Here is a 144,179-nt window from a genome sequence, read left to right as displayed (position 1 = left end):
TCTATATGCTGAAAACTGTAAGACTGATTAAAAAAATTCAAGACACAGCCCAATGGAAAGATAGCCCTTGTTCATGGACCGCAAGAATAAATATTGTTACTTCTTATTTTCAAACTGTGGAAATGACTGATACTGCAAAGGAAAATGAATTGGATTGAACGGGATAAAAGTTGGTCACAAGAGAAGTGCCCAATTGATGGGATGAGCACTGGTGTTATACTATATGTCAGCAAATTGAATTTAAATTTTTAAAAACTCCACTACATTTATTGGTCTGCCATTTTGTACATTTTTTTACATTTTGTATTATTGGTTCCATATTCTTGTTTTCCAAAAGTAATGCTGCTGTTACTTTTTTCCTTCTCAACTTTGAAGAACTTTGAAGTTCTTCTTAAACTACCTTAACATTCTTCATAGTTAGTAGTACTTTAAGGCAGTTTATCTATTAAGTAATACAACTAATTTATTACACAGGAAAACTCATTTTTCAATTTTATATTCATGTCAAATATTAAGATGTTAAATACCAATAATACGGCCCCCCAAGGTCATCCCTTGCCTTGTATCTGTGTCATAAGACCTTATACCACACTATACTCCCTTATTTTTATGGACCACATTGATTATTTTCCTATTCTACTAAAAAATAAGTGTAAGAATCTATAGGTTCTCCAGAAGTTTAAAGTATTGAATAAAGGTGAGCTGTCAAAAAGTTTATACCAACCTGCAACTTCTGTTCTAGTGGAGTTTCCTCTAGTTGTATTATCAATAGCAATATAGAGTCACAGTCCTGTACAGATCAGCCTTAGGATCCAAGCCCTCCATATGGCAATGCTACATAGATCTGTGACATTTTATAACATTTCTTATGTGACTTAGGATAAATGTCATTAGGCTATTGGAAAAGTAAATGGATGACCTTTAAATATTATCGTTAGCTAGCTTTTTCCTTGTCCAAGCATGACTTTCTGCCCTCCTACACAAACTCCAGATGTTACACTTATCTGAACCTGACCAACCTAATTAGCATAGGCTAAATCGTACTTTGACCATCTCATGTTCAGAGTTTAAAAAGTTGTCTATCAAGTGTTGTTCACTGTAATGGGGCTTGACTTCTGCAATCTATTCAGCATGAGATTTTCATTTTGTTAATCTACTGGTTATAATAGGCCATAAATGTATTGAGAAAAGCCGTTCTTTATTGGTTTAAAGAAAATATATTATTAAATTAATTTCACCCTTTATTTACATTTTAATGTGACTACTAGAAAATTTAAAATTACATGTGGTTCACTTTATATTTCTAATTGAGAGCACTTCTCTGTGCAACAGAGAAAATACATCTTACTTTAGATTATCTGTGAACTGTAGGCACATTGACAATGTACATAAAGGCTTCTGTTTATGTAGGACAGCTACTGGTTCCATACCACTCAGAGATTTGGCTGTTGTTCTTCCCCAGAGCAATTAGTCATGTGGTGAATAAACTAACTTAAATAGAAGTCTGTGAACTAAACTGGAAATATTTTAGGATGCTTTCAGTGTTAGTAAAGGAAAGAAGGCTGACATCAGTTATATTATTAATTATATTCATTATAATATTACACAATCATAATGCCATCTGTTAGGTAATGACAATGTGGGACATACAAAAAAACAGCAAAAAATAATAATCTTTCCTGCCATGTTAGACATAGAACTAATCTTTTAATTAATTAATTTATTTATTTTTCCCTGATGCTCACATGGCTTGTTGGGGTGAAAAGTATTAAGTGAAGCTGACCTTTCCTTCGTTAATATATAGAGATTTAATTATTCTGTCCTACAAAAATAGCAAAACATCAGAACTTAAGAATTTCGGAGTGAGGGGTGTCAGCTTACTGGGAAGAGTTATAAACAAAGAAAGGGAATGAAGGAAGGAAGGGAGGAAAGAAAGAAGGAAGGAAAGGAGGGATGGAGGGACGGAGTAAGGATTCAAATAAGCATGTCTTCAAATCTAAAGTAAGGTTACACTTGAACCTCTAAATTTGTTTTGAAAATCTTTGTTTTTAAGGAAACTAGCCTCAAAATATTTCTTTCAGGAATGCTTCAAATTTGTGCATGAAGATACAGTAGTAAAGAAAGTGGAATAAGAAAATGCAATAATGAGAAAAGAGAGAGAGAGAGAGAAAAGAAAGGGGAAGTAGAGAACACAAAGAGCAAATAGACAAAAGGAGCATCTACATATCCTCTCCATGTGGGGTACATACTCCATTAGCAATATGAGGTTACAATAATGGATGGCTTACTGAGCATATTCCAGGCCAGGCATATCTGCCGTTCTCAACCCACCATAAACATTATCCCATGTCCCATTTGAAGAAGCAAAGTTTTAAAAATATTGAGGTTAAATACATTAGCTGAATCAGTAAGAGGCAGAATGAGAATATAAATCCAAGTTTACCCAGCTATGAAGTTCATTATTTCTTCACTTCTAGAAAATTATAGTCCTACCTTCAGGATACAATCTACATCCCCAAAGTATATGCAGTACATGATGAGTAAATGCAAGAATTCTTGTTGATTAGGATCTGACTGTAAAGTGGTCCCTTTGAAATCAACCACCTCTCTAGATGCTGGGGTCCAGTGCTGTCCAATATAGTAGCCACTAACCACATGGAAAATCACCCCAGATTTCAAAGACTTAGAACAAAGAGAAGAATGTAAGATGTCACTAATAATTTTTATATTAATTGCATACTAATATGGTAATATTTGGAAATATTGGGGTAAAATGAAAGATATTTTTAAACTTAATTTTATCTGCTGCTTCACTTCTTTTTTTTTAATGGGACACTAGAAAATTTTTAATTAGAGGCATGGTTTGTATTATATTTCTGTTGGACATCTTCTTTGCCAATTTGAATGCCTCTCATTTCTTTTTGTTATCTGATTGCTGAGGCTAAGACTTCTAGTACTATGTTGCAGATACTGTATGTAGAAAACCCAAAAGATTCCACCCCAAGATTTCTAGAACTCAACAGCAGTTTGGCAATGTGACAGGAAACAAAATCAATGCCCAGAAATCAGTGGCATTTCTATACACTGAGACTGAAGAAAGAGAAATTAAGGAATCAATCCCATTTACAATTGCACCCAAAACCATAAGATACCTAGGAATAAACCTAACCAAATAGGTAAAGGATCTATACCCTAAAAACTACAGAAGACTTCTGAAAGAAATTGAGGAACACACAAAGAGATGAAAAAATATTCCATGCTCATGGATTTGAAGAATTAATATTGTGAAAATGTCTATGCTACCGAGGGCAATTTACACGTTCAATGCAATCACTATCAAAATACCATGGACTTTCTTCACAGAGTTGGAACAAATAATCTTAATATTTGTATGGAATCAGAAAAGACCCCAAATAGCCAGGGGAATATTGAAAAAAGAAAACCAGAGCTGGAGGCAATCACAATGCCAGATTTTAAGCTATACTACAAAGCTTGATCATCAAGACAGTGTGGTACTGGCACAAAAACAGACACATAAATCAATGGAACAAAATATAGAATCCAGAAATGGGCCCTCAACTCTATGGTCAACTAATGTTCAACAAAGCAGGAAAGAATATCCACTGGAAAAAGGACAGTCTCTTCAATAAATGGTGCCGGGAATTTGGACAGCCATGTGCAGAAGAATGAAACTAGACCATTCTCTTACACCAGACACAAAGATAAACTCGAAATGGTTGAAAGATCTAAACGTGAGACAAGATTCCATCACAATCCTAGAGAACACAGGCAACACCCTTTTTGAACTTGGCCACAGCAGCTTCTTGCAAGATATATCTGTGAAGGCAAGGGAAACAAAAGCAAAAATGAACTACTGGGACTTAATCAAGATAAAAAGCTTCTGCACAGCAAAAGAAAGAGTCAACAAAACTAAAAGACAACCTACAGAATGGGAGAAGATATTTGCAAATGACATATCAGATAAAGGGCTAGTATCCAAGATCTATAAAGAACTTATTCAACTCAACACCCAAGAAACAAAAACATTCCAATCATGAAATGGGCAGAAGACATGAATAGAAATTTCACCAAAGAAGACATAGACATGGCCAACATGCACATGAGAAAATGCTCTGCATCACTTGCCATCAGGGAAATACAAATCAAAACCACAATAAGACACCATGTCACACCAGTGATAATGGTGAAAATTAACAAGACTGGAAACCACAAATGTTGGAGAGGATGTGGAGAAAGGGGAACCCTCTTACACTGTTGGTGGGAATGTGAACTGGTGCAGCCACTCTGGAAAACTGTGTGGAGGTTCCTCAAAGAGTTAAAAATAGAGCTGCCCTATGACCCAGCAATTGCACTGCTGGGGATTTACCCCAAAGGTTCAGATGCGGTGAAAAGCCAAGAGACCTGCACCCCAATGTTTATAGCACCAATGTCCACAATAGCCAAGCTATGGAAGGAGCCTCGGTGTCCATCGAAAGATGAATGGATAAAGAAGATGTGCTATATATATACAATGGGATAATACTCAGCCATTAAAAACGATAAATACCCACCATTTGCTTCGATGTGGATGGAACTGGAGGGTATTATGGTGAGTGAACTAAGTCAATCAGAGAAGGACAAGCATTATATGGTTTCACTCATATGGGGAATATAAGAAATAGTAAAAGGAATTGTAGGGGAAAGGAGGGAAACTGAGTGGGAAAAATTGGAGAGGGAGACAAACCATGAGAGACTCCTAACTCTGGGAAACAAACAAAGGGTTACAGAAGGGAAGGTAGGTAGAGAGATGGGGTGACTGGATGAAGGGCACTGAGGGGGCACATGACTGGATGAGCACTGGGTGTTGTACTATACGTTGGCAAATTTAATTCCAATAAATCTATATATGAAAAATTTTTTCTGTTGGGCAGCTTTGCTCTGGGGTATAAACAGAACACTTACTATTATTGGTAGACAAACAACTGACATGATATTGCTGGTATATGCCATAAGACAGCAAAAATGTTCTCCAGAAAAACTGAATCTGCCCACCTCATGGTGAATAGAAGTCACTCTGTGTCTACCCACACACCTGTTTAACAGGCCTGGCCACAGCTCTCAGCTGTAGAGCGTAAATGGCTAACAGTTCACAGCAGGACCTGTTCTCTAGAATATTCTTCTGGGCTGGTAGGTGCCACCTAACGAGGAAACTATTATCTTCTCTCACCTCCCTGCCCCTACTGAAGCCAATAGTAACTCATGCTTTATTTAGTGGTTAAAAGCCAATCTGTTTGCCTCGAGGGCACATGAATTTGTGGTGCTGTTTTCAATGCCCCTCTTGGATAAGCCAAGCTTAGACTTAACTTGCTCAGCCCCTTCCCTTGCCTATCCTGCTTAGCTCTTTCCCCTATGATTGTGGGAGCTTTCTCCTGTTTGTTTGGTTGGTTGGAGGAGATTTTTTGGGTTTGTTTTCTTTTTTCTTTTCTTTTCTTTCCCGTGTGTGTGTGTGTGTGTGTGTGTGTGAAGATACTCTCAGTAAACTAGAGAGCCCTAAATTCTTGTGTTGGCTCTGCTTCTAGAGAAAACAGCCTGAGATGCTAAATAGTTCTGGCACCAATTCTAATGGTGAGGGAAGGGTGTTCCCAAACCAATAAACAATTTTCAGGACAGCAGGTACAATTCAACTCAATTCTGACACTATCTACCCAGAGTTAGAATCACATTGCAGAGATTAATGGTTCAGTCCTATAAAACTGCCACCCAACCCACTTCAGACACCAGACAAAGCCCAAGTTGTCACCTGTGCTTCTGACATACTTGCTAAAAATGAGAGGTTCCCAAGACCCCCTCCTTGTGTGTCATTAATTTGCTAGAGCATTTTGCAGAATTCAGAAAAACATTATCCTTACTAGATTTCCTATTTACTAGAATAATTGGAACTTCATACAATGGGTGTGGAGATTAATTATTATAAGGGCGAACAATCAAAAAATTTATAAATTATTAAGAGAGTAGAGCGATGATAAGATTTGGAGTTAGAAGTGTGTTTACATGAGGCTCTGTGTTTTTACTGCTAGAGAGGTGCCCTAAGACAAGTTAGAGAGCTTCAGAGCAACTCAGTTTTCTCATCTGTAAGATAGAGGCAGTGATTTCAGGGGTTAAATGAGATGAAGTTTGAAAGCATGTAGCTTAGTTCTGGACATACTTGGTGTCCAAATTAACTCCTTTTCAGTCAGTCCTTTGAACTTTATGAGATGTTCGTTTCTCTAATCCAGTATTAGGTAAGCAATATAAAATAAATCTCAGGATCATATTTGTAATTTTCTGTGTTTATTTTTCTTCTTATTTCATTTGAAACCAGAACAGAAGCTAACTATCATCATAAAATGTGTCTTGTGTACTGGGGTTAGACATGAAGAAAAGGGTTAATAAGTTCATGTCCTTGAAGCCGTTTGTAATTGCTGGTAAAGAGTTGCCATGCATACCACATTTTTATTAGTACTAATACATATATAACATTTGCTGTGGGAAAAGACTTAGAAATCTGGGTCTGTGATACTGTGATTTATATATATATATAAGTATACATAATACTTATATATTAATGTATATATATATACACACACACACACATTAAGTCATCCTCCAAATGTGCACATCTTCCTTGCTCATAGTCTCCCAAACTCTTGGAATTTCTTGTGATAAAAGCCATAAAGATGCCTTTGGTTACATTAATTTGGTGACTTTGGGATAGCCCTTAGGTAACCAGAGGGTGGGAGCTATTTGCCAAGAGAATTAACCCTGTGATTAGAGGGGGGGCCTTCCAGTCCCACCCTCCCACCCCCACCTCCACCTCCAGGGAGTGGAAAGGGGCTGGAGATTGAGTTCCGTTGTTGATGGCCAATGAAGTAATCAATAATTCCTTTGTAATGAAGCCTCCATAAAAACCCAGAGAGAGAGAGATTTGAGAGCTTCCAGGTTGGTGAACATGTGGAAGTGCTGGAAGAATGGCACCCTGAAAATAGCAGGAAGGTCTGTGCCCTTTCCCCATATTTTGCCCTATGTATCTCTTCTGTCTGACTGCCATTCTGCCTTCTTTCTTTGTGACCATGCAAGTATCAAACTTGCTCCCAAAGCTTTTAGGTCTTTTCACCCAAAGACAGGCTGATACAGAGAATCAAAGACTAGTGTCCTTGTCTAAAGGAGGGCCAGCTCTCCTTCACCTGATTCACCATGGATCAGGTTTAGTCTACATTTCAGCTATATGTACATCCTCGGCTAGCTTCTTCCTTGTCATATCCTGCTTCCCTCATTCCCTTACAATTTCCATCTGAAATCACCACCTCAATAAATCAATTGTATAAGAATTCCTGTCTCGGCTATTTTTAGGGAAGTTGAATTAAAACATTTTCCATCAACCTCTCTCCCTTATTAACCCTTTCCCTTCACTGTTCCACATTTCATTTTGTCCTCTGACTTTTATCTTATATCCAGAGGAACACACATTTCCTCATTCCAGATACCAATGCTAAATAGAAAAAATAAATAATCTTTATTTGGAGGCTTTCTCTCTTGAAAGTTTTCTACAATTTTTAGGCACCTCTAAAATGCACATGTTTTACCCTGCTATCTAGTTAATCTTGCTTGATCAACAAATAAATATAAGAAGTTTATCAAGAAACATAACTAACATAAATACCCAAATGGGTTTTCAAATCTGAACTTGTCACCTTTTAGGGACCATCCACAAGGCTCCTTGATCATAATGGCCACTAGAGGAAAGACAATCTTCCTGTAATGTGGCGCCATCATTTTTGTTCCTTCCAGCAACAAATGCCCTCCTAGACTCCAGGGTCTCAAGACTCTGATACACTCTTAGCCAACATTCTACTTTGTGCCTCTCTGGGGTCCACACAGGATCTGGTTCATGTATGGTACACCTTGGCAAAGCGTTCTGTTTATAGGTATGTTTGGAAAACCATGTACCCTAGATTCCTCCACTGTATATAAACTCAATTAAACCATAAATGCATAAGTTGGATGCATAGCATTCATGTGCTTATATGGGATAGGTATGGTGAGGGCAAGAAGTAGAAGAAAAGTCTCTGACTTTTCTGTGGCCATTAATCTACTCCACTAATTTTCCGTTCTGTGATACATTTAATGATGTACTATCACCGATCTCAGTAACAGTTGAGGCTTAACCTCTTATGCTGCACAATAGATTTGGATTAAATTCTCATGGACTTCTAGAAAACTTATCTGACAAAAAAATCCCCTCTTCTCCAGTAATGAGTGAGCAAATATTGGCCCAGGTATTTTGCAGATAAATGATCTGAAATTTTCACCCTTCAAGTGCATGCATTTACCTGTGATCATATAGCTCCTTTGCATTCAGGCTATGGCCCATCTTCTTCCTTGCAGTGAATAAACATAAAACCCATTTTCTTTCACCTTTGTTTAATTAATGGGAACACTTCCCAGAGGATTAACTTCTTTAAAATTTTAATAGAGTCACTGAGCTCTTGAGTCATTTTGTCATGATATAGCTCTATAATTGTTATGTTGCTTTAGCTCTTGTAATAGTGTGACTGTGATGTGCATACATGCTAGAAGGCTAAATGGGCTGAAACATGACAAAAGAAGTGGCTAATGAAGAATAGGGCTTATGAGCCCAGCTGCTTCTTCTAACCCACATAGATGATAAGGGCAGGCTTGCATATCTCTGAGATCCATCACTTTCATAAAAGGTAGTGGAATTGGAGTTGTAACTACATCTGGAATAGGGCCAAAGTGAAAGTACAACTTTCTACTCACTGAAGTAGTAGTGAATGAAGTTCCAGAAGCCAGGATCCTCTCTTCATGAGTCTGCAAATCTGGGAGCACAGTCAATTCCCCCAGCTCCATGCAGTGAGAATGTGGAGATCATATTTTGTCGCATCAGAAAATAAAAGCAACAAGACACTGCAATCTATTATCAAGGGGTGAGAATATCTTGCCTGGATTTATCTAAAGACCTGTGAAAATTTCCTAGATGAAAATTCTAGTATTATAATTGTGTAACTGGGCTATGGTTACATTTTTCATGGAAATTTGGGTTTCAGTTATAAGGGGTTAATTTTTACATTAAAAAATTTAAAATTTACAAATTCTTAAAATAGTGACATTTACTTAGGATACAAATGAGATCTTGAAGGAAGATCATGGCTGTCTTGAATATCTGAAAGATATGTACCTAGAGAGTAAAATAAACTAATGATTAAAGGTATATTTTCATTCATTGTTTAGAGCTCTACAGAAGTAAAATGAATGGCTTGGGTAATCAGTAAGTTCCTCATTAACAAAAGTGGTCAAGTACAATCTAAGCGCCATCTTGCAAGAGACTTTTAATATTGAAGAGGTTTGTCCTAAATGTAATGTTTAAATTCTGTAATTCCAAGTTTGGGCAACAAGCACAAGACTAGCGTTGAGAGGAGTAGATACACCATAGAGCGGTCCAAAATCTGAACAAATGATCTAATGACTGTGACTGGGTTATGTTCAAATATTGATGTTTTTGTCCTCTGTTATGACCAAAGCAAATGAGGTTTGTTTTTGTATAATAAGTCAACATAGAGAATTATGTAGAAGTCAAAATAAAGAATTTAGAAAAATACACGTTTTAGCTTTTAACAGAGACCTAATTTTCAGGTTGTGACCCTATTTACCAGGGAGCTGCTATTTTCATCTGCTTTTGGCAATATGTCAATGTAGTTGATAAAAATCTCTTAAAAATTATTCAAAATGTTAGTAAGCACTAGGTTGATTCTCCTTTATATCTTTGGATCAAATTAGTTATGGTATAAAATTTATAACATAAAAGTTTTAAGAAAGCTATTGTGGAATCTACTTTGTGTCTTTACTAAGAAATAGTGTAACTATAAGTGCCTCCATGGCCTGGAGCAAAACTATGAGTCCTGAAATATGCATAAAACCAGCTATTATGAAATAAGTTCTCAAGTTGTCATTCAACTTTCCTGTTCCCTATATTTTCTAATGGGTTCAACCAGTATAATCTATTATTCTATCTACTCTCCTTTGTTATATTTTGTTTGATTACTTCAGGAACTGCAAATAATACTCCTTTCACCCAGTATCTATTAAGCAATGGATTCCACCAATCTGCACAATATTAGAGAGCAAAGATTGTATAAATAGCAGTAGAGTAGAAATAGAAGATTATCAGGATGTCTACAACTCTCCAGCATAATATAAAAAGTTATAAATGGCATTGATGATACACTCTTTGCCCTCAAGAAGCTTATGGAAAAGTTGACATTCAGTAAGAATTAGGTTATAATGTAAGCACACATGGTACAAATTTTGTATCTCCAAAATTAATCCTTAGTATACTCCCTGCAACCTTAAACATTAGAAGTATGTATCTCAGTAAAATGTTCAAACTTTGAGAAGTAAATGAGAACTGAGAACAATTGCTAAGACCTCAGATTCATTCCATCATCTCAACACACAGTGGGGCCTCTAAACGTAGTGTGGGAAGAATCTGTTTTCTCCCTCTTTTCTTTTTGTATTTATGTATAAACTTAGAAGAATATATGTTTAGTAAGTGCATGTATAATGTAACTTTATAATATTCTTAATGATTTAATATATTGGTATAAGCAGTGCATAATTTCATATGGTAATGCAAGGGATTCAGAATAACAAAACAACCTTAATAAATAAAAACAAAATTGTAGGAATTACAGTTTCTAATTTCAAAACTTATCACAAAGCAGCAATAATTACAACATTGCAATCCTGGCATAAGGATAGAAACATAAATAAATTGAATAAAATTGAGAATCCAAAAATAAACCCTTACATTAATGGTCAATTGTATTTCAGCAAAGGCCCCAAGATGATTAAATGAGGAAAGAATAGTCTTTTTAATAAATAGTACTGGATACCTACATGCAAAATATTGAAGCATTCCCCTACTTCACCCCACATGCAAAAATTAACTCAGAATAATGATAGACTAAATATAAGAACTAAGATTATAAAATTCTTAGAATAAAACCTAGGAGTAATCATGGCCATAAATTAGACATTAGTTTATTAAATATAACACCAAAAGCATAACCAACAAAAGAAAAAAATAAATAAATAAATTGGACTTAAAATTAAAAATTTGTATGCTTTCAGGGACTCCACAGAAGTAGAAAGATTCCCCCACTGAATGTGAGAAAATATTTGCAAATCATATGTTTGATAAAGGTTTATATTCAGAATATATAAAGAACTCATATATAAACTCTATATATAAAGAACTCTATAAAAATAACTCAACAACTGAAAGACAAACAATCCAATTAGAATAGGCAAAGGAAGTAAATGAACATTTCTCCAAAGAAGAGTTTTTAAATGTCCAATAAGCAAAATATGTTCAACATCATTAGCCATTAAAGAATGCAAATCAAAACTATAATAGGATACCCCTTCACACCCATGAGGTTGATTAAAATAAAGACTGACAATAACAAGTGTTACAGAAGATATGGAAAATTGGATCCCTTATATAGTTTTAGTAGGGTTGTAAAACGATGTGACCAATTTAGAAAACAATTTGGCAGTTTCTTAAGAATTAAACATGCAGTTACTATATGACCTAGCTTTTCTACTCCTAGGTATATATCCAAGAGAATTGAAAACATAAGTCCACAAAATATTGCACACAAATATTTATAGCAGTATTATTCATAATAACCAAAAAATGAAAATAATAAAAATGACCATCAACTGATAGATTAACAAAATATGGCATAGCTGTATAATGACATATTACTCAGTCATGAAAAGGAGTAAAATATGCTACAAATTGGATGAACCTTGGAAACACTAGTTCTAAGTAAAAGAAACCAGTCACAAAAGGCCACATATTATATAGCTCCATTTATGTAAAAATGTTCAGGCTAGATTAATACATAGAAGCAGAAAGTAGATGGAAATAAAAGAAGGGAATAAAAAATTCATTAAGGAAAAAACATAATAATGTATTTTATAGTGTTAGTCATCAAGATTAGAGAATATATAGATATGTTCTTGTGCCATTTCCACAATAATGAGAAAATTGATTTAGTGGACTGGTGTGTCAATACTCTGAGAAAAAGCAGAAAGATGTTAGAATTCTACAAGGGCAGGAATGTGCATTAGCCATCTCAATACTGAACACAGTACTCAAAGATGACACAGTCATGAACAAGAAGAATATACTCAATACATATTGGCAGCGTGAACAAATTCAGCCAACTAGATCACGATGGAAAGCAGGAAGCATTATTATTACTTCAGGACAATTCATTCATCCACTCTCCTTTAATGGGCATTTAAGTGGTTCCCAAGTCTTTCCTACATTTTAGTACTAGGAACATTCTTACATATGTTTCCTGATGTGCATGTGAGAAATAACTCACATGAAGGAGGATTGCTGGGATTTAGAATGAATTTAATGTGAATTTTCTACTTTACAAGATAATGTCAAACTGCTTCTCAAAAGGTTATCCTAAGTCATATGCTTTCTTTAGATGAAGAATACCCTCTATTCTTCAGTGAAGCCCCATTCATTTCTGTATTTCCTTTATATTCCCCTCCTTTACTTTCCCCCTCTTAGAGGGATGGAATATAAGGAGCAGAGCGACCTTAAAAAATGTTTGGCTCAACCAGTTTGGCAGATGAGGAAACTGAGGTTCAGAGAATAAAGTGACATGCTCACAAATAGCTAATCACCCATGTGAACCAGGGTCAGAAAGTAAGTCTCTGCATTCCCAGTCTTCTCCCTTCCTTTCCTCCCTTCCTTACGAGCCCAGGTAGTAGGAAGAGTGGTAAAGACGAATCGTCATTTTGCAGAAATCAGAACTATTTTAGTCATGATTTTCAGCTGTCTCTTTGCCAGGAGAAAGAGAATGAGAGCTGCCCTGGTCCCATCTGCCACGATCATAGAACTACAATGACAGACTCATTTCAAGGAAGAGAAACTATGGATTTCAAGTCACAAGTAAGCCATAATACTTTATTTAGAAAACTAAAGAACAGGGAGTGCCTGGATGGCTCAGTTGGTTAACTTTTCAACTCTTGGTTTTGGCCCAAGTCATAATCTCAGGGCTGCCAGAAGGAGCCCCGTGTAGGGCTCACGGGCTGGGTATGGAGCCTGCTTAAGATTCTGTCTCTCTTCCCTTTGTCCCTCCTCACCCTCTCTAAAAAGGAAGGAAGGAAGGAAGGAAGGAAGGAAGGAAGGAAGGAAGGAAGGAAGGAAGGAAGGAAGGAAGGAAGGAAGGAAGAAAAAAGGAAACTAAAAGACAATCATTTAGGACACTGATTATAGTGCAGTACATTGAATGACAGAAGTCATAGATTTCAGTGTCAGCTCCGTAATTTATCTTTGGGGGACCTCAGGCAAATGCAAAAACTTTCATAAGATTCCAATCTCATTTAGTGATGTATTAACGTTGATTCCCTAATTTCCAGGGTTGGCAAGAGATCAACAATGCAATAGGTACCATACATATTTCTATTTCAAACTCTTAGTACTTAACCTTAGTGGTGCCTTAAAAATGTTCATTGCATGAATAAATGACTTTATGATTGAAGTGTTTTGAAATTAAGACTGTATAATACACACACAAATTACTAATCTGAACACATTTTTTAAAATCCTATTCCAGATTCACAGTTTAATCTTAAAGCCACTTATCCATTTGCATTAAAACTTTCCAGACCCAACCCCCCGCCAAATTTCTAAGAACTCAGCTTAATCATGAAACCAAAAGGTAAAGTCAATATTTTATGATCAGGCTATTGTAATAAAAGGATTGAATATAATATCAAAGCTCAGAATCAGGTTGCAGTTAAGCAGGGATGATAGCTACTAGCCTCTAGGAGGCTGAGAGCCTCCTTCTTTCTACCCATTCCCTCCTTTACATGTCATAGGTTGGGTTTAGGGGTTAAGTATAAAGTTGCTCTGTGGACCATGTTTTTTAAAAGTGAAAGCTCCAAAGGATGTAGAAAAAAAAGCATACAGGATCAGGAATGCGGTTTCTTTCTGCTATGAACAGGGCCTCTTCCACCTTCATTCACTCCTGAGAAGACTTGGGCTGAATGTCCTAGGCCATTCCTCTCTAGGCCATAAGGGAAAACTCTTTTGTGCTTGTTGTCTATATATCTTTCTCTTTTTCCTCTGGTGCCCTGCAAGCATGTTCCTAGTCATCTCAATTTTTGAACTTGAGTGGTGAGCCAGACTTAACTGAAGGTACCAAGTCGGGAGGCCAAGGCCCTATCTAACTCCCAGGACCTCTGGAATGGAGTGTGAGAACATGTCCTTGGATAACAATAAAGTTATGATTTGCTTGCAAGCTTTGCCTAAGTTTTGCAAAGATCTTTTTTAGGAATCTCACAGTGAATAAGGGCAGCTAAGGATTTGGGTTTTCCTAGGTTCTCTAGCCAGATAATACTGAGTGGGAAGTGTTGAGCAGAACTCATAGGATCTATTTTCTGGAAAATGGGGAAATCTCAAGTTAAAGAGAAACTGCTGATCTTGTTGGCAAGGAAGAGACTCAGACCTTGTAGGAGAAAAAGACAAGTAAGTACCGAAAACATACAGAAATGAAAAGGTTTGCACTGATGTAAATTGCAACATTGACGGAAGCCAAGAATGTAGTAGAGATCTAACAAAATAGAGCTAAAGGTCTTAGTCAAAATTCAATGGCATTATGAGAATCATCAGAAGCAAATAAAGTGTTTAAAAAAATAAGCAGGGCCATATGTGTTCTATTTGGCTCCTTCTTAGGAGAAAGTCAGAGGAGAAGTTTGGAAAAGGATTATCATTAAAAAATGACATCAACCAGAGAAAGAATGTGACAGATAGTAAGTAACACATTTGTGCCTGTGCATCTCTGCCTGATGGCCCATTGGTACAGGTGATAAGTCATGCCCTCTACCTTGCCTTGTATGGCTGGCTTCCTTGAAGGAACACTGGACTGGAAAAAGACAAAACAACTTCAGATGCCTGAAACGGGTGGCACAACATGGGTAGCCACTCCCCAGAAATTTTCACTGTTTTACCGTATCTCCAATAATGGGAGTCAAAACATTCCATAAAAGACTCTTTCACTGACATCTCTCAGTCTAACTTCATTGGCAATAACCTTATTATTACTAATGGTGATTGGATTGTAAAGAACTTTAAAAAGAATATATAGAACATGGACTAGATAAAATACATACAAAAGCATATGCTTCCATTCAAAGGGAGGAAAGTTCTTTGTCAGATCCTGCACTGGAAGCTTTACTATATAATCTAATTTCCCTCTTGATGGGCTGCAAACATCATTATTTTTATTTGACAGATAAGGAAACCAAAGCTCAGAGATATTAATGTCAAAGTACCACTGTTGATAAGGGACATAGCTGGAATTGAATCTCAGCTTCCTCTGGTTCAAAAGCCACTTTTTCCTACAATAACCTGACCCACAGGTAAGCCAAAAGTAAAAATCTTTTTTTTACAAATTTTACTCAATTATTATTAGAACTCATTTAGTAAGAAATGCAGCCAACTTTACATTTTTTTGTCTCTGCATTATCTTTTAGAAACAATGTGAACTTCAAACATGTGAAAGAAGCAGTCTTTTAAAAAAAAACTTAGATATGATACTATAGTACATTTTAATTAAAATCTAGATGAATTTATACACTGCAACCAAACCAACCCTCCTCAGCCAAGTGTAATAACGACTTCTTGTTTGTTGTGATAGGTCAAAAAATTGGATCTAGATTTTATGGTTTCTCATCAAATAAATATGTTCTCTGATTTTTGCAAGATGGCTCAGCTCAGAACCCACTCTGTATTTAGGAAGTAGTAGAGGACTACAGAAGATTTGGGACAGCTATATAGTCTCTCTGTCTTCGAATAGCTCATAGCTATTGATGATGTAGCTCATCATGATGCTCAGACACTTTCCATACCAGAGAAACTGTCTAAACCAAAGTGGCCACTTTGCATGTATGCACACTTTCCTTCAATGGGATTTCCAAGCCTGTTTTTGCTTACATGACATGATTCATACTCAGAGCTCTTGTACCTTTAGACAGTTCATTGCGGCTATTTCTCTGCTCAATCAGCAAGTATAAGGACTTTAGCCACCTGGAACAGCTGGACTGTTAGCTAGCTAACAACTAGCTTCAAGTATGGAAAGTGGTATGGAAATTGTCTGAGCATCATGATGTCCAAGGAAAGAGAGTCAAGTGAGGGGTTATCCTACCCTAGTGACTGAAGATAAGTCACATTATGTTTTCTCCTGCAATGCCAAATAAAACTTCTTCTTAAATAAAAAGCACATGGGCAATGGGACTGTCAGTTTTAATTTTTATTTATTTATGATAGTCACACAGAGAGAGAGAGAGAGAGGCAGAGACACAGGCAGAGGGAGAAACGGCCTCCATGCACCAGGACCCCGAGGTGGGACTCTATCCCGGGTCTCCAGGATTGGGCCCTGGGCCAAAGGCAGGCGCTAAACCGCTGCACCACCCAGGGATCCCGGGACTGTCAGGTTTAGAGACAGCTCCCATGTAAAGGGCCTCAGTATTCCTGTTCAAGTTAATACAGAACTAGAAGCTTCTACTGCATGGAAGGTTGTTTTATTTTTTTCCTCCTTCTCACTATCCTTCCCTGTGGAAATCTTATCTATTCTTCAAGTCCCAACTCATATGCAGCTTCTACCATGAAGCTTTCCCTGATTTTATATCTCTCACTCTCAAAATGTAGAGAAGTGGTCCCGATGATATGGGGTGAAGGATATAGAGAGGCATCAGAGCTTGGTACAGAGGGATACTAGGGCTCCTGGTTAGGATAACACTGGGCTGGAAGTCCAAGGAAGGAGCTGACATTTGCCTTTGGAGTTCAGGTATTTGAGTTAAGGGTACAAAAAGGATAAGAATCTGGGGGTAAACCAACATCAGAGTAACCTATACTGATGCTCTCCACTGGCCCCTCCTCTCCTACCACCAACATTGATCTGAATCTTGACTCCGAACCACATAGATGTCATTTTGGGGATGAAGATGTGTATGGGGAGCTGGAGGTGGGAGACGGTTCTGCCTAGAGACGAAGGAGATCCTGTCATAACACAACTGATCTTGTATCTTTCTACCACAAATGAGAATGGGGATTGGGGACAGGCAGTGAGAGAGGTATAGGCAGAAGTTTGGCATAGTCAGTAGGAGGAACCTCTCCTCTGCATTGCAAACCATTGCCCAGGCATCTTGGACTGCCCACTCACAATAGCAACTAGACCTTGGCCTTATCCAACTACTGCGTGACAGTCATAGTGGTTCTCAAAGTACATCAACACAATTAACACAGTCTGCACAAGTGGCTCTGCCCAAAGATATTTCCAGATAAGCCAACCACCACTCAACCGGAAAAGGCAGAGAAATGAATCCTTATTGAGAAGCCACAAAGGACAATTGATATTTTCTTTAAAACAAAACAAAACAAAACAAAAAACAAAAAGAAAAAACAAAAAACATTAATACAAGAAACAAAATCAGAAATCGAGAGAATAATATAAAAACTATCATCAACGTATCACTCAACTTCAATAATTATTAATATTTTACCAATTTCTTTTTACCTACTCCCCCTCACTTTTTTATTTGCTTAGTTATGTTGAAACAAATCCCATGTATCAGGTTATTTCCATGATAAAACTACAATGTGTCTCTAAATCATTTTTTGTTTACATGATGAAACAACTAACAAAAAGTAGTGATTTCTTAATATCCTCTAATACACAATCTATCTTCAAATTTCCTTACTTGTCCTCAAAAGATCCTTTTTTCAGGTTTGGATGTAGATCCAAATAGTGTCCACACATTGCATTTAGTTGTTATGACTCTCCAGCAATCTGTTACTATGTAACAAACACCTCAATACCTAATGGTTACATAATTTGTTAGTTCCAGATTCCACAGATCAACAATTTTATCCTAGAGTCAGCTGAGTGGTTTTCTGCAGGTCTTGCCTGGGGGCCTCTATGTGGCAGTAGTCAGCTGGTGGCTTTCGTGAAGACTGGATGGTCCACAATGGCCTCATTGTGTCTCATGACTACTACTGTTGGCTGTCAGCTGGGTCTTTCTCTCCACATTTACACTCTTCAAGGAAACAAGCCTGGCCTCCCTCACAAAACACTCTTAGGACTCCAAGTATGCAAGGACAGAATCTAGAAGACTCCTTCAGGTGTAGGCTTCTGAGCTTGCATACTGCCAACTCTGCAGTGTTCTATCTGTCAAAGTAGGTCATAAGGGCAACCCACCTTCAAAAGGTAGAACAATAAACTCCAGCTCTTGATAGGATGAGATGCAAAATCACACCAAAAAGGAAAAAAAAATGACCATTATTGCCATCTATCCAGCACATTCTCTTAAATCTTCTTTATTCTCCAGTAATATTTACCTTTCCTTTTTATGGCATTGATTTGCAGAGAAATAAAGTCATTTATCCCCCCGATTTTATATTTTTAGGTATATTTTACATTGTTCATCTATCTCCCAAATTTTCTATAAGCTGGAGTTTGATACAGTCCTGATTAAATTTTAGGTTTTATTTTTAGTTAAGAATACTTCAAAGGTAAACTAGAGAGTAGAATGCTAAGTGAAATGTTAGAGAAAGACAAATATCATATGATGTCACTCATATGTGGAATTTAAAAAGCGAAACAAATGAGCAAAGAAAGAGAGACAAACCAAGAAACAAACTCCTTGCTCTAGAGAAGAAAATGATGGTTACCAGAGGGGAGGTGGTTAGGGGTTTAGGTCATAGAGATTAAGGAGTCCACTTATTGTGATGAGCACTACATGATTAAAATAAATACTTTTTTTTAAAAAGGAACACTTCTGTGTTAAATTATGCTGAATATTTCATTTCATATCACAGCCATGTAATGACTTGTCTTTTCCAATTTCAATGATACTAACATTGATCAGTGGGCATGTGTGTTCAGCCTGGTTCCTCTTCATAAAGTCCCTCATCTACTTTCTCCTAATGGTCTCTTACCTATTCATTTGAAACTGTTAATTCATTGCAAATGCTGATTTCTCTGATTCTATCATTTCTTCTGTAAATACTAGCAGGAATTCTTCTCTAGAGAAATCTCCTTTATCAATAATGTTATTAACCTTAAGTGTAGTTGGTGTAGAAAAGCTTGAGTAAATGTTTATTTCCTCTTCATAACAAATTTAAGAGTAATGAGTAGGTGTCCCAGTAAATTCCTATGATGGTCAATGAAATATTTTTTATTTTTTTTTTATTTTTTAACTTAAATTAAATTAGCCAACATACAGTACATCAGTAGTTTCAGATGTAATGGTCAATAATTTATCAGTTACATGTAACGCCCAGTGCTCATCACATCATGTGCCCTTCACCCTATTACACTATCCCTTCACTAACCCCCTCCAGTAACCCTCAGTTTGTTTCCTATAGTTAAGAGTCTCCAATGAAATATTTTTGAAATCAGTTTTTGGTTTTTGTGTTATTAGGGACTCATGGATTTTTATGTATTTGATGTGTTTCAATCCTTTGCAGCCAATCATTTTTATGATTCCCAAATTGTTCCATCTGGAGCCAATAGAAGCTTCCTTAAATTGACCCCAGTTTTGTTTTACCTGATCTTATTAGTCTTTGATAGTCTCTTGCTTTCTATTACAACAAAATGCTCAGACTCACCTTCTATATTTTCTGTTTCAAATCTGGAATCAACCTTGTCTGGAGAATTTTGATTCTATTTAGTGGGGAATTGTGTTTAGATGCCAACCACAATCTGCACCCTAGGAATGTTCATTACTATTCTATTGTCATTGATTCTAGGACTCTATAGAAGCTCAGACAGATGAATGGATAGACTAAGAAATTGATATTATCAAGATAAGACAATGAGGAAATCATAAGATAGTTCTGTTTGAAATTTTATATCTGTTTTTATTTAATTTGCATTTGACTTGTATCTCTTTTCTTTATGCCAAAAAAAAATCTTGATTTTTTAAAATATCATCAGCAGCAGAAACATAATTGACCCATCCCTTCATCAAGCCAACAGGCTAAGAGATATAGTTACTCTGGCCCCCTAATATAGCAGATACTAGATGTCTGGCCTAAATGTCTTGGGAACATGACTGTGATTTAAGAACTGAAATCTTGAAATTAAAGTGTAACAAAGAGAACTGTGACCAATTGCCATCAAAAGACCATCCCACTCACAACATATCCTGAAACCCATTAAAGGTGCTTAAAAGGGTTCTCCATTGGAATTTCATCTAGGTCTTGGGTGTGGATCACTCTGGGCCAAGCCCAATGCTAAAGGCCATGTTATTCAACCTGTAAGAGGCCAGCTGCTTTAAACTTCCCTCAACTTGTCTACAGCACCAGCACTGACCAAGGCATATGTATCTAAACACCAGACGGGCAGGCTAAGCTGGCACACCACCACCCAAAAGTCAGAGTAAGAACTTGGAGCTACATAAAGGATGACAAAGGAATAGGTAAAACTTCCTGTTAATCTGTGCATTGAGATATTGGAGCACTGGATATGGGGACTCTATTAGGGAAGAAAGTACTCACATCCTAAACTCTAACCTGAACAGAAAGTGAGTTTTATAGTTTCATTATAATCATTTGAACAACCCTAAGGACTTCCTTCCATTAGTTTGCATCACCCTTTCAAACAATGTATTGAAATAACAATAATAGTCATAGCAATCATGAAAAAAAAGAGATTGAGGTCATCAAAAGACTCAAGTTCTGATCATGTCACTTTCCTATCTAATTATCATATGACCTTGAGTAATCCATACAAATTATTTAAAATACCATTGCCTCAATCTTCATATAGGCCTCACTTCAAGGGGTTGCCTTGAGGATTAATGAGACAGTGTGTGTGTGAAATACCTGTGCATTCAGAGTAATCAATTTTCACTGAATCATAATATTCCTTCTATATCTGTGATTTCTCAAGGCAAGGAATGTTTAACTTGGAAACTTTTTTTTGGTCCATATCTAGGACAGATTATTCCTGAGGGCAAGTCAAACATTATGATATTCCTCTTCTTTCATTCCTTCACCATGAAGAAAATGTATTTTCTTATATATATATATATATATTTTTTTTTTATATATACTTCATACTGGAATAAAATATATTCCCAGTGGCAAGGTTGAACTGACACATATATTGTAGGGTCTTTCTCATACCTCTGGCATGAAACTTTGCATTACAAACATTTTGCATGAATATAAGAATCAGAAAGTATTGTAGTTCTTGATGTATTTACTGGTTGCATGGACATCCACTTGGTAACAATGTATTGATCTCTGCATTTATGTTTATGCACTTTTCTCTGTGTATTTATTTCACAATTCAAAAAGTTAAAAAAAAAAAACACTACCTATCTCAAAGAGGCCTTATAAAGATCAGGGCTATAGGGCATGTAATGATACGCTTATTTTCTAGCACATCTAAAGCATTTAATAAATGTGCATTGGTATCATTATCATTGTTTTTTAATACTTTATACAACCTAAATAAAAATAACAGTAATAACTTTAAAAAAAAAGAATCAGGAAGTTGTGATGTTTTCATTTACAGCTTAAATAGCTATATCATATTCCTTAGCAAACGGAGTATGCCACACTATCTACCATATCTGCTATTTGAAACAAAGCCAAAGACCCAGTCAATGACTTTCAATAGGCCCTATTTATAATGTAAATGATGCACACAGAATGCTGTAAAAAGTAATAATAATTTAAAACTCTACATCCTGTCATATATTTTGATGACAGCTATAAGGAAACTGCTAGCCCAATTCTCTTGATGGTTTTGTGTGAATATATGAACCAATCCATTAAGCCTTGATAATAATCCAATTAATTGTTTAGAAACATTACCCAGGCTCTTGTATGTGGTTTTTCTCGAAGAGAGAAGAGGTGCCTGTTTATTTCACAGGCAGAATGACCAAGTTGGATATCAATATTCTCCATGAGTGAGCTCTCTAAAATGGATTCGGTATCGATCAGTCCATTTGCTATTGTTAGCAATCTTGCTCTACATTGTGAGGTCTCTCAATTTTTTACCCCTACATGGTACTGTAAATCATTCCTCCTCTAACCAACCAAAAATAAAATTAGAGTTTGCATATACATAGGGCTTTTTCTCCAGAAGTGCAATATTAATTTTCCCTCAGAAGTGTACTTTTCTTATGCTTTAATTACATACAGATTTTTGAGGATTTAGATGTGCTATTTAAACTGGTGTCATTTCATAATAAAATTCAATGTGGCTGCAAAATACTGGAAGAAAGATGCTGTATTTTCTCTCATAAGACTGAAACATGAAGAGCAAAGGTTTCAGAGTTAGGTAAACCTAAGTGGAACTCTGGCCAAGCCACTTAACACTCGCAGATCTTGATCTTCCTAAATCTCAGTTTGCTCACTTCAAAATGGGAATAATTCTAATGTCCACCTCTGTTGGTTGATGTACAAAGTAAAATTGTTCACACAAGCTCCCAGAGTATGGTAAGGACTCAGTACGGTTATGACTTCAAGCCACAGAGCTTCACCTCCCTACCTTACCTTTTACATGTAGCACTTTGAATCACACAAAATGTCCATTTGTTTTTGGAAGTCAGAAATGGTAAGATATCAACAGTTCTACGTGGTTCAGAGTAATTTGTCTTCTGCCTACTGAGAAGTAGACTCAGATTTTGAGGGGAACAATTATATCTTCTTTAAATTTATATACTCAGAGCCTAGCACACAGTAAGCACTAAATGGATGATTGTAAAATATAAATAATGTAAAATGTGCATTATGTATCCCTTTCATTGAACTCCAAATTACTAACAGTAACACCTCATCATAGACTTCTTTTGGTAAGTTCTATTGCCAAGGGTAAAAAAAAACATTGCATATGTTGGTTGTGTTATGACCTATGAATATGAAAGTGTATTTTGTTTTATACTTAGTTGGAAAGTGAGTGAAGGAAGTCTGCCTGGTGAAGGCCTCTTCATAGTCCAGTGAGATCCTCATATCACAAGCTCAAAACGTATTACTCCAGAACTTGGACCATGGGATGCTGTGTCAAACAGACACCATGGGATAGGAGATGAGAAGATCAAGATCATCCCTATGTGACACTACATAAAGCCAGATTCCATCACAATGGTCTCTGCTGCTCTTGCAAAGAATAGGCAGTCTGGTCAGAGGTCCTGAAGCCCAACTGCAGATACAAACCTAAAGTTACCCCCTCTCTCCCCCAAAAAACTAACAAAGTGAGTTGCATTTATTTTGAGTATTTCATGCATGGTCCATAGCCCTGAGTTCAAACAAGTCATTTATTCTTCATCATCTGCAAAAGTCAGTACAATCTCTACTTTTCAGAGTTGTCATAAGAATTCAATGATATATGCTGAAAAGTACAGAGAAGAAAATGAAGGCAATGTATTAACAAAAGGCCAGTACTTGGAAAAAAGAAATGCTTTCTCTTTACTTGCATAGCAAAACACAGAGCGATGCGATTTTTCAGGTGTCCCCGAACTCAAGACTTCCCTCCCACACTTCCCTCCCCATCATACCCACCACCAATGTTAACACATCCACACATCCCATGTTTCTAAGATTTCACAAAATGAGCTTATGATCACTTAATCTTAAAGGAGTTATGTTAAACTCATTGAGTCTGAAGATTCTTTTTACTATAACTGAGGCCAGAAAGAATTTTCACTGCCTCTAAGGCCTTCCCAGCATTTTGTACATTCCTCTATTACAGAACATATCATACCTAAGTTTTGATGCATCTACCTACCACTTACTGAAATCTAATTTTGGGCTACATTCTTGAGATGTCACATTTCACTTATGTCTCACAACCATTCACTTAGATAGTTTTACTCTCATTTTTAAAGGAATCAGAGGTTTGGAGGATTCTTGGAGAGCGTTTTTAACAACTTTGCCCAAGTTCACACAGCTAATGAGCAGCAGAGCCAGAATACAAACCTGGGAATGTCTGTCTTCATAGTTGTGCCTTCACCACCGTAACAGGCTGAAGGAATATTTTATTTACAGGCTGCTCTTCAAGATGGCTGTGTCTTACTCACTGTTGTGTCCTCAGTGCCTAAGTGCTAAAATGTATTTTCATTGAAGAATAAATGAATGAACAATCAGCCACTGGTTTCCCTAAGTTTCCAAAGCTTTATAAAAGCTCATAATCAGCATTCAACCTCACTTTTTCAGGGCTGCAACCAAGCAGGAAAACAGTAAAAGTATGTCTTACTAGAGACAGGGTTGAGCAAGTACCTCTGGGATCCCCCAGTCACTTACTGGTTTTGCACTAAAAGACAAATAGAATTGTGATATAAGTCCTGTGTACGTTTTTCTAAAGAAACTCCAGCCAACTTGGTTCAGTGTAATAGGAAGTTAGATTCTATGCCCTTAGACCAGTAATGTGGCCTTGGGTAAGTGACTTTTCCCGTATGGTCCTCAGCATCCTTGTCTGAGTAGAAACAATGATCTCTGGTCTCAGGAAGACATCTGGAAGCAGGTGTATATCTTACCCGCCAGAGTATGCAGGCATAGGCAGTGCTATATGATGGCCAGGCATGGCACCAGAATCAGCTGATGGGTTTGGACCTCAATGCCAGCTCTAACTAACCAAATGATCTTGGCAGTTTTCTTCATCCTTCCCATCAGGATCAATATTCATCTTTCATTTATCAATTTCTCAAAGCTGTATTTTACATAGAAAGAAAACAATGTCATTAAACATTACTGAGAATATTAAGAAAGATTAATAGAGATGTAGGTAAAAACCAGCAGTAGAAAGGGATGTTTGGTTGGGTGTATAAGAAAAAAGGAAGAAAGTATTTGGTGGTATTCAGGTGAGCAAGATAATTCTGACCTATGTATTTAAAGTCTAGGGGATATTTTCCTTATGGATTCAAGGTTTAGCTGCTTGATCTTCTTAATACTGAGAATGTCATAAAAAACATGGCATTCTCTACATGCTGGCTTTTATCTGGTTATTCATGACATATCATAAGACTTTTAATAGAGGTAGCAATTGGTCGAGGAGTTGTTAGTAGCTCAACACAGGATATTAAAAATAAAGATTATAGAGTGGGTTTATTTATTTAAAATAAAATCACTATGTGAAAGTTTCTAATCAAATTTTAATGTTCATGATTATTCATTCCTAACATGTACATTTTATGAATAATTAAATGGAAATATACTCCTGCTTTAAACTGAAAATGACTGAATAAAAAACAAAAGAAATGGGCCACAGTAGGTATTGATAGTTTCCTAATTTAAGTAGGATTATCTTAATGGCAAGCTTACTTTTCAAAAACTTGTAAGAAATGTGAATGCTATCGAAAGTGAGGGAACATTTTCCTCTGTTACATTTTATATTGCTTTCTTATTGCTGCTGTAACAAATTACCACAAACTTAATAACTTAAAACAACACAATTTATTATTTAAGTCATATAAAACTGATACTGGTCTCAATGGGCTAAAATCAAGATGTCAGTATGGCTGTGTTTCTCCTGGACATTCCAGGGAGCATCCGTGTCTGTGTCCTTTCTGACTTCTAGAGGCTGCTTGCATTCTTTGGCCCATGGTCCCCTTCCAGCTTCAGAGGCAGCAACAGTAGTTTGAGCGCTTCCCACATTGGATCACTCTGACCTTCTCTTCTACCTCCTTCTTCAATTTTTTAAAAAAAAATTTATTTATTTTAGAGAGAGAGAATACATGCATATGTGAGAACAGTGGGGAGGGGCAGAGGGAGAGAAAGATTCCCAAGCAGACTCCCAGCTGAGCATGGAGCCCAACAGGGGGCTCAATCCCAGAAGGCTTAGATCATGACCTGAGCTGAAATCAAGAGTCAGACACGTAAGTAGGCCACCAAGGCAACCTTCCCCCTTCAACTTTTAAAGACCCTTGTGATTACATAGAGAATGCCCAGATAATCCAGGATTATCTCCCCATCTCAAGATCCTTAATTTGATCACATCTTAGAGTCCCTTTCATCATATAAAGGAACATATTCACAGGTTCTGGGGATTAGCACATTGACGGTTCTGGGGATTAGCACATTGACATCCTTGGGGGTCCATTATTATACCTTCTACACATCTCTTTTGAATCTGCATGTAGTCGTTAGGAATGTGTACTCTAGAGGCAAATAATGCAGGTTCAAATCCCAGATATGCCAATTATGAGCTGTATGGTCAAAATTAAGTTGCTTAACCTCCCTGGCCTCAGTTTCTTCATCTTTAAAAGAGTGTTAATAATCCATACACACCTTATCTAGTTTTTGAAAATATTAAATGAATTTATAAAGAAAGTGACTGGGCATATTAAGTGCTATGTAATCATTAACCCTCAGGAAATAAAAGTGTATTAGTTAAGATAAGCTAAATTCTATAACATCCCAAGTCTCAATTTTTCTGGCTTAATATGATGTGCTTATTTCTTGCTGTGAAAAGTTCAATTAGAGTCAGAAAAAAAAAAAGAAAATCTAATTGTTTTTGTCTCCATCCTTCCCAAGGGCCTCTGAGTCCTTTCCATGTATCCATAAGGAGGCAGAAGAAGTGGAAAATCCCTAAGGAAGCTTTTATGGGTCAGGTCTAGAAATTATTTCTATCACATTCCATTCAGACACTGCAAAGCAGGCTGGTAAATGTGGTCTAAATATGCAGCCCCACACCCCCAAAAATGGATTTGGTGAAAAGCTAGGCAGTCTCTGCCACAAGGAGCCAAGGGTCAGCATAGAGGGTGATATTCCAGGGACTACTGGCTCTTTTTGTAAGATGAATTGTTCATACCAAGGAATACTGTGGTTACCTTGTGAAAGACTTCCAGAGGAGACAGGAGTCTGAACTGGATATTTGTACAGCCCAGACTATATGCTGCTTGGGATAAACTGGAAGCTCGGACTGTGGAACATGCATAAACCGAGAGGGTATAATGTTAAGTGAAATAAGTCAGAGAAAGACAAATACCATAATGTCCACTTATATGTAGATATTAAAAAACAAACAACAGAAATAGACTCACAAATAGACAACAAACTGGTTGTCGCCAGAGGGGAGGTGGTGAGGAATGGGCAAAATAGGTGAAATGGTTTTAAAAGGTACAAATTTATAGTTACAAAACAAAAATTCACAGAAATTAAAAGCACAGCATAGGGAATATAGTCAAAAATATCATAATGACTTTATATGGTGACAGGTGGTAACTACACTTATCATAGTGAGCATATTATAATGTATAGAATTGTCAAATCACTGTGCTGCATACCTGAAACTAATATAACACTGTATGTCAACTATACGTCAATAATAAAAACTTTATTCTTTAAAGATTTTATTTATTTATTTATTTATGAGAGACACAGAGAGAAAGTAGAGTCATAGGCAGAGGGAAAAGCAAGCTCCAAGCAGGGAGTCTGATGTGGGACTTGATCTGGGAATTCCGGGACCACACCCTGAGCCAAAGGCAGATGCTCAACCACTGAGCCACTCAGGTGTCCCTATAATAAAAACTTTAAAAGGAAAAAGAGCTATCATTCCAATGTGAATGTAGCCAAATGTTTGCTGAATGAAGTAAGGGCCACTGTGGAGATGATCAGCAAGCAATTAAGTGAGTGAATCTTGGATTAGGAGATACATTTAGGCTGTAGATATGGATCTAATCATTATTGGCTTAATGATTAAAGATAGTAATTGAAGTCATGGAGGTGTAAGACCAGGTAGAGTGAGAATAGGACAATGAAGAAGAGAAGGAGAGGATATTATGATTAGGAATTGCTAGGGGCGGGGGAGGTGGGTATGGTGGCTGGTGAGCAGGAGAAAAGCAGAGTGAGGATATACCAAACAGCAAAGGAGGAAGTAACCTGTTGCTTCTGTCCATTCTATCAAGGAATTAAATGACATCTTCCTTGAAACACCCAGGAACACTGTAGAGTGTGCAGAAGAAAGAATGAAGCTGGACACAGGCTGCAGCATGGTAAGAAAGGGAGGGAAAAGAAGTACACACAATTCTTTCAAGACATGGTGTGTGTGTGTGTGTGTGTGTGTGTGTGTGTGTGTGTAAGGGAAGAGAAAGTTATGGCTTTGATGGAAGATGGTGGTTAAAGGATTTCTTTTCTTTTTCTTTTCCTTCCTTCCTTCCTTCATTCCTCCGGTCCTTCCTCTCCTTTCATCCTTTCCTTTCTTCTTTCTTTCTTGTTTTTAAAATATGGGATAAACTAGCCGGTTCAGGGGAAGGAGTCAATAAGGGAAGTGTTGAAAAACAAGGAAGACAGGGTGATGGAAAGGCAGGAGGTGAAGAATGAGCTAAGAACCCCAAATGCTCAACATTGCCAGTCCTATTCTTGTCAGGATATTTTGGAGGGATGAGGAGATGGTGGAACCCATTCCTCTAGCATCTGGGAGCCTGAAGAACAATGCAAAGTGGTTGGTTTTGAAAGGCTCTTTGAAGAACATGCAGAATTGATTTTATGTCACTCAGCATCACTACCTGTAATTATGAAAATGAGCAAATTGCTCAATTCACACATTGCATAAATAAAATGTAATTTCTATTTCCATTTGCTAACCTGAAACTTCTCACTGTACATCAAAGAACAGATCAGACAGCAATCCTAAAAAGGAGACTCTCATTTATTTATGCCTACTTTGACCCAAAAGGACGTAAGGTGATTAATAAAAAATAATAATGATCTAGCTATTTCATTCCTTTCTTCATATAAGGATTTAATGCTAAAACATTATAGCACTAAATGTGTGTGTGTCTGTATGTGTGTGTGTATAAAGGAGTTTAAAGATATTACACCCCTAAGTCTGTCACCAGAAGACTACTTGGAGAACACAACTAAGGCTTTCCTGTGCCAGAAGTAGGAACAGAAGAAGCACTACCCATTTTCCTAAGAGATGAGAAAAATCCAGGGTTCAGTTAAGCTGACATGAAAGCTTTAATAGAAGAGTTTGTGTGTCTTAAAATCTAGTTCCAGGACACATATGACAAAGTCTATAAGTTACAATTAGTAATAAACCAACTATTATTCTTTTTTCAACAGGAAAAACTAATTGCCTATGATATTATGCAGGCTGGTTAAAGAGGTCCAGTGAATTTTATAAAATTACCAATGCAGTTATGAACTCCAGGGACGAGATTGCACATGGAAGCCACAAGCTCAAGTGAAGTCATAGTACTTGGCAGGAAATGTAACTCAACTTTACAAATTCAGGTCCTAAGACAAAGAACAGCAAGGTATACAACAACTAGCACTCACTTGCACCTCTCTTCCGGGATTTACTTTTCTCCATAATACTAATTACAGTTGAAGATACTATATATCACTTTAAATGCTTTTTACTGTGTCTCTCCATGCACACTCCATGAGCTGAGAATTTTTGCTTCGTTTGGTCAGTGTTGTATCTCCAAGGCCTATGACAGATCTCAACACATGATACACACTCAGCAAATACTTTTAAGGAGAAAAAAAATGAATGAACCAGTAGAATCAGCTCATATTTTATTCTACCCCTATCTGCCATGCCAGCCTCATCTTCCAGTATCCACACCCCCACTCCAACCACACCCAAGTGCTTGCTAGTGGTCCTTGCAGTTTCATGCTCCTGTGTCTTTCGCACACTTTCTCTATTAATTTGGCATCTCTCGCACCTTACCCCACTTCCCACTACACACACACACACACACACACACACACACACACACCCTCATCTGCCCCTCAAAACTCTTAACCTCCAAACACCAACTATTTTGCTCAAACTTTTTTGTCTCCATGAAGTCTTTCATTGCCACCCCAGCAGATTTCTTCATTCTTTCACCCAGTATGCCCTCATTTAACTAGTATTGTTGAGGGTTTTCCATCTATCTCTTACGTGATGGTCATAGAGCAAACAGGCATGTGAACCATATGCTCATGGAGTGTACACCACCTCTGTCACTGCACTTTTCCCACCTCCCTTCCAGCCTCCATCAACCTACAGTGCAATTGTGTTTATAACTGTCTCCTCAACTAGACTCTGACGGCCTACAGGACAACATCATTTCTTCTTTGTTTCCATTTCTCCAGTACTTGGCACAGTATTTGCTGCTTGATTAATATTTGAATGAATGAAATAACTTAATTGACCAAAGAATATGAAACATACCATTTCTACCCCTCATTTGACAATTTGCTCTTTTCTGTCCTGACAATGAAGAGTTCTGTGCTGCTTCTGTGGATGTTATTTTTACTCATGATATTTTTCTCTTTCTTCCTCCCTGGCTCCTATAATTCACTGTCTGCTTCATGCTAGGCTCTATGCTGGACACTATATAATATTAAGTATATCATTGAATACTTACAGCAACACTGGCAAACAAATATGATTGTCCCTATTTTAAAGAAAACCTTTTTCCTCTTCTCAGATTTCTTATTTTTATAAATGTCCTCCCTTCCTTAGTTTTGCCAAGTGTATTTCAACATCCCCACCACCACCCCACACCATTAGAGGAAGGTGCTCAATCCTCAGTGTAAGGGAAGGAGATCCAAATTCTTTTATCAGCTCTGCTCCTCGCTCCATTGCTAAACTTAACTTTGACCATAAATTGTTTGATACAGATCTTGGCAAGGTAACAAGTCTAGACTATATTGATTTCCTTGACAAGTGACAAATAGAACATCATGATGAGTTATTTCAGTAAAAACCAAAGAGAGTTACAACTTAGGACAGCTGTCACTGAAACCAGAGATTGATACCAGGTCCTCTCCCAGAGAAAAAGCTAACACAGTCAATCCTCTCCCTCTAACCCCTGGGCTGCCAGCATATAGGGACATTCCAGTTATTTGGCAGAAACATCTACAGTGGTCTCAATATGTCACAACTCACAAGGACATTATCCTGTACACAAACCAAAGGGGGTTTGTAATTAAGGTAAAAGAATGACCTCCCTATATCCCAGCCTCACCTATATCACAGTACATAAAATGCACCTCTAGTCTGATTGCATGTATGAGGAAATTTTAGGATATCTTTAGGTTTTGAATTCAAACAAGGATTGTTGCAATCTCAACTCCTCCATTTGCTATGTGACCTTGAGAAAGCTACTTAATCTTTCTTAGTGTTTTCTATCTTACTGTTAAGGGCGTATTGACAATACTACCAGATTCTATAGACTTGTTGGGAAAATTAGATGAAATAACATTAATAGGAGTGTAGCATAGTAGATGTTAATCGCCTTTCCTTCTTTGATCTTGTTTCTTTCTTTCTTTCTTTCTTTCTTTCTTTCTTTCTTTCTTTCTTTCTTTCTTTTTTTTTTTTTTTCTTTATGTTATGGAAGTCTAGAATCTTGGAACTCTAACAGAATAATATACCATCAATGTTAAATGTCCAAATGTGGCAGACAGTACTTCATGAGAAAATGAACTCTTGTTTCCAGGGCTCAATCTCCCATAAAAGCTGAAAGCTTACTACTGTACAGGGTGATTAATACCAAATGAAGGAATGAATGAGTGATGACATGAACAAATGAATGAATGAACATAACACATGCCAGGTTTTTTATGCTTCTTTGGTTATGACCCACCGTTCTTGATAATCCAATCTCTCTGCTTTAACACCAGCTTTTCTCTTTCATAAGTGTGTGTTTGTCTTCCCCCACTAGACTGAGGCCACCCTCAACACAAGGGACATTTTCTCTAGCACCTAGGAGAGTATCTGGTACAGAAAACTGTATCAATAAATATTTGGATGAAAGATGAATAAATGAGATGGTTGGAGAGTTCTAGAAATCATTCTTTATATTAAAAAATCTTACTCTAATTAACTGCCTTTATGCTGTCATGCATGCATGCATATTTTGGATACAGTTGTTACGCTGGTTGTGTTAATTCTAATATGCATGTCACTCAGCACCATAGATAGGAGGTTGGGATGGGATCTCCCCTGAGTAGGATAGGCATTCTCTGTGTGAGTAATAGGAATTAGAGGCTGGTAATCAGTCAAGAAAGTGCAGATACCATGAGAGCCTAATGCTGCACAAGCCTCTGCAAAAAGTAAGCACCTGATAAATGTTAATTTACAACTATAGGAAAATGAGAGAAATCCTATTGTCTCTGATATAAATTATACATTAAGACTGTCTTGGCCCTTTGTGACTGATTATAAATGGGTTAGAAAAAAAACACAGGAACATACATTCTTAAAGTGCAGGGATTTTCTTCTTTTAAATCTTTCTCTATTTTTTTTCAAATTTTCTTTCCTTTTTAGTGACAACAATCTCAATTCCACTCACTTAAAAGAATTAGTAGCAGGGTGAAACAAGGTGAATAGAGGACCAAAAGATCATACACTAGAAGGGCAAGTCCAATCTCCTACCACTACTCCCTCTCCAGCACAGGATGAGGTCACATGGAAGGGAGAAAGTGACTGTTCATCTCTGATAGCACCATTGACTAGTGTACCAGTAGCTCATAAGGTCAAAATTAAGAAGGAACTGAAAACAAGAATCTAAATAAATACCCCTTCCAGAATACATTTTCATTGTCCCATGAGTCAATCCACCTGCTTCTTCCATATCCTTTTCCTGCTTAGATGTTATAAATAAGAGAAAACTGACCTTCTATTTCTTCAACATAAATTAATATCTGATGACAGAAAGCAGGGAATGGTCTCGGATGAATCTTAGGAGGCTTTACAATAAAGGGAAATATTAATTATGCCTAACATTTGTAAAGCATGCTATAAAGAAAGCACTTTCAGATGCATGATTCCATTTGATCTTTACACAATTCATGAAACAATACACAAAGCATGCTTAGAACTGTGCCTGGAACATAGCAGGTGTTCAATAAATATCATTCTCCTCCTCATTTTGTGCTGAACTATTTCTGTTGTCACCTTTTCAGCCTGCCTCTAGGCTGTCACTTCCCATTACTCCCTGTGGTGAAAACTAGGGCAATATTGTTTTCTTCCTTTCCCTCTAACAAACAGAATCCTACCAAATTCCTTTAAAATGAACCTGCAGAAGTGCAGAGTGACAGTTTTTATAAATCATTTTAATGGGAAAAAATTATTTATCTGCTCAACAGAAACACAGCCTGGGTCTGTTAAACTAAAACAAATGCAGGCAGTCTATTCCAGCTGCCTAACAACCAAATTGCACCAGGACATATTGGGTCCAAATAATTGCCACATGATAAGTTATGCAGATGATCAGAAATATTAATACAATCATGCTGTCATGGCTTTGTCTATGTCATGTGGGCGGGAGTCTGGCCTTTAAGAGTAAGTCATGGAAAACTTGGGATAAACTCAATAATTCATCTATGGTTGGGGTCCTGCCCTATGTGAGGTATTTCTCTCCCTTGCATCTCACTGAATCTCCCTCAACACACACACAGAAAAGAACTATGCATGGTAACTTACAGATTAGCTCTATTGTAAGAAAACAATTTAAAAACTCCTGTTTCCTCTTTTCTATTGTTGCCTGCAATGGTAAAGAGATCCAGGCCCCTTCCTTGTCTTTCAACATTATGCTCATCCTTCAACGTCACTTCCAAATCCCCTGCAGTCAGAATTAACCACTTGCCCTTCTGGGCTCACACGGCTGGATGCAGAAATGACTAATTAGCCTTTAATTTTTCTACCATGTATAATGCTTGGTTGTTTATTTGCTAGTCTTCTCTACAAGCATGAAGGCAAGACAGCATCTTCTTGACCTTTGTAGTCTCCCCAGGGTCTTCAGTGGAGCCTGGCACTTGGTAAGCGTTCAGCAGATGTTTGTACAACTTAAATGAAAGTCAGGTAAGAAGTGTAGAACAAATAGAATCACTTTTTCAAATGATCTGTAGACTAGAGCCCTCCTGGTTCAGAAGCAGACATCTCATATGGAGATGGTGTTTCTTGCATGACTGTGTATGTTCAACAGGCCACAGGGCAAAGGAATCTTTCTCAATACTATACTGATAGTTAGGGCATGGATTGCACTGACCACGAGACATTATGAGCCCTTTCTAAGTTATAAATAAGAGCAGATTTAATTGCACTCAGCATGAGAATCAGGGTGAATAGTCTCTATGAACAAGGAGTCTAGGACCCCCCCCCCCACCTAGACTGCCAGGCCTGCCAATCAGAAAGCAATGCCAAGTCTGGGAGGCTCTTATGTGACCTGGACATCATATGATCAAGGAAGAATCAGAGCCCACCTCCACTGGCTAGATCCATTGACTCTTGATCTTTTAGGACCTTTGGAAATTAGGATACCACCACTGCCATAATTTCTTCCCTTATTGACAAGGTTCCAGTCAAATAGATCTGTGACATCTTACTTTTAAGAAACAATGTGGTTTGGTAGAGGAAGTATAATCCATGTGGGCATGATTTAAATCCCAACTCTGGGATCCCTGGGTGGCGCAGTGGTTTAGCGCCTGCCTTTAGCCCAGGGCGCGATCCTGGAGACCCAGGATCGAATCCCATGTCGGGCTCCCAGTGCATGGAGCCTGCTTCTCCCTCTGCTTGTGTCTCTGCCTCTCTCTCTCTCTCTCTCTCTCTCTCTCTCTGTGACTATCATAAATAAATAAAAAATAAATAAATAAATAAATAAAATAAATCCCAACTCTACCTTGACCAAGTTGTGTGAGCTTGTGCAAGTTAGTGAAATAACGGGGCTTCAGTTGCCTTGTCTCTAAAATGGGCATAATAAGATTTTCCTCATGTAAAACGATGTTCACTGCCTTCTGTCCCTGGCTTGAAGTATATTAATATCACCTACTCTGAACCCAAATATGGACACATAAATTCCATCCACCCACCCACTTTACTCTGCTAGGTATCTAATAATCTTAAGGCTTGTGAAATTATTATTATGGTATAGTAAAGAGGCATTTTCATGGAGTAGCCAAACATTGGTATATGAAGCTAAGAGGCACAGACAGGGCATCAATATCACTTAGGGCATAAATGGATGATTGCTGTTATAGATAGAACAAGCAATCCACTTGGATGATATACAGAATAAGTCAGGGCTCTGAGTCATGGGCTGTGGGCTGCATCTTCAGGGGTATAACCTCCTTGGACAGTTAGCTCCCATTAACCAAGGGCAATCTTCTAGAGAAGTGGGGGCAGCTATAACCCATTAGCAGCCAACACTCATGGCAACCAGAGATAGCTATACTGAACCGGTATAGTGGAGCTGGTCAGAACACTCACCACACAGATAAATTGTACAGACTGAGAAGTATTACAGTATAATACATACTTGTACCCCTAATGGTAATCATAACCCCAAAGCAGTCTGTCCCAGGAACTGAAAGCCCCCAATTCTAACCTCAGACATTTGAGCCTGACTAGACATGAATTATTAAACACAACAGACACTGTTAGTACTCCCCCTATACCCCTTTGGCACCCATCCTTCAGTATAAATCTTTTGCAACCTAAAGGAAGTACCTGTTCCTCTCTGCCCAGAGGCTTTATTTTGGCCCACATGCACTGGGCAAGTTAGAAGTGCCAGGGGATAGTACCTCTAGGAACATCCCTCAGGGATAACAGATGGGGTCTAGAGAATACTGTTGCCTACCACCCAGAGATACAGTCTGCATCATCCTCCAGAGCTTTCCAGCAAGGCTGGGCCCCAGTTGCCTGTGTGGGAACTGAGCAAAGAATGTACACATTTTTAGCTGTCTTCCCTCTTATGCCTCATCTTTGGGTGCTTCTTCTGATCACCTCTCAAGCAAGCTACTTGCTCTCAAATCCTAAACTCAAGAGTCCTCCAGGAGAACCCAACCTAAGTCTGTATTTAATCACTAAGACTCAAAATTACATTCCCAGCATAGCCTAATTCTTACAAATTTGTATTGGATTAACAAGATGCATGATTATTCTTTGTTACAACATTATTTGATTAACTAGACATACCATTTTCCCACAGAGCTATAACTATGTTTGCATACACACACATACATCTCATTTTGAATGCTACACAAATGGAACAAGGCTTTTGAAGTATATGGCTATCTGCTGTTACCCTAGGAGGAGCTCCTAACTAACAGCCACTGTACCCTTATCTTGACCCCAGCATCAAGGCTCTTCCCCTGATGCGTGGCATCTGGCAACCAGTCTTCCTCCTCTTTCCCTTCCTCTCCTCCTCTCTTCCTTCCCTTTCTCTTTTCCAAGTGCATAATCATTACAAAATACCAAGCCATTTTGAATTCCCATTCTTGCTACACTAGTAAAACTGAATTGTAAAGTAAAATAAGTCCCATAAAATCAAACAGACCTATTATTTCCTGTACTTTCCATGAGCTGAGAGAGTGACAAATGGGGGAACAAAACATCAGGGCAGTTGGCATTAATTAATGCTAAATTTACTGAATTAAACAATGAATTTTAAAAAAATAATTCTAAGATGTCATTTCAATTAAGGAACTGCAACTAGGATAATGGATGTGGGTGGCATCCAGGAAAGACAATCATGGTACTGTTACAGGAAGAAACTATTAACTCCAAAGAAGCAAGTGAATACAAAAGAAAGAAAAATCCATGCCTCCCAAGGTATCTGGGAGAAACTACAGAGCTTGTTAAATCTCTGTACCCTCTCAATCAAGGAAAATGTATCTCAATTAAGGTCAATAATCTAGAATAGGTTACTTAGCAGTTCCCCTATTTTACCATGGCAAAACAGAAATAGTTGCTTCCCTGGATTTGAGCAGAAAGTACAGCAGATTATTGAAAGTTAAAGGCTCTGGCACAGCTCTTGGCCTTTCTTCCCAAAAATGATCTCCTCTGTTGGGCCCAGAGAAATGAACTACAGCAGCTTCATAATGTCTGAAAAACTGGAACATAAGAGGGAGGGAAATCACAGTCACAGAATGTAGGGCTTGAAGAATTATTTTAATGGCTATCCAGTTCAAGTACAAATTTGTCCCAGCAAGAGTGAGGATCTAGAACTTGGAGCCTTATGTAAGGCCACATAGTCCAGACCTCACACCTAGAGCCTATCCATTTCTCCCTGAACAGCAGCCTGGGTTTCTTTTGGTGCTACATATAGGAAATATCCTGAAAAGACTCTTCAAGTAGAAAATATAAATAAAAATTCTAATTAAGAGAATAAATTTTCTAATATGTCACCAAGAACTGGCATGTAAAAAAAAAAAAAAAAAAAAAAAAAAAAAAGAACTGGCATGTACAATGTTTTATAGCCCAGTTTGCTCATCTAGAACATGGATATAGTAACTACTAACTAAAGGCTAAACCCTTAAAGAGCACTATGTTCTCCTTCTGTGTATATATCATAGTCTATTATATTTATTTAATGCATGCTTATCCTACTTTATTGAACTTTGAACAAGTAGAAGCTCAATATTTCTGGAAAACAGAATGTGTGTGTGAGCTAAAGAGTTGGCCAGCAGCAGGGGAGTGGAGTGGGATAGGGGAGTGAGTAGCCAGGACTTGTCTTCCAAGTTCTTTTCCTCCCGAGGTGAGCACCTCCTATGTCCTCTGATTGTATGCCATGTGGAGAGGATGGAAGTGACACTACTAGTCTCACAGAGCTTCACTCACCCTCAGATGGCATCCTCTGCAATATTCTCTTTCTATATATAAATATATATATGGTTTTTTTGCCCCTTAGAATTTTTCTTAAAATGAACAGCTCTTCTGGCCCTGGACACCCCTGGGGATTTCTGTTCATTTTCACAATCTGAAAAAATGACAATTTCATTTTTAATTATGAATATTCATGCACTCAACTGAGACTATGCATGTCATTATAATTCCCAAATTAGTTCAGAGGAAAACTGGCATTTTGTCTAAATTCCTTTATTCTTCATTGAAACAGAATAGGGTGACATTTTGCTCTAAATGAAAATAGGAATTTTCCCTTGTCTTTGTCACCTGACATTTTCCCAACCCCAATAAAATATCATATGCAGAGTTTCCTTCCAGGGCTACCTGAAGAATCCAAGTGATCAAGGTGCTGAGGACACTCCACAGTCTATAAAAGAGGAACTGACCTAGACAAGATTTAAAAAAAAAAAAAAAACCCAGAAGATGGCAACACAAATCAAATACAATTGCTCATTTAGTCTTTGCCACCAACCTGTTATTATCCCTTGCTCTACAGATAAATAAAACTGAGGATCAAGACAGTTAAACGGTTTGCCTAAGGTCATATCACTAAGATAGTAGCATAAGAATGTAAATGTTGCTATTTGGACTGCAAATCCAGTTCTCTTTCCAATCCACCAGAGATGCTTATATTTCCAAAAAGTCCATAGATTATAGTTCTGTTTGTAGAAGCTTCTTACCAGCCCAACTTTCTGGTGAGTTCTCCTAATGGGCCAACTGACATGCAACCACAGAGTCACTCTTGCTTCACAGATGAAGGAAAGGGGACATAAGGAAATTAAGTGTAACTTAAAATATTATGCAAAGGTGCCTAAAGTTACATATATTCTTGCCCTTAAATATTGCTACATGAGAAAAATATATGCAATACAAGTAGAGGAACAAAAAAAGGAAGAAATTATGTGTAGGACAACTCATGCACCATTCAAGGTAGGGTCTAGACCCTCCGCCACAATCACAAAAGCCAATTAGTATTTTTGGCTATTTAATGGGCTACACATTTATTTTTTTAAATATTTTATTTATTTATTCATGAGAATACACAGAGAGGAGAGAGAGAGAGGCAGAGACACAGGCAGAGGGAGAAGCAGGCTCCATGCAGGGAGCCTGACGTGGGACTCGATCCCGGGTCTCCAGGATCATGCCCCAGGCTGTAGGCGGCACTAAACCGCTGAGCCACCAGGGCTGCCCTGGGCCACACATTTAACAGTTCAAAACCCATTTGTTATCCCACAGTTTCTATAGGGCAGATGTCTGGATGCAGCTTAACTGAGTTCTCTGCTTGGGGTCTCACAAGACTGTATGTAAGGTGTTGGCTGGGGCTCATTTGAAGCTCAGGGCCTTCTTCCAAACTCACATGACGGTTGGCAGAACTTATTTCCTTGAGGTTGGACAACCCAAAGCCAGTAGGAGAATCCCTCTAACTTCAAGGAAGGCCTAGGCCCTCTTTGAAAGAGCTGACTTAATTAGGTCAGGCCCACCCGGATAGTCTCCTTTGATTAACACAAAATCAAACTAATTAGGAACATTGATTAAATCTTTAAAATCCCATCAATTTGCCATATGATGTAATATTACCATGGGGCTGGCATCCATGATTCTCATAGGTCCTGCCCACAATCAAACAGAAGGGATTATACATGGAACAGACACCATGGGATGGGAATCTTGGGGCCATTTTCAAACTCTGCCTACCTCAGAAGCAATAGCGCTTTCCAAACTGCTGCACTTGGGTTAGTGTTTGATATTCTACTAGTAATCCATACATCAATGTGACAATATCCCTGGATTCTGTGCAGGTCTTTTAAATGGATGCCAGATCATTACTCAACTAGGTAAGCCAGGATGAGTTCCTGCTGCATGCCTGGCACAGAACTGTCTAGAAAAGCCAAAACAAATAAAAGACTCAGTTCCATCTCAAAGTATACTTCCAGTATACTTTAAAGAGAAGTGGAAATTACTACTTAAAAAATTAACACCTAAAAATTATAGTCATAAATATTGGTAGGTCCCTTCCATACAGGCTTAATCACCAATGAACAAAATGGGGCATCAAAAAGGAGGGGACCCAGAAAAAACAAAGGGTCCATTCATGATCTATAAGACTAGATCCAAGAGGAATGCAGCCTCTATAAAGTTTCAGGATCCAGCTTTAGGAAGAACTGGAAGAAAAAGAAAAAAAAGACACTAGAGAAAGCATCCAAAGACCTAGAATGTGGCCCTAATTTGCACCATTCCCTTGTGTGACCTGAATAGCTCTCTTCCCTTGATAGGTCACAGTACCCTCATCTGTAAAATAAGGGTGATCTTCCCAAGTTCTGGTGATATCTAAAGCTGTCCCACCTTTAAAAAGTGTTCTGGTTTTGTAGACAGCATGGAAGGGTCTGGAGCCCTCGGCACCCCTGAGATTCCTAGAGTGACACATCTTGCCTCTCAAATCATGTAATCCTGCATGCAGGGAATCAAGGGAAGGTGTTCTGCTAGAGGAAGCACCTTTTTCCTCATAGTTAGGAACATTTTGGCAGGCCAACATCTTTCCCCTTCTTTGTGGGTTTTTTTTTTGGGGGGGGGGGTCTCTTGTGTGTTTCCCTGTCAAACAAAATATTATTTGTGAGCTCATATGATGGCATATGACATGTGCTTCCTCTTTTCTTTACTCTTCTAAGTCCAGGGGCAAGTCATTTAACCTAAGCCTGTTTTCTATTTATTTTATTTTATTTTTTTAAATTTTTATTTATTTATGATAGTCACACAGGGAGAGAGAGAGAGGCAGAGACACAGGCAGAGGGAGAAGCAGGCTCCATGCACCGGGAGCCCGACATGGGATTCGATCCCGGGTCTCCAGGATCGCGCCCTGGGCCAAAGGCAGGCGCCAAACCGCTGCGCCACCCAGGGATCCCGCCTGTTTTCTATTTAAACGAAGATAATGATGCCTACTCAGAGAGGAGGTGAGAGAGCAAGTAAGGTGATGCACCCAGCAGGGAGAGTTGACACATAGTAGGTGCTTCTGGCCTATTCTCAGCGCTCTCCAAAAGGCAGATATTGAAGGTAATGTTTATGAAAGGCTAGAGTCTGCCTAGCCTGCGAAGTGAGCTTACAGAGAATTCAGGTCTGGTAATCAAAATTAATAATGGTATTCAATCCAATTTTCCAAACCAGAGGAGTGGAAGGCTGAGCTGTAATCAATCTTTAGAGGTCAACTCACAGGGGATTTACCAGGTAAAGGGCTTGGCGCCCCCTTGTGCAGAGAAGTGCTGCTGTCTTAATCAGCCTGTTGCCCACACATGTGCTTTCAGCAAGATGTCCTGTGGCTCTTGGACGTTTGAAAGTACACCCACCCTCTTACCTGCCCCTAGGCAGCCAAGTCTTGGCTAATATAAATTCTTTTTTAAAAAATGTGAATTGCTTGATTCGTTTATAAATAGGATATACTTGCCTTGCATATGGAACAAAAATCAATGCTGTGTACCTCTAGTCTCCTTCCCATTCCTGAGTCTGACAGCCAGATCTCTTCACCAGAGGCAATTCTGATGAACTCTACCGTAGATTGTGTGTGTGTCTGTATGTAGTACATATACATGTATACATTCTTCCCCAGATGATAATATACTATGTACACTATACGTTGCTTTTTTCTGCAATTTCCTTTTTCACAATATATGTTAATGATCATCCCATACCTGTACACTTCAAGGTATCTCATTTTTTAAGTGACTGCATAGTATTCCATTGTCTGAATGAACCATAATTTATGTCTTTTCAATAATTATATGTATATATCTGTATATGTATACAGATATAGAAATATTTGTATATATTTTTCAAATCTTTTGTTGTTTCAGAAAAGCTATTACTACTTCTGTAATTCATAATCTTTTACTTATGTTGGTTTATATTCATGTGAATATTTTTGGATAAACTCCTAAGAGTGAAATTGTGCTCTTCAAATCGCTTTACAAGTAATCACTCAACAAATATTTATTGAGAATCTAGTATGTGACAAGCATTATTCTAGGTACTGAGAATATAATTACAATGAACATAATAAAATTTTTCTTGTGGCACTTTTGTGTTTTAGATACATATTTAGATATATTTGCTAATATTTAGATTCATTAAATCTTCACAATAACTTTTTTGTATAGGGACTATTATTCTCTGCATTTTATAGAGGAGGAAACAGACACAGAAGATGATATACTTCATAAGTAGTGGAGCTGGGATTAAAACCAGGTTGTATCATTCCAGAGTTCAGAGTTCATGCACTTTACTATGAGCTCCACTTCCACACCCATGCTTAAATGCTTCATGTGTCATGATTCTTACTCCAGTTTACAAGAAGGCCCTTGTATTATTGTTGAGAAAGGATTTTTACCACAAAAGAACTTACATTGCTTCCAAACAACGTACCACTAGGTACATCATCTATAAAGGCCTATCTTAGGTGTCCTGAGGTGGATCTCTCTGAGGTTCTTGTGCAGGTGACTTCCTGAGAGAGAAAGCTTATAGGCAGCAGTGAGGGGAAGGAAGAAACTGTGTAAAGATGTGAACCCAGATGAACTCCCAGGGAACCTCGGAGCATACATGGCACCACAGAGTGGTCCCACGTGGTAGGAAGGGGGATGATTATTTGCATCCCTGTATTAGTCCATCATTGGCTGCAGATTGACTCCAGGGAGTGGATATGTAACCTCCCAGGCAACCTCCCAGGTGAGAGAAATCTCCAGAATGAGGGTGCAAGTGTGAGCTGTTAACGACCAGCCATCACTGCCCCTAAGGTGGGGGGTATGCACTGGTCTAGTAAAGGAAATTTGGGCAGGACATCGATGGTTTGCACTACAATATAAATATATATATAGCATCTTCATCTGATCTTCCTGCACATATTTCAACTTGAATCAACAAGTTCAAGACTAGATGCATCAGCACACCTGCTTCTGTATTCCCCCCTACATTAAATATCACTGCCTTCCATAGAATTAGCCAATGCAGAAGCCCCCCACCCAGTCCCTTGTTCTCTATCTCCTTCATCCCCTAAATCCTTTTCAGTGAATCAGTTTATAACATAAAACTCACAAGTGCTGCTTTCTTTTTTTTTAAGATTTTATTTATTTATTCATCAGAGACACAGAGAGAGAAGCAGAGACACAGGGAGAGAGAGAAGCAGGCTCCATGCAAGAAGCCTGATATGGGACTTGATCCCAGAACTCTGGGATCACGCCCTGAGCCAAAGGCAGATGCTCAACTGCTGAGCCACCCAGGCGTCCCCAAGTGCTGCCTTCTTCTAAAGAAGGTGGATTCCAGCAACTAGAATCTCTTCCTTATGCCAAGTCAAGAGTTTCCCTGACTCTATATTGCCTTCTCGAATCTGTATTCTACACTGCAACCTGCATGGTCTTTCTAAATGCAAATCTCATCTTGGTACCCTTTGGTTCTTTAAGTCCTTTAATGGTTCCTCTCCTGTTTATTCAAGCCCACAATCCCTGAATGGCCAGGAAGAAACTGACTGTTGTTAACCTCCATACTCACGTGCCAGTCTCCATATACTTCTTCCCACTCATACACTACTGTTCAACCACATTACTTGGGCTTCCCAGGCTCTGCCCTCTTGGAGTATAAGAACTATTTCATCTTTATCACGTGTCTTCTCAGGCTGAGCATCCTCTGCCCTGGAGTAAACTTGGCCTAGGTCTCTATGGGGTTCTCAAAGCACTTGATACATGAAATAGCTAGTCTCCAAAGATGTCTCCCCACAATGAATTATGCTTCTCAGTATCCATGCTCCAGCATATCCCCACCTCTTGAATCAGAGCCGGACTGAAGACTTGCTTATAACCAATAAAATGCAGCCAAAGTGACACTGATATCTGAGGCTTAGTCCAAAAAAGTTTTGCAGCTTCCAACTTTGTCTCTTGGAAGGTTCACTTCAAGGATGCCAGTGATCAAGAAGAAATCCCTCTGTCATGGATTTTGTGCTATGAGGAATCCCAAGCTAGCCATGTGGAGAATTCATGTTGAAGAAAGAGACCCCTGTCAGATCATCATCAACTAACCCACCCATCCCAGAAACCTGGCACGAATATAAAGAACCCCTCAAATGACCAGATGACCACAATCTCAACTATCATCAAAAACACAAGAGAACTCAAGCTGTGTCCAACAACCTACAGGAACCATTGGAGGTTACAGTAAAATTGTCGTTTTAAGATACTAAGTTTTCAATTGATTGTTACTCAGCCCTTCAGCACCAGAGCTATACTTGAATTGGTATATAGGCTACTGCATTGTAATTATTTTTCTGCCTTTCTGTTTTCCCTACTAGGCAGTCCAGGGACTCTGAATTTCGTAACGTAATGTAATGACAGGGATATAGACTTAGGAAGTGTTTGATAAATGAATCAATGTAAAGAAAAAGAGTGAAATACTGAGGCTGGTAATTCCCTCATGCCCTGGTCCCAGTCTCAATGAGACTGCCATCATTGTTTCCATCAAAGTTCAGTTTTACAAGCCTTTACTGGGGGACTACAGTGTGATCTTTGAGGTCTTAAGCATGAGCAGACAAACCCAGGTTCAGATTCCAGCTTTGCCATTTGCAAGTTGTGTAACCTTAGGTGATTGATTTAAACTCTCTGAGCTTCATTGCTCATCTACAAACATTGGATAATGAAATGCCTAACTTCTTGATATTGCAGTGAAGATGGCATGATATGATTTTTTAATCCTCCCAGTAAAGGACTCATTCCATGTTTTTCATTAATGTGTGTTAATTGAATTGATAACATATGTGAAATACTTTGTCCAGTCATTAGTAGAAGAACTAATGAAATAACCGGTACACTTTGTGGAGTCTCAACAGATAAATCCTTTGATTCATTCTACTATTCTCCTCTGTTATAAGGTTATGGAGTCAGCTTGTACTAAGACTAAAAAACTCCACAATACAATTGAAAACTAGTGACAGCCAGATTCAGCCTTGAGCAATTACTACACATTTAGAATTGGAATTAGCACCAATGAATCCGTGTTCATACCTGCAATCAACACCACATTTCAGATTCTGAACCTAACTCTTCTAAGAAACAAGCTTCTCTGCAAGTAATCACATGTCCCTCCAGCATTCTCCTGCTTCTTCTTTCAGGGAAATGTTGAGAAGACTGTGAGCTCCAGCCCATACTTCAGCAAGTTTTATCACTTATTCCTCTTCTGTAATGAAGCAACTTATTGAAATTGGGGGCTTTTGGCCATTTCTCCAAAAAGAGAAACCTTTTCACCATGACACTTATGTGTAGGAGAATGTTTATCAGCAAAGAGCATTTCTTCCTAAAACAGCAAATGACTCCATGAGGTAAAATTATGGGGTGATCTCATACTCATGCCGAGCAGGAAGGGGAAAATGTCAGCAGTTATATCCAGAGGACTGGAGTTTCTATAATGCATCTTTCCCACGGTGCACTTAGCATGAAGGGCTGCTTCTTCAAGCCATTTCCAAGGTATTTTACCTGGAGTAACACAAATACCTGATCACCATAAATAGGGAGAAAATAACAGAGACTTTGACTTCTGGAAAGAAATGTACTCATTACTATCAAAGAGCAAAACATTGGACTGATTGAACATATATAAACTGACTAAAGACCTGTCTAGTAGCTCATATATCCTCTTCTCTCCATTAGTCTATTACTGCGTTTTTTTTTAAAAAAAAAATCCATTTCCACAGTGCTGCTTAATAATAAATATAAAATAAAGTGAAAGTGATTCTCCTTTCCTACCAAACATAGAAAAATATGTCTTGTCTCCCACCTTAGAAGCTGTAGTTTGTCCATATAACTAGTTCTCCTTTCCTAATCTTAGGGGCAGCACACACATTAAAACTTTTATGTGACGGTATGGAACAATTGCCCTGGGAAAGGCAAAATGAGATATGGGAAAAGCACAGGCCCAAGAGTCAGAGAGCCTTAGGAATATCTCTTTTCTGTCTTAGGCAAGCAATCCTCAGTCTTAAGAAAGATGCCTCCCTTCCCTGGACCAGAGCTGTATGGAGAGTCCTCCCTTGTCCTCCCCACATCCTTCCATTACTCACCATTCATCTTGAAAGAATCACCTTCATTGTCATCTCTGCAAGAGTTCCTCCTGACATATCCCGGGTTTTATTACAAATCCCCACTCTGTACCCTCGGCTCTCTATGCTTACTTCTGTCACACTATAATGTGCTATCATTCTTCATTTGTCTCTCTTGAAAAACCACTTTATTCCTGTACAGTAAGATCGTATTGTGTTTCTCTCCATAATTCCAGCAAGTAGCACTAGGCTTAGAGTATAGTTGGAGCTCCTTAATGCTCAGAGGGGTTGCATGGATAGGAATAATCAAACAGATCCAGAAGGGTCCTTGGAGAAGATCCTATACATGCACCTCATTTCATAGACGGAGCCATGAGACCCAACGGGACTGAGGGGTTGCCCAACTTCACACAGCATATTAGTCATAGAGCAGGGGCTGGAATTTGGTTCTACCAAATCATGATCTAGGACTGCCTTAGTTAACGTAAGTCAATAATAAATATCAAGTACCTACTAAGTGCAAGGTTCTATGCCATGAGCATTCCTTATGACTTCAGGGAATTTATGTCTCAAGTACAAAAGGAACTGTGGAATGCATGAAATATCTTTGAATATAAAGTGAGTTCTAACAAGCGTACAAATGAAATAACACAGGAATAAGGGGTTGGTGTCATATTGATTCCAGGGGAACTGTAGCAGACACTTTTGTATTTTGAATCCCCTCACCTTGGCTCCCATGAGTTTCAGCTGCAGCTGTGTTTAGCCATGCTATCTTTTTCTTTTGTCCAATGGAAGTATAGTTGATGTACAATGTTATGTACTGAGCCAAAAAAAAAAAAAAAGAATGAGATCCTGCCATTTGTGACAACATGGATGGGCCTAGAGCATATGATGCTAAGTGAGATAAGTCAGGCAGAGATAGCCTATAATCTTGCTCTCCTGCTAAGTGTCTCACCTTGACCAAGCACTTGCTGTTTTCTGCTCCAGTGCCAGGAGCCACCCAGCATTTATACAAGCCCCATGGAACGTAGTGAATAGCCTCAAGGACAGCGCTCAAAAAAATGAAGGACTGTAGTCAGTAGATAAACACCCCGGCCACCTATCCTTCAGGTGGGGAATACTGAGAGGTATTCTGTTTGTCTTTAGGAATGGAGGTCTAGAGAAACTAAGCCCCGGTGCTCACAACAATGACCTTGAGAACACATGCTTCTGTTGACTTTTCTGCCCTCCCTGTCCTTCTCTCAGTCTACTCCCTCACATCTGCTTGCTGAGATCATTTCCCAAAAAAACTGCCCATGGAGACTTATCTCAAACTGTGACTCCGGGGAAACCAAAATTAAGACAGGAAGTCAGAAGTGCAGGGCTACTTTGTGACTTTGATGGGCCCTGGGCACTTTTGCCATTATGGGCTTCTTCTTCATTAAAAAAAAAAAAAAAATATATATATATATATATATATATATATATATTTAAATTATATTTTACCACTGCATTGGTATAAAGATAAATATGTAATATAAGTCAGGCTGTAAATTATATGTTAATTATTATCATTTTCAGCTTTTTGTTCTGATTTTAAAAGGTTTTAAAATTTAAAAATTATCATGGCCCTAGGCACTCTGCTGCCTCTGCTAATGAAAGAGTCTGTCTTGTAGAGGCGAAGGAATAACAGGAAGGCCTGTGGATGATGTGTCATTGGCACTAATTCTTAAAGAATGGGCTTAATTTGAACAGACACAGACATACTCTTCTCTTTTCAACACCAATTATTGTTTTTTAACATTAATTTTTATTACATAAGTAAATCATTTTTATTGTGGGAAATGTGAACACCACAGAAATATTAAGATAAAAATAAGTCATGAGGCACCTGCATGGCTCAGTGGTTGAGTGTCTACCTTTGGCTCAGGTTGTGATCCCAGGGTCCTGGCTCCCAGGGTCCCTGCGAGGAGCCTGCTTCTCCCTCTGCCTATGTCTCTGCCTCCCTCTCTGTGTGTCTCTTATGAATAAATAGATAAAATCTTTAAAAATAAATAAATAAAAATAGCAGTCATTTTTAATTTTACCAACCAGAATAAACTCGAACTTGTGCACATTTTCTCTAGGTGTGGTTTTATGTTTTTTAGTTTGGTTTTTGTGTTTTTGTGGTGTTGCTTTTTTTTTTTTTCATCATTGACATTAGTAAGATACATATAGATGCAATTTTGTCTCAGTGCCTTGGAGATCTTTTTCTTTCTTTTTTATTTGCTGAACGTATCACTGATAGTGAGAGCCTGGCTTTTGTCAGACAGTGAGTTCATTAAGTCACTTGTGTTTTCTGCCTGGTAACTTTCAGATTTTCTCATTCCTCCTAAGCACTGTGGTTTCATTATGCTATGTCCAGGGTCAAATTTCATGTGCTATCCTCTAATTTTCAACTTCTCTTTCATAGTTCCCAACTCCATATTCCCAACTCCATATCCCTCTTTGTTGTAGTTTGCTTTATTTCCCCCAGCAATTATTCCATTTTATGTATTCACTCTTCAGTCACGTCTTATCTTCTATTTAAACTATCCTTAAAGGTTTCTTCCACCTATGGTAATACTTTTCATTCCCAAAACTAGCTATTTCTTTATTTCAGGTTTGTCTATATTCTTCCATTATTTCCAGTTTATGGATTCTATCATTTTTTAACGTTGAATATTTTAAACACACTTAAAGTGCTTTTCCAGCTGACTTTATTACTTCTGCTTTCTTAGGCATCAATTTTTCCATTTGTTACACCTACTGAATACCTCTTATGGTAACATTTCTCCAATGTTTTGTGATGTTTTCTCCTCAGCTTAAGTCCAATTAGGAGTCTCTTCATTGGGAGCCTGGGATAGGCCCCGGGTTGTAGACACTTCCCTTGAAAGGTGTTTCCTGAGTGCCTTAGCTGCAGCCATAGGGGTCACTGGTTCTAAGCCTGCTCCTCTAATCCTCCACTCGGACTTCCTCAAACGTGGTGTAAACACTTGTCCCAGGCAGTGCAAGCTCAGGGCCTGGGCTCCCAGGTGAACCTGACGTGACGTCAGCCCAGAGCAGGCAGCACACTTTGCCAAGGCTGCACAGTCTCGCACAGTCTCCCATTCTGACAAGTATATCTGTGTTCATCTAAATTTTGCATCCTGCCTTTCGTCCTGTGATTTTTATGACATAAGTATTTAAATAAAGGTTCCTTTACCCGGAGCCTCTGGAACTTTATGAGGTACATAAGCCTGGGCGAAATGGTTTGAAGGCTTTGTGTTTGTGGTTTTTTGCCCTGAGGAGAAAGTCTGTGGCTTTTATCACATTGACAGAGGCATCCAATACCTGAGAAAGCTTGGAAACCATTATTTTAAACAATCTTGGATGTTTCCTAAATTAAGGTTAGCCCTTAGAAACATACCACAACGACAGATAAAAGTTTTGAGAAATTTCCTGTACAGCCTTTCTAATATAGGTCAGAGCTGAGAGGGAGACGTTCAGGCCTGGTGTGTGTGGTCCTCCACATGCAGCTCCAACATACTTTCTCTCAGAGAATGTATGTATTGGGGGCTTCAAGGACCTAGAAAAGGAAGGACATCTAGGAGGTCAGTCCAGCCAGTATGGATGTGTTAACCACACAACAGCTATACCAAGCCTGCCCTTTCTCTTCACCTTTTATCTTTCACTCTTGGTCCCAAGAAACATGACAGCACAGAAATATTGTAAAACAAATGGAATATAGCCATATATATATATACTGAGCTACCAGCACACAAAATAACATCACACAAAATAATTTTAAGACCAAAAAGCATGACTAGAGGTAAAGGGGGTCACTTTCTAATGATAAAAGTCCCAATTCATCAAAAAGACATAGCAATTTCAAACTTAATGCATTGAAAACACGTAGTCTCACAATACAAAACCTGACAGAACCACAAGAACAATTTGGCAAATCCATCATCATAAAAAGAGATTCTAACAATTGAGTACCAGTATATGACATCTATGATTGTGCCTCCTGAAATAGTATCTGACCAAATTACTGTTCACAAATAGAGATTCAGTGAGGGGGTTTTCACAAAGTCACATAGCTGTAGGTGGCCAAACTTAGATTCAAATCCAGGTTCATCTGACCCCAAAGACAATGCACTTTCCAGCGGAACCACTAAAAAGAACTAGGAAAGAGATGACAAGATTGGAGTTATTTTTTTAATATACATAATTCATTTGGCTGAGTATTTTTCCCCTCCTCAGCAGCAGTTAGTTGCTATTTCTCCCCACCTGTTAATTACTGGGGTTTGTGTGGGGGCGGATTTGGCTTCCCAAGGCAGCCCACACAGGTTGTCACACTGTCAAGGATTCCTCCATTAACAAGCTGTCAATACGCCGCCAACAGCCGCCATTTGGTTTGTTCAGGGAACGGGAGCTCTGGTGTGGAGACTTGGCTCTATCATTTGAGGAATTAAAAAAAAATAAGGCAAGAGGCAGATGTCTTCCAGTCTGTTCTTCCACAACAGACTCAGGGATATGGCGTGGGCTTTCACTGGGAGGAGGAGGGAGCAGGGCTTCAAAATAAGTGTAAAAAAAAAGAAGAAGCTAGGCATGAAGGAGTGAAGAACAAGGACGCACTTAAAAATACAGCTTCTCCTTTACTCCAGACTTCTCATGGACAAGTTTCTGAATAATGCTGACTTGTCCATATCCTCATCACTGCAGTCTTCTCAAACTCTAATTTTAAAAATGATTAAAAAGCCATAGTTCTGATTTTTAAAACAAAAGGTGCCATTTGCCTGCAACCTTTTCAAAGTCACCCTAATGAAATATAGGGAAAGTCTGCCAGTCCGCTGAGATGCTTTCTGAGGCCAGTGTCCTCTCTGTTAATTGGTAAGATTAACCTCTGAGCAGATGGGCCCTCCCAGCTCACCACTAACAAAGATGCCTGTAGAAATGCCAGCTTTTCAGAGTACTTCATATAACAGAGTGGAAAAGCCCAGCTACTGAGCAACTACATTTAGAGCAGGCATCTCCATATAAATCTGTTTGCACCTGTAGCCTCAGACTCTATTTTTGCTTTCCTACTTACAACTTCTACCACCTGTGCCATTAAAATCAACCAATAAGACTTCAAAACAACTCAACAGAAAGCTTCATGTTTCTGAAAATTGTATTGAAGTCACCTTTGTTGTTAAAGTGAGATTTCTAGTACTCAGATTTTAGGAAATTATGAAATATATCCACCTCTGCATTTCTATCCCCTTTTCAGATCATGGGACAAATAATGTTATTCTTTAGGTGCAAAGAATCAATAAAAAGCATAGCATTACTTCACAATGAAGACATAAGTTTAAAAAAAAAAAGCAATTATGTTGGTCTAGACCAAAGACATGAAAAAATGCTCTCTCAGTGGAGGAGGAGTATGCATGCTTAGAGGTTGTACAGACATTAATGAACAATGGGGAGGATAGAAGAAACTTTGGGATTTCCGCTCTGTGATCCAGCAGGATTCATTACAACCATCAGGCAGGAGACCCTATCAAAAAGAACCTGAAAGGCTAACAAATAATTCAAGTTTCTACCACGTCTTAACTCTAGATTGTGCCCAAACCCCCATGCCTCTTCCTACAGGTTGTTCCCATGGGAGCCCCTATAGGATTTTCTCCTATAAGACTGTAAGCTCCCAAAAGAAAGGAAATTTTCTCTGAGACAGCAATCCCAGTTCCCTTTTTGCTATGGCTTCTAGGATTCTTACAGGCAACATTTTCAGAAAGATTATCTTGGTGTCTTCTATGGATAGTTAAGTAAGAACAGAGGTTGAAAAACTAAAGCCAGGGCACCTGGGTGGCTCAGTGGGTTAAGCATCTGCCTTTGGCTCAGGTCATGATCCCAGTGTCCTGGGATTGAGAACCACATTGGGCTCCCTGCTCCACCGGGAGCCTGCCTCTCCCTCTGTCTCTGCCTCCTTCTCTCTCTCTCATGAATAAATAAATAAATAAATTTTTTAAAAAAGAAAAAGAAATAAAAACTAAAACCAATGGGTCATATCAAGCCTGATATCTACTTCTGTAAATGAAGTTTAATAGAGACACCATCATTGAGGGAGGGGCAAAATGGTGGAAGAGAAGGGGTCCTCAACTCACCCGGCCCCACAAACTTACCTAGATAACTCAAAACATCCTGAACACCTATGAATTCAATCTGAGATTTAAAGAGAGAACAACTGGAATGCTACAGAGAGAAAAGTTTTCACTTCTAACAAAGTAAGAAGACAAAAAAAGAAAAAAGAATAAAGTGAGGGAGGGGAACCATGACTAGCAGGACTAAAACCGAGCAGCAAGAGACCCCAGGGCAGGAAAGCCCAGCCCTGGAGAAGCAGGAACTTTAAAAATCTGCACTAGTTTTACCCTGCTTAGTAGGGAAATTGGGCAAAATCCCAGGAGGGGCAGTGAAGCCTCAAGATTCCTGGAGTCACTATAAGAGGAGGGGTGCATGAGGAAAAGCTCACCCCAAACTGTGGAGCCATATCAGTAAAGGGATGGAGCACCACAGCCCTCTGGGGCATTTGGGAGAACACAGTCCTATAGGCAGGCCAGCTCCGAGCTCCCTTTACCCAAAAGCCTAGCAGAAGAAGGTAGCTGTACCCCATTCCCTTCAGGACAGGAGGTCCCTGAGAGTGTGGGTCCAGCAGCATAGGGACCTGGATCCCAGGGTGCCCAAGCAGACAAAGCCAGCGATCCTCCATGTCCCCTCAAACAGGCAGAAGTGGGGAGGGCACAAGAAAGTGAGAAGTCTCCTGCTGCTGAGCACCCCACACGCTGTGCAGATCAGTGCATCCACACCTGCCACTGGGAGCATCTAGGCCAGTGCAGACCGGGAGACTGTGGTTAGTTACTCACGGGGACCTCAAATTCAGAGCTGGAAATCTAGCCATCACCATTTTTATTTTCTTCTTTGTTTCACCTTGTGCCTGGGAGAGGTGAGACCTCTAGGGAACAAAGGTGCCATAGGATAAATAGCTCATGCTGAGCCCAGCACCCAGCAGGGGGTGGGGCATCTCCAAACAGGCACAGACACCTGATAATCAGTACAGTAGACTGACTTCCCCAGAAGAACTGCTGGAAGAACAAGGAAGAGCAATTTTATTGACCAAGTAGCACTGTGAAGCTCCAGGACTGAGGGAAAATAGTATATAGAAATAAAAGGTTCTTTTTTTTTTTCGTTTTTTCTTTTCCCATTACAACTCATTTTTATATCAGACTAAAAATTTCCAATATGTTTTCTCTTTTCCTACCTTAACTATATTTTACCAACTCTTAATTTTTCAGTTTTTTCCTTTTTGACTTCCATATTTCTACAACTAAATGTCTTAGACATATTTTTCACATCTGGATTCCCTTCAATGTATTCAATTTAATATTGGTAGATATATGAGATACAGGTTTTTGTTTTTGTCTGTTTTTTCTGCCTTGTTTTGTTTTACAATAGTGGAAGTTAGTACCTTCTAACACACGACCAACATATACCCAGAACCAAGTGGAATACTGTGTTGGTTCATTCTGTGAAATTATATTTGCTCTTCCTTCCCATTCTGCCCCCTTCTTTTATCTTTAAAAGATATGTTTTTATGGTCAAGGTTGGAGCTTTATATAGGTATTAATATACATATTAATATTGTATATTGTTACATATATTTGGGATTGAGCACCTTCCAACATACAGAAAAAAAAAAACACACTCAGAAACAAGGGGATCACCCTCTAGGACCCCTCAGGTAGACTACATTCTCTCTCCACTACCACTTCCTCACCACCATGATCCCCCCATTTTTTCTCTTTCCTTACTTTTTCTTTCTTTTTATTTTTTCTACTCTTTGTTTTTGGTTTGGGGCTGTTTATTTTTACTACTTTGTTTTAAATTTTATTTTCCCCTTTAGTGGTTCATTTGTTTTATCTTGTTCTGTTCTTCTTTTTCTTTCGTTTTCTGGTCTCTGACCTCTTTGGAATCACCCAGGGGGTATTTTACTTAGGTCATGGTTGATATTTTTGACTCAACCTGCTCATACAGCCACTCTACATTGGACAAAATGGCTAGAAAGAATTCACTACAAAAGAAAGAACCAGAAACAAAGAATTACAGAATTTGGATTTCAATACGATGTCAGAAATACAATTCAGAAGTACAATTATAAAGCTACTGGTGGCTCTGGAAAAAAGCATAAAGGACTCTAGAGACTTTGTTACTACAGAATTGGGATCTAATCAGGCCAAAATTAAAAACAGATTAAATGAGATGCAGTCCAAACTGGATGCTCTAACTGCTGGGGTTAATGAGGTGGAAGGAGAGCAAGTGATGTAGAAGACAAGTTGATGGTAAGGAAAGAAGCTGAGTAAAAAAGAGAAAAACAACTAAGAGCCCAGGAGGAAATGCTTAGAGAAATAAATGATAGCTTGAGAAGGATGACTATATGTCTAATTGGGATTCCAGAAGAGGCTGAGAGAGAGAGGAACATAAAGTAAATTTGAACAAATCATAGCTGAGAACTTCTCTAATCTGGGGAAGGCAACAGGCATTCAGATCCAAGAAGTAGAGACGGCCCCCCAAAAATCAATAAAAAAAATTAAACACCTCAATATTTAATAGTGAAACTTGCAAATTTCAAAGATAAAGGGAAAATTCTTAAAGCAGTGTGAGACAAGAGATTCTTAACTTAAATGGGAAGAAATATCAGATTAAAAGCAGACCTCTCCACAGAGACCTGGCAGGCCAGAAAGGATATATTCAGGGTCTTAATGAGAAAAACATGCAGCCAAGAATACTTTATCTCATTCAGAATAGAAGGAGAGATAAAGAACTTTCAAGATAGGCAGAAACTGAAAGAATATGTCACCACCAAACCAGCTCTGCAAGAAATATTAAGGGGTACAATTAAAACAAAGAGGGATCCCAAAGAAACAATCCACAAAAACAGGGATTGAATAGATAATACAATGACACTAAATTCATATCTTTCCATAGTAACTCTGACTGCCAATAGGCTAAATGATCCCAACAAAAGACACAGAATATCAGGCTGAATAAAAAAATCAAAACCCATCTATATGCTGTCTACGAGACTTATTTTAGACCTAAGGACACCTCCAGCCTGAAAATGAAGGAGTGGAGAATCATTTACCATTCAAATAGTCCTCAAAAGAAAGCCAGGGTAGCAATCCTCATATAAGATAAATTAGAGTTTATACCAAAGACTGAGGTAAGAGATGAAGAGGGGCTTAAAGGGTCTATCCAACAAGAAGACCTAACAAAAATGAATATTTATGCTCCTAATGTGGGAGCCGCCAAAGATATCGATCAATTAATAACCAAAGTAAAGACATACTTAGATGATAATAAACTAATAATAGGAGACTTCAAAATAACGCTCTCAGCCAATGACAGATCTTCTAAGCAGCACATCACCAAAGAAAAAAGGGCCTTAAATGATACACTGGACCAAATAGATTTCACAGATATATACAGAACTTTCCATCTAAATAGAACTGAAGAGAGAGGGGACAGGATGGCGGAAGAGTAGGGTCCCCAAGTCACCTGTCCCCACCAAATTACCTAGATAACCTTCAAATCGTCCTGAATATCTACGAATTCGGCCTGAGATTTAAAGAGAGACCAGCTGGAATGATACAGTGAGAAGAGTTCGCGCTTCTATCAAGGTAGGAAGACGGGGAAAAAGAAATAAAGAAGCAAAAGGCCTCCAATGAGGAGGGGCCCCCGCGAGGAGCCGGGCTGAGGCCGGGGCAAGTGTCCCCAGGACAGGAGAGCCCCGTCCCGGAGGAGCAGGAGCTGCACCGACCTTCCCGGGCGGAAAGGGGCTCGCAGGGAGTTAGAGCAGGACCCCAGGAGGGCGGGGATGCCCTCGGGCTCCGGGGACACTAACAGACACCTGCGCCCCGGGAGAGTGCGCCGAGCTCCCTAAGGGCTGCAGCGCGCACGGCGGGACCCGGAGCAGCTCGGGGGGCTCGGGGGCGGCTCCGCGGAGGGGGCTGCGGGGCGGGAACAGCTCGGGGGGCTCGGGCAGAGGAAGAGGCTCCGCGGAGGGGGCTGCGGGGCGGGAGCGGGAATCCAACACCGCAGGCCCCAGAGCACAGGGCGCCGGGACACAGCCCAGGATCCGGCCTCCCCCGGGACAGGCAGAGGCCGGGAGGGCCCAGGACAGCGAGGACGCTCCTGCCCCGAGCTGAGCAGATCAGCGGCCCCGCCCGGAGCCTCCAGGTCCTGCAGACTGAGAGCTCCGGAGCTACTGCGGGAGCTGACTCCAGGGCTCCAGAGCTGGCCCTGCCACTGCGGTGGTTCCTCCTGGGGCTTCACGGGGTAAACAACCCCCACTGAGCCCTGCACCAGGCAGGGGCAGAGCAGCTCCCCCAAGTACTAACACCTGAAAATCAGCACAACAGGCCCCTCCCCCAGAAGACCAGCTAGACAGACAGGGGAAAAACAAATTATTGACCAAGCAGCACTGGAAAGTTCCAGGGGAACTCAAGGGATTTACAGTATACAGAATCAGAGGATACTCCCCCTTGTTTTTTGGTTTTTGATATATGTTTGCTTCCCCCACCCCCGCATTTTTCTTTCTTCTCTTTTTTTTTCTTTTTTCTTTCTTTTTTTTTTTTCTTTTTCTTTTCTTCTTTCTCTTCTCTCTTTTTCTCCTTTTCCCAAAACAACTTGTTTTTGGCCACTCTGCACTGAACAAAATGACTAGAAGGAAAACCTCACATCAAAAGAAAGAATCAGAAATAGTCCTCTCTCCCACAGAGTTACAAAATCTGGATTACAATTCAATGTCAGAAAGCCAATTCAGAAGCACTATTATACAGCTACTGGTGGCTCTACAAAAAAAGCATAAAGGACTCAAGAGACTTCATGACTGCAGAATTTAGATCCAATCAGGCAGAAATTAAAAATCTATTAAATGAGAAGCAATCCAAACTAGAGGTCCTAACAACGAGGGTTAACAAGGTGGAAGAATGAGTGAGTGACATAGAAGACAAGTTGATGGCAAAGAGGGAAACTGAGGAAAAAAGAGACAAAAGATCATGAGGATAGATTAAGGGAAATAAGTGACAGCCTGAGGAAGAAAAATCTACTTTAAATTGGAGTTCCCGAGGGCGCGGAAAGGGACAGAGGTCCAGAATACATATTTGAACAAATCATAGCTGAAAACTTTCCTAATCTGGGAATGGAAACAGGCATTAAGATCCAGGAAATAGATCCCACCCACCCCACCCACCCCTGCTAAAATCAATAAAAACCTCTCAACACCTCACATTTAATAGTGAAACTTGCAAATTCCAAAGATAAAGAGAAGATCCTTAAAGCAGCAAGAGACAAGAAATCCCTAACTTATATGGGGATGAATATCAGATTAACAGCAGACCTCTCCACAGAGACCTGGCAGGCCAGAAAGGATATATTCAGGGTCTTAATGAGAAAAACATGCAGCCAAGAATACTTTATCCAGCAAGGCTCTCATTCAGAATAGAAGACACCTACAGAGAAAAAAGGACACCTACAGCCTGAAAATAAAAGGTTGGAGAACAATTTACCATTCAAATGGTCCTCAAAAGAAAGCAGGGGTACCCATCCTTATATCAGATAAACTAAAATTTATCCTAAAGACTGTAGTGAGAGATGAAGAGGGACACTATATCATACTTAAAGGATCTATCCAACAAGAGGACATAACAATAATCAATATATATGCCCCGAATGTGGGAGCTGCCAAATATATCAATTAATAACCAAAGTGAAGACATACTTAGATAGTAATACACATATACTTGGTGACTTCAATCTAGCGCTTTCTACACCCGATAGGTCTCCTAAGCACAACATCTGCAAAGAAACAAGAGCTTTAAATGATACACTGGACCAGATGGATTTCACAGATATCTACAGAATTTTACATCCAAACTCAACTGAATACACATTCTTCTCAAGTGCACATGGAACTTTCTCCAGAATAGACCACATACTGGGTCACAAATCAGGTCTTAACCGATACCAAAAGATTGGGATAGTCCCCTGCATATTCTCAGATCATAATGCCTTGAAATTAGAACTAAATCACAAGAAGTTTAGAAGGACCTCAAATACATGGAGGTTAAGGACCACCTTGCTAAAAGATGAAAGGGTCAACCAGGAAATTAAGGAAGAATTAAAAAGATTCATGGAAACTAATGAGAATGAAGATACAACTGTTCAAAATCTTTGGGATGCAGCAAAAGCAGTCCTGAGGGGGAAATACATCCCAATACAAGTATCCATCCAGAAACTGGAAAGAACTCAAATACAAAAGCTAACCTTAAAGGAGCTGGGGAAAAAAACAGCAAATATATCCTACACCCAGCAGAAGAAGAGAGTTAATAAAGATATCGAGCAGAACTCAACAAAATCGAGACCAGAAGAACTGTGGAACAGATCAACAAAACCAGGAGTTGGTTCTTTGAAAGAATTAACAAGATAGATAAACCATTAGCCAGCCTTATTAAAAAGAAGAGAGAGAAGACTCAAATTAATAAAATCATGAATGAGAAAGGAGAGATCACTACCAACACCAAGGAAATACAAACGATTTTAAAAACATATTATGAACAGCTATACGCCAATAAATTAGGCAAATTAGAAGAAATGGACGCATTTCTGGAAAACCACAAATTACCAAAACTGGAACAGGAAGAAACAGAAAACCTGAACAGGCCAATAACCAGGGAGGAAATCGAAGCAGTCATCAAAAACTTCCCAAGACACAAAAGTCCAGGGTCAGATGGCTTCCCTGGGGAATTCTATCAAACATTTAAAGAAGAAATCATACCTATTCTCCTAAAGCTGTTTGGAAAGAGAAAAAGAGATGGAATGCTTCCAAACTCGTTCTATGAGGCCAGCATCACCTTAATTCCAAAACCAGACAAAGACCCCACTAAAAAGGAGAATTACAGACCAATATCCCTGATGAACATGGATGGAAAAATTCTCAACAAGATACTAGCCCTGGGATCCAACAATACATTAAGAAAATTATTCACCATGACCAAGTGGGATTTATTCCCGGGACACAAGGCTGGTTCAACATTCGTAAAACCATCAATGTGATTCATCATATCAGCAAGAGAAAAACCAAGAACCATATGATCCTCTCAATAGATGCAGAGAAAGCATTTGACAAAATATAGCATCCATTCCTGATCAAAACTCTTCAATGTGTAGGGATAGAGGGAACATTCTTCAACATCTTAAAAGCCATCTATGAAAAATCCACAGCAAATACCATTCTCAATGGGGAAGCACTGGGAGCCTTTCCCCTAAGATCAGGAACACGACAGGGATGTCCACTCTCACCACTGCTATTCAACATAGTACTGGAAGTCCTAGCCTCAGCAATCAGACAACAAAAAGACATTAAAGGCATTCAAATTGGCAAAGAAGAAGTCAAACTCTCCCTCTTTGCTGATGACATGACACTCTACATAGAAAACCCAAAAGACTCCATCCCAAGATTGCTAGAACTCATATAGCAATTTGGCAGTGTGGCAGGATACAAAATCAATGCCCAGAAGTCAGTGGCATTTCTATACACTGGCAATGAGACTGAAGGAGGAGAAATTAAGGAGTAATCCCATTTACAATTGCACCCAAAAGCATAAGATACCTAGGAATAAACCTAACCAAAGAGGTAAAGGATCTATACCCTAAAAACTGTAGAACACTTCTGAAAGAAATTGAGGAAGACACAAAGAGATGGAAAAATATTCCATGCTCATGGATTCGAAGAATTAATACTGTGAAAATGTCAATGTTATCCAGGGCAATGTACATGTTTAATGCAATCCCTATCAAAATACCATTGGACTTTCTTCAGATATTGGAACAAATTACTTTAAGATTTGTGTGGAATCAGAAAAGACCCTGAATAGCCAGGGGAATTTTAAAAAGAAAACCATAGCTGGGGCCATCACAATGCTAGGTTGTATTACAAAGCTGTGATCATCAAGACAGTATGGTACTGGCACAAAAACAGACACATAGATCAATGAAACAGAATAGAGAACCCAGAAATTGGCCCTCAACTCTAGGTTCAACTAATATTCAACAAAGCAGATAAGACTATCTGCTTTGTCTCTTCAATAAATGGCCGGAAATTTGGACAGCCATGTGCACAAGAATGAAACTGGACCAATCTCTTACACCAGACACAAAGATAAACTCAAAATGGTTGAAAGATCTAAATTTGAGACAAGAATCCACCAAAATCCTAGAGAACACAGGCAACATCCTTTTTGAACTTGGCCACAGCAACTTCTTGCAAGATACATCTATGAAGGCAAGGGAAACAAGAGCAAAAATGAATTATTGGGACTTAACCAAGATAAAAAGCTTCTGCACAGCAAAAGAAACAGTCAACAAAATAAAAGACAACCTACAGAATGGGAGAAGATATTTGTAAATGACATCAAATAAAGGGCTAGCATCCAAGATCTATAAAGAACTTATTAAACTCAACATCCAAGAAACAAACAATCCAATCATGAAATGGGCAAAAGACATGAACAGAAATTTCACCAAAGAAGACACACACTTGGCCAACAAGCTCATGAGAAAATGCTCCGCATCACTTGCCATCAGGGAAATACAAATTGGACATCCACATGCAGAAGAATGAAACTAGACCACTCTCTTGCACCAGACACAAAGATAAATTCAAAATGGATGAAAGATCTAAATGTGAGACAAGATTCCATCAAAATCCTAGAGGAGAACACAGGCAACACCCTTTTTGAACTCGGCCACAGTAACTTCTTGCAAGATACATCCACGAAGGCAAAAGAAACAAAAGCAAAAATGAACTATTGGGACTTCATCAAGATAAGAAGCTTTTGCACAGCAAAGGATACAGTCAACAAAACTAAAAGACAACCTACAGAATGGGAGAAGCTATTTGCAAATGTCGTATCAGATAAAGGGCTAGTTTCCAAGATCTATAAAGAACTTACTAAACTCAACAGCAAAGAAACAAACAATCCAATCATGAAATGGGCAAAAGACATGAAGAGAAATCTCACAGAGGAAGACCTAGACATGGCCAACGCACACATGAGAAAATGCTCTGCATCACTTGCCATCAGGGAAATACAAATCAAAACCACAATGAGATCCCACCTCACACCAGTGAGAATGGGGAAAATTAACAAGACAGGAAACCACAAATGTTGGAGAGGATGCGGAGAAAAGGGAACCCTCTTCCACTGTTGGTGGGAATGTGAACTGGTGCAGCCACTCTGGAAAGCTGTGTGGAGGTTCCTCAGTGAGTTAAAAATAAACCTGCCCTATGACCCAGCAATTGCACTGTTGGAGACTTACCCAAAAGATACAGATGCAATGAAACGCCGGGACACCTGCACCCCGATGTTTCTAGCAGCAATGTCCACAATAGCCAAACTGTGGAAGGAACCTCGGTGCCCATTGAAAGATGAATGGATAAAGAAGATGTGGTCTATGTATACAATGGAATATTCCTCAGCCATTAGAAACGACAAATACCCATTTGCTTCAATGTGGATGGAACTGGAGGGTATTATGCTGAGTGAAATGAGTCAACCGGAGAAGGACAAACATTATATGTTCTCATTCATTTGGGGAATATAAATAATAGTGAAAGGGAATTTAAGGGAAGGGAGAAGAAATGGGTAGGAAATATCAGAAAGGGAGACAGAACATGAAGACTCCTAACTCTGGGAAACGAATTGGGGTGGTGGATGGGGAGGAGGGCGGGGGTTGGGGGTGAATGGGTGACGGGCACTGAGGGGGGCACTTGATGGGATGAGCACTGGGTGTTATTCTGTATGTTGGCAAATTGAACACCAATAAAAAATAAATTTATTATTAAAAAAAATAAAAAAATAAAAAAAGCTAAATACAAAAAAAAAATATCAAAACCTCAATGAGATACCACGTCACACCAGTGAGAATGGTGAAAAATAACAAGACAGGAAACAACAAATGTTGGAGAGGATGTGGAGAAAGGGGAACCTTCCTGCACTATTGGTGGTGCATCAAAGTCCACAATAGCCAAACTGTGGAAGGAGCCTCGGTGTCCATTGAAAGATGAACGGATAAAGAAGATGTGGTCTATATATACAATACGATATTACTCAGCTATTAGAAATGATGACTACCCAACTTTTGCTTCAATGTGGATGGAACTGGAGGGTATTACGCTGATTGAAGTAAGTCAATCGGAGAGGGACAATTATATGGTTTCACTCACACAGGGAATATAAAAATTAGTGAGGGGAATTATAGGGGAAAGGAGAGAAAATGAGTTGGAAAAATTAGAGAGGGTGACAAAACACGAGAGACTCCTAACTCTGGGAAACAAAGGGTTGCAGAAGGCAAGGTGGGCAGGAAGTTGGAGAAAACTGGGAGACAGGCATTGAGGGCACCTGTGGGATGAGTCAGTATGGGGTGTTATACTATATGTTGGCAAATCGACCTTAAATAAAAACTAATTAAAAAAAAAAAGAAACACCATCATTATCATTTTCTTGTGAATAGTCTATGACTGTTTTTATGCTACAAGTGCAGAGCTAGTAGTGACAAAGTAAACCATGTTACCCACAAAGCATGTTACCCACAAATATTCACTATCTAGCCCTTTGTAGAAAAAATCTCCAAGTTCAAAACATGGGCAAATCCTGGATAAAATATTCAAAATATATTTCTAAAGAAGGGATGATATTGCAAGAAAGTTAGCCAGAACTGACCAGAAAAAAATAAACTCACAAAAATAAGTAAACACTTAAGCCAGTACACGATCCAAGGTCATTCCCTTCTCTCTGAAGATAAAGGATCATCATTCAGTAGGATCTATAATCAATGACTCCCACAAAATCCTCCACCAGGCAGACCAGCAAAGAATCTAACCCCCAAAGTATGAACTTAGCCTCTATTAGCCTTTTTTCTGGGAAAGGGAAACAAGTATCTCCTGAGAATTCATAACCACAACCAACCTTCAGGCAAATCTGAGGCTAGAATTCATACTCACTTTGTGGCATGAAAATACCCAGGGCAAGAATTTAAACTAGTTGGGACTGGAATATTCCCATGATTTAGAAAAAGCTGATGTGTGTCCTCTCTGGAAAAAATGTACCTTACTTACAATCTTAGTTAGAATCTTAAATGTCCAGTGACAATGTTTAAAGGAACATGAGCTCATAATCAAAAATCATTTAACAAATCAGAAAAGTTTAGAGATACTCAGCAAAGTACAAAATCAGTTCTACAAGTAATAGCAGTAATAATACTAATAACAGCTAACACTTGTGTATGTTACTGTGTGCAAGATATCCCAAGAACTTTACATATACTAAATCATTTAATCCTTAAAGCAATCCATTGAGTAGTAATTGCTTTTAAGCCCATGTTCCAGATGAGTAAAATAAAGCACAATGTCCTCAGATTTTAGAATGATTAGCATTAGAATCCAAAATATTTATTACATTTAAAGAAGCAAGTGCTTAAAATTATAAATCTCAAAAATAACCAGGAATTTTGAAGAAAGATTCAATGAGAATTTATTCAAATGAAAAATAATAAATGAAAGTAAAAACTCAAGATAAAAACTCACAGATTAGACACAGCTGAAGCAATAATTATTGAACTGAAAATAGTTCCATAATGAAAAGAGAATAACAACAGGAAGATGAATGTAAAAAAGTTTCTAAAAAAATAAAAATAGGGATGTCTGGGTGGCTCAGTTGGTTCAGCATTCAACTCTCGATCTCAGTTCAGGTCTTGATCTCAAAGTGGTGAGTTCAAGTCCCACACTGGCTCCAGGCTTTGTATGGAACCTACTTAAATAAATAAATAAATAAATAAATAAATAAATAAATAAATATTAAAATAACAATGACAATATAGCAAAAGATTAAAAGTATGGATCAGAGATTAAGAGATATAGAAAATGGAGCAATGAGATTGAAGGCATGCCTACTTCAAATTTTAAAAGAAGATAATGGCTTGGTAGATGGATAATATTTAAGGAGATAATGACTCAATACTTTCCAGAATTGAGGGAAAGCATGAGTTCTCTCATCCCTAATCTGAGTGGGATAATTAAAAAAGAACCACACACTGAGATACCGTATAATGAATCTGCCAAACACCAAGTAGTAAGACAAAGCCTTTCAAGGCACCCAGAGAAAAACAGCTTACCTCTAGTGTCATAGCACTTAGGCTAATGAATGACTCCAAGCAGCCATAATGGGATCCATTTAAAGTACTGAGGTAAAAGAGCTTTCAATTGGGAATTTTATTACCATCAAGGCAATATTTAAAGAAAAAGGGTTAGATGAAGACAGTTGCAGACAAATAAAAACTGGGTTAGTCTCCAACAGACCTTTACTTCTGAAGTATCTACTTTAGAAATAAAAGAAAAATTATTTCAGACAGAAGATTTGATATTTAATCAAAATATTGAGCAAAGAAAATGGTAAATATCAGGTAAAGCTAACAGCATTTAACTTATAAAACAATGATAACAGTGATCCATTTGTGTCATAAAATATAAACAAGATACAAAAGGTTATTAAGTAATAATATTATATAAATTCTGAAAGATATCTGGAATTATGTATTCTAACTTTCTTATATTTAGGGAGGGGAAATCAAACTTACTAATTTTAAACTTTGTTAAATATGTAGTAAAAATTTCTAGAGTAACCTATTAAATAATCCAAATAGAACGGAAAACTTCCAAAATAATAGCAGAAAATTGATGGAATAACAGGGGAGGGACCTCACTCAATACAAAAGAAAAATAAACTCAAAAGTACAGGAGCTGAATAGAATGGTAGTTACCAGGAGAAGTAGGAATGGGGCTAGAGGAACAGGAACAGCTTCGACACTGGTGGAGGCAGCACTGCAGAGGGTTGAGTTGGAAATGGGCAAGAGATACATGCCGAGGACTCCTTCTGCAGGGAGCCTCATCTTAGGGAAGAAGGAAGAGCAGAACATAGGACAACTGGAGAGTTTGTCCCTTTGCTCTATGGGACATACACAAAATTAAACATTTTTACGATTTGGTAGGAGACACCAAGGAAGAGAAATGGTAGATGAAGACTGAGCAAAGAGAGAAAGGAAAATTATGGAGGACTGGCCCCTAGACGGGAAACAGGACAAGAAGAAAGCAGGAAACCATCTTTCAGAACAGTAAAGGTGACCAACAAAAAAGAAAGATGTGGCACACATCCATTTTCCCACTGTCTTGTGCAGTGACCCAGCATATGACTTATCCTCACAAATTATAGCACAAATAGAATCCAGAGGACAGAGCATGAATTTAGAATAAGCATGAATCTGGGTTCTGATTCTGACTTTCACACGCGGTAACTGAGCACTGTTAGGAAAGTAATTTAACACTTCTGATCATCTGTTTTCCAGCCTGGACATGGAATCGTGATCCCAGACCCACACTGCTTGTGAAGATCACATGTTGAAAACATAGCAAAGCCCGAACATACACCTTTAACTTTCTCCCTTCCTGCACAGGCTCTGTGGCATTAGGGAACTGATGACTCTTTTCCAAGTTCTAGGCTCTTCATTTTTTTAAAAGATTTATTTATTTATTTATTTATTTATTTATTTATTTATTTATTTAGAGAGAGGGAGGGAGGCAGAGACACAGGCAGAGGGAGAAGCAGGCTCCACACAGGGAGCCCGACGTGGGACTCGATCCCGGTACTCCAGGTTCACACCCCGGGCCGCAGGCAGTGCTAAACCGCTGCGCCACCGGGGCTGCCCTAGGCTCTTCGTTTGTAAAAGTGCAGCCTGGACTAATGGAATCCCCAGGTTCCTTTGGGCTCTGATGTTCTAAATACTGAAAGGCCTCAGGAATGGCTCCAGTCCGTGACCTGCCAGGCATTTGAAAGGACAAGTTTGTACAATGGCAGAAAAGGCCCAGAGGGAATATTCTGAAAGCTTGTGGGAATCTTGAACAATGCTGCTATGAGCCAAATGTAGAAGCAGGAATCACAGAGCCTTTTAAAGAAATAAGGCCAAGTGGTAACTTAATGGTGACGTTTCTGAAGGAAGTGCTTTTCTAGAAACTTGACAATCCCTCTCTGGAGCTGAAAACCCAATAGGCTACCATGGCCCATTCCTTCACTCATTCGGAAGATATTTACTGAGTACCTGTTTTATGCCAAGCACTCTGTTAGTATTGGACACCTAAAAAAAAAAAAAAAGTATTGGACACCTAACAGTGATCGAAATAGTCAAATATCATTGCTTTGAGCAGTTAACATTCTCGTAAAATATGTATCGTAAAGTAATCAGTGTTAAGGAGAAAACATAAAGCAGAAGCAAGGGAGAGCCTGTGGATGGATGCTGGTGTCATTTTAAAAGGATTGTCAGAGAAGGCTTCATTGAGCAGGTAGTGCTTAAGTAAAGGTCTGAGAATAAGAAAAGTAATGGCCTTGAGGAAATAATTGCCAAGGCAGGAATGTGCCAGGCATGTTCAAACCCCAATTCAGGCACATCTGCCAGGGATACAGTGCACATCACTTATACGAGACTCCTCTCTAGATATTTGCAGGGAGCTCAGCTAATATCGTAAGAAAATATTACAAATCAACTAGATTCAGGGTCCCATGTGCCTCCTTCCAGCTGTCTCCTTGCTGCATACAGCCATGGGTCACCTGCAGCAATAAACCCTGAAATCTACACTGAACTACTGAAAGCCTATGTAGCCTCTAGACATGGTCTCCTCAGCACACATACTTTTTATTGGTTTCCTTTTCTTTTTTTACAGGATAAAACTATTAGTTGAAAACTCGTTTTTGTTCTGCTGAAGCCATTTCCCTATTGGCATTATCCAAATCAGACTTTAAGATTAAAACGACTTTCTTCAGAAAATAAATTCCATAACTCTGAACTGCTACCCCGTCACCAAGATTATTTATTCCTACATAACAGTGACCCCATAACTTGCATTTTCTCTCTCTCATTCTTTCTTATGCTCCTAATTTTATTTTTGCTCCTAGGTGACATATTTCAGGCAATCTTCTGGAGCCAACAAGAAGCTAATTTTGAGAAAAGGATGTAAAAGTGTTAAAACACATTCATTATGAGCACAGGGGTGTCTATTTAAAATGCTGATGTTCTATTACCCACATGATGTAATTGAGAGGCTATAAATCTGGAACGATGAATTTCCCGTTAAATTCTCACTGCACATTCTGAATTGACCAGCCTAAGGTAGTGAATTCTTGCCTCTGTCAGGAACTTACATTGCTTTCCCATGGCTCTTCACAATTTTCAAAGCCTTTTCATATGCCTTAATTTGCTTCACATGGTTCCTTCCCTCACAACTGACCTCCTAATCCCTAAATTCCATGGACAGTCTGGGTTTTCCCTGATTTTGGCCTACCTGCTGCATTTGAAGCTCTCCCACACTTTTTCCAGACATGTTCTCTGCTGTGCACTCAGTAATGTGATTCTATCCATTTTCTCCCCATCATTCTCCTTGCCGGGCCTCAATAGGTGTCTCTTTCTCAACATACTCAAGTTTTGGTACTCCCCAAGGCTCTGTCGCAGCCCTCTTTCCTGTGAGATCTCCAAACCGTTTTGCTGGTTTCCCTGTTGTGCCTATGCCAAGGTTCCCTCACAGCCTCCAACTTGATCATTCAGTCCCTACTGATCAAACTCTGGCTGTCCAGTTGTCAGGAGGACCTGTAGCCCCAATAAGTCCATTTCATGAACTATTCCCTTTGCAAACTTAGATATATTCTCTGTAATCCTTGCAAGAGATCATCACCTACTCTTTAATACCCTGCTTCAACAAATACAGACATGTATAACTGCATAAACATTCTACACTGCCATTTTTCTCTTGTACTAGGGTTTTGAAGTCATCAATTTTTTTGTTTATGTGTGTTTTCCTAGTGCCTAGTACGCAGCTCAGTAAATGTGTATTGACTAATGGAAGGAAGGTAGGAAGGAAGGAAGGAAGGAAGGAAGGAAGGAAGGAAGGAAGGAAGGGGGAAGAGAAGGAAAGAGGGAAGGAAGGAGGAAACATTTTATCTTCAAAACCATTCTGGGGGATCCCTGGATGGCTCAGTGGTTTAGTGCCTGCCATCGGCCCAGGGCGTGGTCGTGGAGTCCCAGGATTGAGTCCCGCATCGGGCTCCCTGCATGGAGCCTGCTTCTCTCTCTGCCTGTCTCTCTCTCTCTCTCTCTCTCCCTCTCTCCCCCTCTCTCTCTCAGTCTCTCATGAATAAATAAATAAAATCTTAAAAAAAAACATTCTAATTAAAAAAAAAAAACATTCAGAGAAATGCAAAATTTGCCCAGATCCCACAGTTAGAAACTGCAATTCCCATGCTCAGATTTCAAATGACCAGCATTTGCCCCTATGCCACAGAAGTTTCAGTCACTTTTTCTTCAGTTGTCCTGGAAAATGACATGGGCACTTTTTTAAAAAAGATAAACCAAGAAGGAAAATTCCCTTGACCTATAGCTGGGCCAAGGCTTTTCACCTGGTTTCATCCTGCACTTCCTCAGCTTGAGAGGCAAAAAGTGTGTTGATCTCACCAGTCAGCAGAAACTCATCAAAACATTTCTCAGAAAAATCCTATAGCTTTCGAAGTGCCAGACATACCCAATCCCATAATTGTTTCTAGTGTACGATTCCAGATGAACGAGTCATGAAATGAAAGGCTGTGAGCATGGCTCACTCCTGCCGCCATGGACCCTGGGACTGCAGGCACTGTTTTCTGTTTTCAGAGCCTTCTAAGTTGCATGATCTTCTGTCCTATGGAAGCAGCCCCATGGCCAGATCCCATGGACAAAAGGAAGGCACTGGCAGTTTCTGCCCACTAGAGCTCTCCTTGATAGTGGGTGAGGCCAAGAGGATGAGTATGAAGACAGGAAGGGAAGAAAGACCTTGCTCTGCCCTGCTCCTCCTGGCTGCCTACTCTGGCCTGCTTCAAGATGTTAAATGTGTCTCATGAAGGGTTGATCAGGAGTCCCAGCAAGCTTAGCCCTTGCTGGTCAGTCTCCTGATTGGAGGCTTACCTCCCTATTGGCAGGAATTGGTTGGAAGGGGAGGGCAGGAGGGCATAGCAGGGTGCTGCTGGAGTGTTAAGGCTAAATTTTTAAGGCTCTGCCTCCCACCAGGCTCCTTCAGCTCTGAAGAACTATCTCTGTTGGAGGCTGTGTCAACAGGGCAGGTTCAGAACTAGCTATACCTTCTAGAAAGGATTTGCCTTTTGGTGGAAAGAAATGTAATCATCTGCTGGCCTGCAGCTGCAGAGCCTTCTAATTCCACCTCAGTTTTTGAACCAAGGCCATGCTCTTCCAAAGTAGCTCCAGGTATAGTAAGTGTCCCAGGCCTTGGGCATTGTAGTCCAAACATGACCTCCTCTAGTGCACAATCCTTGTTCCTGAGCTACATTTTGGGTTGGCTAAGATGCTATAAGATCTGCACTAGGGTCAGAGTCTTCTTGTCCTTTACTCTTTCACAGACTTTACACTCCAACCCAGCAAATCTCTTACACTCTTGACTCTGCTTCAGCTCCTGTTTCCAGAAGAATCCAACTGACTCAGAAGTCTTACTTGGCTTCATCAGTGATTTTTATTCTCTTTTTTTCTCTTTGATGAAATTTTTACTCTATATATTTAATGATATTGTTTCTCTATTACTATACATCATTTAGAGGTGGAGTGTGGCATAATTGGGGAGAGAAGTTATTTTCAAATGCAACTTTTGACTTTGCTTACTGGAAGAGAAATTACTTCACTAAGATCATCATTCAGACAAGGGTTCTAAACTCGATACTCATTGTTTGGTGTCCAGTTGTGCACGTGTGAACACAGGCCTGAGCTCTAAAGGACTACCCTTACAATGCCACTTCCAAATTTTCTAATTCTCAGCCCTTGTAGCTCACTTTCTGGGGAAAAAAATAGTAGATATAGACATAGATATAGATAGATATAGATATATAGATATAGATATAAAAGGTTTAGGGCATTTAAATATTGGTTCTTAAGATGTTACTGACACAAAAAAAGTGAGATTAATTATGAGAGCAAGTGATTTTATTTTTCTTTCTAGAGACTTTCAGCTCACAATCCATTCTCACAAGAGAACTCCTTTGGTGATGAGAAAGTTGAATGGAAGGAGGAGGACAGAAAGTACCTATGGCAGATTCATAACTCACCATTGTAATGGATGCTGTTGATTCCACCCAGCATCCTTTACCAGGCTGTGTTCCCATCTAAACTTATGTGAGTATTGGAGCCCTCTCCTCTGAAGAAGTGTTGTGCACTGAACTACAGCTGCCCTACAACCAGCATGGGCTACAACTAATGGGTTAGCAATATAGAATGTGAAAACTGGTCCCCTTACCTAAGGTAAGTCAGTTCTTTGTATCCTATAAAATCTACCTATAATATCCGTGGTAATGGCCATTTCATTGGTGAGACTGGTAAGAAATTATAATTAAGTCTGCCTCAATTCACTTTACAAGAAATGTTAATTTGATTAATCTATCCATTTAATATATATTTCTTAAGGTTGCACTCTCTTCATAAGGCTGGGCACAGTAGGGACGTCACACTTTTGCTGACTTCACACCATTCCAGTTATCTATTGCTGAGTGACAAACCCCTCCACAGACAACTGGCCAGCTTGAAACATGACATTGATTTTGCTCATGAATCTACAATTTGGGCAGAAGCTGAAAAAGACAATGCACCTCTGTTCCACGTGGTAGCAACTAGAGCCACACAGAGGCTGGGGCTTCTTGTCAGAAGTTTCTCATCCTCATAATCTGGTAGTTGATGCTGGCCATTGGTCAAAATCTCCCCCAGGACTCAGGCTGAAATGAATACACACAGCCTTTCCTGTGACCACATGGCTCCCTCAAACCATGGTGACTGGGGCCCCAAAAGGACCAGGCAGAAGCTGTGTCATCGTTTTATGACATCCTAAGAAGTCTCAGAGCATCACTCCCACCACAGTCATGGCTCACCCAGATCCAAAGAAAGGAAAGAGATGCCACTGCTCAGTAGAGACATTTTATTGTGAAATACCATATGGGATGAGATATATATGGATGCTGTCAACTTTTGGAAAATACACTTTTCAACAAGCAGATAAGAGGCAGAGCCAAGGCTGTGTTAGGAAAATAAAAGGAAACCTGTGTGCAAAGGGCCTTGCACACTGCCATATTCTCAGCCGACCTCTGCCCCATACTCTACTATTTCTTCCAAGTAAAGCAAAACCTCTGGAGAATTCACACAATCTTTTGGGCTCAGTAGAGAGAAGAGATGGGAGAAGGGTCCCTATTTCAGCAAGCATGTGCATGCCCACTTTCCCTGCCACCATGTTGCCAAGGCCCTCCATGACCTAGAGGGGAGCCCTGGCTGAAAGGAGACTCCCAAATAATCCACAAGGGTCCCCTAGAGGGATGACAGGTATTTTCCCCCACCTAGGCCTTTGCATATGCCACTCCCCACTATCAATCCTCTTTTGCCTTGGTTCTTCATCTGAATACCCACTACAAGTCCTATAAGATTCAACTTATCCTGAGTGCTGAATTTTCAGGAGCTTCCTCCGGGCCTCCTCTCTTCTTTTCTTTTTTCTTTTTTTTTAATAATAAATTTATTTTCTATTGGTGTTCAATTTGCCAACATACAGAATAACACCCAGTGCTCATCCCGTCAAGTGCCCCCCTCAGTGCCCATCACCCATTCACCCCCACCCCCCGCACTCCTCTCCTTCCACCACCCCTAGTTCGTTTCCCAGAGTTAGGAGTCTTTCTGTTCTGTCTCCCTTTCTGATATTTCCTACCCATGCAGCCACTCTGGAAAACTGTGTGGAGGTTCCTCAAAGAGTTAAAAATAGATCTGCCCTACGACCCAGCAATTGCACTGTTGGGGATTTACCCCAAAGATACAGATGCAATGAAACGCCGGGACACCTGCACCCCGATGTTTCTAGCAGCAATGTCCACAATAGCCAAACTGTGGAAGGAGCCTCGGTGTCCATCGAAAGATGAATGGATAAAGAAGATGTGGTCTATGTATACAATGGAATATTACTCAGCCATTAGAAATGACAAATACCCACCATTTGCTTCAATGTGGATGGAACTGGAGGGTATTATGCTGAGTGAAATGAGTCAATCGGAGAAGGACAAACATTATATGTTCTCATTCATTTGGGGAATATAAATAACGGGCCTCCTCTCTTCATTCCAAGTCAGAGCTGCCTTTGCCTTAAGCTTCCCAGCACACTGGAGCTTAACATCCCTCCAGACTTCACCACACTGAATTATCATTGTGGTGGGGTAGAAAATCCATCCACATTACTCTTCTGCATACAAAGACAATGTGGTTTCTTCATTCTGTCAATAATGGTAAGCAGGAAAAGAAAACTAAATTTGTTTTAAGGTGTTATTCTTGGGTCTGATTCTAAATTTAAAGAAACTGTTGAATTAAGCATTTGATCTATTTAGATGATGGTGCCCAGACTCTCAGACTTCTGAAGCCCCTCTCACATGCTCCATCCCATCCCCTCGTGGTATGCCATTGGTGAGTGGGCTGTGCGTGGTGAGTGGGGAAAGTGAAGTGTCCCTGAACTAACCGGGTGCCCTCTGAGTCCTCTCCAGCTTCAGCTGTGGAGAGGCGGAGCTGGCCAGGCCTTGAAGTGGTATCTCTTGCGGAGATGCCTGTCCCACCCCAGGAATCCTGCCAGTACCTGCTGCTACAGGTCTGGTTGGATGGAGCTGTGGACTGGCCTTTCTCAGCTTCTTCAGCATCTGGTGGTGCTCTCTGGCTGCCTGGTCCTCACTTAGGCTCTCACTACTACTCTCATAGACCCTGAGAGTCTCTGCCGTGTCTAAATCTACCCTTGCTGTAAGGTCACCTTGCATCCCCTCCAGGGCCACCCTATGTTGGCCCCTTGTCTCAGGACATGTACCCTCCATCCCTGATTCCCAACCATGACTCTGGGGAACTAAAGGGACTCAGGGATGTCAACTGAAGCCCATCCACTTCTCTGGCCATTTGTCCCATCTGACTATATCTCCATTTCCTGTCTTCTTCCCACATCTAGTCAGGACTAGGAAGAGTGGGTTTTTCTCCCTGTCCCTCGTTGATTTGCATACTTCTGAATTCAAAATTATTTGACCAAGTCTACCAGAACTACCTCTTACTGTGTTTCTGACTTATCTCCACAAAGACAGTCCTTCAAGCCTGTGTCTGTTAGCAATTGCTACAATAATGCTGCCTAACAAACAACCGTAAAACCTCAGTGTTACTCTCAATAAGCATTATGAGGCTCATGGGTCTGGAGGTTGATTAGGGGTCAGCTGGTTGAGGCTAGGTTCCACCAAGATAGCTCAGCTGGGGTGATTCTGCTCCACTTGTTTCTGTCTCCTCTCCTGGACAAACAGGCTAACATTCTTCTCCCAAAGGAAATGAAAGAGCACAGAAAGAAAGCCCAAATGTTTCATGCCTCTGCCAGCTTCAGCTCTGTTAATAGCCCATTGGCAAAAGTGAATCACATGGAGTGGAGAAATATATCCACTTCAAATGAGAGAGCTGTGCAAAGTTATGCAGGTAAGGTTGTTACTGATAAGGGAGAGAAGACATGAGCAGAAATTTTGAATATTGACTATTTTAGAAAGACCGTTTTAAGCCCTCATTCTCATATGCCATCCTGAGGCTAATGATTATCTTAGGCCAATTGGAATGTTTAACTGCATTATGGAATTATCTGTTCATCTGTATTCTTCCATTAAAGCTATGACCTCCTTAAAGTCAGGGACCGTATTCTCTTTAGCTTTCTAAACTCCCAGTGCCTACACGTAGTATTTATAGTGGATATTATATTGCCTCACAATCATAAAGACCATCCTCCCCTGCTGCATAGTGATTATATGCTTTGGGTGGCAATGAGCATACTCTAATTTTTAGTGGCATATCCCTCTAAAAGTTCATATGGGAATATACCAAGGCTTTGGATAATCAATAAATGGCATTTCCCTAGACACAGGATTCATAGTGGTTCTACCTGAATGAAGCTCACAATTTGTATTGCCTTGTGGAAACTAATGCCCATTTCCTTCTGAATATAAATGAGAAACCACATAGCCCTGGTCCACCAGCAGCTGAATTGCTAACATAGGAGAAGTTGGTCTAGCACAAAGCAGATCTAAGAGAACCACCGATAAAAGATTACAGAGAGCTGAATTGTGCCCTGCCTCTATAGTTTTCAGTTAAATGACTCAGTGTCCCCACATCATCTTTCCCCCAAAGTACCACAACTCTATGTTTATTTATTGAGACAAACATATTTATTTATTCATTGTCTACCTTCTCACACTAGAATGCAAGCTCCATGTGAGTTAGGACTATTATATTTACTGTTCTATCCTCCACATGTAGAACAGAGACGGAAACATAAAAATGTACTCAATAAAAATTTGTCAGATAAATAGATGAGTGAATGAATGTATAAATAAAAAATGCAAAGCTTAAGTCAGTTTGAGTTTTCTATATATTACTACTAAAGAATCCTGATATGTAGTTCCAATACATGCTTGCTGAATGTATGTGTGGATGGAAGAGTCAGAGCAGGAGACACAAGAGCTGTCTTCAAATATTTAAAGATTATGCTATGAAGAAAGTATTTGATTCATTCTGTGCAGTTCCAGAAGTGGAATTACATTAAGACACATCATAAGGAAAAGTTTTCTAACAAATTGCTCAAGATGGAATGCAGTAATATGGTAGGTAATGAGCTTCCTGTCACTGGCAGTATAACAGGTTAAGCAAAGCTAGTAACTTTAGAGAGTATTCTTACAACAGTAACAGTCTAGATGCTGAATTGTTTTCAATAGTGAGAATTCATAGTTTTAACCTCCTCTCTTACATCTCCAGACTACACCTATAGCTTAAAATCTGAACAAGTGGGGATAGCTCCTCTTCAGATATCCGTCACTTGCAAAATTTTCCCCTGTCTAGTTCTACTTTGGCACTTCATAGCTTTGTGACTTTGGAAAAGTTCAGCTCACCTTAGGGAGCCTCAGTTTATTTATCTGCAAAAGAAAGGGACTGAAGTTAATAAATTAAATATCCCAAGATCATATTTATGAGCCTTTATCTGCTGTGCTATGAGCTTTAGCTTTCCTTGGTTTAATGTGATTTCCATAATAATAGAAACCTTTACACAAAAAGGGACATACACTACTATTACTCTCTTTTTATAGATAATGAAACAAAGACTCAAAAAGGCTAAGTAACTCTTGCTTGTCCAGCTTGTCAAAGCAGAGTTTATACATTTTTCAAGGCTGAGAAAGCTACATACTATAATACCTCAATGGGCTCTTTCAGCTCTGGTGGTCTGAGAATCAACATCTTCCTCCATTGGACCACAAACTTAAGATTTAAGGCTTTACAATCAACCTAAGTTAGCAAGGAAAGCAGCCTCATCCTATCCTGCTGGCCCCTCTGAGCTAAATATCTCCATGAACCTAAGAAGCAAAAATAATCCCCTAAGAACCACCTAAATTTGTGGTTCTCAAATCTTCCCCACCATGCCCCATCCCTTTAAGATTTCTTGACTGTAAAGAGGCAGAATAAAGAGTACCTGCTCTGAGTCAGATGTTTCCAGTTAGGCAGGCAGAACCCATGTGTGGGGAGATAAAATTGTATGTGGATGTGAAGGATAATATTATTAGCATTCCCATTTTACAATAGAAAAGCTGAAATTCAGTGAGGTTGTATGACTTGTGCTAGATCACACATAGCTAATGACAAAGTCAGGACATTTGAGCTCAGCATAACTCAGTCCAAAATGCCTGTTCTCTGTTCATCTGTCTCTGTATTTGTGTCTCTTTCTTTCCATTTAAGTATTGTCCTAAAAGAAAATACTGGTTCAATTCCACCCTATACATATTTTTAGAGGAATGAAGTTTATCCTCCTAACCTAAAACTTGAGAAAAATATTAGAGCAACCATTTGTCTACCTTTTCTCCAAATATTGCTCCATGCCTACCCTTTGTGAGCAGCCAGAGAATAGCATTGTGCACAAATTATGTAAAGTTCCCTATTCTAACCTTTGATTAATGCATCCATTAGCTATCATTACAGTGGTGCTGCCTAAAAAAAAATGCAGAAGTTTAAAATAGTTATCATTCACTGTCACAAATATAGGGATGAGTTAGGGTGACTTGACTTCAAACTACAGCAGGTTAGCATTGCCTGACTTAGGCCAAGTTCTGCCTGGTGGCTCTGCTTCAAGCTGCAAGGCCCTATTCCACTGTCTCTCATCTTCCTTGGACCAGCTGGATGGAGCGTGTCCTTCTCACAACACTAGAAGAGGCACAAGACAGCAAGCCCAAACCCCTAGCTGTTGCTTAAGCCTCTACTCATATCAGGTCTGCTAACATTCCATTGACCAAAGTAAATCACACCAATAAACTCAAAATCAAGGGATGGCAAAGTATTCTCCACCCATAAAGGTGGTGAGGTGTATTGGTTTGCATCGGCTGCCATAACAAAATGCCACAGATTGAGTAGCTTAAGCAACAGAAATTTATTTTTTCTCACAGTTCTGGAAGCTAGAAATTCAAGATCAAGGTGTTGGCTGGTTTGATTTCTCCTGAGGCCTCTATCCTTGGTTAGTAGATACCCACCTTCTCACTGTATCCTCACATGACCTTTCCTCTGTACATGTGCATTACCCTTTGTGTTTCTTCCTCTTCTTCTAAGGACACTTGTCCTATTCTATAAGGGCCCCACCTTCATGACCTTATTTGACTTAATTACCTCTTTAAAGGCCCTGTCTTTAAATATATCACATTGGAGGTTAGGGCTTCAACATCTGGATTTCGGGGTAGACAAAATTAAATCTATAACACGGGGTCGGTGAATTTTTCTGAATAATAATGCCTAGTTTCATTTTAAGTTTTTCCATAACTTGGAGTCTGATTGACCATGAGTTCAAATTTTGACTCTACCACTTAATAGCTATACAACCTCAGGAAGGTTGCCTAGATTTTCTCACTTGAAAAAAAAATGAAATTATAGTAATTAACTCATATGTTTGTTAAGAAATCATTGAAACAATTCATAAAAAGCAAGCACAAAGTAATTGCTCAATAAATATTACTAGTGTTGCGGCTCTTTACAATTAAGAAGCTTTCACTTCACTCAGGGAGGCTGTCTAGGCTGTGGCATCAGCCATATGCCTTCCCTTTCTGGACCTGATTCTATCCTACAGCAAACTTTATTCTCTCCAATCCATCTTGCTTCAATCTGTTTCTGCAATATGGTGACTCTCTAAAAAAATCCACTTAACATTTCTCTGCCAATAAATTAGAGGCCAGAAAGAAAGAAGATGGCACACACTTGCCTTTCTAGACATTTTACAGATGGTTGACTGCCTTGAAACCATGTCATGGCTTCTGGGGTCTCAGATAAGTGCTTGATTTTTATCTACCCTCTAAAAATCTTATGAGCTCAGAGGAGGACAGCACAAGCCATTAAGTAGGGCCCTTTGAGAGTATCTCTTGGGAGATCTTTTTGGAGTTAATGATACATAATCCAAAAGAACTTTTAGAACTTTGCAGTCATTTCTCAGAATCAGGTTGGTTATGGCACAGGCTAAGTGCCATGAAATATCACTGAAATATCTTCTGATATCTTCTCAACACCTTCTCAAAAGATTCAATCATCTAACCTCCCCAGTATTAATTCTTTCAAAAATTTCTCTTAGTTGGTGTTTCAAGAGGTTTTTAACTTCTCAGATCCCACCCAAAATGTCTGTAACAAGTGGTGGGGCCAGGGAGCACAGTGAAGAACACCCATGTGCATTGTTTTCTATTCTGCATAGAGTGACTTATGTAGTGATCACAATATCCCTGAACAGTAGTTAATGTTTTCTGCTTTTTAACAAAAAACAAGATGTTAAAATTAAATTTTGAGTAAGTCACCAAGATATAACAGGTGTGCCTGTCAAAGTTAGATACCAGACAAAATGCTACATTTTTTAAAAGGAATGTTTGAGAACCATATCCACATTGCTTGGCTCTGGCAGAGAATCACAGATGTGAAAAGAGGTTAAGATATGGAAAGAAAGGGATCCCTGGGTGGCGCAGCGGTTTGGCGCCTGCCTTTGGCCCAGGGCGCGGTCCTGGAGACCCGGGATCGAGTCCCACGTCGGGCTCCCGGTGCATGGAGCCTGCTTCTCCCTCTGCCTGTGTCTCTGCCTCTCTCTCTGTGTGTGGCTATCATAAATAAATAAAAAAAAAGTTGTCTGATTAAAAAAAAAAAAAAAAAAGATATGGAAAGAAAAGAGGATTTCATGAGAAATATGTCTTCAGAGCAATAGTATTCAAAATCTGGTTTCCAGACTCACATCAGCAACTTGCGAACTTAGAAATATGAATTATCAGGCTCTGCCCCAGACCCACTGAATCAGAACCTCTGGGAGTGGGTCCAATAATCTCTGTTCTAATAAACCTTCAGGTGATTCTGATGCAGGTCAGAGTTTGAGAACCACTAGTTCAGATAAAGCTATGTTCTAAATACCCCAGGAAAATTCCCTAGACTGCTAGGAGCATTATTTGAGACCATCCAGGGAATCAGAATCAATTTAACCAGGAGATGCCTCATTGTCAGCCAATTTCCAAGCCACTTAGGTGCCATTGTTTCCCAAGGCAGAAAGTTTAGGGAAGACCAGGTTGTTTATGAGAAAATTTCTGAATTTACTAAAGACACTTAGACTGGGGAAAAGTCAAGACCCTGAGCCAACCTCCCTTCATTTCTATGCCCTGATAGAGTTAGCCACACTAACGCTTTTCTAATCCCTGAAAAAACAAGGGACCTCTTGGGGAAGTCCCTAAAAGGACCTGAGAAAATAAACTGACAGCCTGGTTTCCCTCCATCACTCAAGCATGCAGACTCAAGTTCACTGATGAGGAATGACTTTGTCTGGACAGCTCAGTCTAATATGTATCTCCTGGGGTTTGTGAAACTCAGTGGACTGAAATATGACCCCTGTCCCTCAAATTATGGAGTGCAGGAAGCATGATCTAGCAAGCTGATTTAGTGCCCTTTAAAGTTGATTGCATTGGTCTAGGGGTGCATTCCCAGATTTTATCAGCAGAAAGGATATGTGAATGTTTTCCATGGGCCCAAGGTATATGGCCTGCATAAAAAGCCAGCATATCTCTTCTTAGAACCTCTACTCATTTTCTAATGCTGTGTAATAAACTGAAACAAAGTTTTAGTGGCTTAAAACATTGCCCATGTATTAGAGTTCACAGTTCTGTAGGCAGAAATTCAGGCATGGTGTGAGTGGGTTCTCTACTCAGGGCTGCATTCATTTCCAGAAGCTCTGGGGAAAGATTTGCTTCCAAGCTCATTCAGATTGTTGGCCAAATTCAGTTTCTTGATGCTCTAGGACTCAGGCCCCCATTTTTTTGCTGGTTGTCTACTGGGGCCACTCTGATCAACTAGAGGCTCCCCACGTTCCTTGTTACATGGCCTCATCCATCTCAAAAACCAGCAATAAAGAACTGCTCTAACATGTTGCCTGTGGCTTCTGTCTCTGACCTCTTGACCCAGATTTAAAGGACATGTGTGATTAGTTTAGGGCAACCTGACTAATCTCCCTTTTGATTAACTCGGAATCCACTAATTTCTTAAGTAATTAGTACTTAAGAAAAAAGTCAACTGATTAATTAAAAACATCAACTGCATATGCAAATCTCTCATGTAATAATCACAGAAGTTTTACCTATCATTCTCAAACTCCACCCACATTCAAGGGGAAGGAATTACACAAGGGTGAAGATCCTTGAGAGTCATCCTAGGATTCTGTCTACCAGAGATACTGTCCGAAAACCAGAAGGGCAAGGGGACCCGGCAGGTGATAGATGAAAATGAGTGCCAGGTAGCTAACAATCATCTTTTGGAGGTCAAGAATTTTGGAAAAGAGGAATCCAAGCAAAAGGAATTTCCAAATAGTTCATCAACGTGACGTTTGAGAGCGAGTGTGCTCAAAACTGCAAGTCTCAGAGAGCAAGGAGTCAGAAAGAAGACCACCCCATTTCAGTTATATAAGAATTTTCCTGTGACCTCTTTTCCCCTCCACCCTTTAAGAACTTTAACCCAGGCAACGGCAAAACCTGTGTGTAACCTAGGGAAAGGGTAAATGCTGATACAGGAAAGAAGAACCAAGCCATCATATCCTATTCCCCCAAAAGGCAGGTGGCCACTGAATACAGGTTTTAGCTAAATGGGAAAAGGCTTACATTTTCTTGAAGATTGAAGTATCAATTAATGCCTGGGACTGCATATTTTTTCCCACAGAATTACAATTGTAGTTTTTAATTTGTTTTTATTCTTTAAAGTACTTTTTTTTAAGATTTCATTTTTTATTTATTCATGAGAGACAGAGAGAGAGAGAGAGAGGCAGAGACACAGGCAGAGGGAGAAGCAGGCCCCATGCAGGGAGCCTGATGTACGCCCCGGGCTGCAGACGGGGCTAAACTGCTGCGCCACCGGGCTGCCCTTATTCTCTAAAGTACTTAAGTAGGTTAGGTTTCCTAAGAATGAACAGAAAAGTCATGGGGACTCCTGAGCTTTAATCAAGTGGTAGGAAAAAATGTTTTCTCCAATGAGTAAAGTTTAAGAGGACAATGGAAGATAAGAAGAAAATGAAGGTGAAGACAAAGAAGGAGTGGAGCACTTTTTTATCACACCCCAAGTGTCATGATTCTTCAAAGTACTGGTTATGTACATGTAAAACAACTGGGACCACAGAAGTGAACTGACTTACCCAACACATACAAATAGTAAGCTAAGGAATAACTGAGCTGGAGTGGGAATTCAAGTTGTCCAGATTCTAAAACCTATTATTTTATTTCACTATCATGCCAAGTCGAAATTTTGACTATAGTAAAATCATGAATCTGGTGGACAGAAAGCTAGAAAGGAGCTGTATGGAGATAAAAGCCCACTCCCACTTTGGGTAGGTTCTTACTACCACCTTTTCCTTCACATGGGATCTGTTTAGGTTGCAGGATACAACATGACTCTTCACAGTAATGTTTTACCACCTTAAAGAAGCCTAAACTGTTCTTCCTAAATAAAACTCCAGAGACTTAAACTTTCCTTTTCCAAGGACAAGAGGTAAAGACTCTGCTGTGGGAGTGGCCCAGGACCTCCTGGATGACCAATCATTGTGGAGCTTCAGTTAACTTGAGATAACTATTTTCGGTCATAGTGGGATGAAAAGTGCACAGCAGCCCCTATTTCCCACCTTCCAGCCAGAAGAGCAGTAGATGATTCCTAGGGTGACCAGACCCTGCTGCAGTGAGAGAGGAGGAAGAGAGAAGATCAAGAGAGGAGAAAGATAATATGCTTTCTCTGTGGCACAATCTTCCCTTTCAGTTTCATAGGATCAGCTTTCTATGAGGGAGGACATGGAGATCACAGAAGAAAAGTAAGATGTGCCCACCCCTGCCAGTAGGAAATGAGGAGCCAAGGCTATGCCCTGGGATACCATGCAGTTAAATGGTACTCAATGAGGTCAAGGAGACAGATTACAGATCATGGTAGAGAAGAAGGAATAAGGACATGGCAGCGAGACAGTTTGTGATTTGTGCTAACTCTAGGATTTGTACATACTTAACAAGCCTATCTGAGTCTCTTTATTTCATCTGACAAATGGACTCAGAGCTCCTCAAGGTTGTTCTAGAATGAAATGAAATTATGTTCATAAAACACTTGACACATAGTTGACATGACTGTTGGTTCTCTCTCCAATCCACAGTATACCCTTTGGCCATTGAATATTTTTAGAGAACTTCTCAAGGTTTATGCCAAAAAATATAGTCAGTCAATTATGATACTTGCAATCCACGCGAACATCCAGCCACACATCCATGAATTTATTCATTCTCTCTGTAAAATAATGACAAACACTGTGCTGTATGCCTAGCATTAGGTTTGTGGTAAGATCTTGTTCTTCAGTGGGAAGACAGGCCCGCCTGCCCCCTTTTTCCTTCTCAGAATCAGAGTGATGGAGTTAATGAAGGAACAGGAAGCAGGAATAATTACATTTTAACTTTGAACACAAAAGCCAAGTGTTCTGCCAATATCTTTCTATAGCAAAACAAAACAAAACAAAACAAACAAAAAACCTTCCAGGAAGGGAGTAGAAAAGTAAAGCAGAAAACTATCAGCCAATACCTGAGTACTTGACTTTGGTGCCTACCAGGGTGATAAAGCACCAGGCACTAAGGGGCTTCTCATCCCACTGTCAGTGAAGGTGAAAAGGTCTATGCTCCTTGAAGGCTGTAGCTGTAGATGACCTACCCTTTCATGTGATGTCCTCACTTGTCCTTCTTGGCCACTGTACCTTCACTAGGTGTCAAGAATTTCAAGATATATAGAAAAATGGTCCTTATCTGCAAGAAACTCACAAGTAACAGGAAAAAACAGATGATATATTAATCAAAGTAATTAATGCCAGATTCCCCCACAGACCCAACACTTCAGTGATTTAATACAAGTTTATTTTGTGCTCACACCACAACCAAACACAGGATAGGTGGCCTTCCTTTATGCTATAGTTACACTATAGTTACAATGAACTTCAAGGTCAGAAAGATGGTGAATGGATCATGTGGGATGATTTCAAGTGCAGGCCTAGAAGCAGCACACTAGAGTGAGTGGGACCTAATCTTGAGGTTAGGGGGAAAATTTTTTTTTAAGATTTTATGTATTTATTCATAAAGAGAGAGAGAGAGAGGCAGAGACACAGGCAGAGGGAGAAGCAGGATCCATGCAGGGAGCCCGACATGGGACTCAATCCCAGGTCCCCAGGATCACACCCCAGGCCGAAGGTGGTACTAAACCACTGGGCCACCGGGGCTTCCCTAGAAGGGAAATTTGAGGGCTACGATAATGGTGTACTTGAACCTAGAGTCCTTGCCAGGCATCTGGAGGAAGTCTGTACCCCAGGGTGTTGCCAGAGATGTGAGCCAGGTGTTTGTGACCCTCAACCAATAAGCAAGGCCTCCTTAGTTTCCTGCTTTCATGACAGAAGGGAGCATCATATCAATGGCCACTGTTTCAGCACCACACAGAAGTGGGGGGCTTGAGCATCAGATACACTGGGCCTCAAATGCTTATTCCACCAGTACTGGGCAAGTTGCTCTTGAAGCCACAGTTTCTCTAGAATGAGAATAACAATGGTTATCATAGGAAACAGCCTGCAGATGAAGGACAATGCTGTGTGTAGGAACATAAGAATGACATCTGGCAGCAGGCTTTCCAAACATCACTAGAACTTCCACCCTCTATCAGGCTTACTTCTTTCCCCTTCTTTCTAGAACAGGCTTTGATCACACAATCGACTGATTTGGATTACTTGCAATGTGCTTTTTCTTTGCACTGGGGTGTCCTTGGGCTGTGTCATTTGGAGTAAAGCTGCTCACTGCCTTAACTCCCTGTTCCAGCACACCCACTGCACAAAGTTCTTGCCTGTTCCTGGAATCAGGGGACCTCTGAGTCTCTCCTTGAAGTCAGCCTAACCTTGGAGCCTAATAGTCTTCTTATGTCTATGATCTCAATATGTATTGACAATCACCCTCTGAAATAGACAGTATTATCCCCATTTAACAAATCAGGAAAACCACAAAGGGATTTGGAAGGTGAGACCAAATGTATTCCATTTCTTTTAATACAATTCTAATATTTTCCCTGGTATAAAAAACAGACTACCCTTAATTACTGCATCAAAAAGTAGTGGGAAAGATGTAGGTATTTTGCCAGGAAATGAGATGGCTCTTTAAAAAAAAATTGTATAACTAGTTTCCTCTGTAAATAACCCATAAAGTAGGTATTCTCAAAACACTAAGCCATAAACACCAATTCCAAAGATAAAACACAGAAGACATAGCAGATGTCATTTGCTTTTGTCTTGTACTGAAGAGAAGTAAACTAGGCCCATTGATACCAAGTGAAATAACAGGACCCTGGCATATGTTGAAAGAATAACCCTTTTCCCTTTTGGTTAGTTTTTTTTTTTCTGCGAAATTACATAACTGATACATATATAAATACATAAGATGTACAAACACGCATATGTGCATGTATTTATATCCGTATAAACACGTACATTTACACACATACACATATCCCAATTAACAAGGACCAGACATTTTGTTCTAGCACAGGTGCCACCAGTCAGAAAGTGAGAAGGAGGATTCTCTGGATAATCTGACCCTCTCACCCTCCACTGAAGACAGTAAATAAGAGTTAAAAAGTGAAATGAGACCTGGAGTGTACTGCATTTCATGGCCAACACCCTTGACACCCATGAGCTTCCTGACCCACCCTATTTTTTCTATTGGGTGCCACAGCAGAAGGTGCCAGTGCCCTCTTCCCTGCATATCCTCTTCAGTCATCTACAGGCGGCTCCTATGTAAGCCATACATAGGAGGTTAAGGGAGTGTGCTCATCCCAGGCTCAGGGAAGGTCAGAAGTTCCAGAGAGATGATGCCCTAAGAGTGCCCTCAACACTGAATATGTTGGAGCTCGTGGACAAACACGTCAGCTTCTTCACCCACTGATAGACAAGGTCTGGGTGTACTTTACACAACCTCTCTTTAGGACTGGGCCCTAGTCACCCCTGGCAAGTGTCTGCCAATCGATATACCCTTACTGGCCTTCCCACTCAGGGCCTGTCTGACTCCCCCTCACTCCCTTACTCTGCTGCCCAAGGTCATTGCCCAAGCAAACTTCTCACTCAAATCCCTATTTCAGGGTATACAAGTAGGGGACCCAAACTAGTTCCCAATTTTAATGCTTCCAAACCAGGTCTCCAGCCCCCAACATCTCTGTCTTATTAGATGTCCTGGGCCCTGTTTCCCAGCCAGTTCCAGAGGAAATCATGGCTCCCTCCTCTGTGCTTCATCTGTCTACTCTCTGTGTCCCCAGGTGGCCTACACTAGGAATTCTGTCACACATCCAGGGCAACACTGAAACAAAACAGGTGTTCAGCCAGCAACATATCTCCAGTACATCTCAGAGGCTATGGAGCTGCCTGGCCTGGGGTCTGGGAGCCCCTGGGGAAGCCCACTAGCTGGCTCTGGTAATCTGCTTTTCTGTAACTGCAAACAAGCAGATAGACAAACTGATAGGCCTCTGGCCACTGGTACCCTCTGTCAGTATGGTGTGTGTCTAAGAGGAAACTTCTTTGTTCTAGAGCAAAGAAATTACCCACAAATGGCTGCCTTACCCAGCTGTTCCCAGCTCCTCTTCTTTTAGCCTCCTTGCATTAGACCCTGTCCCCACCATGACCCAAGTGGTTCCATAGAGCCCAGCTCTTAGCTCCTGAAGGATAAGGTCATCTTGCAGCTGGACTCAGACAGAGCCACCCTACATTTGCTGCCAACATGTCCAGTGATCAGGAAAGTCTCACAAATATCTCACCAGAAAGCACATTGCTCCTCACCTTTCATGCAGACTGCCTATCTCCCTGCTTGGCCCATATCACCCCTCAAGCCCATTCCCTATAACCCATGACCCTCCCCAAGTCTGAACCCCCACACCAAGCTGGCATCACATGGCAATGTCTTTCCTGTCAGACTTCTTGAAAACAGGAAAGCTGGTTCATTCCTGTCCTCACGGCTGGCTATAGTGCCAATTACACATAAGACAGATCTTTCCACACCAGGGGGCAATAGGCCTTAACATGAAGATGTCCCTTGGAAAGGGGATACAGTGATATAAATTCACTCAAGAATATTGAGTCTCTGAAGTGTAAAAGAAGGAGACTCCCAGAGGAGGAGAAATAGGAGTACAGCAAAGACATGCTTTGCTCAATTCACATATCTTAGCCTGGAGAGAGAGGGACAGAGCAAAATCTGCTTAGGTAGTACTGAGGAAGGGAGAGAATAGGACACATTCTGGAGCATTTCTTCCTATAGTTACAAAAATTAAGAACCTTGAAGTCCGGCAGAATCGGACTCGTAGCCTAGCTTTTCTGAGGTGGTTCACGAAGGCCTCTGAAAATGTCAACACTCTAAAGCAAAGAAGCTTTAGAAATGAGCCCAAGTCTGGTAACATTTCTGATTTTTAGCCAGTCATGGTGTGGTTTATTTGAAGGCTGTTTGAGGCCACTGGAGAAATTAACAGAAAGTCATAGCTCCACTGGTTACCTTCCAGATGAAGCTTCCACAGTGTGGAACAAGGTAGTTTCTATTCACTAACTCAGAAAACTTTAGAAAATTTTCTAAAACTTTAGAAAATCTCATGGCTTGATCCAGGGATAACTCTAGGTAGGAATGTCTTGATGAGCTTCAGAGTAAAAACCATAAAGAAAGTCATCACCACAGCTGGGGTGGGATGCTGGCATTCGAGCATACCTGGTGGAGACTCAACCTCGCCAGCAATACACAAAGCTGCCTTGCACCATGTGGGAGACTCATCAAAGATCCCACAGTTCTTTTTATTTTTTTAAGATTTTATTTATTTATTCATGAGAGACACAGAGAGAAAGAGAACACGTGGCAGAGGCACAGGCAGAGGCAGAAGCAGGCCCCATGCAAGGAGCCCGACATGGGACTTGGTTCTGGGTCTCCAGGATCAGGCCCTGGGCTGAAGGCTGCACTAAACCGCCGAGCCACCCGGGCTGCCCAGATCCCACAGTTCTATAGCAGCTGCATTAGAGCCCTGGCCCAGGTGTCATGGATATAGTTTTATAGGAAGATTCATCCAGTCTCCTAACCTACTGTGTGATGTGAGGTTGCTCACTCTTCTCCATCCATTTCCATATTCCAACATGAGAAATGATCCTCTTCCTTAAAGGAAGTAGGAAAAGTGTATGCTTAGAGAGAACCCACTATATGTTCCAGATTCATTCTAGATACTCCAGATGAAGTATTTCATTTAATCCTCACACACTCTGAAGTAGTTAGGCAGTGTAGAGTCTGTCAAAGTTTGCTCAGGAACATAGAAACCACTATAGGTACTTCAGCAGAGAGGGGGGTATTAATACAGAGATTACTAAACCTGAGACAGGTGAGCAAAAACCTGTGAGAACGACTTCTAGCTTTGAAGAAATCAGAAAATACTTGGATCATAGGAAGCCCCTGCCAGGGACCTCACCCGCATACCAGAGCTCACCTGGAAAGCCACTGCAAACCATCATACCCACTTTATGTTTGCATGGCTACCACCAGGTCAGAGGGCAAAAATGATTCTCTTCCTCTCCGCCCTCAAGTCTGCATGAATGCCTTGCATGTCTGGCATGATCTAAATCAGAGGGATCTGGATAATGTAGTTTTCAGCCTTTAAGCCTCCACAAAACAAGAGAAAACTAAGTAACCAACAGGCAACATCCTACAAAGAGAGGTACTATTGTGCTCTTGTTATTACTGAAGCAACTGCAGTTCCAAGAAGTGGAATAATTTTGCCTAAGTTCCCACTGCCAGATTGCAGTAAGAACAGCATATGAATAAGCCCGAGTCTCTCTTCCTCCAAAATCCAAGAGGATAAATGGAATTTTGATGGATATGGAGACATAATTTTGTCCACCTGAATCTTGAGAGGACTTTCTATGCATGTATTGCTGCATACCCACCAACGATGCCAGCATGAGACAGGTAAGGCCTAATAGTGAGGTTCTATGTTAGGAGTCTATTTGGTGTTCACACATAGTAATTAGGAAGAATCTAAGGCTGTAATATTAAAACTTGAAAGTTTTCAAGTGTTATCAGGGGAATACAAGTCAAAACTACTTTGAGATACTCTTTTACATCCACCAGCCCAGCAACAGGAAGGGTTGGCAAGGATGGAGAGCCTCTCCACCTCTCAGATACTGTTGGTGGATGTGTAATTGGTAAAACCATTTTGAAAAGTAACTTGCCAATACCTCTGAAAGTTAAGAGTGTTCACAATTTATGAGCAAGAAATTCTACTCAGTATAAAAATATTTTTTAAAGAAATTAATCTGTGCTCATAATCTGCAACACATATAGAAATGTTTACAGTAGAATGCTGCCCTTAGCCAACTAACACTTCAAGCAAACCTAATGGCCATTAACAGGATGAATACATAAATTGGGTTATATTCATTCAATGGAATATTATAGAGCAATAGAAACAAATGAATCACACTTAGATTGAGCAAGATGTATGAACTTCAAAGTTTTGATGCTGACAGAAAACATTAAGTTACCAAAGCAGTATTATTGCATTCCTATAAAAGGCAAAAACTAAATAACATACTATACAGCATGCATGCATTATGTCATAAAATTATAAAGAGAAGTAAGATAAATATTAATTCAAATGGAAAATAATGGGTTTTTTTAGAGGGAGACTTGAATGGAATGCAATGGGAGGCTCAATGGAGTTTCTATGATCTGGAAAATGATCTGTTTCTAAGAGGGGTAGTGGGGTCGAGGGTATTTGATTGTTACACCTTATACTACATAATATGTGTCATATATGTTCTTTTATGTATATGACTTACTTCACATGCAAAGAAAGTTGACATCACAGACTTTCTGCAGTCCCATCCAACTACTGTTTTGTACTAAGGGTAGTCAGTGTGGCCTGTCCAACACTCTCTGGTCTTTCAAATGCAGCCTCATACATGCTCTGAGACAACATAAAGTTTACTGCAGCCATATGAACTCCATCCTCTGAATTCCTCCTGACCACCATTTGTCAGCTCCACAATACAAAGTAACAAACTAAGATGGCTTAGAGCATGGATTTTTTATTTTGATGTGAATTTTGAAACCTGGTTTGAACTTCAGAACCCAGGTTTGAATCCTAGTCCTACCACTCATTATCTGTGTTATAGTGGAACATTATATAGCTTCCATGTATTCCAGCCAGTAATTTAGTACTTACCTCAAGGGATATTATTATGAAGACGCAACATTGTTATGCATATAAAACACTTAGTAGAGTGACTAGCATACAGTACATATTAGTCGATTGTCAATTTTTACCATTTACTTGAAGATTTATTTATTTATTTTAGACAAAGGGTGGGGTGGGGATGGGGGCAGAAGGAAAAGGAGAGAGAAAATCCTCAAGCCAACTTTACGCCCAGCACAGATTCCAATGCAGGGCTAGATCCCAGGACACTGAGATCATGACCTGAGCTGAAACCAAGAATCAGATGCTCAATCAGCTGAGCCACCCAGCTGCCCTGTCAATTTTTACCATTTCTTCTCATTTTTCTTCTTGCAACATTTGTTGATCAACACATCCTTCTTGTTTGAACCCATATTATAGTGACTACTATCTAATTGGTACCATTCTTAAAAATAGGGATCAGTAAACTATGGCCCATGGGCCAAATAGGAACAACTGCCTATTTTTATAACTAAATTATTGGAGAAGAGCCATGTCCATGCATTTCTCTATGATCTGTGATTGCCACTGTGCAACAACAGAGCGGCATAGTTGCAACTCAAGCTGTATTTCCTGCAAAGGCTATCTGGCCTTTTATAAAAAAAAAAAAAAAAAAAAAAAATTGTTTGCTGACTCCTGCTTAAGAATATGGTTGAACTCTGCTCTTCTGGCTTTGATCTTGCCCCCTGCTTCCATAACCTCCCTATTACAGACTCATTTCTAGATATCTGTACTCCAACCTCAGGCACAGTGACTGGTGAAGCCAACATAAGTCCTTGGGCTAGAGGGAACAATAAGTTCAACTCTTCTTTGTTGGCCATCTGGACACAGATGAATACCCAAGAAAACTGGATACATTTCTGTCCAAGGCAAGTCATGTGACAGCAGACTCTGACACTAAAGTCTCACTGTCTCATATTAGAAATTTCCCACAGAAGAATACACAATCACCTCACTTCAAAATAGAACATGTAAAAACATGATAAGTATGTCAATATTATATAACTGTAAACCATACAAAGATAAGTATTAACTATCAGCATGACCCAGCCATTAAAAATGTTTTAAAACTTAAATATTACCTGTTTTATTCTCCTAAGTAAGACAAAACCATTATGATGTTAATTATGAGGCCACATGATTTTCTCAATGGGTCTTAGGAGGAAACAAGTCAATGTGAAACAAGTATCTATTTTTTTAAGCTGTCTCTATTCCACTGACTTGGTCCACATGACCTCACTCGCCCAAGACAACACACAGTTGTAAATGAGAAGTCCTCCAGTAAGGATAAAGGATGGCACAAAGACAAGGAGTTTCAGCAAATTACCCATTCCCACCCAGGGAAGGAAAGAAAGGGGAGTGCCCTCTTCTGTGTGCTATTTTAGTCACATGTGATTAATAGCCTGTCACACTGTCAGGAGAACCCAGACTCCATCAAATCGACACACATGGCTGCTCTGGGTGCCAAAATAGGGCATATTGCTGTGCAAAAATGTGCCAGGGGATGCCCCGTGTGTGTGTGTGTGTGTGTGTGTGTGTGTGTGTGTATAACACATACCTGCCACTTGCATCCCTTGATCCTGAAATACTGCTGAAATTTCTCTCCCCACATACACTCCCAAACTTTGTGTGTGTTTTCCCATTTCATTCAGCAGGCAGCTGTGAAAGCTATTATACTGCCTACGTAGCAACAGAAAAGGATCTGGTAAGTGTTTAATGAGGGGGAGGTGTGATAAAAGGGATAGGGCAGTTAAACTGGGTGACTTAGGAAAGAATAAACTAATGAATGCTGTTGCCTTGGAAACCAGATCATAGTCTATAATCTAATACTGTTCTATCACATTCAATATTCTGAGAAATGGGCAAATCCTATTTGATTCACTCAGGAATATTACCTTTATAGATATTAACAGTCTAGTCTAGGTACTTCATCTCCCCACCCATTAGTGAAGCAATGCATAAATGAGATAGGAGGTATGTCCTCTAGAACAGAAGAATGCAAAAACCTTTTGTGAATCCTAAAAGGACTCTCTATAATTTATTTTTGTTCCTTATTAAATTGGCTGTCATATTTCTCTTTACTTCCCATAAACATCCTATCTTCCAAGCCTGCTCTTTAACAAAATATGCATGCAAGAACACCCAAGAAATTGATGCTTTTCTGTAAAGTTTGGCCTTGGAAGCAAATGTGTCCCAACTTCATATATCAAAAATTTCTTCCAATAATCATTCTTGGAAGTTCCTGTGCTGACCAATTCCCCAGGACAAATTTAGCACATAGGATTTAAAGTGATTTAAAACACATATTACAATACTTAAATAGAAATAGAAACAAATATTGAGAACTCAGAAACATAAATCTAAATGAAAGATCAGCATAGGAGAGAGGGTGGTGCAGTACATATTTGCAACCCTTAAAGTCCTAATTGTACTGGTCAAACCAACAATTTAACTGAGCTTCCTGCTTGTCAAAGCAAAGGAGAAAGCACTAACACAAACAAATAAATAAATGAATACAACAGAGTATCCTTCAAAATAACTCAAGCTTTCCTTAAAACTCAGTATTGAAAGAAATTTCTCACTTGGAGGGTCATATACGAACCACTAAGCAATAGCGTGCTAGTAACTCACCTGCAAATGCAGTGATGGGTTTCATTAGGATCCCTCAGCCATGAAACCAGAGGGCAGTCCTCTCAAAGCAGTCTGGAGGGGTAGGAAAAGAGAGAGAAGTAATGAATAGGTAGAGGATGGAATAATATAGAAAATCTACAGAGCATGTATATTTGTCTTGCTTGATCTAAGAATTATAAAATTTTCAAGAACTCTTGCATACCCCTTTCCATATATTCCTTAGTTCAACTAACCTTTAGGTAAGAAATTGGAAATCTGGCTTTTTGAAGGCAATATTACACTATATGTTAACTAACTAGAATTTAAGTAATTTTTTTTTAAAAAAAGAAGGAAAGCAGACATCTTTTTTTTTTTTAATTCTCTGTTCTAGAATGCAGCTCTACTTTGGGTATTATTATTATTCCAGATTGACAACTTTTTATGAGAAGGGTGGAATAAGTTTGATACTCTCCAACCAACTCCCAGATAAAGGTATTACTGCAAAGATATTACTGCAATGGAACAAACTCTGAAACTCTGTAACGGTTCTAAAAAGTTCATAGTGCACCTTATCATCTTGAAGACCTTGGTCCTATCCATACTCTATCAAAGGCAGGGACAAATCATGCTCATCAGATCTTCATGGGCTTCTCTATTTTTCAATCTCCTTTGCAGTGAAGTTAGGCTATATGACTAAGTTCTAACCAAAGGAATGGAGACAAAAAATAATATAAGCCATTAAAATGTCCAAAGCAACCCTCCAACATAACTTTCTTCCCTTGCTATGGCAACGTAAGAGGCCATATGTTCCAGATGGCATGGCTACATCTAGCCATGACATGAGCGAAAAATAAAGTTTAATCTTGCTAAGCCACTGAGATTTTGGGGTTTACCTAGTGTGAGAGTGAGTATTGATTGCCTGGATGAATAATACACCGGCTAACAAAGTGCCTCCACCACACCATTTGTCATTTTTTAAATTAAGTTTTATCAATCTGATTATAGATGTTTTATATTTTGGGTTAACTATCTTTGTAAAAATGTAGACTTAAAATTGCACAAGTTTTAACTACTGCACTATCTTAGAACATAATTCTGTCTCTTTCTCTCCACCTACCTCTACTTCCTGAACATAGAAACATAAAAATATAATTAGAAAGAAAGATATAAATGGTGAGTGACAGATACAGATAAATAGAGGAACAGCCAGATATAATGCTTAGATGGACTCCTAAAAGTTGCAGGTGGGTGTGGCTTCCACATTTACTTCAACCAGTGATTGAGTGGAAAGGCCACCCTTGACGATTTATAAATGTTGGCATTGGATACTGAAAGGTAGACTGAAATTAGCAGTTAGAAAGTGTTTTAACTCAAATAGTCCTATTCCAGAGTCTGCATCTGATTTAGCACTCTGTCTACTGCCTTAATTGATTATCTTCCATTCACTCAGTCACCTTTTCCAAAACCAAACGTTTCACTAAGATTAGTGATATGATGTCGTTTTGTTTCCTGACAACTTGTGTTTCATTTTCTGTGGCTGCCTGGTTTCTTTAAGGATATTTTTTATCTATTTATTGATTTGTAAGAGCTCTTCAAATTAATTTAAATTTAAAATATCTTAAAAGATATTAACCTTGCACCTGTCCTATTTGTTCACAAATATTTATTCAGTCTTCATTTTTCTTTTAATTTAAGGTGACTTCATTTCCTTCAAAATTTTCCTTTATAGGGAACCTGGGTGGCTCAGTGGTTGAACATCTGCCTATAGTTCAGGTCGTGATCCTGGGATCCTGGGATGGAGTCCCAGATCAGGTTCCCTGCAGGGCCTGTTTCTCCTTCTGCCTATGTCTCTGCCTCTCTCGGTGTGTCTCTCATGAATAAGTAAATAAAATATTTAAGAAACAAAATTTCCATTCTTATTTCCATCATGGTTGTAAAGTTCTTGTTTACTCCAAACTAACATAAATATGTGATTATTTTTCCCATGTATGCTAATACTTTCATTTATTTTACCTTGACATCCTTTGTCTGCTTAAGAGTTATGCTTACAAAAGACTTTGCATCCTCCTTAATTTCATTTTCCTAAGTGTTTTTATTTTTCAGTTTCCCAATAATATTAACAAATATCTATGCTTTATCCTGTTGATTTAAAGCACTTTATTATATATGTAGGATCAGCTGTGGTATAATGGGGAGAGCAGACAATCTTAGCTTGTCTTAGCTAGAATGGTTCTAATGTTTGCCTTTTAAGCATAATGCACATGTTTCAGTCACATATGTTTTCATTACATACAAGAGCTATTCTTCAAGTCCTATTTTACTATAACTTTACATCAGGAATAGTCATTCCTTTTTCTGTTACTGACATAATGGGTTATCATAATACATATTTTTATCAATGAGCCATCATCAAATTCTTGGACTAAACCTACTTATTCATAGTACATAATTTCTTTATTATACTTGATTTCTTGCAGCCATCATGCATTTAGAATTTTACATTTCTAAGAAAGATTGGTCTGCAGTTCTCTACGGTTATGCTAGTTATAAGTAAAAGAATGGGAAACTTGCCTTTTTGTGCTTAAATATTTCAGATGGCACAAAAATTGCGTGTTCTAAAATGGTTTGAAAGAACTCATTCCTCAAACCATATGGGTCTGACATCTTTCCAGAGGTTATTTTTAGATGTTTTTCATAATTTCTTTCAGGTTCTATTCAGTTTTCCATATTTCTCCTACACTCAGTTGTTTTTTATAAAATTATTTTATTTATTTTATAAAATTATTTTTTCATCCACGTATGTATCTGTATTGGCATGTATGGATATTGAATTCTACTTTTTCTGATATTTGTATATAAGCATATATAAATAACTAATTACACTCCCTTGATCATTCTTAATAAAGTATATAGCTATTTCTTTTTATTTCTCTAGTCACCTTTCTGAAAGTTTTGTCCCTTTTATTGGCTTTAATTCAAACGGAAGAAAGAAGAAAGAAAGAAGAAAGAAAGAAAGAAAGAAAGAAAGAAAGAAAGAAAGAAAGAAAGAAAGAAAGAAAGAAGAAAGAAAGAGATCTCCAGTGTTTATCATTTATATTTTTTTTTAAGATTTTATTTATTTATTCATGAGAGACACACAGAAAGAGAGAGGCAGAGACACAGGCAGAGGGAGAAGCAGGCTCCATGCAGGGAGCCCGACATGGGACTCGATCCCAGGTCTCCAGGAGCAGGCCCTGGGCTGAAGGTGGCGCTAAACAGCTGAGCCACCCAGGCTGCCCAATTTATATTATTTTCATACATATTAATTTCTATTCATATTTTCATTCACTCTTCCTTGGATAGGACACAATTCCACATACAACCATAAATAAAGTCCAAGGATATTATTGATTTCTCTACCTTCTGTTACCTACTTAATATTTAAAATATTGCTTCCTGCTATTTGAGTTTTTGACTTCCCTGTTTTTTAATTTGTACATTTTTGTAATTTTATACCTAAAATTTTGATTACATTTTTCTTTGTATTTTACCATTAGCATTTAAACTGTTCCCTTTTGCACCTTTAATATTTTCATGTAATTTTACTTCTCTTGGCATCAACCCTGATTTCTTCTGTTTAAAATCACATGTAAGTACACCTTCATCCCCTCATTTTCAAGTTTTTGTTTTGTTTTGTTTTTAATTGAATTATAGTTGACATGCAATTTAATATTAGTTTCAGATATAGGACTAGTGGTTTGACAATTCTATACATCACACAATGCTCACCATGAAAAGTATAGTTACAATCTGTCACCATACAACTTTATTACAGTGTTCTTGATGACATTTCCTATGCTGAACTTTCCCTCTCTGTGGTTTATTTATTTTATAACTGGAAGTTTGTAACTCTTAATCCTCTTCACCTATTTTGCTCATCTCCCCACCCTCCACTCAGGCAACCACCAGTTTGTTTTCTGTATTTATGAGTCTGTTTCTGTTTGTTTGCTTTACAGGTTCCCCTTATAAGTGAAATTGTATGGTATTATGTCTTTCTCTGACTTACTTCACTTAGCATAATATCCTCTAGCTCCACCTATGTTGTAGAAAATGGCAAGATTTCATTATTTTTTTCATTATTTTTTATATCTGAGCAATATTCCGTTCTCTCTCTCTCTCCCTCTCTCTATTGATAGATGATAGATAGATGATAGATAGATAGATAGATAGATAGATAGATAGATAGATAGATAGATAGATGATAGATAGATAAATAGATATCACATCTTCATTCATTCATTGGCAGACACTTCACTTGCTTCCATGTCTTGGCTATTGTAAATAAACATAGAGGTGTATGTATCTTTTCTAATTAGTGTTTCCATTTTCTTTGAGTAAATACTCAGTAGTGGAAGTACTGAATCATAGGGTATTTCTATTAATTTTTTGAGGAACTTTCAAGTATGAAAGTTCTTCCACAGTGGCTGCACCAATTTACATTCCCACCCACACTGCACAGGGGTTCCTTTTTCTCCACAACCTCACCAATACTTGTTGTTTCTTATCTTTTTTATGTTAGCTATTCTGACAGGTATGCAAGCTTTATTCTTTAATTTTGTTTAGGGGTGCCTACTGATAAATGCATGTTAGCTGGATTTCATGTTACTCTAGTGTTTTTCTCATTTACATAACAAGTAGGTCTAATGTTCCTAACTATCTCTTTCCTTTCTTATCTTGCAAGACAATCTTTAAATGTGGGAAATGCCAATTAAAATGAGAATGGGAAAGCACATACATGTATGTGTGCAGTTGTGTATATGTGTGTATATGTGTGCATTCATGTAACATGTGTTCATCTGAAGCTGAAGAGACCAAAAGATGACCACAACAGACTAACAAAGTCCAGTAAAAAAAACTGAACTGGATCTCAAAATTGCAGCCCCACATAGCAGCTGTAGCCAGAAACCATAAAACATGGTGCACTGTCATATTTCCTCTGATGGCAGAGACATCTGGGCAGCATGGGGAGACAAGCTCAAAAGATTCAGGAGGACAGGTGAAAGCTAATTTAAATAAAAGGATGAAATTGGGACTTAATGACAGGGTACCTCTTCCAGGAACGGCAGAATGTTGCTTTACATCCTTGTCTATATCAGTCTCTATGGTAGTATCTGAGGAAACAATTACAGCTTGCCTGAGTCTTTGAATAATCAAATTTATAGCAGTGCTGTGATATTTCTATCAACTCCTTTCAGAATCTCAGAATAATTTGCCTACATTTAGAGGCTCATGCTGGCTACCTCTCTGGACTGCCTGAGCCCCGTAGTACCCTCCCCTCCAAGTATTCCTCTCACCTGTTCCAAGTGAGCTACCTAATTCATCAGAGGTGGAGACCCAAGAGGGTCTTGGCCCACTGCCTGCACCTTATGACTGGGCTGGATCAATCTTCTGTTTTTAGCAAAAGTGGCAAAGATCATGGCCTACCAAAGAGAAGAGGCAAAATCTGGTTCTCTGGAATGTGTTACTGAAAAATGTTGTTTGGGAATTCACTATTCCATGGAGGAATTTTCTCCCCTTCCTGAGAGAAGGAGGCCAGTTACCCATAACCGTAGAGAGATTAGAAGCTAGAACACACTTGCTCTTTACTCATTTATTCAAAAATAGATCCAAAAGAACTATGATTTTTTTTTCTCCAGCAAAGTTTAAAAATATGTCTCTTTTAAAGGATGACATTTTAATACAGCCTTGGGATATTCACACAGGTTTTTGAAAGTGACTTTAATCCACTGCCCTCATTAGAAATCATTTGCATTTCTTAGGCATCCTCTCTTCTGCTTTTTATGGTCTGTAAGTTGGGCTCACCTGCTCAATCAGCCTGTAGTCATGGGTATCAGGAAGAAAAAATGCTTCAATACATTTCAGATGGAAATGGGCATCTAGGGAGAGAGCATCATGAATAAAGAGCCATCCTCACACACCTGTGGCCTCCTGAGGGCAATTCCTCCCCTGGAGTACACTGTGAACTTCTTGACAGGTGACCTGGCAATCTAAGGGTGGACCCACATTGGCACTGGTCCATCTCACCTGCTTCATGTTCTTGGCAGCCAAAGGGCGTTATCATTCTACTATGGTCCAGCTCCAAAAGGTCCCCAATATACTCTATCAAGAACTATTTTACATACCAGTCTCTTTTTTCTTAATTGTTTATTATATACACAATGCAGTCAATATGAAAACTAAGAAATATGATAAACAAAGACTGAATGAGGCACAGGTGTTCAATGCAGGTCTCATCAAAGCACAATAAAACCAAGCCATTAAAGAGGTTTAGATGCATTACTTTCTCCCTCAGCAGATTTTTATGGCTCCCCTACACCCACATTCACAAAATAGAAAGGAATGAGAAGTCACATGTGTGTTCCCTAATGCTGCCTGGTTAACAGGCCCCGGAGAAAGAAGGGCTTGTGCTTTTCCAGGAAAGTAGCCAAAGAGACACTCTCTTTTGTGCTTTCTCCAGCGAGGTCATGAGTAGCAACTCCATATATTAAAAGTGCAGACAATGACACAGCCAAATGTTTCACACAAAGCCTAATTAGCTGCATGTGTTTGTATTCTCATCCCTCTTCTGAAGTCACACAGAGCCCACTCAGAGCTAGACAAAGCCTTCCTTGCTTCCTTGTACCCCAGCTCCTGGACAATCCTGACATGTAGCTTTGTCTCAGCTTTGAAACATAGAGATCAGTTTGAGGGGCACCTGAGTGGCTCAGTTGGTTAAGCATCCGACTCAAGTCATGATCTCAGGATTCTGAAGTGGAGCCCCATGTCAGGGTCCTTTCTCAGCAGGGAGTCTGTTTGTCTCCCTCTACCTTTGCCCCTCCCTCTGCTTGCAGGTGCTCTCTGTCCCTCTCTCTCTCCTCTCAAATAAATAAGTGCATCTTTAAAAATACATGAAGGGGGTCAATATGACACATAGAGATCGCATGAGAAAGCTGGGCCCCCATAGGAAATACACATAGCCATTTCTCTCATCCATTCTGCCACCTCTGGTTCATTAGAGGACCAGGCCAAAGGGGTCAATAGTACCTCCATCCCCACCTCTGAGGAATGTCAAGAGAGACTGCTGGTTCAGGTGCCTAAGACTTGTAAAAATTTTTCATATGGGTATTTAGCATAGAAACTTCAGGAGAACATTCCTAAATCAGTCAGAGGATTCAAATACTTCAACATCAATGTCCCTGCAATAGGACACTACCAATGTGCACACTTACAATGAACCCATCAATTTCTCCATGTAGCCCATTTCTTCATGTTGGCTAAGGGACGAAGATGGAGCAACATAGGTAGGTCAAATAAAAGTGAACTAGCATTCAGGTAACTAAAACAGCTAATAAGTTTTACTACCCCTCTGGTCTTGAAGGATGGAACATTTCCTTCATACAGAGACCAAGATAGTGAGCATTTATGATCTGGGCCCTCCCCATTGTTAGAGTCCATCACTCAAAATTACCTCTGGAAGGGAACCTCCATGAATGAAATCTTGAGTCACTATAGTCACTAATATTCCTTGTTTCAGGCATGAAAGAGATCACTGTATAAATTTTGCTACTTAGGGGGAAAAAAGCAAAAACTTAGTAGACTCTTCTTTATTGTTACTATGTCAGTAGCAGTATAGCAATGAGTGAGCATTGAAAGTAACGTGAATGCAGGAAAATATAAATAGCCAGAGTCATTTTCAGCCAAGAAACAATCAAACAACAATCTTCTGACATTGTGCAACCCCAGGGCTTCCGGATGTGCCAAGGAGAAGATTGATTGCTTGCCTTTGGGAGGCATTCTTTCCGTTTGAGAAGGATCTGTAGGATAATCATTACACAGTTCTTTGGAGCCTCAAATGGGCTCTCTCTATAGCTTAGTTGTATTTTATATACACAGCTCCTCTGTGAGGGTTAACCAGAAGGTATAAAATGATACTACACATAGCCCTATGCACCTCAGTATTCAGGAAATCAAAATGCTCAGTGTTATAAAAGGCACAGAAAGAAAATGGGAGGCATTTGCAATAGTGTGAATTCAAACTCTAACATTGACACTCTGCTCTTGCCAGCAATTTTTTTAGGTCAAATTTGAATCAAAGAAAATAGCACACTTAAAGTTTGTTTAATGATACTGAGTAATCAGTGTTTCTAGAATGATCCAACAAAATGCTCTGTGTTCTGTGCCACCTGCAGTGCTGCTTGCCATCTTCCCCATGTTGTCTTGAGAAAGAAGTCAGAGACTAAAGGTTGAGTTTCCTTGGAAGGGAAGTTGCATCATGATCCTTAATGACACACACATGCACTCATGCTATTAGAGAAACATATAAAGAGAATTTTAGATGTATAGTGAAAAGTGGAAATATGCCACTTGAAATGTGTTTGCTACTATTTCAACATTCAGGATGGGATACCAAGGTCCAGAAAAAAAAGAGGTCTTATACTAAGGGATACAGACTTAATGCCCTTAGAAATCCAGACTTAAAACCCTTAGAAACTGGAAATAAATTAATAAAATTAGTTAAAAACCCATTCACCAACATGGCTAAAATGAAAAACAGAACTATCACCAAATAAAGATAACATTGTGGGAAAACTGAAACCTTCATAGCATATGCTGCTTGTAGGTGTAACCACTTCTGAAAACTGCTTCACAATAGCTGTAAAGTTGCACACGTGTCTATTCTATGACCCAGCAATCCCACTCATAGGAAAGTATACCAAATAAATATATAAAATGTTCACTAAAAGACATGTACTAGAATGTTTATGACAGCACCATCATTCACAATAGCCCCAACTAGAAACACTTCTCAATCCATCAAACAGAAGTTAATAAATTGTAATATACAGAGGAGTATCATGCTGTATCCATACTACATAAACAACCACATAATGGCAACATGGATAGAATTCATTTATGTACTGTTGAGTACAATAAAGCAAAATAGGCTCTCCACAGGGAGCCTGCTTTTCCCTCTGCCTATGTATCTGCCTCTCTCTGTGTGTCTCTCATGAATAAAATAAATAAAATCTAAAAAAAAGAAAAAAAGAAAAAGAATTACTATCACAAGATCTGAGAAAAGTGAAAAAAATACATGGAGGTAAGCCTTCCATGAGAAGCCACTTTCCATGTAAGAATTTTGCAAATACAGAGAAGACAATGGAGAGCGCTGGCTATGTTCTATTTCTTGATCCAGGTAAGGGATGTATTAGAACTCCTTTTGTGTATTCTGGAATTTTCTATATGTGAGTTGTAGCTCAAAATACAATGGTTAAAATGGAAATATCAAACCAGCATTGCAACAGGAAAACAACAACAAAAAAACAAGAGTTGATTTCAGATTTAGCCAAAGCAATACAAAGTGAGAAAACTGTAGACAAGTAGTTCAAATGTTCTGAAAGAAAAATACTCCACAAGCATACCTTCAAGTAGAAAGTATAAAAGCAATAAATAGACATTCTTTAGTACACAGTAACTTAGAAAATCCAGGGCCTGTGAGCCTCTCTTACAAAAATTATTATAGGATGAATTTCTGGTAGCAAAGACAGCTATACACAAAATGAAAGGAGAAGAGAGTAAAACAAGGACCAATAGTTGGCACTGTATTCATTTATATATAAAACTTAGTCTAAGCAACTTGAGAATTAAAAGATAACTGCCTCCTTTAATTTCACTGTGAATTTATCTCTACTATATTAGAGAAGGATTATGTTTAATATTGTCAGTAAAAATAGCATGTGTTCTATGAACCTAATCTTTTATTTCTGTCTTTCTCTCTCTCTTTCTCCATCTCTGTATCTATCTCTCCATCTATCTATCTATCTATCTATCAAAGGATATCTGAAATTATGTTTGCCAAGTGTTAAAAACAGTTGTTCTTGGTAATGGGGTTTCGGGTCATTATTTTTTCCTTTGTGCATGCTCCATTTTACTGCATTTTTATTTTAAAAAATGAACTTTTATGTTTATTAAAAATAACAATTATTCTTTCAAAAAATAAAAAATAAAGTGGGAACAATATAAACAAAAATAAAGTCTCTACACACAAGTCAGTTAAGAAAGTATGTTTCCCTTAGCAACACTGAAGGATATATTTAAACATAGCATTCGATAAACACATAATTTAGCAATCAACAAAATAACTGACAGTCAGCATGTAAATTATTCATATTTTAATTTTTCAACTGTTTACTCTTTTAAATTTTTATTTCTCCCTTTAAAGCAAACATATTTATTCAGGAGTCTAAAATAAGAAAAGAAGAAAATTTTGTATCAAGCTGGGTTTAAATTACACATTGAAAATTTAGGTTCAACAGAAGAAAGAAGCTTCAGATAAAAAGAAATCAAACCTATCTTAAAATGGTTGCAGTACTATTTACTTTATTAAATTCCACTTCTATAATGCCACTCTAAAGTTATTTCGTCCCCCATATTTCCACTCCTAACAAATGCAGTCTTCTGAAGCAGGCCAGAACTTCTGGTACTTTTGTTCTTTTCTGCATTGTGCATGACATCCAGTCAGGGGTGTCTATCATGACTCTACCTCTGAAAAATCGGGTAGCCTCCAATGCATACATTCCTATTGTCACTAAAGTCAAGTCTGGATTCTCTAGCATCCACACTGGCTGTCTTACCTGGAATCTCAACACATTCATTTTTTTTAGTTCGCTTATGGAATCTACCATGAGAGGGCACAGAGCTGGCCATGTGAATGAATCTCCTGGCATCAGCCGGGCTACAGTCCCACAAGAAGAGTCAGCAAGAGATGTCTATGACACAGTGTGATAGAAGAGCGGAAAGCAATCACCCTCATAGTGGGCATTGTCCAGTCTGGGGAAGCCTGGGGGTGGTGCTCCCCCAAGAGGTGAAATAAACCTGACAGATGATTGCCAAGTACAGAAAAAGGTACTCCAGGAAGAGAGAGTATGACATGTGTGGGGAAATGTCTAACTGTTCACTAAATGAAGAGAGAAGATAGAGGTTGTAGTCGTGGCCCATAGGCCAGAGCAAGACCTGGGCCAGGTTGTGGAGGCATAACAGACTCTAGGCCTGATGGGATTCCACCTGAACAGCACTGCCAGATAACCTTTCCAAAAATGTAACTCTGATTTTTCTCATTCCCTTGCTTAAAATTTGCTAGCAGTTCCTCAATTAAGTATAAGCACCTTCAGAATAAATGACAATTGTTTTCTCATTTTGCAGCAGATTGGTGGATACTGCTCCACAGCCTATGCATATTATTCATTATGATAATGAAAGAGGGTAGGAGAAAATACTTAGGAAAAAATGTGAATTACCGTTGTGACTCCTTCCCATGCCATGTTAAACTCAAAGTCCTAGACTTAAAATTTCTCTCAAGGGAGCATAGGCCCTTATCATTTCTGAATAAGAAAATGAAAGACAACTGAATAAGAAAAAAAACCTCTGAAATATAGACCATTTTTCAAGACATAATGAAGCATCACTTCAAATTATGAAGAATGGTCAAAAGAATGTCGATAAAGCCTTGTAGACATACTGTAACAAACTGGTATGTATTGTACATAATCAAAATAGTGATTTAACTAAGAAAAAGTTTCAGAAGGACAGAAGTGTTTAAAACCACTTTTGTCTTTAGTAGTTAAAGAACCTTCCTGCAACTTTATGTCTTCCATCAATTCTGACAAAGAATCATGCTCTTTTTAGGTATCTATGATGTTTCAAGCACAGCAACTGTACCTGGGGAAAAGGAGAAAGGCTTTAATGTGCCCCATCCCTTCTGGAGCTCCATATAGTCAATCCACAAAAGTTCCACAAATCCTGATTTAATAAAATCAAAATAACTTAGCTGTAGTTCCCTATCCAGTGATCTTTCCATTCACTCATGTGCTGAAGATACAATGATGAACAGAAAACAGTCATAGAATCCAAGGGAGACAGAATGAACCATAACAGAAATCTGATTACAGCTCTAATTAAGATTTGTACAAGGCACTGTGGGATCCACACTGATGCATCCTATATCTATCTGTGGGCATTCTGAAATGCACCCAAGGAAGATAGGAACTGGGCAGGAAGTTGAAGGATGAATGAATTTCTCAGGCAGGCAAGGTCAGAAGGGCACTCAAGACTATGCTCAAGAGTTTGAAAGGCAAAATACAGCCAGCCTTGACCACAGGGTACAAGCACCTGACAAAGGCAGAGAAAATCAAATTATAAACCCCAGGAACATTTTCAGTGTTGCCTTTTGAAATGTTCACTCTGAAAAGACTGCAGAGTATGAACAGTAAGGGAAGAGACTAAAGGCATAGAAGCAGTTAGAAAGTGTCCACATACACCCAGTGAAAAACGATGAGGGTTTGAACTCCTTCTTCCTTGGACCTGGCTTTTTTGGTTCAATTCTCTCTTGGTAGGACTTGTCCATGCAAATGACTAACTTCAAAAGGCATTAAGCCCAAATCATCTGACTCCAAATTTCAATTTTATAATTTCTGGGACCTCTTCTCAGACAACGAGCTCTGGTAGGGCAGCAGGGAGGCTTTGTTCACATCTATGGCTCTGGTAAACATCACATGTGGATTCACATCTAGGGCTGCTAAACTATCTTAAGTCAGTGACTCAGGAACTTCTAAAATCTGATTAAAGCCATGGATCTTTTAACTCAGAAATTATGTAAACACAAATTTTAGTGCCCAGGTTGTGTCCAAGAGTGACTGAGACTTGGGCTTTTACATTTAACTAGATTTGGTAGATATTATAGGGAATAGTATTCTAAGTGCTTCTAAAGATTTAGGGTTTCACCCAGTGAGAAATCATTGATCTGGATATACTTAAAAATAGCTAAATTTTTATTTGAAATACAGATGCCTGCTTTTAATTATTAAGTAAGCTTTGGTTATGTTGCTTCATGAATAAACCATATGTTCTAAAAGGTCTCAAAATTTAGAACTAACTCAATTATTATTATTCAGTGTGGGACACACTGTATTGGATTCAGCATGGCATGAGATTATACAGAGAGTGATTTACTAATCATAACATAAGATTCTATGTTAATGAAGCCATAATAAAAAGCTCATTTATTGAGCCCAATGCTAACTGGTCAGAATGTGGCCGTTGCTGCTTTTCTTCTCTTGTCCAAAGATGAATTCTGACACTTCCTCCATCATTAGTTACAACATTGAGGGTTTTTCAAGCCACCCAACAAGTAGCAGTGACACTTGCCCTGACCCCAGAGGACTATACTCCCATGCAGGTTTCTGTGGACCAGTAAAATATGAAGAAAAGAGATGGGAGTCATAATTACAAGTTTTGCTTATTTGTCCTCTATGGTGTTCATATATCAGCACACACTTCTTGAGTGTCTGTCATAAGTCGGGCAGTGTGGTAGACACAAAGCTACAGCAATAGGAAGAAAGAGGGTGCACTTACAGTGTAGGAGAGGGAAGATACTCCTGTAGCACAAGTCCCAGAGAGATAAGGAAGCATCTTCTGCACATGCTCATCTTGGAAATGCAGACTAGGCATGTCAGTGAAGAACGGATGGATGGAAACTGATGTGCTAGCTCTCCAAACCAAGAATATCAAGTAAACCAAACATATACTTCAAGGCAGTATTCCAGAAGGGAAAGAATCTTAGTGTTGAGGGGTGAATGAGCTAGGTCTGCATAATGCACATGAAAGAGAGGTTATGTTTACATACAAATGTGCCTACATGTAGCAACAAAAATAACAGAGGCTTAAACTAAACAGTTTATTTTTCTTTTATATAAAAGCCCAAGCTGGTAAGAAATTTCTGTTTTTGCAAATCCATCGGTGACCCAGGCTCCTACTATCTTATTGCTCCCACATTCCTAGGATGTTTTGTTCACATAATAAAAGATGGCTTATCATTAAATCCATACTCTAAGCAGCAGCATAGAAGAAGAAAGAAAGGGGAATATACCCCTCACTTCAATGACATATCTCAGAAATGGCACACAACCCATTGTCCAGATCTTAATTACATACACAAACCTAGACACAAGGGAAGTGAGGAAATGTGTCTAATTAAAAATTATTGTAGAAGGGGAGAGAGAAGGATATCACTTACATATTCTTTTAACTCAGCCTCCACATTTAGTGAGGGGAAAGCTATATTCAAGTCAAGATTAAGCCAGTGAAAACTAAACTCTCCAGTTTGAGATGTACAAAATATATTTAGAATGCCAGGCATCAAAATCTCTCATCTTTTGGGCCTAAAAGTAACCCAGGTCACATAAATACTGGGGACAATGCAAAGAGTGAGGCTAAATAAGCATGTGAATTAAGACAAGATTATCCTACAAGATCAAGAGCCAACCATAGAAGAGGGAGGGTGGGGTTGCTGAAGCTGTATAATAAAAGCAATGCCAAGAACAAGGGCAAAAAATCAGCAACATCCCTCAAGGAAGCAGTGGTTGCCCTGGGATCTATCAGGGAAGGCATTCAAGTCTGGAGATCCAGTCAGGGTACTGCTTGAAACTTTGATTAAGGGTCCTTTTATTTATGCATTTATTTCGCGGTGCTACCAACACCTAAATGGTGTGGATGGATAAACTTAGGATTATCAGTAGGAGAAGCCACTGATGGAGAAGAAACCACTTGGAAAGCCTGAATTGTGCTAATGATTCTCCTACATAGCCAGGATGCATACACCAGCTATCCTCATAGAATTTGACTGTCCAAAGTTATATTTAGTCAAAACTATACATGTTTTGCTTCTTAGTAGTTTGCTTCTATATAAAATCATAAGGGGAACACAGTTTGAGAGACTAAGTTTCACATTCTGATTTCCCTTCTGCTGGCACTGCTGCCTCTGGCAAGTTATTTGGGATCTCTGAACTTCAATTTCTTCCTTACATTAAATGTATAAGTTAATTTGGAGAAAATGAATACCTCCTTAGTACTAAATCTTCTCATTCATTTTATACACCTCAGTGAAGTTTTCTTTGCATCACATTTCTTGTTAACTGCATTCCTGGGTATTATATAATTTTGTTACTTTGATGCCAGATATCTTGTTCCTAACTGTATTCAGAAGTATACCAAAAAAGTTGATGATGTCTTTTTTGTATATTTTTGTAACTGGCCACTGTAGGAAACTCCTTTATTAGTTCTAATAACTTTGTAGCTGATTTTCTTGAATTTTTTAGGAAAATGTTACCTGCATTTAATAAATATTTATTGAATGAATGAGTGAACTGAGTTGCCCCTATATTTTCAATGCTTTTCACTAGTCCTATTTAAACCAAATTTCTTCATTCTTTAGAGCACATTTAATTCATATTTCAGTTGTCTTATTAATGTCTCCAAGTAATTTTTCCATAAGAACATATGAACGCTATGTTGTCTCAGTTATTACATATTTGATAATATACTTGTTTTGCCTTTGTCTTAAAACCCAATAAATATTGACCCATTATCTTTGGGTATCTAAAGTTTCAGAGGATGTCTTACTAGACTGTAAGTTCCATGAGGGCATGGATCTACATTGGCTACCTTTCAAGCACAAAGCAGAGTAACTGGAATGTCATAGGCACTTTAATTAGTCAGCTTTTGTTTAGTTCTGCTGCTGTAACAGATAAGTCTAATAGTTCCAAACAATGAAAGTCTATTTCTCAATCACATTATGTGTCAGCTGCAGGCAGGCTGAGGCTCCACTCATAGCTATAGCTCTCCTTACATCTTTTTTATCCCACAATCCAGGTTGATAGAGCAGATCCTATCTGGATATTTTTTCCTCACAGAAAGGAAAGGACAATGGCAGAACTACATATAAATCTTGCTTTTAAATCTTCTACTAAAGTGCAGCACATAACCTCAACTTATATTCCATTACCCAAAGGAAGTTACATGGCCAAGGCTGACATCAAAAGGGAGGTATGCTCCCTCCATAGGCAGGCATGTCAGGTCACATAGAACAAGTAGGAATGTATTAATCTTCTTATAGACAGGACAACAAATTCAGAACAATAACACATCATGGGACTTGACAAATACTTGTTGAATAAATACAATTGTTTTCTTTTTCTCCCTGCCTGGACCCCTACTGGATTTTTTCTTTATTCCTAAAAATTCAGTATATCATTAGACTGTATCTGAAGATGGAGTTTAACAAAAACATTAGATTGTGAATCTAATATCTCTATTCAGTCATCTAGTCTGGTCCTTAGTGAATATTTTATCTCTTATGTTTTTGGTGGAATTTTTTTTGTTTTGTTTTGTTTTCAATCTTAGGGAAATGGACTTCTATCCTTTTCCTTATTTTTGCTTTTACACTCTGCTTTGTTCTTTCTGTTAAGTCTTATTACAAGTATAATTAATATCTTGTGTCTATTCCCCACCTAGCTTATCTCTTCTTACAAACTTTGAATATCTTCACTTTTCTCTGAGCTCTAAGAATATTACTACAATAGCTACCAGACTCCTAGATCTACTTTCTGTGAGGGTCAGCAGTGTTCACTGTTTTATATAATAGATGATCAAAAATAAAGAAATCAGGTGTCAGACTGTATAAGTCATTTTTCAATAAGTTATTGTATTTTTTCCCCTCAAGGTGGAATTAAAATAAAAATCATGTGATTATGTCTCTGTTAACCATTAAGTGCGTTTAGGGTTTTTTTAAGATTTTTATTTATTTATTAATGAGAGACAGAGAGAGAGAGAGAGAGAGAGAGAGAGAGAGAGATGCAGAGACACAGGTAGAGGGAGAAGCAGGCTCCATATAGGGAGCCCAACATGGGACTTGATCCCGGGACTCCAGGATCATGCCCTGGGCGGAAGGCTGCGCTAAACCACTGATCCCCCCGGGGCTGCCCTAGTTTTAAATGTGCAACAAATCACTGAAACCCAGCTAATATATGTTTTTATTTTGATTACAAGTAGGGGCCCTTTAATCCCATTTTGTCCATTTTTCTAGGACAATTATCAATAGCTCCTATTTTCATTCCCAGAAGGATCGTGGTTTGGAATAGAAATTATATTATTACCCTAATCATTAATCAACTTTTGTCTCCTTATAAAGACAAAGATATTAAGAATAATTAGGCCCCACCCCTCTGACTATCCTTAGGAGGATCTAAGTCATTAAAAAACAATCTCTCGCTTCTGATGTTACATCCTCGAAGACAATTAACCAGTGCAGATCTGGACCTGTTTCGATGAATAAGAGCAGAGAAGGGAAGTATTACAAGAAAAGCTAATCTACAGGCAAAGAATTGGATTGCTGCATTTGATTAATGCATCCACACTTTGCTGGTTTCTGAAGATGGGGAAAAGTAGGGTTCTAATGGAGCATATCCATCACCAAACCATATCCATTGCATCGGTAGAGAAAGTATTTGCATTCTGTGGTATTTGTCTAGCCAGAAACTGGGACACATCTTCCTTCTATGTTCACAACTGTGTACAATCGGGATTCTTTTTTCTTTTGCTGAGTTTATATTTTATCTATGTTATCTGGATAAACTTCCAGGAATGTTTGTGGAAAGTGAAATATGCAGTCAGTAAATTATTTGGGTTAGTCTAGAAGTCATACTGTGATATCCTTCATTAAGGATTTTTAAAAATATTTCTATCATTTTTTTATTTCTAAGAACTCTTTTGTTTCCATGAAAGATAATTCTTTCATGATTCTCTACTTACATTTTATTGATGTAACACCCCCTCTGATTTCATTGTATTCTATTATTATTTATCTATTAATAGCAGTAAATTTGTTGAAAAGGAACTACAGGTCCATATTGGCATTCTAAATTTTTTATTACTGATTTTATAGGTAGATAGATGGAAAGACAGAAATTTAGAAATAGTTGCAGATTCTATATATACATATACTGGGAAAGTTTTTAAATGTTTACTTGTTCCTTCATGGTAGTAGGAAGTCTATGTTCAGTTTTAGGAGTTAACCCAGGTGCTACTGAAGTTTCTATGGCTCAAATATATTAGTGTTCAAATCTTTAGGAAAGTATCAAGAGAAAAAGGAAAGGTTTTAATTTATTGAAAAAACAATAGTCTTCAGAGCATGGGGTATTTTAGTAAATACAGGCAAAACAAGGCAGGCTTGGGCAGAAAAATCTTTTTGGGCTAAACATTCTCTCCACCTCTTGAATCCTTTCTCTCTGCACACACACAGTCCCCCTAATCCAACAGAAGGAAGCCCGCATGACCCTTAGCTTATCATCTACATTCCAAGCCATTTGGGGTGCCATCTTGGGATATTCCCATTCTGTGTAGATCCTTGCAAAGCCTGGTTGGTAAGTCTAATATGATCATAAATTTGCCCACCCCCACCCATACACACATATCCATTGCTGATAACCAGTTCTCATTCTCAATTCAGTTAAGAGGAATTTACTGAGTTATTTGTTTTGTTTGCCAGAGGTCTTCTTAATCTCTTAGGTAAGTTATTCCCTCAATAGAAAGAATGGGAACTTATCAGTCCCTCCTTCTTGTCTCTACATTCAAAAATCCTTGAAATTCTAAAATGACACCACTTGCTAATTCATAGCCATGACATAGGGATTTCTTTGTTATTAGGTCATATCCATAGAGATGTGGAAAACTACAAAGAACTGGTCCTGTGGGCTAAGATGGCTATTTGGAACAGAAGTTGGGAGAAATTCATTATTCTATTCCATTATCATAGGTTCAATCCACTACAGCATGCAGATATTTCAGTGAGTTCCAAAGCAACCCAATGGAAACTTCCTCAATCACATGAGATGACAAAATGGTCTCTTATTTGAGACTTTTGGCAGACATTCCTTCTTTCTAGAGCTCTGTCTCATATCTCCAAGGTCACCAACAATTCAATCACTATGGAATCAATAAGTAGACAACACTAAGTAACTGAATTGGCGTTCCCAATGTGGCAGTACTGAGTACTCCCCTCTAAATTTTACCCTGGCACTGGAAGCAAGTGCCCTTTTATTTAAGGTACTGAAGCCACAATTGTTTGAATGTGTGCTCTAAACAACTCGTTTGTGTTATAACCCTTTGTTTGCCTGTGATTCAACTTTGGAATCACTGTCAATGAGGATTATATCATGAACATTATCCTTGGAGTACTTTATGTAGCAATTCTTATCACATTGCTGCTATGTCTGTTGAGGCAGTTGGTTTAGGGGTGCAAATAGGAAGCATAGTATGGTTATTAGTGGCTATTGCCTTTATTTTTAGTTCTGTTTAACTACTAAGAAAAATACTGACAATTTAAGAGCTTCAACTGAACAGCAAGCTTCAAAAAAAGATGTGTGAGTTTACTTGAGTTACTTTTAACTTTGAGCTCCACCTACACACACCTGCTGAAAGTGTGGACAAGAGGGAGGACATGTGGTGACAGTCCTTGGACTGAGAGACCTCAAAGGAACCTAAGAGAAGCTTAAGGTCTCTGGGATCCCTTTAAGAAAATTGCAAAGTCTGGGAAAATGCTTCATCCAGGTGTCTTTCTTCTATTTTGGACATACAAGAAATCAGAAGAAAAGCAAAGTGTAATTTGCATTTTCAGTAGGAAGCAGAAGTGTGTAGTCCTTCAAAACAGCCTATCCTTACTCAAAAAAATCAGCAAGTCATGCATGTTAATACTGAAGAGATTAAAGCCTAAAGAGTCTAATCTCTCTATTCTCAGTTAGGTAACCAGTTCATGGAAGGGGTAGACGTTGGACATGTGTGTTCCAATTTCCACCCAGTGTCCTCATCCTCACCTTATATCCTTCTCCACATTACTCTACAATCAAAGATGTTTGCCCATGATGGTTTTGGTAGGCATGTGAGACTTCATTTCATAAGACTGATATTTAATTTCCAAATCTCCTATGCTAGAAATCTTTGAGCCTTCTTTGATTTGGCTCTATCTCATTCCTCTGACCACTGAGGAGGGATTAACCAAGTTCAGGCCTTCAGCATTTGGTATCTGGTTTCCTACCATGGCACCTTAATGCACTCCTTTCTCTCAGACTCTCACTTTTCCAATTCTGTATGCTCCCACTAGGTTTATCTTCCTCCCAAGTGATTTGGATCACTCTCTTCCTGAATACTATTCTAGATTCTCATTGCTTACAGAATCTCATTAAAAATCCTTAGGCTCTTAGGATATGAATGTAAAATGCTTCTCTAGCCTCATCTCCTATGATTTGTTTTGCCAAGTATGTACTGCTGGCACTAGGGCCTGCCAGACTTTTCCAGAAAAAAAAAAAAAAAAAAAGCCATGCCTGTTGTTCTCCTTTTAATGCCCTAGATCTTAATAGATACCGATTCCTCTCTTCAGAATACTATGCTTTTCTTTTTAAATTATCATAATTTGAAGCAACATAGTTAATTGAGTGCAAGTGAACAAAACAATGTTGAATTCAATACCTATTCTCTCCACTTTGTTTATATTCCAAAATTTATTCTTCTAATTCCTCTAGATGATTAGTTCCAGAAACCATAGAACACCACATCTATGTCAAATATCTTCCTTTAGAAGAATGCTTACCCTGTTACGCCCCCTGTACTGTGATATCCCATAAACAAGTCTGCTGTCAGAGCCCCCTGAGCTAATGGGCATGTGGCCCACACACCTCATTTTCCAGTCACTGCATATTCAGCTGGAGGGAAATAATCAGAGTCATCAATACAATGAGAATCTGGTCCATGTCAACCTTCCACCACGGGTCATCTCCCAAAAGCCAGATATATATCCAAAATAAAGAGAAGGCCCTCAACCAGTTATGCACAATGCCAAGAGAGGCTATGCTTGTCTTAGGATTAAGTTCTAATAACCTGGCTGAAGGTTCTCAGGAAGAGAAATTGTCCAAAAATTTAGTGCTAATTTTTCTGGGGTCTCCTGAGGCTACTTCTAAGAGTAAGAATCCTTGAGAAGCAAGAGGTCTGAAAAAGGAGTAGTCCTATTAAGGTAAAGATCTTCATGTAGAAAGGTATGCATAGAGGAATATTTAATAGGAAATATGTACTCTCGGGAGGATTAGTATTGGTCTTCAAGGGAAAAAGACCTTTTTAGGGGTAGGATCCTAATGGAAGAAAGGTTCTAGTGAAGGATCTTCATGAAATAAGGGTCCTTAAAGGGAAAATGTCCTCATGAACAAAAGTCTTCATAGGGAAGGATTTTAATTGGAGAAAGAGTTCTCCCTGTTTTAGGATCCTTACAGGAGAAGAATACTCATGAGGGAGAGTTCCCTCAGTGAAAAGCCTATATGAGTTTTGTTTCCTAGGCTAATGACTATTCCTCTACCAGAACTCTTCTTCATATGACCTTTCTAAGAAGAGTGGGAGATGTGAGGATTCCATGCATAAGAATAAAAGCAAGGAACCTAATAATAGCAAATGTACATTGGTACTATGTACCAAGCAAGCCTGACTCCCTTTACAATACTAGCTAATTTAATCCTTACAAAAATCCCAGGAGGTAGGTGAATTATCATATACATTTAACAGGGATGAAACTAAAAAACAAGGCAAAGTACCCTGCCTGAATCATAAAAATTGGTAAGTAGTAGAACTAGAGTTTGAATCTAAAACCCAGCTTCTTGCCCAATATACTAATCTACAGTAATGTCAAAGGCCTTATATTACTCTACCGCAGAAAGAAGTCAGGGATTATAAACCTGAAATCAAGGGATCCCTGGGTGGCGCAGCGGTTTGGTGCCTGCCTTTGGCCCAGAGCACGATCCTGGAGACCCGGGATCGAATCCCACGTCAGGCTCCCGGTGCATGGAGCCTGCTTCTCTCTCTGCCTCTCTCTCTCTCTCTCTCTCTCTCTCTCTCTCTGACTATCATAAATAAATAAATAAAAAATTAAAAAAAAAGAGTAGACATTAAAAAAAAAAAAAAACCCAACAGTTCTCCCATCAAAGGACTAAACAAGCCTGACTCTGCATAGCTTCCAAGATCAGACAAGATCAGGCACGTTCAGGGTGGTATAGCCATAGACTATAAAGGCAAGAGAAATAAAAACAATAATGAACTATTGGGACTTCATCAAGATAAAAAGCATCTGCACAGCAAAGGAAACAATCAACAAAACTAAAAGGCAACCTACAGAATGGGAGAAGATATTTGCAAATGATATATCAGATAAAGGGCTAGTATCCAAAATCTATAAAGAACTTATCAAACTCAACACCCAAAAAACAAACAAGCCAGTCAAGAAATGGGCAGAAGACATGAACAGACATTTCTCCAAAGAAGACATACACATGGCCAACAAGCATATGACAAAATGCTCCGCATCACTGGCCATCAGGGAAATACAAACCAAAACCACAATGAAATACCACCTCACACCAGTAAGAATGGTGAAAATGAACAAGGCAGGAAACAACCAATGTTGGAGAGGCTGTGGAGAAAGAGGAACCCTCTTGCACTGTTGGGGGGAATGTGAACTGGTACAGCCACTCTGGAAAATTGTGTGGAGGTTCCTCAAAGAGTTAAAAATAGATCTGCCCAACGACCCAGCAATTGCACTGCTGGGGCTTTACCCCAAAGATACAGATGCAGTGAAATGCCAGGACACCTGCACCCCAATGTCTATAGCAGCATTGTCCACAATAGACAAAACGGTGGAAGGAGCCTCAGTGTCCTCTGACAGATGAATGGATAAAGAAGATGTGGCATATATATATATGACAGAATATTACTCAGCCACATGGATGGAACTGGAGAGTATTATGTTAAGTGAAATAAGTCAATCAGAGAAAGACAATTATCATATGGTTTCACTCATATATGGAATATGAGAAATAGTGAAAGGGACCATAAGGAGGGGAAACTTAGTAGGGAAAAATTAGAGAGGAAGACAAACCATGAGAGGCTCCTAACTCCAGGAAACAAACTGAGGGTAGCTGAAGGGGAGTTGGGTGGGGGGATGGGGTAACTAGAGGATGGGCATTAGGAGGGCACGTGATGTGATGAGCACAAAGTATTATACTATACGTTGGCAAATTGAATTTAAATACATTATAAATATAAATTTAAAAATAAAAAAGTACACACACACAAAAAAAGAATCTCACAGCTCTATAGGCTTTATTGCTCTCCTATTCTCTTAGCACTGAGGTACCTTCTGCCTAAAAGAGTAAATAAACTCTTAAAACAGAAAGGTTTGAGCATTTGTTCAGGACAGCCACAGTCTCTGGAATACAAAACCCCAGAGTTGCAGTAGGAAGTGGCTATTATTGATGAAAAAAAATCTGGATAGATCTTTGAGGGATTGGATTTAAAAAAGTCAGCTCAAGTTGCCAATTTGGGCCTGAAGAAGAAGAAACTTTCCAAGGGTCCTCAACCCTCAGTAAAGTTCCTGTGACATGCAGGACTCCAAAATAAACCCAACCTTGAGACACTGGTTGAGGCCTGTGATGGAATGCCCATCACTTGCACCTGGTCACCAGCCCAGGAAACAACTCTGCCTTTAGGTCTGCACTATGCTCCTACCTAGGCCCTGCCTAAATTGTAATCCTAATTGGTATGCTGTTGCAGAAACAGCAAACTAATTTTCTTTTTTTCAAGTCTGTGCTTCCTAAGATTCCTAATGCAATGAGACATCCAGACATAAAGCAAAGAAAAGGGAGGTGTAACCACCAACAAAAACAAAAGGCAATCTATGATTAGATGATATATGCAAATGATACATCCAGTAAGGGGTTAATATCCAAAATACATAAAGAATTGATAAAACTCAAAAACCAAAACCACAAATAATCCAATTAACACATGAGCAGAGGACCTGAACAGACATTTTTTCAAAGAAAACATAAAGATGGCGAACAGATACATAGAGAGATACTCAATATCATTCATCATCAGGAAAATGCAAATCAAAACAGCAATGAGATATCACCTCACATCTATCAGAATGGCTAAAATCAAAACCACAAGAAACAATAGGTGATGGCAAGGATGTGGAGAGAAAGGAACCCTCTTGCACTCTTGTTGGATATGTAAAGTGGTGCAGCCATTGTGGAAAACAGAATCGAGTTTCCCCAAAAACTTAAATATAGGATTATTCTACAATCCAGCAATCACACCACTGGTTATTTACTCAAAACAAAAACACTAACTCAGATGTATACATGCACCCCTATGTTTATTGCAGCATTATTTACAATAGCCAAGGCATAGAAGCAGATCAAGCATCCACTGGCTGATGAATGGATAAAGAGGATTAAGAGATACCAACTTCCAGTTGTAAAATGAATAAATCCCAGGAATGAAAAGTACAGCATAGAGAATACAGTCAATAACATTGTAATAACATTGTACGGTGACAGATGGTGACTACACTTATCCTGGTGAGCACTGAGTAATGTATAGAATTGTTGAATCACTATGTTGTACACCTAAAACTAATATAACACTGTATGTCAACTATATATTTCAGTAACTAATTAATTAATTAATTGAGGGAGAGAAAGAGAGAAGACAAGTAGGAAGAAAACAAAGGCCAGATGGTATCTCAGAAAATCAGTGAAGTAATAGGATTAGCTCTGTGCCACACTAGCCATTGACCATCAACAACCCTGGGGAGAATTAAGCCCAGGATGAGGCAGAGGACAGATTAAATTGCAGCATGTTTAAAGTCAAAATTCGCAAATCTAAGCCATAGATATATTTGGCTCAACCCTTACTGCAAGTCTCTCCCTATACAAGAATTAGATGACTTCATGTAAAGATGATCCATAAATGAAAAGGGACCAATTTCATACATAAAACAAACAAACCAAAAAAAGGGGGCGAACAACACAAGATGAAAAGCATACATAAAAATGCAAATGTTTCTTCAGTCGCAAAGAATTGCAGGTAACTTTCTTTTAAAAAAGACTTCATAAAAAAAATAAATAAGACCTCATATAAAAAACTAAGTGCTCAAAAAGCATCAAAAGAGATTATAATAGGAGCAATAAAGTGAGCTAGCAAGGTAGAAATGGAAGAAGAAAATGAAAACAGTACAGAATTCAAGTCATATCAGAAGTAGAAAACTATTGAATATCTATAACTAAAATATAGCCAAGTCTCTGGATGGCAAAGCTTGGGTAATTGCTCAAGCAGTAAGAAAGACAACAGATAGGGGCAATAGGGTGGCTTAGTTAAACGTACCACTTCCACTCAGGTCATGAGTCCAGGGTCCTGGAATCGAGCCCTACATCAGGCTCCCTACTTAGCACGGAGTCTGATTCTCCCTCTCCCCCTGCCTGCCACTTCCCCTGCTTGTGCTCACTCTCTCTCTCTCTGTCAAATAAATAAAATCTTTTAAAAAGAAAATAGATATTTAAAGGATGATGAAGGGGATGATAAAATAAAAAACAAGTAAGAATCAATATATACATAATTAATATTCTGAGAGAGAAAAAAATGAGCCAAATATGTATCTATTTACTTTCTGTGTATATTTTATATAAAGAGAGTTCACTTCTGCCACTGTTATTATATAGGTTAATATTAGTAATAATTATAATATAGGTAACACAGAATAGAACCTTTTTATATGTATGTACAAGTGTGTGTATTGAATATATATATGCACACACACTCACAATGGTAGAATAGTATATAACAATAGTAAAAGTAAACTTGCCTGGAATAAAGAAATACTATGCCCTGAGGAATATTGGGCTAGGGAGGAGTTGATTGCAAAATATTCATCAGTAAATTCTATTCCAATGGAGTCACTGAACATTAGGGATGAAGATAAAATAATCATCAGAGACTCAGTCTTCCACTTTTATAGATTAGGTAATTCAAGCCAATTCTTCCACAGGGCACACAAGAACTTAAAGCATACGGAAGTGAAGAAGGAAGAAACCTAAGCCTAGAGAAATAAGAAGTACTTGAACAGCCTAGAAGGGTTTAAGATCATTGAGTTCCCAAACACAAACTTCAAAATAACCATCCTAATATATTCAAGGAGATAAAATACAAGATTGAGGATTTGAGAAGAAAACTAGAAAGTATAAAATAGAACTAAGTCAAAATTCTTAAACTGAAAATTTTAATTGGTAAAATCAAGAACTTAAGGCTTAGACACTGATGAAAAAGAATTATTGAACTGGAAGCAAGAACAGAAGAAAATATCCAAAGTGAAACATGAGAGAGAAAAGGATAAAAATATAGAAAAAGAGTCAGAAAAAAGTGAGAAAGACTGACATGTATTTAATGGAATCCCAAAAAGAGAGGTCACAGAGAACTGCACTGGAGCAATACTTGGCAAGATTATGGCTGAGAATTTTTCAAAACTGATGATAAAAGCATCGAGCTATAGGTCCAAAAAGGCCTAAGCAGAGTTAGAAAACAAAACAAAATAAAACAAAGAACAATTAAACACTTCAGGGTAAAATTAATGAAATAAGTGTTATGGTCCTCTAAAGAGGCAGGTGGATCCCCAGCCAAAGTTGAAGATAACCAGAGGCTGTGGAATGGTTGATTACTTACCTAACGGAGGTCTCTGGGGAGAGCAGGGCAGGTGTCTCCAGCAGGTCTGAAATGACGTCAGAGGGCAAGGAAAGCAAACCCTCCTGGCTGTCACTGTGGCTAAGGGGTAGGGCCAGAGTGAGGGTCCCCTCCTGCAGGTAGGTTTGAATTCCTGTGGTTTGAATCTCCAACTGGCACCAAAGGAAGGAACACAAAGGCTTTCTTATCAGCTTCTCCAGATGTGGGCAGAAGGAAGAGGGTATGGGAAGTCTCAAAAGCTGTCTGAAGTCAGACTTCTCATTACAAAGAACAATCAGACTGTTTGGTGACTGACTTCCCTTCAGAAACAATGGAATCAAACAGAAGACAGTGAACTCGTACCTTCAATGTGCAGAAAGCACAATAGTATCAATCTAGAATTCAATACTCAGCAAAATACACCTGGAGAATGGAGATGAAACAAATACAAATAAAAAATGGAAAGAATTATAAGCTGCATATCCAAACCACACTTAGGGAAAGAACAAAGAATCTTCTGCAGGCAGAAAAAAAATGACCCCACATGAAAGCTCGTGAGAGCTTGGAGATGCAGGAAGGAATGAAAAGCAACAAAAAGGCAAATATGTAAGTCAACCAAAATGAGTGCTTCCTGTATAAAATAACAAAATGTAAGTATTTAAAAAGAGAAAAATCAGGTGGGCATCAAGGCAGAAAAAGAAAATCATCAACAGGATTATGGAGGGTGTAATTGTGTGTTGGGGAGGAATTTGGTGAGGTTCTTGTCGAGCTCAGCATTATCCAAGCAACATTTAATACCAGTAGACAATGGTGCAATTTCCATAAAGCTCTGAGTAAAAAGAAGACATATACATTAATTAGATACCTAGCCAAGTCACTTTCCAAGTACAAATGCAACTGAGAAATATTCCAAAAGATGAAAGAACTCAGGAAATCTAACACTGTGAGTCTTTCATGAAGAAAATTATTAGAATAATAAAATGAACATAAATAGCAATAAACCAAGGTAAAGAAAATATAAATGCAATGCCAAGGTAAAAGAAATGCTGATGGTGTGTTTTAAAAATAGGAAAAAAATTGACCACAGTCAAAGAAAAGGCTGTAAATGTTATAAAACTTGGCAACATTAAAATAAGATAACTAATAAAATCAGCAGTGTTAAGGAAATAAGAGAAAAAAGTATGTTTGCTATTTCTTCAACTTTTATGGCAAAGATTTCCAAAACTATATTACAAAATTAAATTATATGGTTCAAATATTATTCCAAACTCATAAATTTTTTCATACTAAAGAATCTTTGAAGACTAATACATTTTTAATAAAGACACACTTATCTTAAGTATAACCATTGTAATTACAATTTATGTTGTATCCTTAGGCAATTTTTCTAAACTTCTACCTTACATACCCAGTTTTTTCTCTATCATGTGCATAGAGAGATATCTGAAGTGATTTTCACCAAAACTTTATTGATTATCTCTGGGTTTTGTTTTTTGTTTTGTCTCTGGAGAGTGGAATTTGGAAGAATTTTTATCTTTCCATAATCCTTTCTCCATTGCTTGAATGTTTTATGATGAGTAAGTAGCATTTTTAAATAACAAAAGTCATTTTTCTCAAAGAATGATAACAAAATGAGAGAAATATTTGCAACATATATGACAAGCAATAGCCGATACACAGCTATATAAACATCACCAGGAGGAAGAAAACACTATAGGATATTGGCACAGGACATGAAGTCAATTCACGAAGAAAAAATACAAATATTGGTAAGCAAATGAACAAAATGCTCTACTTCATTAATTTTCAAGCACAAAAATTAGATGGAAATAAAATATAAATATTCATTTATCAGATTGACACAAATGAGAAACATTATCAGTCTATGTTTGGTGAATGGCTCCTAGGACTCCTTATACTCTACAGGCATGCAGTTTGGAGGAGACAAAATGTACTGTGCTTTTTTCAATATAGTGAGTTTTACTATATTGAATCAGGACAATGAAGAGATATGAGTGGGGGTAATACATATTCTATGGATAGAATTCTTTTCATGTTCTAGTTCTCTTCCCAAATTTTTAATCTTGTCTCTTCTCTCAAGTTCCTTAAATGAATTTGTATTACTTTACAGTAATTTCCAACAAAATCTCATTACTTTGAATCACCAAAAGCAACCAGAATTTTTCATCCACTACTAGTGGGTGTATGAAACAGTACAATCACTTTGAAGAACTGTTTGGGAGTTTCTAATAAAGTTAAAATACATTGACACTATACCCCAGAAATTCCACTCCTAATTATGTACCTGAAAGAACTCAATGTCCATAAAATCTTGTACAGGAATATTCACAGCAGTTTTAGGTATAATAAACAAAAACAGAACACAACCTAAATATCAATAGGAACGTAACTAAACTGGTTCATGCAGGTAATGGGATACCACTCAAAAATGCAAAGGAACAAATCACTGATATAAAAACACATGTGAACGTCACAGACATAATTTGAACAGAAGAGTACACACTACATGCTTTCTTGTATTTGAAGTTCTAGAACAGGGACAATGTATCTATGGTGATAAATGACAAAATAGAGGATATCTTTGTGGAGGGGGCTATTGCCTGGGAAGGGACATGAGAAAATGTTCATGGGTAAGAGAAATGTTCTATATCTTAATCTGAGTGTTGGTTACATAGGTATATGCAAAAGTTAAAATTCTTCTAACTCTCCATTTATGATTTCTACATTTTACTTAAAGAAATTATAAATTGTTGGCTTGGAACAAAGGCCATTTACCCCACCTATAAGGGATGGAACACCAGTGGCTGCCTACACCTCTAAGCCTAGCACCTTCTCTCCCAAAACTTAGTAGATTCCTGGTTGCCTAGGAGCCACCGGAGCCTGGGAAGGACCTGAAGAGCTGGATGGATTCAATCCAAGGAAAGAAAGGGGTGACTGACCTCATTTCATTACTTTGGATGGAGCTGTATCTATGCTGTTTGGTAAAACAGCACAAATGTAAACGAGGTGTAAACTGCCTTCACATCTCATTTAGAGAACAGACGAGGCGTGAAATGCATTTCACAGGCACAAGTACTGGAGGGGTATGCTTAGCATGGTGCAATGTAGAACATTTGTTCCTCTTCCCTCAGGGATGCTGGATTATTTCTGAACATGGCTACTGTAGGGACAGGAGAAGGGGGTGAGGGTGTCAGTGCAGGGGGTGGAAGAAGAGCTCTGCCGTCTCCTGTACTTGTGATGCCTACCTTCCTTCCCCTGCCTGACCACCTCCTACACACCTGTTAAAGTCCAGCTCAGGTACCATCTCCCTGCTCACCACTCACTCTCACTGATTCATGGCTTCCCCCTCAGGGCACCCACAGCACTTGGCTTAGCACACAAATCTGTCACTTATTTCCCTCTGCCTTGTATTACAAGGACAAGGAATGTGTATCATTCTTGTCCTCTGCTGCTTGAATTCATAGTTGCTCAATTAACCCTTAAGGAATGAATGTGAACTGAGGCAAGGGAAATAGGGAGGGAGAATACTGTATCTCAGGATGGCATTTTAGCACTCAAGCCTCGTAAGATGAATTTTGACAGTAGATAGATTGAAAACTGTTATATCTCTATCACCAATTCTAAAATATTTGGCTGGTTTTATAGGCCTTTGCCAAAAAGTGGCCAATCTTTTTAAGAAAACAGTTTTGGGCTTACATTCCCAGTGCTACTACCTGATAACAATGTCTCTGTGTGAACTGAAACTTACATATTTGAATTTTGTCTCTACTTAAGGTAACCAAAATGAGGAAGACTCCAGGCTATAACACAATGAAATTATCATACCAAAGATTTTTTTTCTAGATATTTCCAGGGAACATTGAGAAATTGAGGTGGAGTTACACACTATGAAATAAATATTTCACTAAGATTTAGAAGATCTGAAATCAAGCCTAGCTTCAAATCTACCTTGAAAAATTGCTTACCATCTTGAGACCTTCATTTCTTCCTATACAAAAAGTGAATTGATTCTGCAGTACAGTGTACTCTATGACCTAATTATTGCTTTCTCCAAGGAATATATCTCAGACAGGTACCCAGCTTAAGACACACAAAGATATTCACCCCAGCATCATATATGCCCACCATTATAAAAGCAGAGACCTGGAAATAATTTGAAAGCTTATAAATGGGGAGTGGCTCAGTGGTTTGGCACCTGCCTTTATCCCAGGGCATGATCCTGGGGTCACAGGATCAAGTCCCACATCAGGCTCTCTGTATGGAGCCTGCTTCTCTCTCTGCCTGTGTCTCTGCCTCTCTCCCTCTGTGTCTGTCTCTCATGAATAAATAAAATCTTTTAAAAAAATAAGCTTATAAATGTGGGCATAGATCAATAATGTTTCCATATGAAAAGGACCCGTGTACCTACTTAGATGGGTCTCAAAGACAAAAGGTTGAGGGAAAAATGAAAAATACAGCTTGGAATTTATAGTACAGTATCATTTAGGTAAAGAAACACTCAAGATAGAGGAGACTGAGACAGTATTAGGAGATAAGAGTATTAGAAACAAATATAAAATATTGAATAAGATAAAAAGAGACTATGTATGAAGCAATGCCAATTGAAAGACATTAAATCTTGGTTTAGCAAAATAGAGACATAAGAGGATAGGCGAACAAGGTTTTATTTTTCCTGATTATCTCAAGTCAGAGCCAAAACCGTCAAGATTTTCAATGGCTTTAAAAATGGCCTCACATTTTGACCATATCATCTGCTATATTTGGTCAAAGGTTAAGCCCCGTGTGTTTAAATAATATAAGCTGCACAATATAAGTAGCAGATTGTCACAGATTTTGCTCAGTATTGACAATCAAGGCATTTTTTATTGTTAATGCAGTGTTAATTGGGACCACACTAACATTTAATTAATTTTAAGTACAATAGATCATTTGTCAACAAATGGGGGTAAAAATATTAATTGAAACATATGTGAATGGTTATTTGCCATGTGTAGGAAACATTCCACCATTAAAGTTAATCACAGTGTGATTAATTGATTTTAATTGATTCAAGATGGGTTCCTGTGGCATAACAGAAGTCTGTCAATAAAACTTACAATTAAGCCTCATTATGAAAAGTAAAGTTACTAAGATAAGCAGGGATGGGCCAGAGCAGCAGCAGACTGCTTTCTTTATGATTTGGAAGGAAAGAAAGGCCAGCATCACAGGGAGAACGACAAAAGCCCAGAGACTGGGCATCCTGGGAAAGTAGAAGAGATCCTCAGGGAATATACTTGAGCCCGGGAAATGGAAACTGATGAAAACTCTGGAGGTGAGAGGGCTGGTAAGGAGCTGGGTCCAGTGGTGGATGGGGAATGCCTGTGGGACAAGCAGCTCTATCAATCAAGTACAGAGATGAGAAAGGCTCTGAAACCAGTGGGGTCTACATGGAGATACATGGAGCCGGAGTGTTTCAGAGGCTACGAAGCATGCTGGAATGGGCAGGATCACAAGTCTTAGGAGTGAGCTTTCCCTACAAACAGATGTTAAGTTGAATCTTTTGCTGATTAACATGGATGGGGCTCGCAAAGCCCCCAGCGACCTGGGTCTCAGTCATGACTGCTGTTCTGAATGACAGATGCCCACACAGTACTCCAAAAAGTCTTCTTCAGGATGCCCAGCTTTGCATATGATTCTCATTGGCCTACAAGGCCAATCTACTCATTCACGTACTCTTTACTCAGGAAATTGAAGTGCTTGTCATTTGTTTTCACTACAAGCATGGCACATAAGGATTCCCATGATATTGTCCCATCAAACTTCTGTGACTTCCTCTCCCTCACCCTATGAGGGAAAGTTGGAACCTGCTAACAAGTGCTTTTTCCAGGTATTGGGTGTGAATATAAAAACTTTTTGTCTCAGTTCGAATTACTCCCAAAGTAAAGCTAGAGCATAATTAATATATTTGGTCATTGTCCCCAGTTCTTGGCAGATTTTCAAAAACTCTTGGATCTTTCTTAGTGACAGGAGTGTCTTTGGTATGCTAATGAGGTGACTCATGGCAGAAGTCCCTATATGACTTCAAGATGGGAGCTAGTCACCAGAAAGACTAGCCACATAATTAGAGAATTGGAATTATGAACCAGCCCAACCCCTGGGGAAGGGAACCAAGCTGGAGATTAAATTCAATCATGAGTTAATCAATAATAATTGTTAATCCATAATAATAATCATGCATATGTAATGAAACTCCAGTAATAACTCTGGATACCAAGGCTCAGTTAAGGCCTGGTTGAACACACTGATGTGCAGGATAAATGATGCACCCAGATTACACAAGAAGACATGGAAGCTCTGGTCCTCCTTTTAGAAGTTGCCCTATCCATCTCTTCCATATATGGCTGTTCCTGAGTTATATCCTTTATAGTAAAACTATAATCATAACTATAGTGCATTCCGTGAGTTCTATGGGATTTTCTAGTAAATTATCAAAACCGAGGGGGTCATGGAAGTCTCTGAATTTACAGCCAGTAGGTCAGAAGCAGGTGACCCTGAGGCTTGCAGGTGACATCTAAGGGGAGCAGTATGGTGAAGGACTTTGTCCTTAACTTGTGGGATCTATGTTAATACCAGGTAGTTGGAGTCTGAATTGAACCCAGTTGGTATCAGAGAATTGGTATCAAAACAGAGAAGGTTAAGACAAAAGTGTGGGTGCAGGCAATTTATTAGGAGGCAAGAAGAAAAAGTAAGGATTGAGACAGAGAAGAGAGAAAAGCTGATATAGAATGCAGTAATTTCTGGTTATCTCTGTGGCAACTAAGGGTCAGTACTGCTAGGGATGTGTGAAAGAACCACAGAGAACACATCTGCAAAGACGGGGAGGTCAAGGAACTCCTCCACTCATCCTCCTCCCCAATTGGTTAAAGGTTGCTCTGGGGAAGTGACTCACTAATTCCTCCACCACTCTGGTTGTAACTGAGGAGTGTCCTTGGCTTCAGAGAAATTCCTGAAGCAACAAAGCAGAGAGACACAGAGGTGTAAGCTTAATGCAAAGTGCCAGAAACATACAAGCATCAGAGGGGTTAGAGAGAGGAAGTGGTTTGGTGTATGACTAGTACCTGGTCCATTCATGAATCCTCTTTTTAAGATTTTTTTTTTTTTTTTTTTTTGTGGGTAGGAAAGAGAGAGCACAAGCAGGTGGAGCAGCAGGTAGAGGGAAAGAGAGAAGTAGACTCCATGCTGAGCAGGGAGCCCAACATGAAGCTCAATCCCACAACTCCAGCATCATGACCTGAGCCAAAGCAAATGTTTAACCAACTCAGCCACTATATTCATGAGCTTTTAGAGCAATTCTTTATATAGTATCTTAAGCTGCTTTTTGGAGTAAAATCATAAACAAATAATTTCTAAGGCAGAATTCAAGCTTTAGAATATTTTCCTTTCCCACCCAGGTCTACCCTACAGAGGAATCAGCCCAAGGGTTATTTGCAAAACTAGGCCCACACCATACAACATCCATCCCCTTGCAAGAACTGTTTGGATTAGGAATGATACCATTCCCTAAGAAGCTAATCCGTAGGCTAGCCACTAGACCATGGCAGCAATGAGGGACAGAGTTATGCTGTCAATGCTGGAGCTAGAGTAGAAACAAAAGGAGAATGATTGAGTCCTGATAATGAAGGAGCCTCCGTACTACAAGGATGTATCAAGATGGTCTGAGGCAAGAGCTGCCTTGGGTAGAGCAAGCATCTAATTCCCAAATTACATTCTAGTATTCACAGACCTCCATGCTATTGCCCTGCTTCTGCAAGAGGCCTTCAGGGCAACTCACAGACAACTTCACAACAGTCCCAGTACTAGAGGTAGCCGGAATGAGGGCTCTTTTCCTGGCCATGTAAGAACGCTTCACAACAGATTGCTTCCAATAGAAGGGTTCTTACATGGCATGAAACCAGCCATGGCCACCAGAACCTGCACCCTCTACCTTGAAGGTTGCTTTCCTCTATCCGTCATCACCATCACATCCTTGACCCATCAGGTGTCCCAAAAAACAGATCTCAGAGATATTCATTGAGCAAGGGTTTGGAAATAGAAAAACTGCAAGTAATAAAGACTCCATTTAAACATAGGTAAGTTAAGATGACTGGGGGCTTGCCAAGGAGAGAGATAGACTGAAAAGACAGACAGACATTTTGACCCAGTTCTGGAATATTTCTTATAGCACAACATCTAATGGGGGCAATGGAGTTAACATTCAAAATAAAACTCTCTTCCTATGACCTTCCAATCACCTTTCAACCTGCCCTTCTTGACTAGAGCAATAGTACTTACTCATAAAAGAGTCAATATTAACGTCATACAAGATAATTTAATCATAAATCCTGTTTTCACTTCTGTCTGAATGTTGGCTTTCAGTCTTGCCCCATATAATGGGGCATCTGGCCAAATTCACATCCTTCAAACCTTGGAACCAATCACCACAGCCAGGAACATACAACATTATGGTTGCCTGAAGCTGAGTGATTTGCCCAACCCTTTCTTTGACCAGGAACATGGGATACCAAAGGAAGAAGAGAAAGTAACCACATCTATCTCTACCAATTTCCCCACATATTCATTCTATAAGTATATTCAGTACCTTCTATGGACCAGGCATGGTACTAGGCTCCAAGCTTGCAATGATGAACAAATTCAATATAGTCCCCACCCACACTGAACTTACAGTTGAGAGAGTCTAGCTGACTTTGGAAACAAGCTAGCTAACATTTCTGAACATCACTTCTCCCTGTAAAATGACAATAATGATATTTATCTTTCATTGTTGTTGCAGGGAAAATTAGATGCAGCTTCTAGTATTCAGCATTAGTTCAAGCTGTGGTGCTGTGGTCAGGGGTGGCAGCTGCAACATCCTCATTACCTCAAATTCTATAGTGAGATTTGGGGTATTGTTCCTGGCTACACAGCTTCCAAACTGTTCTTTAGCCTCGCTGGAGATTCTGTGCATAAGCTAATATCTTTTAATAAATTACCTTTCTGCTCAAGCCAGTTTTGATTGTTTGCTATTAAAAGTCTTAACTGATAAAGTCCTTAATAAATGGTAACTATAGTTACTAATCTCTCAGCCTCTTGTCCCTTTATTAAGAAAAGTACAGCTGAGAGCCATGAACAGTGGGACCAAAAAAAAAAAAAAAAAGCAGCCCGAAGAATTAAATATGACCCACGCTCTAGATACAGTAGAAGTTGAAGGCAGCCCCAAGTCTGATGGGCAGGCAGAGTGAAAAGTCCTTGTCATTTTCCAGGGTCTGGAGGAAGTAGGGAGGCAGTTCTGCCCTCCACACGCAGAGGTAAAACAGTGACTACTCCAAAAGTGCATTAGATGCTGCTGCTTCAACTCCAGATCGAATTTCAGACACTTTAATATGTTACGGCCTTTCAATTGAGTTCTGTATCTTCAGTGGAACAGGAAAGTAGAGAATCTTAGATTTTCCTTGTCGTTCAGGAGACATTAAAGAGAACCATATCCAATCCTTGACCTTCACAGGAAAAGCACAGGACATGATTGGCTCACAGCCTTGATCCTGATGGGGCACAGATGGTTTCCAAATGAGGAAAAGTCCCGTAATTTTGCCAAACTGACCCTGACATGCAGCTGTCAGATAGCCCTTAAGGAACAGCCAGGTCACTAATTAGACATTGGGGCAGGTCACTCTCTGAGCACCTGCCTGAGGGGAGATGCCTATCTTCCTGGAAACACATCTGGCCAGCAGTCTAAGGACTTTAGAATTTATCTGGTCTTGTTTCTCTCACTCCACCCTCAACCAACCTCAGAGTCATATCATCCCACTGGGTCATTGTATCTAACAGAGTGAGAGTATTAAATACAGTATCTATAAAATACTAAGACAATGTAAAATGGTTAGTCGTAATCTTATATTTAAAGATTAATTTTTTTAATTTTTTAAAAAGATCACTAAGTACAACTAATTGTATCTTTGCCCTCACTTACCAGAAAGCAGGCTGAGGGTCCAGGTGGCATGTGCAGCAGTCTTTACTGACTTGACCCTCATGGCTTTGCCTCACCTCTCCCTCCCTATCTTCAGAGAGGTGGGGAGAAGACCAGGAGCAATGACTGCGTCTACCACAGCTCCCACCACCAGGCAGAGTTTACAGAGAGATGCAGGGACCTCTTGCCCCAGCCCCAGAGAATGTTGCTCATTTATGATCCTCCTCTGGGCTCCTAGGGGCTGGTCTAGTGACCCAGGGAGAGACTCTTCCTCAGCACACGGAGCTGTGACCATTCCCAGAATGCTCACACTAGTGCCACATCTGGTATGGCAAGGAGTGAGACTCAGGGAAGGTTGGGGTGAGATCATAGAGACTCTCCTAAGCACGCATGAGTTTAGAGCTCCATTGGTTGTTACTATGGAGCCATGGAAGGTTTTTAAACAAAGAAATAGAACGTTAAGACCAAGTTTAAATTCTGACTTAAATTGGAGTGAGTATAACCAAGATTAACACTCCCCTTAGTTTGACTAAACTTTAGACAGACTTCTGACTATCGGCCCTGATCTCCCTTTCCTTAGAGCATTTATTTTTAGAACATTTGTGACTGGAAATTCTTTCTCTGCTCCTTTGAGAGCTAACTCTTCTCCCAGCCAATTACAACCAGGGATATTGTTCTTCTGAAGGACCTGGAAGTCATCTCTTTGAAATGCAATCCTCAAGAGAAGATTAAAGTCATCTCCCAGTCTCTGCTGGCAGGATAGAAGCCTAACTCTGATAAACACCAATTAGCAAATACAGACAGCCTAATCACATTGACCAAACTGCCACCTAATGTCCTCCAGTATTTTTCTACCCGGTACTTAAAAACTTCCATCTTTCGTATCTGTGAAATTGAATTTAATCTTTCTCCCCTATGGCAATAATTTTGATCTTTATTACAGTAGTCCTGAATGAAATCTTCCTGACCTGTTTAACTTCATCAAGTGTGATTCTTTCTTTTCCCTGACAAAGGTGGGCAAAGAAGCCATTTAGAAGCTGTTATAATTTTCCAAGAGAACAGAAAAAAGCAAAGACAGTAGAGCTAGAAAGCATGGTTTGGATGTTGGAGAAGAGAGTAAAAGCAAATTTAAAAGTTAAAGCAAATCTCCACTATCCTTAGCTTCTAGGCTCTAATACTGCCATCTCACTCCTGGCATAAAGGACAGTAAAGAAACTGAGCTGGGTTGGAAAGACAACATGGAGAACTCATTTTTTACTCTGCTGGTTGAAATTTCTGTTAGACAGATGTTGAACACACAGTGTTGGAAATGAGGCAGGGTTAAGGGTACAATATTATATTTATTTCTGTTCTTCAAGATAAAATATATATTTTTAATCATTATGAAGGTAATACACATAGTAGAAAGTTGGAACACAGATAATTAAAAAGCAAAAAACAAACAAAATACCCAGATGTTCAATGAAATAGCAGCCACTGTTCCATTTAGAGTAGTCTGTCCCTGAGGGGTTCATGGGCTGGAAGGAAAGAAGTAAGAAAATGGATTGTTTGTAGCTAAAATGACGATTGCTATGAGAGGGTTTTAGGCAGTTACTGTAGGAGGCCGAGGGGTAGGCAATGACCCTGGGAGGTAGAGGATGGGGAAACAGTCACCAGAAATGTCACATTTGAGCTATAGTTTAAAGTATGAGTTTGACAGTTGTAAAGTAGGAAGTTTAATGAAGAGAATGGGAAGGTAAGCCACTGGCTGGGAGAAGACACTTTCTCTAGAACATCCATCTAAGAATTCATATCCATGATTATAAAGAACTCCTACAAAGCAATAAGGAAAAGCAAATAATCTGATTCTGTAAATGGATGAAATACTTAACAGGTACTTCACCAAAAAGGTACTTAAATGGCCAGCAAAGACATTAAAAGGTGCTCAATTGTACTAGCTATTGAAGAAATGCAAATTAAGTCCACAATCCTCCATCAACACACACCCACCAGAATGACTAAAATTAAAAGTCTCAAATGGGGCTGCAGAGCAAACAGAACTCTTAAACTTTTCTAGTGGGACTATAAATTGGTAAAGCAACTGTAGAAAACCATTTATTTTTTAAATTTTTTTCAAAGATTTCATTTATTTATTCATGACAGGCAGAGAGAGAGAGAGAGAGGCAGAGACACAGGCAGAGGGAGAAGCAGGCCCCATGCAGGGAGCCCAACGTGGGACTCCATCCCAGGTCTCCAGGATCACACCCCAGGCTGCAGGTAGCACTAAACCGCTGAGCCATTAGGGCTGCCCTAGAAAACCATTTAGTAGTATCTACTAAAACTGTTAAATGCCAATCTGTGGCAGCAGTTCTAGTCATACAAATCCAAAGGAGAATGTGTGTTTACAGAAAAACATGAAAAAAAAAAAAAAAAACATGAAAAAAATGTTAACAGCAACAAAATTCCTAATAGTCCCAAATTGGAAAAACCTAATGTCCATCAAGAGTAGAATGAATAAAAGTGTGATACATTAATTATACAGAGAGGGCAAGAGAGAGAAAACAATAAAAACAGGAATTGACTACAAGGACATGTCACAATATAAATAAATTTCACAAACATCATATGAGAAAAATAGACAGCCATAAATAGTATGTATTGAATTATTGTGACATGGGAAACAGATGCCGAAGAAAAATTATTAAATTCCCTTACTACCTACAGCCCAGTGACAAGTCCTTGAAACAGGCAGAGTGACCTTTCTCTAAGGACTCAGCTGCCTCTATGTTAATACTTTCCTAAGGAAAACAGGTAATCTTAGCCCAACACCCAGGATCCTGTAAGTCTACTTCAACATATAAAAATTCATTTGGAAACTTCCTTTATCTCTACCCTCCCCAGGATACACGTTGGTGATCATCCCCCAAGCATATGACCCACTGATAGACATCTGAAGGGTCTCATGACTCAGGTTTTGTTATACAGTAATAAGTGACTTTCCTAACAATAGCTAGCCCCCTCAAGGTCCTGGAAACCTTGTTTCCAACATCCCCTAGAGACTTTGTTATCCCTAACCCCCTCCCAACTGGAAAGTATATAATAGGCCCCTCCTCATGATCTCAGTACAGCTCTTTCTGCCCATGGGTCCAGTCCTCGTGCTTTAATAAAATCACCTTTTTGCACCAAAGACGTCAAGAATTCTTTCTTGGCTGTTGGCTTCAAACCCTTACGTTTTTCCTACATCAGATTCCCTTTACATAAAGTTAAAAACCAGTCACAGTTAATGTATGATGTTATAAATCAGAATGTCAGATATTCTGGGGGGCAGGGGATTACTGAAAGGGGGCTCTAGGGATTTTGAAGGGGGCTGCCCTTGTTCTGTTTCTTGATCTGGGTGCTGGTCACTACATGGGTTCATTCTGTGAAGATCCATCAAGCTGAAAATATATAATTTGTATGTTTTCCTGTATGCAGATTACACCTCAGTAACATTTACATTAAGCAAAAGAGAAGCAAGGGGGGTTCATTTTGCCTGAAATGAAAGTTGCATGGAGAGAAGTTGGCTCCACAAACCCTGTATTTCATAATCACCTATACAGTCTGCTTTTAAAAGCCAAAGACTAGAAAGAAAGGTGAATGGAGGAGCAGAAGTCTGAATTCCTCAAAAAGGAACAAAGACAAGTCAGTGAGAAAGAATACAAAAGGAAAATGATGTAAGAAATTAAAACAAAGGGGAAAAAATACTTAGAAAGGCTGCAGACTAGAAATGGACTGAGAGAAGCAGGACAGTGACTTGACAATCATAGCATTTTTGTTTTCTAAATTTCATGTGAGAAAGAGTGTAATCAAGAATATTTAGAATGCTTAGCCCTACAAAGATCTTAATTGTTCTCTCTGCTTGTTTCAGGTGGAGCTGGTACTACATTCTGAGGCAAATGGAGTTTTTCCTGAGATTCTTCAATCAGGAAAGGAGAGAGGTCAAATAAGAGTCTAAAATTCTCAGAACCGAAGGAAATCCTCCCACTGTTCTCCGCCATTCCCTCCTCTCCCACTGACCCCTTACCTCATTACTGCCTCAGTCTGCTAAATATCCACCTTGCCATGCCCACCTGGCTGCCTCTTTCCCTCCACCTCCCTCCTTGCTGCTTAACCATCAGTTTTTCAACTGTCTCCCTGTCCCACAAATGCCTTCACAGGAAAGGCCAGAGGCCCTGGGCTCAGTGGCTGGGGTCTCCACCCTGTGAGCTCTGACGGAATTTTAGTGCAATCCAGCATCGTTCATCATTGTCAGGTCTCTGTTGCACTGAGAGATCGCCACAGCAAGTGCAAATCCACTGTTCAGACATCAGATAGGCAAGTTGTCTTCATTTCAGATTCCCAGAAAGGTGACAGTTCTTCTCCCAAGTTAAAACACTTCAGGTCAGAAGCCAGGACACATGAGAAATCCTCGTCTTTTTCCAGGCCCATGTTGGCTTTGGAGTAGCTGGAACCAGGCCCTGAGGTTGTGGCAAGGAATGCAGCTTTCTCTTACTTGGGCAAAAACTATGCAGAATCTCCTATAAAGGAATAAGCTTCTCTTCGGAAATGTGGGTATTTCTGCCCCTCTTTGGCCCCATAGGTTGTAGAGACTCACTGTTAGCTCAAAACAACCCACCTTATGGATCATGAAATCAAAAGAAGTGAACTCCAGCTCAGCGACTTTCAAAGTGTAGTCTCCGGACTAAGATCAAAAGCTTAGACATGACCTTGGAGTTTATTAGAAATGCAAATTTCTGGTCCTCACCCCTAGATTTACAGAATCAGAAACTAGGGATGGGGTCAGGCAATCTCTGTTTTAATGAGCCCCAGATGGTTCTGTGCAAGCTTAAGTCAGAGGAACACTTATCAAAGAGTAGACTTGGATGTTACTTCCCACTCCTCTGAGCTGGATCTTCAGAATTTCTTCTGAGTAATGGGGGCTGAGGAATCCTAGATTAGATCTCTGGAGGAGGCTCTCTTTCAGCTTTAATATCTGTGATTCTAGAGCTTCAAAGTACTCTAATGCTTCTCCTAGGGTACAGCTAGCAAGAGTTCATTTGTTATTCAAGCCAGGTGCTGATTATACAGCCCCAGGGATTTATTTGAGTCATTGCCAGAGCAGTTGAGAGACAAGAAGGGATAACAAAACATTAAGATATCGTAATGTCCTACAGAAACAGGTGAACCCTTCTGAGCCTCCACACTTGTCCCCTAATACAGATGCGGGACATGCTATATAGCACCAGCCATGGGACATGGAAAGAGGAGAAAGAGATTCCCTGTTTTGCAGAGGGATACCTCAGAACGAGTCACAGAAAAAGCAGGCTTCTGGGATTTCTCTGCCTCTGTTGTTCTAACCACCATCTACTCTCATGTCCCCTAGACCTGTACCCCTAAAGCCAGCCTATTTAAAATAAATCGCCCACAGTCTGTTCAAAAGAGATTTGTTCTCCTGAATTTGTCCCAGACTGAAAACTGCACACGTCCAAGGTTTAAGAGCTTATGTTAGGAGAAATTGAACATTATCTCAGGATAATGTTTTCCTACTGCTACTTAAATTTCCAGAGGCATTTACAAAAATTAAACTTCAATGGGAAGCCAAGTCCTTTATTTATGAAGCCAGCAATAGACATTGATCCTGTGATAATGTTATTATTTTTCTTATTGCTCTTGTCCATGTGCATTTCATCATCATTGGGTTGGATGAGTATAGGGTGGCATGGGGATAGAATGTTTATTGACTTGCAGTTTCTTGGTGCTTTAAAAAAGCCTGTGGTTCTGTCTCAAGGCCTTTAGAAAGCTAGTTATGCACAAACACATATAAGCATATTAAAGCTCTTAGTTAATTGGCGTTTCTAATACTTGCTTCTTGGATTTTTTTTAAATGTCCCACTTGGATATTTTTTTATATGGCCAGCATTTTATTAACACTTATAGAAATTAGTCACACATCTTGAAGTTAGATTAAATGACACCCAAGCCATTTAGCCACACAGGTGAGGCCAATGGACTCCTTAGTCTTCTCTATATACTAGGCAAATGGGGCCAATCACTTCATTTATAAGAATAGACTTGGCCAAGAACTTTAGAGGATGCTGACTCAGTCTGGACCCAGGCGCAGAGGAGTTGGGCCAGACCAGGGGAAATGAGACCATTATGTCCTGCTGGTCTAAGCACTAAGGATGAGCCTATGAAGTCCTGAGACGTTCTCCTCCCCCCATCTGATACACGCATCTGGAGTTCAGGCTGCTGTCTGGGTAACAGGTATTGAGCAAGTGGTTTGGCCTCAGGTGAGGGAAGGAGAAATAGCAGTGGCCTGGCAAATTAGAACATGATGTCCACAGCAACACAGAGATCCCTGATTGACATTCAAGGCAGAGCTGTTCTCTGCAAGGTCCCTCTTCCTACATGCTGGCTCTCCTCCCTAGTCTTTTCAGGGTACCAAGGCATCAATCCTTCTTCTATGGAGTCAACCCTACCCTCTCAATCACATTTTCCCCAAATCAAGTCTCTCCCACCTTAAAAATATCTTCCTTCCACTCCATGTTTCCTGCAGCTATAGCCCTCTCTCCTCCTCCTCACACACAGTTTTCCAGAAAGTTGTCTATCCTTGTAGTCTCCATATGCTTCCCTCCCACTTACTCCTCAATTCATTCCACTCTGTTTTCCACCCCCTATTGCAGGCTTAAAATAGCCTCTGTGATTATCAGGTGACCTCTCTGTTGCTGAAATCCAAGGACAATTTTCAGTCCTCATCTTATTTGCACCTCATAGTGAGGACTACTCCCCTTACCTGGAATCATCTGGAATCTCAGGACTCTGTCACCTGGTTTTCCTCCCACCTCCTTGGCTCCTCTATTTCCTTTGTAAGCTCCTCCTCCCCAACCAACATGCTAGAGTTCCTACAAGCTCTGAGGATCACTCTTGATTATTCTCTCTCCCTTACCCCCATCAAAAACATGACTAAATAGGTTCATTTGGGCCCTGTGATATTTGATTATTCTGTCCACTGCTGGAATTATGTCTTTAACTTGTGGAGAGTTGCAGGAGCCATCTGCAGAACAAAGAAAGAATTTGCCTAAGATGACATAGGCAAATTAATGACCACCAGACATGCTGGACCCTGGTGCACTGGTGTTTCCTTGTCACCCTAATACAACCATACTTTATCCAGAAGAGCCAGACATTAATTATGGATCTATATCATCTGTCATCAAGATATTGTTGAGGAAGAATAGGGGCATGTAAGATCCCTTACGCAGGAATGTGCTTGAGTTTGCAGGTTTAGAAAAACGGAAATAAGATTCCAAGTGTGTCCTGAAAAGACCTTCCTGAGGACCAGTCTCCTGGGAACTTAGCAAACAGTGAACCTCCAACTCTCTCCATCTCATCTGGGTAACAGGAGGGGGCTGATGACAACTGAGGAGGGAAGGAGGGAGAAAGCAATACTCAAACTTCAAAGGTTTGGATACAGTTGTCAGCAAGAGGTGAGAACAGCAGATGAGACAGCAACACTCCCTGAAATAATCAATCTGTAAGGACTGTCATGTGAAATGCAGAGCAGACTTGTTCTGAGTGGTTCCAGCAGGCAGAATTAAGACTCAAAAGAAAAAGTTACTGGTAGACAGATTTCAGCACACTGAAAACATCTTTGGGAGCTGTCCAAAGTGCCAACTGAGGGAAAGGGCAGGAGGGACACTCCTGTCTAGGTTACATATCACTTTCTTATGGGCAATTTCACCCAGATTCTGCACGAGGTGAGCAAGATAAAACTAGATCTGCTTTTCCTACCATGCCTCATGCTTATGGCTACAACAGTGCTGGGTAGCCTCACCTCGTCAACAACAGTAAGGGACCAGTGGACTAATTTAAAAAGTGGAACTTTAGGCTCACAGAAGTTAGGTAGGTGATCTTGATCACACAGCAAACTAATGGAGGATCCAAGATTTCATTTACCCACTCAACACAATGTTATGGAACACTATTTTGTTGTGCATACTGTGGTAAGCATGGTAAATAGAGGTTAGAAAAGTAATCCCATGTCACCAACGACAAAGAATGGAGGAAGAGATATTCATGTAGGCCCATTAATACAGTGAGATAAGACAGAGGTTGATAAGTCCAGGAGGCTATTGTACAGAGATAAGGGACTCCTAACCTGCTCGAAAGGAAATAAGTCCTCAAAGAACATGTGGCCAAAGCCAAGTCTTGAAAAATTAGTGACTAGATTTATTTATTTATTTATTTATTTATTTATTTATTTATTTATTTATTTATGACAGAGAGAGAATGGCAGAGACACAGAGGGAGAAGCAGGCTCCATGCAGGGGAACCTGACATGGGACTCGATTCCGGAAGTCCGGGATCATACCCTGGGCCAAAGGCAGATGCTCAACCGCTGAGCCACCCAGGGATCCCAGTGACTAGAATTTACCAAAGTGAAGAATAGGGGAAGAGGGATGCTGTTGGTGCTCCACCAAGATCTCCTTTACCAGGGTAGCATCCCCATTGCCCAGCTGTGTGTTTCACACCTGCCCCCTTATTGAAACAATTACTCCTGGGCCATTGGGAGACACCTAATCGAGAGGTTATATGCCGTATCCACAGGAATAGCCCCTTTCCAATGACTGACTGAAACCAGGGCATCAGAGGCTCTTCCTGAAATTGGGACAATCTCTATGGTGCAATTAACATTCAGAGCTCCCTGTTGGATCAGTTGAGATTACATTCTTGCTTAGTTCCTTCCCCTACCCTATTGTGTTTCTTTTTCTTCCCTTCTCCTGAGACTATTCCTTTAAGAAATCATAGGAATCTCATCTTCCTCTTTGTTTTCTGGGAATCCTACCTAAGCCAAAGAGGAAGGATGTTCTAGGCAGACAGAATAATGTGTGTAAAGGTATAAATGTGAGAAAGCACAGTACAATACAGAATAGCTGTATTCTATTGGAATGGAGCAGAGGGGTGACCATAGTATGGTATGATATAAACTATGTAGGCAGACTGGGGACAGAATCCCATCTCCTGCCATCTAGCCGATCACCTCTCCATACTATTAAGCTGAACTCTGATATCCTCCATGGCTTCTTTAAATGTGATATTTCAGAGCACATCTAGGCCATGAAGTAAGTTTAAAGAGGAAGAAGTTACAAAGCAAGATTCCTTGATTTATTCACTGGCATTTCACAAAGCAGGAACAAAGACGAGCCCCCTGGAATTTCCTGATTCTCAGACCACATTACTTCTATGGAACTCACCACAGACTCTGCTTGTGGGAGAGCAAATTATCTCCACAGGCTATTTTTGTCCTTCTTCGCCTTTCCAGAAACAGTGGCCTCCCTCGCCCTTTTCATTGGCTCCATCTGCTTTCCTGCTTTCTGGCCTCTATTCATAAGGTCTTGCCCCTGGGTCTCTGTTAGAAGTCAGTTTTAAATTCTCAAACTTTCCAAAGCCAATGAAGCCCTTTAATCAGGAAGTTGGTCTGCCAAGGAAACAATGCTAATTGGAAACTTTTAAGACTCGAGGTCCTGGGGAGTTTAGAGATGGATATGTTTCTTTTGTCTATCATGCCATTAGCACAGAATAAACTCAAGAGGGACAGGAAATAAAATGTGGTCCTAAATAGGAGAAAATAATCCTAAGAAATACACCAATCCTTAAACAAATTAGAGACCTCTGGACTTCAAAGACCATGTCGAAAGCAGCTGAAAAGTGGTTATCTTTACTTAGGAAACACAGAGATGGTCAAAGGTAGAAAGAAATAGGTGGGGCTCACAATATAGGATGGGTCTCAAGCAAGGACCAGCTTCTACATCACTGCTCAAGTTTAGAATATAATCCATTTCACAGCCACCCATGTAACCTTCAAGATTACAAACTCCTCCCTAGTCTACAGAATGATAGAATTAAGACAAAGTTCTTGTCCTAAGAACCTACAAAGAAGGACATAAAGACAGAAAAAGATTGGGCAAAGATAACAGAGTTACCCAAACTCAAGAAGAGTGCAGAGACATGCTGTACCCTCTGGGGGTGGAGGTAGAGGGCATGGTAGACTTTGAAAGACCCTCATCTCCTTCCTAGACACAATATCCACCCAAAGCCAAACACCAACCACTTGATGAGATTTCATGTCCTTCTCTGCTTCTTTGGTTGTATCAACAGAATAATTCTGGTTTGCTGAGGCCAAAAAATAATCTCTTTGAAGAGTCTGTGATGTTTCACAGAATCTAAGGAATGGCTGAAGGTTTGAACTTGGTTAAAAGCTGGGACAAGAGCTTCTTCAAGGGTTTAGATAGCAGACGTTAATAGCAGCTGGTCAGAATACCACTGTAGAACCAATGCGCTCCAACAGATTTTTCCTATTCTTACTTCACTCTGGGAAAAATAGCATCTGATTGGATGAGCTAAGGGCATCAGATCAACTATTGCACAGGTCTCTACTCCACAGGATGAGCAAAGTAGTTCTGTAAAAGAAAGTGAGACACTCTTGCCAGAGGAATGGAGGAACAATGGGTCCTCAGGTCCCAATATGGGGCCCATAAGCCACATGGGCCTGCCTGAGATTTTTAGCCAAGAGCTCCATCAGAGTACTTCTCATTAAAAAGGCAGAAATTCGCCCTCTTCCCTGGATACAATGACTCAGAAGTCCCTGGCTGGAGCTCTGGAATCAGTATCTTAATAAGCTCCTAAGTGGCTCTACCAAGAGAAGGTCAGTGGAGCTGGACCACCTCCTGGATGAGATCTGCCATTCAAGTTCCATATCAGCCACCATGGGCTGAAAAAATTTAAGATGGGCTTAAAAATTGCCTTGAAAAAGATAATTTTTTCTATCTTTTCTCTTTAAAGACTTTATTTTTAAGTAATCTCCATCCCCTACATGGAGCTTGAACTTACAGCCCCAAGATCAAGAGCTACATGCTCTACCAACTAAGCCAGCCAGGTACTTCCTTCTATCTTTTTTTAAATGCCTATATTTAAATCTATAATAAAAATATTGTAAGACTCAAGGAAAACAGGGCCGAATTTATCTCTGTATTTGCCTCATTCTAGTATGTCTCTTGATTCAGCATCGGGAATATGGCTGACTCTCCACTGTTACCTATGAAAATCCTGACAGCTACCCAGCTGGATTTCTAGCCATAACCAGGAACACCAGAGAGCTCTGATTTCAGGGAAGACCCAGGAATAATCTTGCACCCAAACCTACTTGGGTTTCCTGTTGTATGTCCAGCACCTAGAACAGGACATTAGGTTCTCCATGTATTCGTTGAATGGAGGGAAGGAGGAAGGTAGGAATTTTCTGAGCCACCCTCCAAAATCTGACTAGAGAATTAATCTACTGAGTACCTTTTCACTGAGACCTAGGGATTGCGGATCAAGGGAACCAATGACTACAATTGGCCAAATTAGCTACTTACTTGAGAAACAATATTTTAACGTGTGGATTCCAGAGAGGTGCTATTACTCTTTAGCATTATAAACAAATTAACAAATTAAAAAAAACTCTTCGTGCCTAAAACTTTTAAAAATGTGCTAGTTCTTTAAAAAATAATTCTAAAACCTTTGAGGGCTTGTGATATTTGTGAATTATATGAGAAACACATATTAGGTCTTCACCCTCATTTCTCACCTTCAAAAACCACTGGAATTTCTTAAGTGGTAAGAGAGATAAAGGTGTTTTTATTATGCTAATGAGTTTTCCTAACGCCATTAGACGTCACCTAAGGATGGGCAGGAGGTTGAATTGATCACCCATGGCCAGTGATTTATTTAATCAATGGTGCCTATGTATTGAAGCCACTATAAAAACTCAAAAGGACCGGATTTGGAGAACTTCTGTGTTGGTGAAAATAGATTTAGAAGAGCATGGGGGATCCCTGGGTGGCGCAGTGGTTTGGCGCCTGCCTTTGGCCCAGGGCACGATCCTGGAGACCCGGGATCGAATCCCATGTCGGGCTCCCGGTGCATGGAGCCTGCTTCTCCCTCTGCCTGTGTCTCTGCCCCTCTCTCTCTCTCTCTCTCTCTCTCTCTCTGTGACTATCATAAATAAATAAAAATAAAAAAATCTTTAAAAAAAAAAAAAAAAGAAGAGCATGGAAGCCCTGAGCTCCTTTCCACATACCTTGCCCTATGGCTCTTTTCCATGTGATTGTTTCTGACTTATATCCTTTTATGATAAAACAGTGATCTAGTAAGTAAGATATTTCTCTGAGTTCTGTGAGCCATTCTAGCAAATTAATTAACCCCAAGGAGAGGGTTGTGGGAACCTCTGATTTATAGTCAGTGGGTCAGAAGCACAGGTAACAACCTGGCAACTGGTCTCTGAAGGATGGGGAGCAGTCTTGTAGACTGAGCTCTTAACCTGAAGGATCTGACACCATCTCTGGATAGATAGTATCAGAACTAAATTGAATTGAGTTGAATCATAGGACACCCTGCTGGTGTCCAAGAGTTGATTATTGGTCTTGAAAACAGCAGCGCTGAGCCCCTACACACACACACACACACACACACACACACACACACACACATTGAAATTGGGTCCAGGAATCTATTTTAGTGCTAGATTATTTACTGTTCATTATTGCATAGGGAGAAGGGGTGGCATTCAAGAAAAAATTCTTCCTCCGTGGTCCTCCCTTCTGATTTAAACCACAATGCAAAATGGTGGGCAATTTCAAGGTTTAGCAATAGTATCCAACTGATCTTTGCAGGATTGCAAATAAAGGAGGCTGTATCCTCAGGAGTACTATTAGAGCTAAGGTCTCTCTGCTCCTATTGTTAAGGAACATTCATTACCAGGCTCTCATATGAAATCCTGAGAAGGAAGCAAATATGAGGCTGCAATGTTCTCTGTAGTTCTTATGCAATTGTCACTTGGGGCTAATTAGAGCTGCTTTTGTAATTCACCAGCTATAAATTCCTTCCAATGCTCTCCCAGCACTGGGAGATTGGCCACCCCAAGTCAAGGTTTTGTGTTGACACTGCAGGTTCATCCACCCAGTGACCGTAAATCAGTAGCAATCTCTCGGCCACCTTGTGCTGGGTGGCCCTCACACCCTACAATGGCTTCTGATTTCATTGTTTTCCTGTTCTCTGCTGATTGGGTTAAAAGATAACTTTGTAGACTGTGTTAGGCAGCACCTGCCTTATTCGCAACTAATTTATTTTAAATTGGCTTAGTACAGACTGTTTAGCCAGTAATGTCTACAGAGCTATGAATTCATTTCCTCGTCTATCCTCTTGAATTTGATCAAGGAGTGAAAATGGCTGTAAAGCTTTATTGCAAGACTTTATAAGAACAAACAAAGGGACCCAAGCCAAGTTAATTCCCAAACTGGAAACAAATATTTCATAAGGTTCTTGTCCATGGTGGAAAATGACAGAACAGGTAGTTACAAAATCTAGTATCTGAAAATTGGAAGAATACATTGTATTCACTTATTGAACTTCTGTGAAATATTAGACCCCTTACGTATAGGTTCATATAATCCTTCCAACAAAGCAGTGGAAATAGCTATTAATTTATTTTATAAACATAAAAAGAAACTAAGGCTTAGGAAAATTAAGCAACTTTCCCAAGATAACACAGCCAGTAAGATTTGAACCCATGAAGTTCAAATCCAAGATTGGAGCCCTTTCTACATCATCTAAAATTTGAAATCCCTGTGCTTTGACTTGCCAAGCAGCTAAACCAGGATGTGATTTGGGATGTTACAAAAGGATTCACAAAAGGGTTCCTTGAAATAGCCAACTCCCCTATCCTGCTGAAAATATAATTTAAGCTACAAAATTTCTATTTACAAGAAACACTTCTCTATATCTGCTGGATAAAGCAGAACAGAGTTCTCACATAGCCATTTTCCCTTTTTAACAAAAGCACCAAAGATGTAGGACCCATGAGATTATGTGTTATGACTTCATGTAAATTCAATGATTAGTATAATATCCAGCACTTAGTCAATACCCAAAATTGTTATCTACACGATCATTTATTTCTTTTTTAGGCATCTCCAAATGCAGTCTGTGCTAGACAGCAAAAAATGGCAATAAATTCCTCTCCTCCCACTAAGAATCTTAATTGGCCATTTGATTTGCATTGACCAATTGGACATCAGCAAATGTGACGCAGTCAGAGGCTTGAAATCGCTTCAGCATTCTGGTCTGCCCACCTGCTGAGCTGAGAGCCCTGACACCACCATATGATTCAGCACAACCTAACCTGCCGAAGGATGGAAGACCCTGCTGCCAACCTACCAACTACTAGACCTGCGGGGAGGCCATTCTAGATCATCCCGCAGACCTGCCAGCTGACCAGCTGGCCCACGCCAAGCCAGAACTTGGGAATTATAAACTAAATAAAATGGTTTCTGTTTCAAGCCACAATATTATGGGATGATTTTTTTTTATGGGATGATTTCTTATGCAAGAAAAGTTAACCTATACACAGTCCTAAGGCATTTTCTGTGATGTTTCTAAGCTATCTAGGAAGTAGAAAAGAAACCCACAGAATGGAGTAGAAATAGGAGCCAGCAGGGAGAAAGAACTGTGTTCAGAGTATGAACTGAGTCACCGAGAACTGAAGGGACTCAGAAAACCATAGCTGGCATTCAGCTCTTCTCTCCCAGTTCACTGATCTTTCCACAACACCCATATTTCTCTGAATTTTTGAGGCTAACTGGACCAATTCCGTGCTCTCATTGTAGTCTCCAGGCCTGGGGGAAGCAAGTCAATTGGAGTTTTAACTTAATAATAAATGAAGAATTTTTCCAGTGTGCTTCTTCATTTCTCCTTCCTTCTTCAGATCTCTTTTACAGGTTACTAAAGTCAGCTAGCAAAGTAGGGGGAAAATGGATAAAAGGACAGACAGAAGCTACAAGTTATGTTGTATGACTAGAGGGTATTTTTCACCTTCAAAGCACATTGACCATAAATTACGGGATACACTTTTACAGTTCACATTTCTACAGAGCATCTACTTCTGAGTTCCCTAGCGGAGGAGAGTATGTTACTTAAAAAAAAAAAAAAAAAAAGTGTAACCAAATGATGAATGATATGTTCCCTGTGCTCCCCTCAGTATGGAGGGGAAGGGAGTGGGACCCTCAGGAAACATCTGTTTACTGGTCAGAGGTCAAGCTCCGCATTCACCTTCCACACCCGAAACAACTGAGAGGCTACATTCCTAAACACTGAGAAGGTGGCCTATCCCCTCCCTCAAACAAAAAAACCACACAGCCCCCAAAAGAATCAATACGGTTTTTATTCAGGTTTGAACATAATTATGCTGTAACATAATTCAGCAATCCCTTCCAGAAGCCACCTTTTAGGGACAGGGAGAAATGTAACCACAGCTAATATTCAGCGGGTACACACCATTATAAGCTATTCAAATATTTAGATACCTCCATATTGGCCAGTAAACAGCAAAATTGCCATAAATAGTAGGATTAATTAATAATGTAAATTCTAGTGCATGTGGTTTATCTCAGAAACCACACATCTCTGCAATGTCAAGATGCTTTTCTACTTTGGATACTGGATCTGCTATAGTCCACTGTTACTTTTTTAATGAGTTGAAAATTTGTTGCCGGGTTTAAAAGCCTTTGGGTAGAAAAAAGAGGCCACTCAGCCAAGCTGGTAAGGATCATCTGCAGGCATCCCAAAGACATATCTAACTCTACTAGGCTCAGGGAGGGGCTGAATAACAGTCAGGGCCAATGGATCTACCTGGATATCAGAGCCGGGGCCCCCAGGGTGAGCTTGAGGAGCTCTGCTGTATTTGACAAGCTGTACCCCAGGAGAGAGCTGAACAAGTTTTAAGGAGAATTCTGCCCAAATATCCCAGTAAGTGTCTTTATATATCACCTGTGCTTCCTCAAGTGACCTCTGGAAAGAGGAGTCTTGCATCATGTACCCCTCACCTTTCATACCACATGCTTCCCAGATGGCTGAACCCACCCAAACAGGCTGTTGACAGCCACAATTCATCCTTCTTCTTTGTTCCTGTTCCCTTCTTGTCTCTCCCCCTCTGCCTTTGTTCCACTCCCTGGAGAGCAATCGGACCAGCCACCTCCTTCTCAACAGAGCACCCTCTCCAGGAACTGGCTTGGGCAGGGCCTATACTTATTTCCCACCAACAGAAAGATAAACCAAAGATCCAAGTCCTGGGCAGCCAGGAGGGGCCAATTTGCCCCTTGCCTGCCATCCCCTACTCCTGCCTTGTCCTCTGCCTGTCCCTTTGGACTCTTCCCCAGAGGCAGCACCCAGGTAGCGACCTGGCTAATTGCAGGGAAGAGAGGATGGAAGGACAGGAGTCGAGGCCTGGAGACCATTAGAGAGCTCTATGGTAAGATGGGGC

At 39.4% G+C, this 144,179-nt stretch overlaps 3 long non-coding RNA genes across 6 annotated transcripts; 2 read left to right on the top strand and 1 right to left on the bottom strand.

Moving 5' to 3' along the window:
• Positions 1-12,932: 12,932 nt before the first annotated feature.
• Positions 12,933-29,720, top strand: LOC119865341. 2 transcript variants are annotated; one of them, XR_005376814.1, is made up of 4 exons: positions 12,933-13,036; positions 15,384-15,510; positions 28,009-28,095; positions 29,168-29,720. It is a non-coding gene; the product is annotated as an uncharacterized LOC119865341 (long non-coding RNA). The 2 variants fall into 2 exon arrangements; XR_005376815.1 differs by lacking the exon at positions 15,384-15,510.
• Positions 29,721-42,879: 13,159 nt separating this feature from the next.
• LOC102155029 lies at positions 42,880-128,227 on the bottom strand. Of its 3 annotated transcripts, none has more exons than XR_005376811.1 (7): positions 127,832-128,227; positions 97,231-97,304; positions 96,477-96,539; positions 91,411-91,482; positions 82,090-82,307; positions 46,513-46,606; positions 42,880-45,226 (listed from the first exon to the last, which is right to left on the bottom strand). It is a non-coding gene; the product is annotated as an uncharacterized LOC102155029 (long non-coding RNA). The 3 variants fall into 3 exon arrangements; XR_005376812.1 differs by lacking the exon at positions 127,832-128,227 and adding an exon at positions 102,039-102,169; XR_005376813.1 differs by lacking the exons at positions 42,880-45,226; positions 46,513-46,606 and adding an exon at positions 74,228-78,116 and having other exon boundaries at positions 82,216-82,307.
• Positions 128,228-130,028: 1,801 nt separating this feature from the next.
• Positions 130,029-133,594, top strand: LOC111091861. Its single transcript, XR_005376810.1, has 3 exons — positions 130,029-130,084; positions 131,715-132,393; positions 133,046-133,594. It is a non-coding gene; the product is annotated as an uncharacterized LOC111091861 (long non-coding RNA).
• The last annotated feature ends 10,585 nt before the right edge of the window (positions 133,595-144,179 follow it).

Source organism: Canis lupus, chromosome 23 (assembly GCF_011100685.1).
Source record: "Canis lupus familiaris isolate Mischka breed German Shepherd chromosome 23, alternate assembly UU_Cfam_GSD_1.0, whole genome shotgun sequence".
In the NCBI taxonomy this organism is placed as follows: Eukaryota; Metazoa; Chordata; class Mammalia; order Carnivora; family Canidae; genus Canis; species Canis lupus.
Note: the sequence above shows the minus strand (reverse complement) of the source record. Positions and strands in the feature narration are given on the sequence as shown.